The sequence below is a fragment of the Opisthocomus hoazin genome, chromosome 5 (genome assembly GCF_030867145.1).
Source record: "Opisthocomus hoazin isolate bOpiHoa1 chromosome 5, bOpiHoa1.hap1, whole genome shotgun sequence".
Classification (NCBI taxonomy): Eukaryota; Metazoa; Chordata; class Aves; order Opisthocomiformes; family Opisthocomidae; genus Opisthocomus; species Opisthocomus hoazin.
The window spans coordinates 66,543,440-66,687,618 of record NC_134418.1 but is presented as its reverse complement, the minus strand read 5'-3'; the positions used below and the strand labels follow the sequence as shown (position 1 = coordinate 66,687,618).

At 40.6% G+C, this 144,179-nt stretch overlaps 3 protein-coding genes across 3 annotated transcripts; all 3 read right to left on the bottom strand.

Moving 5' to 3' along the window:
- Window positions 1–36,327: 36,327 nt before the first annotated feature.
- On the bottom strand, window positions 36,328–67,718 carry RBM46 (RNA binding motif protein 46). Its single transcript, XM_075421605.1, has 5 exons — window positions 67,703–67,718; window positions 51,367–51,528; window positions 45,879–46,346; window positions 43,745–44,527; window positions 36,328–36,434 (listed from the first exon to the last, which is right to left on the bottom strand). The coding sequence occupies exons 2-5, from the start codon at window positions 51,515–51,517 to the stop codon at window positions 36,409–36,411; spliced, it is 1,428 nt and encodes a 475-aa protein (XP_075277720.1). The 5' UTR covers window positions 51,518–51,528; window positions 67,703–67,718; the 3' UTR covers window positions 36,328–36,408.
- LRAT (lecithin retinol acyltransferase) lies at window positions 65,831–70,459 on the bottom strand. The gene is made up of 2 exons (XM_075421606.1): window positions 69,884–70,459; window positions 65,831–69,551 (listed from the first exon to the last, which is right to left on the bottom strand). The coding sequence occupies exons 1-2, from the start codon at window positions 70,421–70,423 to the stop codon at window positions 69,399–69,401; spliced, it is 693 nt and encodes a 230-aa protein (XP_075277721.1). The 5' UTR covers window positions 70,424–70,459; the 3' UTR covers window positions 65,831–69,398.
- A 5,042-nt stretch (window positions 70,460–75,501) lies between these two features.
- LOC142361510 (uncharacterized) lies at window positions 75,502–136,506 on the bottom strand. The gene is made up of 20 exons (XM_075422109.1): window positions 136,341–136,506; window positions 136,044–136,144; window positions 135,604–135,673; window positions 134,594–134,724; window positions 132,808–132,896; window positions 130,556–130,655; window positions 129,304–129,347; window positions 128,081–128,158; window positions 118,481–118,677; window positions 116,151–116,215; window positions 113,075–113,181; window positions 109,724–109,835; window positions 103,918–104,017; window positions 92,707–92,746; window positions 91,614–91,665; window positions 88,680–88,791; window positions 83,680–83,763; window positions 81,999–82,122; window positions 77,010–77,100; window positions 75,502–75,893 (listed from the first exon to the last, which is right to left on the bottom strand). The coding sequence occupies exons 1-20, from the start codon at window positions 136,504–136,506 to the stop codon at window positions 75,819–75,821; spliced, it is 1,938 nt and encodes a 645-aa protein (XP_075278224.1). The 3' UTR covers window positions 75,502–75,818.
- Between the last annotated feature and the right edge of the window lie 7,673 nt (window positions 136,507–144,179).

The window sequence follows — 144,179 nt, the reverse complement described above, 5'->3', positions numbered from 1 at the left end:
AACTGGTTTCTGATATGTTGTGGCCTTGTGCTCTATATTGATTCACTGCCTATTTCCTGGCCAAGGAGCAGTGCTCGGAGCAACAACTGATGTGCTTTTCTGAGGGTTTCTCGCCATCAGACCGTGACAACTCTTAATTAGGAGGTTTTCTGTGGGTTTTGCCCAGAGCCACTGTCAGAATATCTTGGCACTGCTCTCTCTAATGATTAGAGATATTGCGAGTTTTTTTCATTCATATATAGATATACTCACAAATACAGATATAACATCCAAATTTGTGGTGCTTGTAGCTTTGGCATAGATGGAAAAGCCTTGTGATAATACCAGATACATGTAATTTGTCACCCAGCTCTTCACCCTGTAACTGCACTTGGGTCCCTAACCCATCTGCCAGCAACACCACTACGAATTTCAAACCATTCAGCAAACTCTAGCAGCTCCCATGCCTTCCAAAAACCCAGTTTGGCAGAATCACGTTTTGTCCTTCCTCTCCAACTGTTCAACTCACACACACCCACAGACTTTCCTTCCCTCAGGACCTCCTGGCATGAAGGCTGGATTCAGTCCAGAAGCAACAGGACAAGAAAGAGTTACTGACCAAAGTGCAATTTTTCTCCAAGTTTTCCATGCCCTGTGAGTCCACACTGACATTGTGCGCCCTGTTACTTGGTAAAGGACAACATTAGAGGCAGTGGGATACCGGCAAGCAGAGAGGAAAGGCAGGGGAGGTCAATGGTGCAGCTAGAACTGATGGGATGAAGAGTCCTAGCTCCCACCTTCCCTTTCTGGCTCCAAGCATAGCCTCAAAGCCTCTGAGGCAGCAGCAAAAATGAAGTCCAGCAGTAATTTGTAGGGGAAATACAATTAGTGCATTAAGGTTATTTCACTAAATAATCCCTCCTGCTCCATCACAATAGAGCCTTCCCTGACCTCTGCTGAGAAGGACTGTAAACTCCACAGGAGACAGGCTGAAAACCACCACCAGGGGTTACTTGATGACTGTTTTTCTGCACAGAAGCTCTGTTGGAGCACCATGGCTTTGGAGTAAAGGGGGTGCACAGCTATCACCCTTTTAACCTTTCAGAGAGGCTGTGGGAAATGAAGGGCTGCCGATAGGACATCCAAGCACTTATCTACACCCCAGGGATACTGAAGGCATCTTCTGTTGTTCTTTGGTTTTTTTCTGTTTTTTCCCAAACTAAATTGCTGATTATTTTTAACTCCTTTATTTTGAGCTGGTACTACGATCACAGTTTACCTAACTTCGCCATCTAGTGCCCCAGTCCCCAGTACTTGTTAACAACAAAAGCCTAGGGAGACCATGGAGGGTAAGACAACTAACAAGGAGAATATTACAACAAATCTGTGTTGTCTTGCACAACAACCTTGCACTTCAAATCTGTGTTGTCTTAAGATAAATTTGTTCTTGAGTTCCTTGGCGTAACTCCACAGTTAGTCCACTAGCTCTGTTGGAATACTTGTTCTAGAGGCAGTATTGGTTTTGGACAACTAAAATAAATGAATGCCATGTCTAGTGCAAAGAAAGTTTCAACCTTCATATGGCAATTCAAAATAGTTTAAGGGAATGATTCAAGAAGTGACTATGTTCTTGCAAAGAAGTTGATGATGATGGCTTTCTTTACAATACAGTTGCCAAAGACATGAATATTTTGGGGCTGATAATCCTTTTTCACAGAAACATTGGAAGAATCGTGGAAGAAACAGTCTGAAGAAGTTAATTTGCAGATACTATCATTATAAATACTGGTTCAGCTGTCCCTCATAGGATGCTACATACTAACTCTCCCTGTGACTGGCACCTGAATCTGAGTTTTCTCCAGCAGCACTGGAAGTTTTCTACATGGCTTTTTGAACGATCAGTTTGGCTTATAAAGACTTTCAAAGTAAGACCTATTAAATCAGCTACATGAGAATTAATTAATCATAGCTACACCTCTTTCTCTGCTGAAACACTGAAACAGATGCACTTTAGGCATAAAAAAAAAACAGATTACAAATTTCAGCAGAAAGAACATGAAAGCAGGAGACAAGCTGTCCTCAGACACAGGAATCCAACTGTCATTGGCACAAAACCTTAGTATTTAGTGTATTTTCTGAAGTTTTATGTTTACTTAAATTTTATATTCATATTTATATTTACATTTATTTAAACCTCAGTATTTAAAATTTGTGTATTTATTTAACCTTTATTATTTAGTATATTTATTTATTTAGAATAAGGCACAAAACCTTGGTATTCCTGAGCTGCACTGATAACTATTTCACTTTTGTTAAATATTTTCCATCATAACTAAAGAAAAATGTCAGTGACCATGCAGTCTCTTCCTGCAACCTTACACCAAAGAATCCATCCATCCATCCATCCATCCCCAGGTCCCTGCAAGAATGAGTTAACCCTTTCACTGGTTTCGTGTTACGAATCCATTACCTGGAAGGGCTCAGATACACTAAGTGACAGGTAGCAGTGAAACCTTTAGGGCAAAGAACAGAAAGAAATTCCCCACTAAACTGTTTGAGTAAAGACTGGTGACAGTGACTATGTGAATTCACCCATTCTTACTCTGCTGTAAATTTAGGATTCAGAAGGGGGAGAATGAGACAAATGGAGACTAAGGCGCAGGTAGCACGTCTTGTGCTCACTGCTGGGTACAGGAACATACTCGAGCAGTTACCAGGGAACCATTAGAGTACCGTACATTCATGTTTTACCTTGATTTATGGTTACTGCTCATATAAGGAAGTCAGAAGATAAAGACCTGGCGTTAAATCAATGAAAGTTATTTGCAACTAATGGGAGCCAAACAAAGGTGCCTGGGCTTTGCCTATACCTTGGACTAGGACTCTAAATGCCTTTACTTTCTTACAGGGCATGGTATCAAAACGCTTTCTGTAAGACAAGAAATTCACAGAATCACAGAATCACAGAATCACAGAATAGTAGGGGTTGGAAGGGACCTCTGTGGGTCATCTAGTCCAACCCCCCTGCCGAAGCAGGGTCACCTACAGTAGGCTGCACAGGATCTTGTCCAGGCGGGTCTTGAATATCTCCAGAGAAGGAGACTCCACAACCTCCCTGGGCAGCCTGTTCCAGGGCTCCGTCACCCTCAGAGGGAAGAAGTTCTTCCTCATGTTCAGACGGAACTTCCTGTGCCTCAGTTTGTGCCCATTGCCCCTTGTCCTGTCACTGGGCACCACTGAAAAGAGCTTGGCCCCATCCTCCTGACACCCACCCTTCAGATATTTATAAGCATTTATTAGGTCCCCTCTCAGCCTTCTCTTCTTCAGGCTGAACAAGCCCAGTTCCCTCAACCTCTCCTCGTAGGGGAGATGTTCCAGTCCCCTCATCATCCTTGTAGCCCTCCGCTGGACTCTCTCCAGTAGCTCTTCATCTTTCTTGAACTGGGGAGCCCAGAACTGGACACAGTACTCTAGATGAGGCCTCACCAGGGCAGTGTAGAGGGGAAGGAGAACCTCCCTCGTCCTGCTGGCCACACTCTTCTTGATGCACCCCAGGATCCCATTGGCCTTCTTGGCAGCCAGGGCACACTGCTGGCTCATGGTTAACCTGTCGTCCACCAGGACACCCAGGTCCCTCTCCGCAGAGCCGCTCTCCAGCAGGTCCACCCCAAGCCTGTACTGGTGCATGAGGTTGTTCCTCCCCAGGTGCAGGACCCTGCATTTGCCTTTGTTGAACCTCATCAGGTTCCTCTCTGCCCAGCTTTCCAGCCTATCCAGGTCACGCTGAATGGCAGCACAGCTTTCTGATGTATCTACCACACCTCCCAGTTTGGTGTCGTCAGCAAACTTGCTGAGGGTACATTCTAACTCTTCATCCAGGTCGTTGATGAAGAAGTTAAACAAGACTGGGCCCAGTACTGACCCCTGAGGGACACCACTTGTCACCAGCCTCCAACTAGACTCAGCGCCGCTGATGACAACCCTCTGAGTTCTGCCATTCAGCCAGTTCTCTATCCACTTCACCGACCACTCATCCAGCCCACACTTCCTCAGCTTCCCTAGGAGGATATCATGGGAGACTGTGTCGAAAGCCTTGCTGAAGTCAAGGTAGATAACATCCACGGCTCTCCCTTCGTCTACCCAGCCAGTCATGTCATTGTAGAAAGCTATTAGATTGGTCAGGCATGATTTCCCCTTGGTGAATCCATGCTGACTACTCCTGATAACCTTCTTTTCTTCCACTTGCTTCATGATGGCCTCCAGGATAAGCTGCTCCATCACCTTTCCCAGGATGGAGGTGAGGCTGACCGGCCTGTAGTTCCCTGGGTTTTCCTTCTTGCCCTTTTTGAAGATTGGAGTGACACTGGCCTTTCTCCAGTCCTCGGGCACCTCTCCTGTCCTCCAGGACCTCTCAAAGATGATGGAGAGTGGCTCAGCAATGACATCCGCCAGCTCCCTCAGCACTCGTGGGTGCATTCCATCGGGGCCCATGGATTTGTGGACATCCAGATCACTTAAGCGATCCCTCACACAGTCCTCCTCAACCAAGGGAAAGTCGTCCTCTTTGTAGGCTTCTTCTCTTACCTCCGGGGCCTGGGATTCCTGAGGGCCGGTCTTAGCACTGAAGACTGAAGCAAAGAAGGCATTCATTAGCTCTGCCTTCTCCGCATCCTCCGTCACCAGGACACCCGCCTCATTCAGCAGCGGCCCCACGTTGTCCCTAGCCTTCCTTTTGCAGCTGATGTAGTTGAAGAAGCCCTTCTTGTTGTTTTTGACATCCCTTGCCAGCTTCAATTCCAGGTGAGCCTTGGCCTTCCTCGTCACATCCCTGCATGCTCTCATTACGTTTCTGTACTCTTCCCAAGTGGCCTGTCCCTCTTTCCACATTCCATGGACCTTTCTCTTCTGCCTGATCTCCGCTAGAAGCTCCTTGTTTAACCATGCAGGTCTCCTGCCTCCTTTGCTAAATTTCTTTCTCAGGGGGATGCATTGCTCCTGTGCATGGAAGAAGTGTTGTTTAAAGAGGGACCAGCACTCATGGACCCCCCTGCCTTCGAGAGCCCTGGCCCACGGGATTCCTCCCAGTAGCTCCTTGAAGAGGGCAAAGTCAGCCCTCCTGAGGTCCAGGGTTTTGATCCTGCTTATCGCCCTGCTTCCTCCAAGCAGGATCCTGAACTCGACCATTTCATGGTCACTGCAGCCGAGTCTACCTCCAACCTTCACATCCTCCACCAGTCTCTCCTTGTTTGTTAACACGAGGTCCAGCAGCGCGCCTTTCCTTGTTGGTTCCTCCACCACTTGCATCAGAAAGTTATCATCGATGCTCTGTAGGAACCTCCTGGATTGCGCCTGCCTAGCTGTATGGTCTTCCCAGCTGATGTCAGGGTGGTTGAAGTCCCCCATGAGAACCAGGGCCTGTGACTGTGAGGCTGCTTGCAGCTGCCTGTAGAAGGCCTCATCAACCTCCTCCTCCTGGTCAGGTGGCCTGTAGTATACACCCACCGTAATGTCACCCTTATGAGCCTGTCCCTTAATTCTAACCCACAAGCCCTCAACTTGTTCCTCATTTGCCCCCAGGCCAAGCTCAATGCATTCCAGTTGCTCCCTCACATATAGAGCAACTCCCCCACCTCTCCTTGTTGGCCTGTCTTTCCTAAAGAGTCTGTAGCCATCTATGACAGCATGCCAGTCATGCAAGTTGTCCCACCACGTTTCTGTGATGGCGACCAAGTCATAGCCGTCCTGCTGTATAATGGCTTCCAGCTCCTCCCGTTTATTGCCCATGCTACGTGCATTGGTGTAAACACACTTGAGCTGGGCTGTCAATCTCACCCCTGGCCTTGGCACTCCAAGCCTAGGCTCATCCCTAGTGAGCTGGGCAATATCCCCTTCCCCCTTCGAACCTAGTTTAAAGCCCTCTCAATGAGCCCCGCCAGCTCGTGGCCAAGAATTCTTTTTCCCCTTTGTGATAGCTGAGTTCCACTTGTTGCCAGCAGGCCCGGTGCTGTGTACACCTCCCCATGATCAAAGAAGCCAAAATTTGACCGATGGCACCAGTCCCTGAGCCACCTGTTAACCAGGTGAGTTTTCCTGCCCCTTTCAGTGCTGTCCCCTGCCACTGATGGGATGGAGGAAAACACCACCTGCGCCCCTGATCCCTCAACCAGTCGCCCCAGTGCCCTGAAGTCCCTTTTGATGGCCTTGGGACTTCTTTCTGCTATCTCGTCCCCGCCAACCTGCATTACCAAGAGGGGGTAGTAGTCAGAAGGCCGCACCAGACCAGGGAGTTTCTTCGCAACTTCCCTAACCCGGGCCCCAGGGAGGCAGCAGACTTCCCTGTGGGATGGGTCCGGTCGGCAGATTGGGCCCTCTATTCCCCTCAGAAGGGAATCACCTATGACAATGACCCTCCTTTTTTTCTTAGTTGAGGCAGTCGTAATCCTTGGGGCTGTCTGACTCGTTCTAGGCAACCCCCTGGATGGAGCCTCACCTTCACCCACATCCTCTGTGGCCAGTCCCTCACATTCCAGAGCCCCATACCTGTTGCTTAAGGGCAACTGGGCAGGTGAGGGAGGCCGGGGGGAAATTCGCTTGCCACCCCAAGCAGGGACCCGTTTCCAGTCCCCCCCATCTCTTAGGCCCCCTCTTTCTGCTCGGTGGCAAGAGGGTTGGGGGTTCTCTGCTTTCTGTGGAGCCGCCTCCTGCTGCCTCTGCCTCAGGGAGGGCAGGGTGCGGCTCCACCAGTCGATCTCCCTCTCACACTCCCGGATTCATAAGAGTTGATTCTTGTGGACCAAAAAATGCTTGAAATAAACTCTTCTCGCCGAAGACGGAGACCACTTGTCAACAGAAGTGCTGATTAATGACCTGTTTCAATCAAATATTTAATCCATTCTTGTCTAAAATGCATAAAGATAGAAAAAGAATTATTAAAAAAGCTCTATGTGTTTCTTGGCAACAGATTATTTGGTTTGGCATAGCGAAATGCGTTTTCGTAGGACCTCTGATGGAGCTTAGCAGGAAGGTGATACACACAAAAGTCATTTAACTTGGCAGTATGAACTAAATGCTTGCAGTGATGAATGATAACACTACATTTATTTTCACATTTATATAGCATTTATGTTATTTATATAGTACCCTTTAAAAATAACAGCACTTTAAGATTTTCTGCAACAGAATCCTAAGAATTTACAGTACCGTAGAAACACAATCCAGTGCTGCACCCGATTGTTCAATGGGGACTTACACCTGAGAAGAGCCAGCCTTCCCCCAGGCTGTAAGATACTCTGCTTTTTAATCCCATGAAACTCTGGGAGGTTACAGGGAAGAAATGTGTGTTTACTCTGTATTTCCTTCACCCAATTCTTGAATGAATAAACTGTAAATAATCTTCCAAATGCTAGAAACACTACAGTTCACTGCACTTACCATGGTAATGATATGGTAATTCTATGATATGGTATGGCAATGAACATGTGACATGATCATGGCTGCAAGCACTGTCTGATCACAGACACAGCGATACACACAGGAGCAAATCTTTGAAAACAGATCATTAATTTATTAATATATACTCTAGATAAGTAACTTTCAGGTATTTGAATACAAATATTGGTGGTGTGATAAGGCTTAACAATCCCCCACATTTATCAGGAACTCTTTTCAAGAGCGCAGGACTTTGGAAGAAATCAAACCTTTCATTACAGCGGAAGACTCAACACTAGAGGCTCCTTAGGTCTCCCCCAACAACGTACCTTAACAAACAGATAACACACGTTAAGAGGACAGCCAACAGCCAAAACTGTACACCATCTCAGCCATTCAGATTTTGTAAGCTGTTACTGGAGATGTTCACTGAAAGCAACCTCTGTGCAAGCACTTGTTGCGAACTGCACCAATGAGAGATGCATGCTGAGTAGAGAAGAAAAGACACTGCAGATGAAAAATGAAAAACAAAAAAACCCCAAAAATAAATTAATACCTCTCATCTGGCTTTAGGAATTTGCTTATTAGCTCAGTTCTTCACCAGAGTGCAGCCCCGAAGACGGGCGGCTGTGGGCACTGCAATGCGACGCGCAGCACTGCAGCTCCTGGGCACAGCCCCGGCAGGCGGGATCCAGCCTGGGCTCCTACGGCACACCAAAAATAGACAAAAAGGCATTGGGGGTCAATCCCAATGTTTCCCTTAGCCTGAAAATAGATATTTAACACCGTCCTTTATACTTCAGGTTTCAGTATTTTTTCCCTCATTTTGCTTTATATATTTGTGCAAATTTGACAAATTTGCTCTCTGACAGTTTTTTAAGTTGAAATGCTTGATAGATTAAATATCTAAAGAAATATTTGTACACACTCATTTTGCTCTTATTGCATATTAGTTTGAAGGAACCCAAATGCATTTGGATAAATAAATTTTGCATCTAAAGCATTCTCACTAAACTTATGAAAACTAGTCTAACTTGTGCACTAATGCTGATTTTCTATAAACACCTAATTTAAAATTTAAATTTTTAAAATTTAGATTTTTTTTTCCCCCTGCTTTGTTAAAGGAGATGATGATGCTTCCTCTCCCAGAGAAACCAAAATACAGTTTGTGTATTATTTAAATTCATAACACATTACATAACTAGTAGAAATTGTATTATGTTAGCATTTGGGAAGAAAGCAGGAAATACTGAAGCCTCGGGGGAAATGCAGAGAGTGGAATGTAATTAGTCGTATTAGTTTCTGGCCAAAAGAATAGATTTTATATCTATGCACTTATTAAAACTTTTACTAAGTGATGGCAACTGGCAAAGACTTTCAAATTGTATCCAAAAGATATCAGTAAAGATGTCTGGCTGTTGCGTGACATTTTATACCGGGCACTGCATTTTTCTGAACACTGAGGAGACTTTGTGTTGGGACTCCAGCCAGGTCTGAGGAGATGGAGGCATCATTTGGAAATCCAGGATCCATTCTTGAGCCACTCTGTTCTCCAGCAATGGTCTGATTAATTTGTGATATCTGGTGCAGATGTGTGATTAACTCACAGCAAGAAAATGGGAGACCTGTCCTAAAAGGAAAAAAAAAACCAAGATGTTGTTCAAAACTGTCTTTCAGTTAAGATGTACAACGCTCTACAACTGGCCTGTGTTCATACTCGATGCCGCTCACAGCTGCTCCATGAACTTCATTCCAAGTGAGTGTAACTGACCAAGGGAGAAGCAAACCTCGCAGGTTGCTCATGGACAGCTTTCAGGTATCACTCGTATTGTCCCGAAGCACAGCCTGGGCTCTTCCTAGACCTGTTCTCTGAAGGGAAGCTTTCTTGCCCGTACCTCGGCAGATGGCTGCTGCCAACACACTCTCCCGGTCCCGCCGCACCGGGCAGTGGGAACACTTCGGCTCCCACTGGAAGGTCTCTCTGTCAGCGCAGAGATACCAAAGCCCCGGCAGCTCCCGGCGGAGGGGTGGCTGTCCCAGGCACGTCTTGGGAGGGTTTCTCAGTCTGCTTCCCATGATTCTATCATGGTGGTATTGGGTGGGTGGTCGGACTTGATGATCTTAGAGGTCTTTTCCCACATATGATTCTATGATTCCCCGAGCACGGCTGGGGAGTGCTGGGATGGTTCATGACAGAGCTGGCAAACAGCTTACACTCACAGAAGATTTTTTAGTTTTAATTTCTTTCAGAATTTTGCATTGATAGATTTCTCATTTTTTACTTTATCCTAGTAGATTAAGACCTAGTCTTAAGCAAGTGTTTTCTGGAACAGTTGCCTGGAAGATAAATTCACTGTATGAGTACTGGTACAGGCATGCCCTACACAGCAAGAGACCCTTGTTTTTTCCTTATCTGAAGACTGTCAGTTCACTTTCCTGCGGAGTCTTCATCAGGCGTGGATGGTACTACTTAACAGACTTCTATCTGTTTGGAAACATAGATGTTGACACATCTTACCAGCTTCATTTTTCTTCCTGTATTTGCAGCTGGTTCTTTCACAGACTTTTCTTCAAACTAAAATAACAGTACTCAATGCAAAGGCAATCTTTATATGGAATCATAGAAAGTTTTGGGTTGGAAGGGACCCCTAGAGGTCATCTAGGCGAACCCCCCAGCAGTGAGCAGGGACACCGCTAACTAGATCAGGTTGCTCAGAGCCCTGTCCAAACTGGTCTTGAATGTTTCCAGGGATGGGGCCTCCACTGCCTCTCTGGGCAACCTGTTCCAGTGTTTCACCACCCTCATTGTAAAGAATTTCTTCCTTATATCTAGCCTAAACCTACCCTGTTTTAGTTTAAAACCATTACCCCTCGTCCTGTCACTGCTGTCTCTGCTAAAAAGATTGTCCCCATCTTTCCTATAGGCTCCCTTTAAGTACTGAAATGCTGCAATCAGGTCTCCCCGCAGCCTTCTCTTCTCCAGGCTGAACAAGCCCAACTCTCTCAGCCTGTCCTCATAGGAGAGGTGCTCCAGCCCTCGGATCATTTTTGTAGCCCTCCTTTGGACCCGCTCCAACAGTTCCATGTCCTTCTTGTGCTGAGGGCTCCAGAGCTGAACGCAGTACTCCAGGTGAGGTCTCACCAGAGCAGAGTAGAGGGGCAAAATCACCTCTCTCGACCTGCTGGCCACGCTTCTCTTGGTGCAGCCCAGGACACGGTTGGCCCTCTGGGCTGCCAGCACACATTGCCAGCTCATGTCCAGCCTTTCATCTATCAGTACCCCCAAGTCCCTCTCAGCAGAGCTGCTCTCGATCCTTTGTAACTGATCTAATTTTCAGTTGTACTATGAAGAAATACACACAGTCAGTGTTGTTGTCAATATTGAAAACATACGTATGATCATCTCTATAGGAAGGAAATTGGATGCAAACATACCAATGGCATTTTAAGTATAGCTGGGCTAAACACTAAAACATATGAGATTAGTTTGGACGTTCAGACAGGGATGCATTGTCTTGTCTTTTTTTTCAGAAATACAACTTAAAAAACTGATTTTGCCTTAATAAATGCAAAATAATGAGTGTCCCAGCAGAGTTTCTTTAAAACTTCTTGTATAGAATAATCAGATTGCCTTTATCAGTTTGAAGAATGCAAAATGCTCCCCATGTGAGCAGAAGCTTAGGGCTTTTTTTCAGTCAGTATTAAAATTTCCAAACAAATTACCCAGAGCAGCTCTCCCTGCTGAATAATTCTGCAGCTTTTCCATGAACTTAGACCAAAATCCACAGCTAATAGTCACCATTTCCCCAACTCATAGCTTGGGGCAGCAATACTAAAATGTACTAATTTGAGCTAACTCTGCTACAGTATTTCAAGAAGAAAGGTTATTTTTTTTCCCTCCTTTGGCAGGTTATTTGAAGGTGTCAGTTCAAATTTTTGGCACTGATGTCAAATCTTTCCCCAGAAAAGCTGTTCCTATTCTCCACAGGGCTGTTAAATGCAGAAACAACAGACTTCATTCTCCATTAACTTCAATTTCTCCACTATCCTATTACCAGAACTTTCCACCATGCTCTTGGTGGCTATGCCTTACCAGAAGAAAGGGGTCTATTTATTTTTTTCATCTTGATGACATTTTTATCGCAAAGGAGGTGGCAGCCTTCTGTACACACAGCTTGCTTTGGAGCAGAAAGGAGAGGAGCAGTGGCCGTGGCTGTACTGTGAACACATGTACAGCTCACAGCTGTATATTTCACAAGAAGAGTAAATCTAATAACAGTAGAAATAATGACAATGACAACAATGTGTACAGTGACATTTTACAACACAGGAAGTTTTTCAGACCAGCGTTGATTCCAAGTATCCCCATGTGACACTAAAAAGTGCCCCTGAACGGTGCCTATCTGGAAATGTCCTATGAAGAAGAATAAGGACCCGGATCTCTTCTCACAAAGACTGCTGCCTTACTGCAACAAATTCCTCTATTTCATGTGTGTCTTTATACAATAAGGTGCTGCTAAATGGCAGTCACACTTCATAAGCTCAGGAAAGTGAAAGAAGAAGTAATATATCAATATAAAGCAATCCACCAGTTAAATGGCCAATGCAACGAAACTGTTCTCCATGTTTAAATGCCTCAATCCTCCTCAGTGCCTGAGCCCAAGGACTGAACTGCAGCGGTAATTCAGGTAACCCCAGCCAGAGCAAGGTACTTGGGGAAGGTGAAGACTTCTCACCTGAGCTGTGCAGGATTTGGGCTCTGTGTCCAGCAGTGTTTCCCATGCAGCATTAAGTTATTCCTATTGTGTCAGCTCAGGACATCAGGAAAGCAAAATATCTAGAAAAGGGATGTCATCTCAGACTTAACATCTTAAATGTTTGGGAGGAGAGAGCAAATTGGTCTGCTTTCTCTGTTTAGCCAGGAATGAACCTGCCATCTGGGATTTTAAAACGAATTGGTCATGGCTCCAGTCAGGTTTGATCAGGAAACAATTGTTTAGTTCTGTTTCATCCTTTGTACTACTTATTAAAAAGCAGGAGGCAGATTTTTAAGGTGATTTTGTTGGTTGGATGTTTGGTTTCTGGAGCTATTCCAGAGACAGCTCTCTTAAGAAGTCCACGAGTGCTAACCCTGAGGAGCACAGCGACACTGCCAGGCAGTGAACTGCAGCCCCTGTCCTGGGGAGGTGGCTGCTCTCCTGAAGGAACAGAAGATCACGCTGCCACTGTTTTCCTCAGATTTCCAGTCTTAGAGAAAGCTCCAAACTGTAGCCCCAAAAGTGGGGCTCTCTTCTCAGAAGGCGTTGAGATATTTTACAGGAGGGACTGGACTGTTCTAGCTTTGCTCCCTCAGCAAGGCAGTTTGGAGGAGATTTGCTGAACTTTCTGCAACCAGGAGCTCACAGCTTGTTCTCCTTGTGCCAGGAGAAGGTTTCAATGTCTTTTCTTGCCCCTGTATATGCACAAGATTCAGAACAGCTGGTAGGATTAAATGCTTACCATTCCTTTCCTGCTACACCAACAGTTTTTGCCATCTCTGTGTGAGCTGCCTTCGCTTTAGAACATTCAGTATAATAACTGTCTCTGGAAGCTGAAAGATGAGTGAAATGTTCGCCTTTATAAATGAGCATTTTCCAAATCACTGTGCCATGAAATGGTTACCTAAGTTAAATGGAAAGCAAGAATGGAAAAGATACCAGTTCAGAAGTCCAGGTGAACTTAAAAATGAAAGAGTAGCCGAGTAAAAAACAGATCATAGAATTATGCTGAAAATGTGTCATTATGTTCTGTTGCACCAACACTCCAGTGTGACAAAAATGCCTCAACACCATGCCAAAGAGCCCCAGAAGAAACCCAAGTCTGTTCTAGAGTCAACTTTACACCCACACTGAGCCTGACAAGAGTTTGCTTGAGCAATTAGTGCAGGACCTCCTTGAGCTGGCAGCTGCCTTGAAGGTCCTGGAGCAGTGAAAGCCTGTTAGCCCACCTTGAAAATCAGCTGCCATTGTCAATAGCTGTGTGGAGAGGCCAAGAGGTGATAGCTCCATAGAAACAGGCTTGCAACGGGAATGGAGGATGGGAGCAGTCACCTCTGACTTGCGTTTGCAGCGTGACACTGCTGGCTTGAAGTCAGTCATTTCCCTGACTCTTTAGGGCTTGAAATAACCATGCAAAATTGCAGAGTAGTTGGTGAGACTGCTGGGAGAAGTAATGCTGTCAGAACCTTTGAGCAGGTTCATCTGTTCTTCTTTTCCCACTCTTCTTCTTCTTCCTGCTTTAAGAAGGTTCATGACAAACAGAGGATGATACTCTTTTGCCTACTGAAGGATCCTACGTATTGAAGCTGCAACTCAATTATCTGTGAAGCTTTTCAGAAATCTTCAGCACTGAAGCAAAATTTAGCATGGATTAGCTTCCAGCTGGGAAAATAATAGGTGGAAGTTTTGTTCCTTTACATATGGCAGAACAAATACATGGATATTTCTACATAAAATGCTAGTAATTTCTTCTCTGTGTATAAATAATTGCTGATAACTTGATGTAGAGGAAGAAGCTAATGATTTTGCAACTCAGCCCTGTACCTACAATGTTGTGTGCCTAATCTTTTGGCCTTGTTCTTGTATTTAGCCTTACTCCTTCAACCTTGGACCCCTTCTGTTTGCTGAGAACACAGCCTAGAAGCGCAGAGAAGTGACTGCAGTGAGCACTTTCATTTGAAATCTCATTTCTATGTTGCTGCAATATTTGCAGCACCGTAACATTAGAGAGAAAAACAAATGCTTGGGGTTAAATTCCATGGCCTGTTTCAGTCTTTTTAAATTACTGCAGATCAAAAACCCTATGTAATCACTCTGAATTAGACCGGAAATGAGCAAAAACAGCTGTTGCCTTCCCCAGAAGTTTAAAGTAATGCCTGTAATGGTTTCACAGCTTTCTGGCTTAGGCTGAACATGCTTGAAATGACAATTGGGTACCTCATCTTTCTGCAGCTCCAGCCCAGCAGTGCTCCTGCACAGAGCCCTTCTGGGAACTTCGATGATACGCTCCTTTTCCAAGAGAAAAAAAGCACCAGGCCAGGTCCTCAGCACCAAAGTGGTTTGACCTCCCTGAGGGTCCTACAGGATGAAACTACCCATTGCTGTCAGCTGGGGCTTGGGGCTGGCCAGAATTCGGGCAGGGACCTGGCAGGTCCAATAGCTCACAGCTGAGCAAGCCGTGAGCAGGACCCTGCACTGAGCTGCTTTGCTCCTTGTGGAAAAGGAGCCACTGAAGTGCATTTTCTTATTGTACTGAGGGGATACATGATGGATATGTGCCGTTGGAAGCTCTGTGAGGTAAGGGAAGACTGTTTTATGTGACTTTTCTTTTTGAGTTAGCTTTGACGCTCAGTGTGTTGGTGTATGTTAGGTGTCCTTGATTCTTGTGGTGACTGGGTTTTACTGGTGCTCTAAAGCCTACCTGTAGCATTTACCGGCAAGTCAGTTCTCGCTGTTAGTGGCAGTGAAGAGCATTTTAAGTGATGTTCTGGTTTGTGATACGGTGAAACTGGTGGTAAGATTTCTGCAACCAGAATTTGGTCGATGAAGGTGATGGGGGAGAAAAATAGAGCTTGTTTGTAGCTGAGTGGCTTGAGCACAAGGTACGAGTAGCTTACTTGCTATGTAAACTGAGAAATACAAATGCAGCTGGGAAAGATGGAATGACCATGTTCTGCTCTTTTCTTTCATGGTTGTACTTTTTAAGCTATTTTCCAAACCTCTTATGCTCACACCTGAAAGGCTGTGCTCTGGTTTCGGAGACAGCTATACGGAGAAATAAGTCAGAAATGTAGTCCCAGAATATCTCCCTCTGACAATATCTAGTGGTTCTTTCAGTAGGTGGAGAGAGCTCTACTGTTGGGAAGGAGAGAAGGAGAGAAAATGGTCTGCTCAAATATTTTGTTTAACTGGGGGAAACACTGTGAAAAAATAAAGCACCTGTGCAGGCGAAGGGGGGGGGGGAAGTAGAGAGTGAAAAAATCCACATATTTAGATTCTGAGATGAGGAAATGAATGATATTCCCCAACACCCTAGCTGATACTAACACAGTGGTAGCTGATTACAAGAGGAAGCATTTATGTTAATGATCTTATTTTGTGATTCAATTTTCTTTCAACTTCTACCATCTGTTTTAAAATACATGTTTCTGTTAGGACCCTAATAAGTACACGTGGTTTAATGCTGCATGCTAGCCACCAGTAGCTCTCACTGATTTAAATGCAAATTCTGTTTTGCCTGAATCTGGTCTGCTAGATCTGGTCCCTGTTTGAATTACAGTTCCTGGGAAATGCTGAAAGAAGGGAAATGTTTATGGAAAGATCTGTTCACTTGTTGCTTCTGCTTTATTTGGAAGTGGTCCAGCAAAATGTAGCTAAACTTTGTAATGTTTGGAATCGTGTTTTGAGCCAAGGGGGCCCGTTTATAGCAGACAAATGTCTGCTTTCTTCATTAGCGGCTGCATGGCAGTCTTCGTGGTTAAAGGTGGCGCCATCTGCGCATTTCCTTCAGTTATAAGTGAAAGTTATCTGGCTATAACTAAACTCAAGTCTTCCAAAATGGGAAGTTAATTTGTTGGTGTAGTGTGAAGCTTCCTCCCAAGCGAGGAAGAAAGTCGGTGGTTTTGAACAGTTTAATGAAGCTCTTTTCAAAGGGGTGGTGGCGAAGGCTTTGCATTCGGGATTTGTGTGGAACTTTCAGTTCCTAAAACCTCTGAGGGCTGTGGCACAAAACCCGTCTGACAGTGGAAGTTTTCAGGAACGTCACACCCCCTGCCTCAAACCTGAGTGTTTAGCATATTCTGTAAGACACTTCTGCTCCTCAGTAAACAAACTTGTGTGAATGTGTCTCATGTATTTATGCGGCTGTTCAAACCGATAGCATGGAATAGGCAGAGAACAGGAGCAAATGTGGGGTCCTCAGCTCAGCCATAAAACAGAAACTTTTATTTTCTAGCCACGTGGATCACCATCGCTTTCCTCCCGCAGCCCAGGAGAAGCAAAGAATGTTGAATTTGGCTGGTTCCTGGGGATCTGTATGACTCACCTCAGCTAAAATTAGCTAAGCTTAATTTGTAACTTGTTGCTCAGTAAACACAAAAAAATCCCTAAAAGACCAATCAGGCACTAAGGGATGCTGTTGATGTTGTTATCTCAGTGACAAACTTGAAAATTAATACCACTTGCTGGTATTCCTGATAATGTCACAAGATGAACTGCAGATGAGCGAGCCGCAGTGTTTGGTCTCTCTCCCTGGTGTCGCCTTGGCCTCACTGCTGCTGAGCCGTGTGTGAGAAGAGACAAACCCGAAATAGTAGTGCTGCAGGTTGGACTCCCACTAGAAAATATCTTTTTGTTGTATAGCAGATGCTGGACAGTGTAAAAATGGGAGTTAACGTTAACCTTGCCACTTAAGCTTTGTCTTGGTGCCAGAGATATTATAATCATGATTGGTTTAACCAACTTTAACAGACTTCAATAAATACATATTTTTACAGTTAATATCTTTAATGTAGTTATTTTCCTGTGCAGCCTTTCTGTCTTTGGAGATGGCTGTTGAGATGGTACTTTGTCATCTGAAATGACAGCTGCCCTAGCCAGGAGAATTATAACAGTTTTTGTGCTACTTAAAAATAGACACATCTTCCCAAAATGGGGATTTGTTTTCCTAAAGGAGTGACCCTTAACTCAATTTTAACTTGTTTGATTTCATAAATGGACATTATTAATACTAAGCAGAGGAAGAATCCCTCTGGATTTGCATTTTTATATCTTTTTAGTACCAAAAAAATTCATGGTGACTAAGCTCATTTGTAGTGTGGTAATGAAACTTAATCAGAAATGACTGTCTTTCACTCTGAATGTTGTAGATGATATACAAGTTCTACATCTTTAAAAAACTTATTTGCAAAGAGGATTAGACAGGATCCTCTAATCCTCATTTCACCTGTTTAATTAATAAATTATAAATACTCATTCTAATTATGTCACGCTCGCCATGGGCCTGATCCCAAGAGATGCTGGGTATCTGGGCCCACGTGGACCGCCACTGACGTCCTGCTCCACCGTCACTCCTGCTTTCTCAGCAGCCTGCTTTACACAGAGCTGGTTTCTCCTCTTTTGTCCTGGCTTTGGTTACAGGCAATCAGTGTTTCTTCGAAGCAGGCTGACAGCATATTGCAATTCCTTAGATGTCTGTGCTTGATAAGGATGGTGCAGCTGCAGCAGATTTCACAGGGCATCAAGCCACAGAGGCATGCCCGTATTTAAATTTCCACATTGTGTATTCCACTGGGCCTTACGTGCGTGCAAGTAACTGCGTGGCTCAGGAGGCATTATATTATACCAAGTAAGATAAAATATTGCAGGTGTTCATGTCTTACTGTAGTTCATGCCAGCAATTATGGGTTGGGAGGAGAGAATGCTCACAGGCACAAGAGAAGAATGTGGGATTTTAACACCGATATCAAGTCATACATGCAACGTAACTATAGTTAAAATGTGTCTTCCTGAGGGTCCGTTATCCAGCCCTATTTAATAGTATGTAATAATGTTGGTGAAATTGGTAAGAATTGTGCTTTTGCATTTCACGTAGTCAGGGTTTTGCAAATCCTCACTAATAATACCACCACGAGGCGAGAGACTTGAAATGGATGCTGGTGGGGAAACAGAGGAAGGGGAAAATATATTGGGGGCACCTAGTGCAAATGTGACAGTGATGGTGAGAAACTGCTCCTGCTCCCTCTGCAACACTTCCACGCAACCAACGGGAGTGCAGAAACAAGCTGAACAGCGTATTTCAGGTAACTCCGTCCAAGCAGTTTCCCTTCTATTGCTTTTTAGAGTCCCACAGCGCTACACCAATAAATGAAATAGATAGCAAGTCTCTTGGAACAAAGGTGCCTCAGGAATTACCTGGGACAGCTTGCCAGCTTTCCTGGGGCCCGCCAGGTGCAGGCTCCAAGTCAGACATGACTTCTTTGGCAGCAGCAGTATAGTCCGGACCCTGGTGGCTTCCGACTGGACAAAGGGGCACATCCAGTCGTAGAGTGGGGAAGGTAGAGGAAATCATGGAAGGAAGAGGATGAATGGAAGCTGTTTGCACTGAACAACTACTCACTTGATCTACCCTTATCTCCAGTCTGCTATCGAGTAGTCCCAAAGAAAGAGGCAGCTGTTGCTTGAGATGAGATGGACAGCATTGCATGAGAAGTCCTGGCGGTGGCCAACTGCTCTTTCCTGTGAACAAACTAGAGGTAGATACAGACTAGGTAAGTCTGAAGCAGTGCCCCCCTTGACTGAGGCAGGCCAAGTGAGGTGGGATGGGGATCTTCTCTGTGTATATGTGTCTCTGCTACTACATTTGACAGATGGCTCTGCTCAGTCAACTTGTAAAAGGCAAATAGAGGTGGTCTTGGGAATGTGGGAGGAAAATTAAATGGATAAAAAACACCCAGCAAGCCCTGTCTTCATCAAGCCATGCAATTTTAAACTTTTAACAACCACCTGAAAGAAAACATTGAAACTCCCAGTAACCCTCAAAATCATGCACTTACTGCAATATTACCAAACTCCTGAGACAGACCCCTCAAACAGCACTAAAATAATATACAGCATGCTTTGTAGCTCTTGTTAAAAATTTATTATTTGTCTTCTGATTTTTTGAGATGCCAGAGTTCCCCCGAGCCATACTTACAAGTTCTTCTTTGTAACGAGCATCAGTAGAAAAACATCACTTAATTGGTTAGACATTGGTTTTTTTTCCTCCAGCAGCTGGAGCTCAAAGTAAACCCCATGACAAAAAGTTTCAACAAATTGGTGAAAGCTGGTGGTGTTGGGGTTTGAATCAGTGATGAATGCATTAGAAAATACAAAGGTTAGTTCTTCCTTTTAGTAAAGTAAAGGGGTGGGGGGGGCAAGATTACTGCCTGTGAAGTTCAGCGAGTAAACAGCTATGTAACTCTGAGAGTGTCAAGGAAAACACAGGAGTAAAACTGGCCACAAGTAAACCTGGGTTTCAAAATGTGAGAAAGTCCTACCGCAGAAGAGCAAAGAGACAAGACCTTGTCACAGTAATGGGAGCAGCAGTGGCCGTCTTCTAAGAGAAAGGTGACTTGGCTCATGGAGGGAGCAGAGTTGGGTGCTCTGCCTCCTCCGTGAACATCTTAACAGAGTTCCTGGTCTTCCTAAAAAGAGCAGCCTCTACTGTGGCAGCTCCCCAGCGGTGCCTATTTCAAAAAAGCAAAGCGCTTCTAAAGCAAGTCCAAAATGTTTTAACTGTCTCATTTTAACTCTGCAGAAAGAGACTGTGAAATTTTCTTTGAGCTGTAAACCAATAACAATCTATACAGTACTTCACAATGTATCCAGTGAAAGAACTAATTATATATGTTAGATTGAGTCTTTTGATAGCGTCTCCCAGATTATGCTGGGATGCTGGCCAGGCATGATTTCAGGAGATGTGAAAAAGACCAAAGAAAAGGAATCTGAACTTGTTCAATTTGTTGTTGTTCTGTGTTTAAAACATTAAACACTTCACAGACTTTTTTTTTTTTTTCTTTTCTGGTTATCTCAAACAAATATTCTTTGATATAACTTGTGAGAGAAGAAACAGGATTTGAACCATGCCCTCTAAATGAAAACTTGTACAATAGTTTCCTACAAATTATAATGGAGTAAAATGCAATTAATATTTTGATGTGACTTGAAAGTGACCTTTCCCAGCCTCCAACAGCAAGATTGCTTTCACAAATGTACTGCTCTGAAAAGCTGATGTGTTTGCTGGGCACATTAAAATTAAAAATATGGGCTGATTTCTCCCCCGCCCCCAGTTCTCACTGAACTATCACAAATTATTATGAAAAATGGTGCAGGTCCTCAGACCTTTGGGGTTGAGGTGTACCGCTTGCTGGCGTGTCAGCCTGCTGCAAGGATGCCCTTGCACCTTTCTGCATTATGTCCTTCGCTGGAAGCCAGTCTCTTCCACACAGACGCCAACACCACCATGTTACCAACTCCTCACCCCCCAGAGCAGTTAGGTAGGGATGCAATTCATAGCTTTTTGGATACATCAGGACGAGCACACAGATGTGATTTTACCTGCTGTCTTGCTTCTGAAGATTGTAAGTCCCACTTTAATTCAGGTTAAGGTTAAAGCAAACAAAAATATTTTATTTATGGAATTCAAACAGAGCTTACAGAGGTTTTTGAAGATGCAGGACAGAAAGGAAACTGCATGCAGTCAAGATGTTACACGATGGAATCTTTAAAGGCTTCTCTTCCCATATCCCAGTGAGAAGCAGACTTACCCGAGACGCATTGCCAGGGCTCCCGCTGTGCCGAACATCCTCTGTCCTCGGGCAGCGACCACGGGAGGTACGCATGCTCGGGTGGGGACCGGGGGAGGCCCGACAGCTTCCCATCGCTTCCGTTCATGCCTTGATGGGAGAGAGGTGTGCAAGGGATAAGAGAAGGACCTCAGGCCTTCCTGCTCTCACAAATGTTTTATTTCCTGACTTAGTTACCCTATGGAAATGCTGGTGACACTGGGCATGGCCAGCCATTCCCATCTCCCATCCAAGCAACTGATGGATTTTGTTCGGCTTATCCCATGTACTTTCGAGCTTTGTGGTCTCATTGAAGTTGGACAGGACCTCTGGAGGTCTCTAGTCCAACCCTTGTTCCAGCAATATGAACATCTAAGTCAGATCAGGCACTGGGGATCTTGTCCAGGGGAGTTTTGAGTATCTGCAAGGACAGAGATTCAGCATCCTCTCCAAGCACCCTTTTGAAGTGCTTCACCACCGTTGTGGGGGGGGAACCAACAAACAATTAGTTGGAATTTCCCTTGCTCCTGCCTATGACCGTTGTTTCTTGTACTCTCACCACACGCTTCTGAGAAGGATCTGCCTGTCCTCCGTCCAGCCCTCCCCACCCCAGCGGTAGTGGCAGTCAGCCATCGGAGTCTCCCTCAGCCTGCACTTTTGCAGGCTGAGAATGCCCAGCTCCTTCTGCGATTCCTCGTGCATCATGTGCTCCAGCTCTCGTCCACCACAGGAGCTCTCTACTGACCTCCCTCTCTCCTGTGCTGAGGGAAACGCAGCTGGACACTCTTCCAGGTGTAGCTTTGAGCAATGGGTAGAAGGGGAAAAAAATCCTTCCCTTGAGCTGTTGGCTACTTCTTACCTAACCCCACACGTAGCTAGCCTTCATCGTCACCAGGATGTCCTGCTGACCTGCCTGCCCACCTGCGCCCTTCTGCAGAGCTGGTCTCCAGCAAACCCTGTGCTGCATGCACAGCCAGCATGCCGCAGCTACCCAGCAGGACAGAGTTTGCCTTCCAGTTTACCACGTAATCCTTTTCCCCACATGCTGAATCCCATTTTGCATGAGCCACATTTTCGTCAGTCACGTACTACATCACTGTGTAGATAAGATTAGTGCCTACCTCTTGCTAAGTATGACACTTGACATTACAGAGGTACTCCAGAGTGATACTGGGTGATTTGGGATGACTGAGCTCCTCCATCTTCTTGCTGGCAAGCTATGTGTAAATAATATGCATTTGACACAGTGCTCTTGTATATACTGGTTTGGTAACATTCCCTCAGTAGATCAAAAAGCTGTGACTTGATCCTTTCCCTAATGTAGCGAACATTTGACAAGTTATTGCTGAAGCTGAGTACTATTTATAGGTTGTTTTACTATTGAGTTCTGGACTTATGGTGACTAACGATAAAAATTATACTGCACAACCATCAAGTATTTTTAAATACTCTCCGGTAGGTCTCTCCTAATGTTTTACTTCAATTATTTATTTTCATGAAGTAAGGAGGAGGGAAAGTTTAAAAGAGCTGTTCCTTTCCCTTTTGGGGGAAAAGAAACCACCGAAGAGCATATTTCAAATCCAATGCTTCTCTAAAAAAAATATTGTATCATAAAACTTCAACATTGAAATATCAGCTCACTGAAATCAATGGGATTTTTTCCAGTACTTTTGTTGCTGAGCTTCCTTTACATCCTTTTTCTGCTGAGGGAAGAAGGTTGAATCAGTCAGAAATGCGAGCGCCTTGCCTCTGAGGAATTCAGTTTGTTATAACTCGGAGAAACTCTTCCCTGCGCCAGAACAAGTCTCTGTCTGTCTTGCCTCCTGTTTTGAACCCTATTTTTAGCCCATTTTAATTGCATAAATAGATTAAAGTCGTGCAGGCGTGATACCAGAGGAATGCTTCCACAGTGGCGATATTACTTAGGCTATCAGATGTTTCAACCAGTAAACGTGGTTGTCGCCACTGGGATGCAGCCATCAGGCTGGGAAGACCTTTTACCTGAACATGTTAGTAGGGGGTGGGACGTAGAGAAATACCAGAGGGTGAACCCTGCCACAGAGCGCAGCGTTACCACTTTCCTTGCTGCTTGCATCTCACGAGCAAACTCCTCCACGCTACAGTGGCCGCTGTCCTCATCCACAGCTGGACGTACTTCAAGCCTGGGGAGGGCGGACTGAGAGGTGGGGAAGGGAAAAGCAGCAGGTATAGGCTTTACACCTCAGGCTACAACAGCTTGGATAGGTCTCCAGCAATCCATTTATAGCAGACCAAACATGCAGGAGGGGAGGCAAGTTATTAAGGGCATGGAGCTAGGACTCGCCGAGATTACTCTCATCAAAAGGCTAAATTTGCAGTACCTATGCTAAAACCTATCGCTCAAAACTTCTGGGCTTGTGTAAGCATTCAGGCTGAAATCCGAGGGGCAAGAGGTGCAGAAGAGGCCACCGATGCCATAGGGCAGCCCCTCGGGAGCTGCTGCCTTCTGCCGGCCCGGCACAAGCCGGCACTCTGAGCCCGAGGGTTCCTTGCTTTTCACATCACAGGCTACTGCAGGATTATAGTTCATCTGTCTGGGCCAATTAACTCAGATAATTAAAATGGCTTTTTTTCCTCTGTCAGATTAATCTCTTAGCCATAGTGTTAGAATTATGACTTTTTTTTCATTCATCTTTTAAAACCTCATTTTCTATGCCTGTGTGTTGAGACCTCAGTTCAAAATAACAGCAGTGTCACAAAAAACAGCCAAGTTGCTCCTGCCGGAGAGAAGCCAGGGGAGTTATTCAGAAAGTACTGAGAACTGATAGGATCTGGCTGCCTTCGTGCCTTGAGACACATTCTTCATTTCTTTTAAAACTGGAAGTTAGCCAAATTCTTAACTTTTCTGTGTGCTGAAATTTATTGTATGGCTGGCAAGGGAGATTTTGCATATTTGCAGCCGTGGGGTTCCCCGCTACGGCAGGCATGCCCACAGAGCTGCCCTTGGCTGCCCCGGGGACCTGGCGATGGCAGCACCCCCAGCCCCTGCTCAGGAGGGCAGCACCATTCTCCGTGCCCCAGGTTTCACCTGCATAGGCTAGAATATTGCCGGCACTGTCCTGTCCCTCGGCTTTCTCTGTTAAACTTGTCTTCAACAGCAGCAAAAAAAAAAAATTTCAAGCCAAGCCTTGCTTCTTTCCCCTTCGCCTCTACCTTGCCCAGGTATTTCAGGATATGCAAACATAAGCCTACGTCTGAGGTTCATTAGGTGTGCGCACCTCTTAAAACCGGCTCTTACTTTAAACATTTGATGCTGAGTTTTGGCTGTGGAGGTGTTACACTGAAGGCAGGCTCTGGTCCATCACAGCTGAACAAAGCCAAGGCAGGCTCGAGACTGCTTTTGTCGCCCTTCTGTAACATGCATTCATTTGTAAGAAACGATGAATTAGTTGCAGTACAGAGGCTCTGTTTGGTGAAAATCTATTCTGAAATGTTATCGCAGTGAGTGTCTTTGATTATGATAGCGTGAATAAGTGCTTTGGGGAAAAAAATAAGTAATACTAAATAAGAAGCTCATACTCACATGAGAATCTGTTTCTTGAAAGCCTCTAAAATTCTTCACCTGTTATCAGGTATTGCAAAGTTGGAGATAAAAGTAACCATGTTAAAAAGATTAGGCTATCTTCCATTTCATAAAGCCTTAAGTTAATTCAATAACCAGAGCTTTCATTGTCTCAGTAATTGAAATTACCATTAGTTGTCTTGTCATCATGGACTGATATTAATGACTCTTACATATTGCTCTCTGTCTGGTACCTTGCACGTACAAGGATTCATTGTGATAGTACATTTCATCTTTCACGTAACTGCTGCTATTAGTGCTATTACCAAGCTAAGCTGCCTTCAAAGCCTAATGTGAGCTACTGACTTTACTCCCCTGATTTCCACCCGGATTTAGTCCAATAGGAATAATGCAGTCATATCAGAAATCCAGTTTAATGATAACAGTGTTTTGAAGGCAGTGTCGGCTGAAAAGCAGAATATGGGGTTTTTCCTTGCCAGGCTTGTGCTCATGTTCTTTGCAGCCAAGGTGTAATAAAAGGGAGCAGGAATTTCCAGAGAATCTAACACAGAAATCACAAGCAAGCCTCCACTTCCCCCTCCCCCTTGTTGTAGTTTAGTTGCTCAAGACTTCAAGATCCAGTTCGGATAGGATTTGATTAAGAACTGGCTTTAACGTTTCTATGGGATGTTTAAGAAATCAGTGTCTTTATGTTGCTCTCCAAAATGTTGATGTGTATCTACTGGAAAATAAAATTATTGATGCTTTAAAAAAACAACCCCAAATTGTGCTTCGCCAATAACATTAACATTCTGTGAATTAAATAGTTGTAGATTTATCTCTTGATCCCTTATTAAACTGGTGCTTAGCCAAATATTCATATTTAGCTTTCATAATCTTTCCTCAAACATTTGTCCCTCCAGAACCACAGTCCCTTTGATTCTTTTCTCTGAGCTCCATGTGAATGTCTATTTTTGGATTATTTTTCCCCAGAGGTGACAGTTTTCATATTTGCAAGCCAAAAAATCATGTTACTTTATGTCCTGGAACTGTAAATTTTTGTCATCAATGACTGGAACGTTTCCAGGTTGAGAATGCTTTGTAAGTCTAATAATGTATTTATTTTCTCATATAGGTCAGGACTAAGACGTGTGTTGGTAAATGCATGCACCAAATATTTCTTTCTGGTCTGGGTTGCGGTTTGCTTTAAATGTTACTTGTTTACGGCCCTTTTTGGTTCTCCCCTCCTAACTTGGCAGAACTATTGCAGAGGCTGATCTACCTCGAGGGCTGGTGAGGGCTTTGCAGGCCCTCAGTTATCTCCCTCAGCAGGGGATGTGGGATTATCGCAGCCCCTCAGCACCCGCTGTTCCCGCAGTCAGGCGGCTGAAACCGCTCTCTCCCTTTCTTTGAACTCGGAGCATCAGGGACTGTGTCTAACCAGGTCCAGCTAGCCTAACCTGGTGCCTCTGGGCGGCCGGGAGTATCTGACAGGTCCAAAAAGATTGGAAGCTGTAAATGAATGAAAACATAGAGGCAAACAAATGCATATCTTAATGCCTATCAACTTGTTAATTTGTACATTAAAAATAAAAATCCAGCTCTGACTAATAAGGGCATCATGCAGGAACGCACATGAAATAGTGTGAAGATGGAGAGCACTGCTGCCGAGGCTAAGCAAGAGACCAGCAGAGATGTTTGTGATGCAGTGGGGTCAGCTTGGGCAGGTGAAACTCTGCAGGATGGAAGGGAAATCTGCAAGGAAGGAAGCCAAATCATCGTTAAGCTTTCCCTCTTCCATAAACAAGAAAGATCTTGCCCTACTGTTATAACCTTGTGCCTGCTTTTGAAAAACCTCTACTGAATGGTAGAGGTTGGAAGGGACCTCTGTGGGTCATCTAGTCCAACCCTCCTGCCGAAGCAGGGTCACCTACAGTAGGCTGCACAGGACCTTGTCCAGGAGGATCTTGAATATCTCCAGAGAAGGAGACTCCACCACCTCCCTGGGCAGCCTGTTCCAGTGCTCCGTCACCCTCAGAGGGAAGAAATTCTTCCTCATGTTCAGCTGGAACTTCCTCTGCTTCAGTTTGTGCCCATTGCCCCTTGTCGTGTCGCTGGGCACCACTGAAAAGAGCTTGGCCCCATCCTCCTGACACCGGCCTTTGAGATATATTCTGTGAATATCACTTCACCACTGGTTATATAGGGATGAAGTTTACAATGCCAGAACTAAATAGCCATCTCTTTCTGTTACAAGTTCTGTTAGTATGGATGGTCCTTCATAAAAATTTTTCTCTGGAGAAGGGATTCCCAGTGCATTGCAAGAGCTTTTTGAGAAGAGCAGCTAACGTGGCCGCTGTGGAAATCTGGGTACGTGCTGGGTCAGGGAACGCAGCCTGGGAGCATTAGCAGCGAGCTGGGCTTGTGCAGTCTGTGTCCTTCTGCACCCCCAGCTTGAGATCTCACGTCAGAAAGCTGTTCTTTGCTTTTGGGATTTTTACCCCATGTACCTCTGCCACGTGGGGACCAACTTAACTACGAACTTTCACATACTTCATCCGTACTTCGCTTCTAACCTCCTCTTGCAATCCCCTAGTTCATTTTCAGTAGAGATTTTGGCTGCCATGGCCTGAGTTTGTTTTATACATCTTCCACTCCTTGTATCTCCAAGAACTGACCAGATAACTATCACTGGAAGTTTGTCAGGTGCTTAGTGAATTGTGTTTGCGCACATGAAATGATTCTGCAAAGACACCGTACTACCACAGTACCTGTGATCAGATATATTAACATAAAATACATGCAGTGATCATGTGGGACAATTTTTCCACTGAGTAGGCATCTTCTTGCCAGAGAATTAGAGGTGTGGTAGATGCATCAAACTCTCCCTTTGTAAAACAACATCTGTAAAAGATTACTCATCATGAAAAGAACTGAGATGCTATTTGATACTTAGCAGAAGTCTGTAACATAAGCTTCCAACAGCACTCTGTTGCAGGCTCTGTTAAGGATCTAAGTAAATGTAACCAGTGACAGACACAGCTGAGCTGGCAAGAGCCTGCGTGCTAGGGATGCTGAATCCATAGTCAAAGTGATATTCTGGTACCTTATCTCGAAAGCACCCCTAACGATGGACATAGTCCATTTGGATATAGTCTGCAAACACGCGAGTTCAGTATTTTGATACCTGACAGTGTAACTGAGAGCAGCCAGCATCATGTTAAGTAAAAGAATCACAAAAGAGGGTGGGTTTTGGATTTCTTTTTAAAGAAAAAACAATGTGAGCTGACAAGGAAAAAGCAGCAAAGAGTTTTCACTTAAATACAGAAGTTGACTGAAGCCTATTGTGGAAAAATAATCAATGACAGAAAATATTTGAGGGGGGGAGGGAATGCCAAGCAAGGTCCATAAAACAATGGAGTAGCAATGGCCCGAGGAGAATCAAAAGAGAGCTGATGAGCAAGGCTTGAGATACAGTGTGCCGAACTGTTTTGGAAATCAGGCCACGAAGAGCAAACTCATGATATAGTGAAAAAGTTGATCATAGTTCACTTTCAGGAGCGTAATGCATTCAAGTCTTATCTACGCTGCCTAAGATTGTTTGGGTAGGATTTTCTCATTTATAGTCAAACATCTGCTTATCCTAGCATTATGAATCCTAATAATCCAGAAACGGTTTTAAAAGTCATGAAACAGTTATCCATGTAATGCAATTAAAAATGTCTACTGGTACTTAGATCTTTATCCCTACTTTTCTCATCTTCTCTGCAACTCCCTCCCATTAAATTGCCTTTTTTTTTAATGAACTGTTAAATTGCCAAGAGTATGAGTAAATTTCATTTAAAGTGGAATTTTAAAAATGTTTCCCAAAAAATCCTTCATAAAATCTTTCATAAACTTTCAGACAAGATACTGACATGAAGCTTCCTTGAGTTATGCTGTTCCTCATCTTCAGGCTGCTGGTACAGTCTTCCTTTGTCAGATGCCTCTCCTAACTCTGCTGGCTCCTGTTTGACAAACTGTGCACTAGGATGTGAGCACATGAAATATGAAAGTCTCTACTCTGGTAGGCCCAGAAAAAAAAAAAAAAAAAAGAGCATTTTAAATTTTTTAAATTACTGCTGACTAGCTTGTAATAATGAGGCTGTGGAGACCCTGGGGGAGCATCTGATCAGGTTGTCCTCTGCACCAAAGGCTACCACTAGCCACAAATTTTTAACATCTTGGAAGTCCAACATGTATTCACTTCTTGCTGAAGCAGAAAAGCTGCAGAACCAGCACAGAGCGAGGAAGGAATGTGGAACCTTAGCACCAAAACCCTCAAAATATGCAACGTGATTTTTTTCAGTTTCCTTCCCCTAATACAGTACTCTCCCCATCCCAGTAGATTGCTGAAAATTTAAGGAAGAATAACTTAGAAAAAGTCAATTGGTATCTACATAGGAGAGCAGCTGCTTTCCATTATGAAATACTGGTATACCATGCACTGCAATGGGTTTAACAAGCACAAATCCAGTATGAAATGGAAAAAACTGCTTTTCTGGCAAATAACTCTACAGTAGGAGAGCAAAAGTACTCTAGTACAGCAGGATTCTCATGCCAGCCTTTCACCAGCCCTTACAGCAGCTATGCCTGCTTGCTTTTATCGGGGTTTGAAGTTTGAGGGTGGAAAACTGGAAGCTGAACTTCCAAAAGACCGCAGCTTTAATCCGTTAGCTAGCTTTGTACAGCAGCTTTGGAGATCTCCCTGAACTCCTGGCCTGACCGGCACAGTATGCACCACGCATCCCTCACCCCTAGAAGAGCCCAAATGAGCATTAGTTGAGTTGTTTACAAAAATCACAAGAGCTGATGCTCTCAATTCCTGTCTTCCTTTAGGATGAAAATATTTCACGTGGTGTTGGGTTTTTAAATACACATTTTTGTCCTGAAACTGTCTCTGAAAGACAGACGTGCTGTCCTTCTGTGAATACTTGCACGCGTGCCCTGAGCTCTCTGGTGAGAGCACCTAGCTCCGGCACCTCTCAGAGACTCCAGACCTGTGGCTCACCAGCACCCCAGACCCAGGAGCCCCAGGAATCGGAGGCCACATCCCTCCTCCAGGTCAGACACACCAAAATCAGGGGAGTGAGCTGTGCGCTAGCATTCCTCACCAGCTCAGCTGTGGAACAGGACCAGCTCGTGAGCTCTGTTGTGCGGGTTCACCAGAGCTGAACACGGTTGGACCCCATGCGCTTCACATCTCGCTGGAGTCCTCCTAACATTTTATTCACAGCAGCAGTAAGTAGTTACTGAAACACCAGGCAAACTTCATGGTTTGTGAAAGAGAAGCAGGAAAACATATCTAACAGCCATTAATAGAGACAAGCTGTTACCAGGACCTACAGCTGGCAGTAGCTTTGACTATTTCGTGAGCTCAAAGCAAGAGGAGATAGCAAGAGCTTAGGGAACAGCCCCTGTATGTGGGAGAAATCAAGTATTTTTGCCCTAAAGTACTGTGTCTGTTCAAAGTTAGGAAACCCTGATCCAATTTATGTTGTGAGATTCGGCAGCTTGTGGGCTGTGATGCCTTTCTGGAAGATGTGCTTTCATCAGCTGTTACTGGGCTTGCTCCGTGGGCATGTAATGAAATTCAGTGATGCATTCGGACTGCTGGACAAACTGGGTGATAAGACCGCTTCCTCTGGCCTTAATCTACTACTTTCACAGCTTAAATACTTGACTAGGATGAATGGATAAAATAAATATGATTTCATGGTAGCTGAAAACCATATGCTTTTCTTAAGGAAAAATATGTAGTGAAAGTTTCATCAAAACACATGCCTTGAAGGGAGTTCGGGTAGCTTTCTCTCATGCATGTTGCTTTAGATAGTGGAGATGGGTTTTTGGGGGGTGAGGAGTTGCCTTTTTTACATTTTGGTCTAGTTTAAAAAAAAAAACAAAACAACTTTAATCAGTGTTCCTGTGATCATAGTTTTCACTGTAAGACTTCATATGTGAAAGCTGCTCACCACCCCTCTTAGAAAGCCAGTGCTACAAAGGAGCTGTCATCCATTTTCTGACATAGCCCTGTTCCCTGTATAAAAGTACTAAAACCCAAACGTCTCCTTGGATTCCAAGAAGAATTTGAGCTTTAGCTGTAGTTGTCTACAACAGGAGGGAAGTGAAATTGGGCACTTAGACCTTGTTGTGTGGTCCTCAAACCTGTCATTCTGCAGGCATCTTATTTTTTTTTTTAAACATCAACCCAAGCCCTCCTTTGCTACTTAAGTTTCTGAGGCATCTCCTCCTTAGCCAGAAGCACTTCATTCCTGAAAGATGACAGCTTCCTGCCCTGAGCCCAGACAGACCCTCCCAACAGATGTAATTCTGCCTCACCTTCCTGAGCCTCTTTAAATATGATAAAAGTGTGTATGTTGAAGTACGTACCTACCACCATCAAAACAGTCCTTGTCACTTTAAAAGAAAAAAAGGAGGGGTGGGGAGTAGGTTACGTCATCAACCTGAATCCAGTCTACTACTCGGTCTTCCTAGGAGTGTGTTGCAAAGTTCTGCCTGTGACAAGATAGTGGGAAACAGGATGAATCGCTCTTCCCTTCCCTTGCTGTTGAATCTGGGAGACACCAGGATTCGGGACAGTGGGGCCGCGCTGCTGCAGGGACCAGCTGAGGGTCTCGGCACAGGTCAGGAAGGTCCCACGTGCTGCTTCAGGAATGCTTGCCCACCTCAGGACAGCCCAGGGTCCAGGAGTTATGTCCTTGCCTCAAACACCAGAGACAAAGTGGATTTGGCAGAAAGGAATAACAAGCTGAGATGGAAGCACACATCCAGGGAAAAATAGGAACCACCAGGGCCATTCTTTTTAAAAAAAGTAATTTTTCCTTCTTCTTCACTAGAGTAACAATATCAGTATCGCAGTCCAGAGGGAGGCTCCTAAATCATAAAGGAGTAAGATTTATGATGCCTCTTTTGTATTTTCCATTGATTTGATATGCTTCCTTTGCTCGGAGCCCTGACTATTTTATCACTTGCAATGTTCTGACTTCTCCTAATAAAACTGCATAACTTGGCGAATGCCATTCTTGACATTCTAGTCTTTTCCTCTTTGCTTACACACAGACATTTCCAGCTCTGACAAAGATTACTTGACTCAATATTTGGTTTTCATACACTAGTGAATACTTCCCTCTGCAGGAAACCCTAAGTCAACAGCAGCCATAGCCTCTGGCAATGCAGAAATCACGTTCCAGGCCTGGAGTGGTAACTCGTTTCGTTAAATTTACTGAAACAGGTATGTTTCTTGGCACGCTGCCCTAGTGGTATGCTCATGTTTCACGGTAAGTTTTCCACCAAGGTATTTCCATTGACTTTCACATAATTATTTTTTTTCGCCGGTGGATTTTGACAGCACGTAACTAATCGGCTGTCACCCATGCAGAATGGTCTAACACTCGTGCTTACCAGTATCGCCCTTCTCGGATCGTCCGAGCAGAGACGGTCATCTGTCACGTCAGTCCTACTCCGCCACGGCTTTCTAACCGAACCTGACTTCCCACCCAAGCTGAAGGGTGGCAAACAGACCAGCCTCCGTGAGCTCCAACCTGCCTTCGCAGGTGCTTCTGGCTCCTGCACTGCTTAATTTCAGTTTCCGATTGTGTCCATTTTATGATGTGCCAGTCGTATACTCCCGTACCTCAGTGCTTTCCCCTCCCCCTCTTAAAACCTCAGTATTATGCCTTCTTTCTGAAGTACCACAAGTTTTAAAATACAGAGTATGATCACTCCTGTTTGATCTACAAGCCGGTACTGTACTTGCTGGTTATTGCCCTGGATTATTTACCTCTTCCAAGTCTAAAACTTCACCTGGTAGCTTAGTTACAAGCATCGCTGCACTCTCAAAACATAAGACTGGAACAATCTTCGTTTTGCAGGCTTCTTTTTGAAGACATTTAGTGTCCTTACACTTCTTGAAATTTCACCCACCTTCACGCAGCACCTAAGATTTTATTTGTTTCCATGAGCAGGTATTTGCATCCTAGAGAACTAAAAATACTGCCTCGTTTGACAGTGCTTGCGTTAATTGCTCTACAGCTATTGTTTAGGTTTTTGGAGACAGAAAAGCTTTTTTTCAAGAAAAGGATCGGCTTTGTAAAAATCAAGCCCTTCTGCAGTCAGGCCAAAGCCGTGTCAGTTGGATGGAAGACCATTTAAACAACAATTAAGCATTCATTGAGGCATACTTCGATAATTCTTGTCAACGAATGCTTCTCCCTGGCAGCTGCACAGTGCGCGTGCCTTTGGCAGAGGCCTGCCCTCACCCCGGGCCCATGTGCCTGGCTCCATTCCCAATACCCGGTGCTGTCCTGGGGGCTTGAGCGTGGCTCTCCCGCGGCAACGGGCGCTCTGCCACCTGCAAAGCCCAAGGGGTCAGTGATTTTACTACTGACGCAGCCTGTGGGGCAGCGAGGAGGGCAAACCTTCTCGCCCTTTCTGGCTCTGAAGCCAAACAGCCGTGTTAGCATGTTAGTGAAAAACTACAAGGGGTAGAGAAGGAGCTCTGAATGACTGCTCTAAACTGCTCCTTGTCTGGGTTGTTCTGGGGCCTAACAGAGGTTTTTCTAATTGCAGGAAAGTTACATTTAAGACTGCTGGCTCATTACCTGTTTTCCTTCCTCTGGTGATCCATTAAGCTGGACACTAAATAGCATGATGAGAGGCGAAACTGGTCGTTCTTCGTTACACACAGCAACTGTGTGAAGAAATTCACTGAAGGAGAAGACTTTAACAAGTGACTTCTTTGGGGTTGCTTTTACCTCAAGAGTGCGCGTTAACCTAGTAACTCTCAGCTGACTTGCTCTTTAGAACCGTCTCCTATTAAAAAAAATTCCCATTAATTTAGTAACTCTTGTTTATGTTCTTATATAGGACGCTAGCTGTTGGTGACAAACAGTCTTAGTTACCCCCACCCCACCTACTGTTTTTTTCCTAGGAAAAAACAGGGTCTGGAAGACCAAGGCTGCTGCCCACAACATGCTTTCTCCAAAACACTGGCTTTACCACCTGACATCAACTGCAAGGTAGTAATCACATTTTAAAAGATGAAAAAAAAAAAAAAAGGGAAGCAGGCCCATGAAAAAGGTAACTGTCAGAGCAAGGACCATCTTTTCTTATTTAGGGCAAGTTTTGAATGTGGTGGGTTTAGTGCAAGGGAACAAAACCTGGTTTCACTAAGGTCAGTGACTTCTACTTTGAGGGACTTCTAGTTTCTACACCAATTACAGGACAGAATGGTATACAGATTCCCTTTTATCAGTTACACAACGCTACTGTAAAAATACACAACATCGTGTTTCTCCCTTTGTCACAACAATTTTAGAAGAAATACATTGGGTTTTTTTTTTAAGGTTTATAAAAGTCTCACTGGAGCTTATTAATACAAAAAATATGCTTGCAGTTTTGCACATTGATTAGATTTTTAATGATGTGTTCTAAATAAACTTCAAAAACCCTGAATTACAGCTACTGAGTGCTACTGCTGCTTCAGCTCCTTGTTCCTTACACCTTTGTTCTTATCTGCAAAACAAAGACCAAATTCTGTCTGAGGGCTGTGTTTGGTTTACATCCACCCAGCTCTCATTACACTCAAACGTTTGATCACTGTTTTGTACAGTCACACTTGTTGGGAATACTGAAAGTAATTGCCAAGCTACATGCTCGTGTTAATAACGATGGGAGCTGCTGACTTGTAGCAGAACTGCTTCTCACACAAGACTGCTTCAAAGACGGGAGCATGGTTAGAAATGTGAACACGGAGGATGTTACACACCTGAAAAATACAGTCCCCTGGCGTTCTACAGCACTGGTCAGTTCCTCCTCCTGTCCACTGAGTAAGTCACCTCTCCTACAGGTTCTCATTTTAATGCTATGCCGTCTTTGTGCAGGGCATCACAGTTCCCTTAAGCAGCTAACAATACCAATTCTGCCTAGGTTTGGTTAGCCCAGATTTCCACTAGAAGTATTACAGAATATTGTTTTATGAAATCTTTCTTGCACATGCAAAAAGTCCACCATACTTTTAAGGTGTCAGTAAAGATGTCTATATAAAAAACTTGCAATAAAAAGTGAGTCTTAATCAAGACACCTGAAAAATAAAGTTCATTTCAGCAGTCTGTAGACTAGAATTCTCAGGCTGTCAGGCACAAATACTTCTAAAGTAGTTCCCCCATATCGTATCAGCATTATATTGTATTATTCTACCTTAAACACTGATTTTTGTCTTGGCCTTGCGGACCACTTAGTTTAAACCTGAAGTAAAGCAAGCCCCCTCTTCTTTCCTCCCAACAGAGTTTCTTAGGAAATCATAACAGTTTAACAACTTTCAAATGTGACAGAAGATACTCAGCAAACTTGCTTTTTAAAAATGACTTTTCTTTTTTCAAGGTTTCACTAAGCCACTTTATTACCCTTCCTCTTGCTCAGCAAAGCACCTGCACCGGAGCCTCTGGCCAAAGACTGCCACTAGAGAAAGCAAAGAGAATCCTGCAAACTAAGTTTGTGAAGGTACCATTCGTAATGTAAGTATTTGTTTCTACACACACCAAATACTAACAGCATAAATTTAATATAAATGTTAATTCAAGTACAGAAGTCAAAACACATGATTTCAACATTAAAAATTACAACACTTAAAACAACTACTATGTAGCTAATATCAAATGTAAGTAAAACTAAACTGCTATAACTGCACCTAAATTAACACCAAAAACACAATTTAATATGCTGACGAAACATGTTTAACTAAAATATGTAATGGATCACAATAGCTGGCTGCATTTAATTATTGAACTTTAAATCTTTCCATTGCATTGTTTTCTGTCTACATAATATTCCTTTTTGACACTTTTCAGACAAAGCAGCTTACAACCAATACTTGCATAGGTCAGGCCCTTAGACTCTTAACATATGCCACCTGGCCTATTCCTTGACCAGGAACTGAAACTGTTTACCAAATTCAAAAAGAAGGACCATCTACTGTATTAGTTTCAGATTTTAAACAAAGAAAAAAAAAAAGCACCTTTATTTTCTGTCATTCAATAAATAAAGCACTTTACTGAGAAATGCTAAATAATCACAATAAAAATAAAGATGGCTCACTCAAAATCAATTACATATACCCGATTTAAAAAACTGAACACTATTTTCAGCTTAATACTAAATGATGTTTCTAAAGAAGAACACGGCCTGATTAGAAAGTGAGCAAGCTACCACAGGCAAGTAAAAGTGCTGTTTGAGGGATAGCCTGGATAAGAGTAAGGGCTCCGTGAACACGGAAGCACACACATGTCCCAGCAGAGAGGTGCTAACAACAGGAAATGCAACTTAGTGAGCTGTACATAAAAGTCCATGTGACTTGTGTCAAGATTCCCCCCCCCCCATTTTGTCTCAAAGAATTATCTAAGGTATAGAGCCTCAATGTTATGACTACAGCAATATATCTCATATAGCCTGATGGTATGTTGACATAATGCCCTTCAAAATACCACTCCTCCACTGATGTAATACTATATCAGAAGCAAAGATTTTACCGGACATGTTCTTCCTGTAAAATTTTGCATCGAGTTACAGAACCAAATCTGAGTATGGTATTTAAGGTTCATATTACGTACGTTTATGTATGAAAAGGCAAGGTTGCCAGGGTGGTGTGTTTTGGGTTTTTTTAATGTTTGCTTAAGTTTTATTACTTACAACAGAAGCTGTAAAAATTCTGCATGAAACTCAAAATACAAAAGCAGGGATTGTAGCAAATTATTGCAACACTAAAAATAAGCTACTGTTGTATAAACTATTACAGGTAATAAAAATCTTTTAAACAAATTATCTTTTTAAAACAAACTTAATCAAGCTAACCAAAACAATTTAACGTTCAATTTCACTAATCTTTAAAGTGAAATGTTTAATAACACACAAGTGCTTTGAAGAATTATTCATCAATAAACATGTAACTTGAATTTCCAGTAATTATGTATCAGTGTGGTGTTCTTTTCTCTCTCATGGCAAGATCCACAGGAACAAATTCCGAACTTTTCTTCTGCAGTGCAATTCAAGCCAAGTAGGGTGTACAGTTGGCTGCAAAAAAAGAGGGGGAAGGGAGGAAAGAAAGAGACTTTTGATTTCAGCAAGCATACCGCATTACCTGTTCTAAGATGGACTTAACTGTTAAGGAACTTAAGATAATGGTTAATGAAAGCATTCACAGTCTTATGCCAGTGCTGCATTCATCCCTTTCCTCTGCACCCCTAATACAATATCAAGTCACTAAGAAATTATTTAGTCAACAGTTCAAGTAACATTGGAAAGGACCTAGTAAAAAAGAGAAATGAAAAATGAGAACTTCTAAATCTCAAGTTTTTTTTCCTAAAAGCCTTATACTTTCTAAAAAAATACACTCTTCGGTGCGGAACCTAAGTATTTTCTCAGCCTATATATAGGCATTTTTAACCAAACTTTACAATAATGACCCTTTGTTTCACTTCCACTGAACACAAAATATTAATCAAGACAACTTTCATGTTCTGAGTTGTGTTAATTTGTTACATGCATCATACGTGTCATAGCAGCAGTCTTTCATATTGCATGTTTAACACTTTAGATCAGGGTGTTCTATTAACTAAGTACCAAATTCTACTAAATAACAAATTCTGCCAGACATAGACTACATATACAAAACCCAACTTCACGGTGGTCATCGATGGGCTAGAAAAGGGCACTAAATTCAGTCTTGTTTTGAAGTGACTGGGTCTACTGGAGTCAATCAAGTTATTTCATGCATAAACATAGTCCAACACTGTTGTATCTTTCTTATGCATTTTTCTCCAATTTCTCCTACACAGGCACAGATTGACAAATTTATGTTCCCTGTCCGTACGCAGCAGCAACAGAAAAAAAACTTGAGTCTTCAGGACAAATCCTGGGTGACTCAGATTAGAAGCTTCCAGCAGTAAAGTTAACACTGAACATGGATTTAATGCTATTTTCAAACTGCCTTATAAGCTTTTAAAAAACAATCTCACAGCATTCAGAGAAGATGGTAATCCCCATTTTAAAAAATGAAAGAGGCCTCAGAGGTGACAGGCATCCACATTTAAATTCATCCACAATAGTATATTCAGAAAAAGAAAACATTTACCCTCGTAGTATAAACTGCAGAAAATTAAAACCAACACTTTTTGTAAATCAGAGAAGGAGACATTAGTCTCTCTTCTACATGAAACTGACTACCCAAAGAAACAGTCCAAGTCACCAGCGTAGTAACAACTCCACTTCTGAACATGAATTTAAACCCAAGCTGGACTTGCAAATAATTCAGAAGTGACTGAAAAATGACTCAAGTCATTTTAGCAGTAAAAACTACAACCTTCCTTTCTGCTGCACAATCCACGTGAACATCAGACTACGTGACTGATCAGCAGGTCTACAGCAGCAGAGCTATGGTCTCCTTTGAAAAAAAAAAATTGGACACAGTACTTCTACACGCCTCAGAGGTGTGTATGTGGGGAAATGACCTTGAGACCAACTTCTCTGACAAACAGCCCAAACAGTGCAGCTAACACAATGTCTTTGAAGGGGCAAAAACCTGCACCAATCCCAGGAGGTTCACACACCTCCACTATCACTTCATTCTACATTCAGGGACAGCAAAGTTATATATGCTTGCTCAGGGGCTGTGACAAAAACCATTATGTATGAGTCATCTTATAAACATTTAAGACTTCCAAATTAATACTGTTAAAGAACATCTTGCACTACACGGAGCCTTTCTAAAAATCACTTAAAAAAACCCCACAAATCCACCCATCATGACTTATCATCTGTATTTGCTAAACAAAGCCAGCAATTCCTGTATTTTTTTTAAACTTCTTACATTTTGTACCAGGCTGTTGTATGTTCCAACAGCAATACAGTTAATTCTGATAAAGCAAACCAAGGCAGTGCTGCAGTAAAGAAAACCCTTACAATGAAACAGTAAAACATTTCACTTCAACTGTGACGTCTCTTAAATTTAATGTCCAAAATCTAGGACACCAGTCTACTGACACATTTGTTAGAGAGACCCAGATGCTGAGTACAGACTCTTGAACTAGTTCATACAGGTTTTATCCTTGACTTGTGAATTGCTACTGCATGCAGTATTTAAGAATCTTAATCAAGTGAATTCACAGTAGTAAGACACAATGCTTGTTATGCCTGCTTCAGTACAGATTACTATGTACATTCTATGCAGTGAACGGGAATTAAACTGTTGCTTACATGGTATAGTTATTAAAATGCTTTTCCTTGATTCAGAGATTTATCAGTATATTTTTCTTTTAAATACTTCCTGTTTAATACTTTTAAATACTCTCTTCCACCTAAAAATTCATTTCTTAAATTGTCTCAGTGAGACACCACATGGAATAGCATCTGTGAGTGAACAAAGAATATCCTGTGGTGGAATACATGTCTAAAACTTGGCAGATCCCCAAAACTGAGGAAACTGTACCAAAACTTCTTCCCTTCTTCCCCATCACCCTTAAGTCAGACTCAGCAGGGAGAGAACTCCCCAGGACTCAGCCTTTGCTACAGAGTGTGTTATCTTAAGGACTAGAAAGAGGTTCTTAAACCAGTAGAATTCCACCATCAGTAAGTGAAAACAAAACAAAAACACCCCAATCATTCTCAGAAGAATGTTCTGCTTTTCTAGGGTTCATATGTTTACTCTTACTAAAGAAAGGCAGGTGGAAGTTCTCCTACAATTCAGAGCACATGTATGCAACTTTAAGTTCTCTTCTGCCTATATTTCAACGTCATCTGGATAAGCCAGCTTGATGCCCTAAGCTACAAAGCTATGTTACTGACGCAAAGCACCTGAAAGATACATAACGCCTCCTGTTTTGGGATTGACTCTGCACTAACACCGCTTCTGGACCAGAGGTGGAATACAGAGTCTGTGTTAATTAGCACAACTAAACAGTTTCCTAACTGGAGCTGCGTCACATCTAGTCATCCTCCGGGACAGGCTAAAGTAGGAAATCTCACATTTTTTTTCTAACTGGATGCCACATTTAGCAGCCAAGTACCATTTTGCAAACAACATTAAGGTGTGTGTAACTTTAAAGACACACACTTCTCTGTGTTGAAATGAGATTCAAATTAATGGAAAAGGTACTAATTTATTCTATGGAGCATTCAGGGTTTTTCCTCTTCTGTTCCCTCTACCCCAGAACATTCACCTTCTGGAAAATCAACATGTAGCTCTACTCCCCTTCTCACAAATGGACATCCAGATATGTAATTTCCATACCCTTGATCTGTTCATGATTTATCTGGTGACATTAAAATATAGCATATTCATCTTTCAGTGAAATCATAGCTTTCTGTATTTTCTCCAAGCATCGTTTTCAAAATATTCAGGTGACACCAAGTGGTTAACTGTTGTACTGCTGTCTGTTCAGTACCACCGTATGCAGTAACAACCAAGTATTCTGTTACGTGAAAGTAAATACAGAAGTACGTATCACCAAAAAAAAAAGCCAGAGTGCTTTGAGATTATTAATCTTAACTTCTATCAAAACAGCCCTTTCTTGTTCACTTACCTTAGTCTGTTTATATGCTTTAAAAAGAGAAAAACACCTGTACATATCATCAAAAATTAAGTGGACAAAAAAACTAAGTTCCTGTAAGAGGAGTTACTTACCAGAAGGAATTATTCCCTGTGTCATCTTTGTACATTCATGCTTATAGTAAATTGCTTCCAAGAAGAAACACTCTCAGGCTTTTCTCAAAAATCACTGCTACTTATTCGGGAAAATAAAAAAAACAAACCCACAACACATGCACCCATGCAGCATCATTCAACGTGCCAAACCACACAACAGACACTTCAGTAAGAAGAAGGGATCCTTTGTCACATCTAGCAACTCTTCCTCAGACGTTTCTTTCAACATAGTGTGCATATTAAGCTGGAACAAAAACAACTTCTGTAGATTGGATAGGTAGAAGAAATTCTATTTCTAGACTCCTTAGGTCTATGTTTCAGTATCATAATAATTCCAACATCAAAAAGAGGGCTTCTATCAACACAGAAGAGGTCTACCTTTCAGAAGTCACTCATGTATGTCTGCTTTGAAATAGGGCCCTGCATGCTCTGTGCGGTGACAAATCCTCAGAAACAAAAAAGAACAGTGGCCATCAAAAGAAAAAAAAAGTTATATAGTTAAAAGATAACAAAACAGCATTACTAGCACTGGGCCATTAGGTGAACAGCTTTTAAAAAACAAACTTGGGAGTTGCAAATTCTGCTAAGAAAGAATTCAGTGTGCCATACAATCACAATTAATGTGAAGCACTAAAAAACTTCAAAATGCTGTTAATTTAAACTGAACTTAAAAAGATTTCCCTATAGCACTTGTAACTATAATTGAAGAGATAAGAATTTCAACACATACTTCATTTATTTATTTAAAATCTGTTTGCGTTCTGGATTTGACGACAGCTGTGAATCATCACTTTGTCTATTTTTTTAATTGTTCTTGTGATTCTTTCCCAAAGAAAGTATAGGAGAGAAAATACCATCTTTAGATAATGCTATTTGTAAGCCATAAAATAGGCAGGTGTGCAAGGTCAAGCACAGAACTTGGAGCTGTCTTCTTTCTTCTTTAAAGGAGAGCCTCACATCACTATTTCAAGTTTAGCATCCTTTTTATCTTTTGTGTTTAGGATCACACAGGTATTTGAAGTATGGCCCTAATTTTCATAGCTAGAAAAAAATGGAAACAGACACTTAACCAGTAAAATGCCACCCATAGTATGTGCAAACTAGCCACAGATATTTAGCTGTTCTATTATTAAAAATAAATAATTGTCATCACTTTGACCATCTGAAAGTATCACCTTCTGCAGGTGACCTACTAATGCAAACTAAACACATCACTGCTAAAGTGGAGACAATGTATAAGGCTTTGCATTTTGAAGATTCTTCTTCCTCTAAGACCTTTTGGGCATGTAAAATCAAAACCAAGGAGAAGCAAGATTTTAAGCAAGAAACAGCTTGTTTACATTTCAGTGATCCACTGCAAAAAAGGCATCATAGTCAAGCCTGAAATAAGTCTGCTACAAACTCACCCAAAGAAAAAAAATCTCACCACAGCCTAAGTATCAAGAGACTTCCAGAACAAGTGCTAAGTAGCAGTATGAGGAAGCGAAGGATGCAACACTATTTTAACAGTTTTCTATCAGCAGTAGCTTTTCCAATCCACCAAAACTAGAACAGGTGAGGAAAAAAAAAGGAAGGAAAAAAAAAGCAAAGGGGGAGAGAGGCAAATAGAGGGGAACAGAACAGTCTTTCGTAAAGCATTTCTCAGGAACAGAAGCAGTCATCACTAACAAAGGACTCCACCTTTCAGTTACTATTCTGCTTCCATTTCCCTGAAAATTTAGTTTCACTGAGCCCAAATTATGAAGTAAAAGCATTTTAATAAACACTTTTATCTGTTCTCTTTTCTCCTCCTTAAATTCCTAAAGCAGAATCAAGCTTTAAATCTTGTGGATGCAGTCCTGGGCCCTGTATGCATGCACAGCAATCAGAAAAGGATTATTTACTGTAGCATACAATCTCACTGTGCTTCTATGCAGAGCTGCACCATAAAGGATCAAGTCTGATGCCTCAGACACTGCCTGGACCACACACAGGAGGCACTATCCACAAACAATGCCATTCCTTTCAAATCTGCAAGTCCATGTGAAAAAAACACAGCAGTCTATTAATAAAGGAAAGAAATAGTAACTGAAGCACAACCTGTTTGAACTTCCTAGATATCATAAGAAACTTCGAAAGAACTCGCCTACCATCATTCCAAAAACCAAAACACTCCCTTCCCAAACAACTCTGGCATTGCTCCAATTTTGAATTTAAAAAAAAAAAAAAACCACCAACAACACACAACAAAATAAACAACAAAAAACCCCCCACAACCCTAAAAAACCCCAACTTTCTACACAGTCAGACAAGATACTAGTTTATATTATCTGAACAAGCCTATCACTTCCAGCATAATTCTTCACAAAAAAAATTCTATACAGACAGAAAAAAAACCCAAAAATAACCAAACCTCTGGTTCTAGGATTCATTAGAAACATTTTTTGTAATGACAGAAAAATATTTGTTGTTCTACAAAAGCCTATCAAAAATTCATTTCATGATTAAGCATCTACTAAGCTAGTCATGCTGAAAGAAACCATACAACAAATACACAAGAACGTTACTCAGCAGACCAGAGAAATTACATGATGGTTCATAAAACTCACAAAATTATAAAGACGAGTCTCACCTCATCTTCAAATAAACCAGAATGTAAAGGCCAGGAAGAGAAAAAGAGCTAACTAAGCAGCAGAGAAACTATTCAAAAGAACAAGTGGAATAAATTACACAAAGTTTTGCCTGGAAGTATGAGGAGTTTTCAAACCATTATGGTATGGTTCTGTAACAGCCTTCAAATCCGAGTACCAAAGAGCCAAAATTCTGATCTCTTTGAGGATGAAGTTTGATCAGATGATGACGACTACAATTACTAATGAAACAACCTGACACTAGAAATCAGTTCTGTGTTCTGAATGCTGTGTGCTGAACACTCTGAAAAATGCTAGGCATGAACTAGATGGCAGAAATGTTGTATTTTGTATTATTTATGTATTTCACTTTACAGAGCAACAGGGATAACACTGTCAGAACTGCATTGATCTGTCAGTTAAGAACAGATCTGACAATACCTCTTTATAATATGAAAAAATCCCTTTTCTAGTAGCCTCATTCTGATTTTAAATGGAATATACAAAAAGCAAGATGCTAGACTCAGAAAGTAACTACGAATAACCATATCCCTATTTTCTCCCATTTTCTGGTTAAAACAAGAAAACTAAATGGTACCCAAACATAATACATGTAGAGCCATGTAACGATCCTCTGCTATAGCCTTAATGTCTATAAAGAGGAATCAAAAAAGCTTCCCAAACCTATTTGTTTATCTGAATGTGTATCTACCACTTGTTTTCCTTATTGATAATAAAGAACACAGCCTTTCAAATAAATTTTCAGCACCATAACCATCACATGGATGACGTTATACCCAAGTCACTTAACATGTCATCTAGTTCTTTCCTGATAACTCATTATGGTAGATAAATGTAAGCAAAAATGACCCCAGCATTGCACTGTATGGATGTTCACACAGTGTTTATTCAGTACTCTCACCTGATGGTCCAGACTCAGCTGACTACACCAGAAACAATTCTTCTGTATACTAACTTCTACTTCTTACAAAGATACACACACAAGCCAAGATACATACACAAAGAACAATTTTAAAGTAACTTTTCTAGCTTCAGTTCTTATTTAAGCTTACCTAAATGTAGAAGTGTGAACTGTGCTGCCAATTCCTTTGCACCTTCTACTGTTGTACAAAGTTTGTCCGGCATAAAATAACTCTGGGAACCATCTGCAATACTAGGAATCAGCACCTTGTACACCAAGAGTATTTTCCCATCCTGACTTGTGGTTGAATACAAGTAGTATTCTGGTGGTGCCCAGTTATATTTATTGCAAAAATAATCCAGGTGCATTGCTGCAGAACTGAAGTGACTGGATTTTAAAGAATATATGCTAATTGGAGTAAGCTTTATTCCTGGAAAAAATGGGTAAGTACACCTTTCAACTTCAGGGAGGCCTGGACTGTGCTGACCATTAAGACGAATCTGAAGACTTGCTGGTTTCCCTAAGGATTTTTGATGACCATCTTCTTTGTTAGGAAACCCTAAGAGATTTTCAGAACCAGGACTTATCTGACCATTAAGATGTTGCTTCCAAGTACTTTCTTTGTTAACTGGCTTTGCCAGTGTTACCTCAATACTAGCTCCATCAATGCACTTTCCATTCATTACCGACATAGCAGCAACTGCATCTTCTCGGTGGAAAAAATGAACAAAAGCATAGTCTCTCAGCTTCTTTACACGTTCAACTACTCCTGGCTTGAACTTGTTGAATTCAGCTTTAATTGTGTCCTCTGTAGTAGATATCATTAAATTTCTTACATATAATACTTTAACTCTCTGCATTGTTTCTTCATCAACTTCTTTCTCAGGGTCTGCCCAGTCTACTTGAATAGTATGACCCCAGAGCTGGAATGTTCCTACAGCAAAGAAGCATTACATCAGTAAGCAAAAGGTAAACAAAATCATTCTTATCAACTACCTCCAGGAAAAGCAAACACAATGCATGCCACCTTGAACAGTGGTTTTTGTTGCATCTACTTAAGCAAAATATGTACAACATTACTACTTGAAATTATTCCAGAAAATAAGTCTCAACAAAAATTCAGATTGTTCTATCTGCACCCTTTGGGTTCATTAAGCACCATAAGCTGCCAAAACACAGATTTCGTGATTTTGTGACATGCATATACACGCATTTATAGAACAACCATAAGCAACGTATTATTTTACTCACTAGTAAACACAGCATCTTCAGTAATATTACCACCTTAAAACGTAAGGTCAACACCTGGAAAAAGTCAGTCTAAATGTCTATGTATAGCACAAGCTTTACTCTGTTGCAGCAGACACTGAAACCACTAACTAACAAAACACCCCACCTTGTTACTAATTTCAAGCCAACATTTTGAGTATCACACAACTAGTTTATTTCACAGTTCAGTGACCTGGCTGTACTACTCCCATTACTTTGCAGGGTCTATGTACGCCTTAGATAACACTCCTCCTTAACACTCTGTCGGCGATTAACGCAAGACTTGCCTAAATCTTAGCTTTAATAAACGCAGGGAGTTTTGTCACTCATTTCAGCAAGGCCAATGCTGTATTATCTGTTTTAATGACTTTGCTTCTCCAACTATATTGTTTCATTTCCTATTTCTCTTCTTTTCTCTTCCAGAATTTCCATTTTTAACTGTACCTTCACCTATTCCCTCCTCTTTCAGTATATTTAATCCCTTCTACTTTTCCTCCCTCAAAAGGTGCAAAATAAGGTGCCAAGAAAAAATCAGCTTCTACTCATTAAACTCTTGAAATTATATTCTAGTAGAAAATTAAAGACCTGCTTTCAAACATTTTTAAAATATGAAGCATCAGTAACATCACTCATGACACTCAAAGAAAATAAGGGATACATTCCAAGCATTGTCTTAAACTCGGCTTTAAGAGAATTCATGTGCAGGGACTAGTGCATGCAAATCAAAACTGCATGTGTGCCCAAGCAAATACGTATCTTGGTGTAAATTACAGTAACTTGTGTTTATAAAAGAGATGTCCTCTTTTTCACTCTGAGCTGCTTAAAATTAAAAAAAAAACCACCACACAAACAAAAAAACTCCACAAAACCCCAAATCCAACCCTGATTCATGAACCAAAAAAACAAAACAAAAAAATCCTCCCTTAAATAAAACAGTGATGATCCACCACCCCACCCCCAACAAAACAGAGACAGATACTCCACCAAAAACTCCATTTAATTACAAACAGGTTTACCTGGGATAAGCCGCCTTCTAGCCATCGCAGCTGCTCTGTGAGATTCATATTCTACAAAAGCAAAGCCACGATTTTTAGTTTTGTCAGTGGCATTTGGATAAACGATGACATCCACCACTCCTTCTGTAACTTTTTTCATTTCATTCAGTATTTCTTCTTTCTTCTTTTCTTTTGGAATTGCTCCAATAAATAGCCTGCAGTTATCCAAGCTTACGCAGACACCAATAAGTTTCCCTGGACGAATTTCATAATTATTAAGAATCTTGATGGCTAGCTGGGCTTCCTCTTTAGTAGTGTACATCACAAAAGCATAGCCTCGATTCTCACCGCTGAATTCCATCATCAGTCTGAACTCGTAGATCTTCCCAGCTCTCTCGAAAACAGGAACTAATTCGTCTTCATACATATCACGAGGAATCTTACCCACAAAAACTTCACATCCACGAGGTGGTGGTGGACCTTCCCAACCTTAAAATACATGGTCAGACAACAATCTTAGTACAAATGCCAGATAGACAGACTTGCCCTCCTGCCCCCAATTTGGTGGTGGGAGTTATTTATTTTTAGTCTCAATTTAAAACTAGCATATTCTCATCAACTATTTAATTCTTATTTTTGTTATGTTTAAATAAAAAAAATACCATAAGGCCACAATTTGTAATTCTTTTCATTCCATCTTCTGCTTCTTTCACTGGAAACTGCATGACAACCCACTGAACCTAGTATTATTTAACACACTGATATGCTTGCTATAGGAGTCTACATTTCAGTCATTTTTTGCCCCTTAAAATTGTTTGTCAGTTATAAATACAACTGATAGGTGATAACTGAGAAAGAACTTAAGTGGTATTTTCTACTCTAACATTTTAAAGTTGCAAATGTTTCTCTGCACTTTTTGCCCATATTTTAAGAAATTTTGGCCAGGGTCCTCAGCGCAAGTCCAAACATTTTGCTTCCACCTCCTCCATTCATCCACTCAAACAGGACTCCTAAGGAAGATAGGATACAGAGCCATCCTTTCTTCAAATAGCCAAAAAACTGAACAATTTTTCTCTAAAAATAGACCATAGTTTTCATGGGCTGGAGATGGACAGTAGAAAAAAAAAAAAAAAGAGACATAAAATTTAAAAATCCACAGAACAAGTAAGTCCCTAGTTCACACCTGAAAGTTACAATATCCACACTTCTGTCCTCAGGCCAAGGACACTCATACGCTCTTACACATCTCTGCTATATACGCTGAAAGGTGTGCTCATCAGATAACATACAAATGCATCTGTACCTTTAAAATATGGAATTACGGTCTGCTAATACGGCAATCCATTTTGCTAAAATATGCATTAAAAAAAGTTTGGTTGTTTTTTGTTATTTTTAAAAAACAAATTAGACAAACATCAGGCAGAAGTTTCAAAGGCAGGCAAACAGTTAAATCATCACTAACAGCTTTTTCTAAAGCTTTGATAAGAAAGGCCCTCCACAAGAGAGAGAGCAGGAAGTAAAAAGCTGGTAAAAAAACCCCACAAAATTTGGTAAGTAAGTACTAGTACGAAATGACAAAGCATAAGGAGGCAAGGTGAAAAGAAATTACTGTTGACAAGTTAAAACAAGAAAATAATTAAGTATTTTACTTTGGCTTGAAGTTCCAAATAAATTATATTTAGGTGATTTTGTAATTAACTTAAAACTTTTTCTTTCATTTAAGTATCATCAAAAGCAAGTAATCTACTCATGAAAAAAAAATAACAGAATTGGGAAATTTTTGCCTTCTCGTGGAATAAATTTTCATCTATAAGCTGCACACTAAGAACCACACGGCACACAGGGAAGCTACCAAGGCATCAGAATTGACATGCATTTGGAGGCATGCTGCCATGGCTTATCTAAGAAAACGTATGGCTCTGTTCCACACAGCATTCAATGTCTCTATCATTGTCAGCTTTATAAGCATTTATGACCACTTCAGCTGAGGCTGACAGGACGTGGCAAGTAACACAGTTTGCAAGCTAGTACTGCCATCACTCACGTCATGCCAGTCAGCTGCCCACATAAAAAAGCATAAACCAACAGCAGACCATTTAGGAGCTCCAAAGACAAAAGCAATTGCTCACCTAAATCGGGTAAAAAGGCAGGAGGCTATGCTTGAAGTCATGAAATTAAATAACAATGCTCATTTATTAGCAAGACAAACTTTTACCATCATCCTCAGCCTGATAACTGATGAAATAGTGATTCTCAGTAAGTAAAAGCCGTCAACCATTCAAAAAGCCCACCTTCTAATTTTAAAGCTGCATACCATACCAACTTAGCATTACATGACACTACTGCCAACTGGGAGTAAGTTATGACTCCTGGCTTAAAGACCTAGTCTGTGCCACATCTGTCAATGAGCAACACGTATTTAACAGCGCAAACATGGAAACATTTCACCAAAAGCACTATCCCTCAAGTAGTTACCAACTGACCAGAGAGTTTCCTTGACTGGGTACTTGATTCATCACTGGACAAGAGATTATGGGATTCCTTTTCTTGCAGCTGTTCCAAGTAATCAAACTTCAATCAACGTTATAGTTTTAATCCTCTGACTGTGAGATCCATGACATCTCAAATTTTCTTTCATGTAATTCTAAGGACCTACATGCCTAATGACATCATTATGGCTGCAGCAGCCTAAGCAGATGACCCAAACAAAGCGAATGAAAATTCGCCTTTTTTTTTTTCTTTTTTTTCTTCACTCTACGGATACATTTTCCATGAGTGGCATAAGCTGAACAAGAACCGTGCTGCTGCCAACTGAGGTGGGAAAAAAATTATCATTTTTTGTGGTAATTTTGAGCCAGATCAGCTGCTTTCTCTGGATACCTGCCAGTCAGATAAAAAAAAGATGGTAACAGTCTCACTGCCAGCTCTGTTTTTTTATGTCCTTTAGCAGCAAAACAAGCTTATAGAAACCACATCTTAAACAAGCAAAATTCACAGTGAAACTCTTCATTTACAAACAGTAATTGTAATTTCTTACGAACCATCTCAAACATTCAAGTCTCATCTGGTCTAGAAAACCATTCATAGTAACTTCGGGTAATTTCCAGCCTAAGCAAGTATGAAAACACATTAAGATTTAAAGCAAAGGTATATAATTAATGTCAATGAACAGATTTATGGAAGATATACCCTGTCAAACACCTCTAGTTTCAGAAAAAGAGTAACACATTTCATTAATACAAGTAACTTTGCCAAACAAATACACTTAATATTGCCTAATGTTCCAGTTAAAAATCATAATTATAATGTAAAAAATTTATTAAATAATTTAGGACCAGGCTGAGCCCTCAGAAAGCAGTCAGTGATGCCCTGCAGTTCTTTTTTCAGTGCCATTTTCAAAATAATTTCACAGGACTTCACTTGCCTATTTTATACAGGCTAGTAAAAGTACATATGCAACTTTAGACAGAAAAAAGCTTCCAAAAAGAAATAATTTTGATGCAGCTGTATCTTAAACTACTTATAGCAATGAGCAATACAGTTCATGCCTATGACCGTGACTTACAAAGATACGGGATCACAGGCCGCAAGTGAGAATGAACTGAAACAGTTGCACAAACAATTTTCCTTCTTTCTTCTTGTGTAACTGCATAATCTGACTCAAAAAGAAGAGTTACCGTACTCCATGTGGTACAACCAGGACTAACGGTAAAACTCTTGTACATTGCTGATGTCAACAATGACACTGGAAAAATTATTCGAAGTAAAAGAAATGCTTCATAAAGATTTCAGGCATTTGATTCATTTCATCAGAATAACAAGAACTGTTAAAATAAAGGTAACTGACACAGCATTATTATATAGAATTACAAGTACTGGGTATTTCATAATGAAAATTCAGAAAAACTATTTCAGATTAGAAATAAAGCCCAAATTCATCAGGAAAGATGCTAACCATTTTAACAAGCTAAGTGTAGGAGTAGACCATCCCACCTTTTAGAGTTCTCAAAATCAAACTCATACTTTTCTGAAAACATGTCTTAAGCAAAGTCATCGGGCTCAACACAACAATAACTGAGCAGAAAGTAAACGTGCAAGATACACAGAAGTTCAAACTAAATGATGTAGAAACCACTTATTTTCTTAATGTATTCTTAACATACATTTTAACTCTTGAATAGGGGAATAATGACAAAAAAAAAAGATAATTAGGAAAAAATATACACATACTTACTGAACTAAACCTCCTCCTCTGTTCAACTCTCTTCACTCAGAACAACAAATTAAATAATTTGGGTTTTATCCACTTATTTCACAAACTTTCAGCCCTTGCAGCATGAGAAAAAACCACTAGTTTCCAGCATTCGTATAAGTATGCATTAAAGTTGAACGATCTTGCAATATCTTCCATCAAAAACACCCTTTATCAGTCCTACTTAAAACTAAGAGTCATTTAAATTTATTTTGGAAAGCAATTTTAAAGTGCTGAACAAAGGCTTTTTCTTGCACTACCTGTGAGAGTTACTTGTTTTTGAATCTGCAGCAGTAGTTTCAGCAAAAGTATTTTAGCAGGGCATAGGGCTATTTCTACTGCTAAATTACTTGCTCACCGTATCAGACACATTTTTGAAATAGCATTTAATACACAAGAAAAAAAAATAAGTCTTCCAATGCTGTAACATCCTGAAAAGTGTTTGCTAAATCCAACAGCCACTGTTTTCAAATTGCAATGTACGTATTTCATACATTGCAGCACTTGATACTTTTTTTGTCACTGGCTTCAGTGGAAATATAATTGGGCATATAGAACAACACTTCAGTGACAAAGTTTGTTTTCACTCAAGCAATAACTTTCCAGTTCAAGTGTGTCGGTCTCCTTTTGCACCATGACAATAAATCCCAAGCCACCATAAATTAACCAAGAAGATAAGTGTAGTTTTTCTAGCATCAGTACAATCTCTGATATTGTCTGGGACTTTCATCAACTGTTATTTTTTGTTTACACAGGGATACATACTCAACGATTGCTGTTTTCCAGTGTATTAAGTGAAAGAACAATAACACATGAATAATAAACTCTGACTGTTGTACTTCACTGTTAAAAACACATCCAATGAACGATAAAAGCTCCAGAAGCTCAGCATTTAACAATTTTTCTTCTCAGGATGAAAGGGGGGGGGGGTATTCACATTAGATATGAAGAACAGATTAGTCAACCCTGAAAACAAAATGAGTTAGATTATCTTCACTGGTGCTATCTCAGAGAACAGAGCTTTGTAAATAAAATGCTTTGGCCAATACAAGTGGTAAGACAAGAAATAAAATCGGTTACACAGGCTATCACCAACCTGTTTGTTCCTTCTGTGCCACTGAACGTTTTCAAGCATGTCCTTAGTCACACAAAACACACTCAGTATTTTCAATTCCACATTTGTTTAGCTACCTGTCAACTTTAGCTGCTTCTAAAGCTGTGAAACTCCAACTACATAATCTCAAAATAAACACTTACCTGGTGGAGGACCACCAAATTTTCTTTGTCCATTTTCTTGAACCATGCTATATCCAGTCTTCTCCATCAAAGCCAGTAAAGCAGCTTCATTTTGAGCGCCACTTCGGATCCTGCCACATCCATTTGCTGCGGCTTTATCTTCCTCATGCATATCTGCAACAGCTTCAACACAACATTGGAGATACTTTAATTCAGATAATTCTAAATTGTTATATGTATACAGAAGCTACCAAAGTACACAAAAACAACTTATTCTAAACTTGCCTATTTATTGTGACTTTGTTTAGCATAAGTTTTCAAGCCTACATCCAACTACTATGATCTGTATTACTATCTATATATTTTCTTTCAAAACATTGTTCTGTAGCTGTGATAATCTTGAACTTTAACCAGCAACTATATATTCTATATTCAAACCTTCCTAAGTGGTATCACAATTATTATCTAAGTATGCTGCCCTTCAAGTACAATAATGAATTCTTTCATAAATCGTGTTATCATAGTTGTGCAGAGACATATATGCTACTCAGTGACAAGTTCCACTTCCTTATTACTACACTACCAATTATTTTAAAACTGTATTTTAGTACAAAAATACTTACATTAAGTCCACGTCTAAGTAATACAAAGAATTCAGGAACAGAAATAATTAAAACCAACATACAATAAACCTAGGCAGAACTGCCTGGCAAGAGTAAGGTGTTGAAATAATCCCACCTCTGGAGTCCTTATTTCCATGCCTCTATCCATTTTCACAATTTCCAAAATTAAAAAAGTTTATCAGTATGGTTGTGGCTGTTTTAGCCACTATTTCCCTGGCATGCCAAGATCTCATACAACACCTTTAGGTTTCTGTCATCTAGGTGACGGGAACTCCACACCAAGGAAGCCATTAGGTAATTGCCAACTAGTGAAATCCCTAAAAAAATAAGCTTTCAAGTCAGATTTTTTTTTCACTGCCTCTTTTTGCTTCCCTAACATATATATATATATATATTCTTTTCCCAAGGTATTCTGCCTTAAGGTCTGCAATACTTAGACAAGCAATCTTCTTCAACACTTTGATCCTTTGCCCAAATACTATGTCCAAGTGCTATACCATTCATTTTCCAAAAGAAATGCTGCCCAAAAAACAAATCACTAACTGTAAAATAAGCTACAACTCCTGTTTGTTCTTTAGTGTCCCTTGTATTCTCAGCTTGCTTCACCTTCACAATCAGGCTCCAATAAATAACATCCTGAGACCTCAGCAGTTAATTTTTTCCACGAAAAACAGGTAAAACCAGCTTGCATTTCACACAAATGTTTCTTGTCAACCCACTTTTATTTTGCTGAACAATGAAGCTTCCTAGTGAAGGCCTCAATTAATAAAGTATCTGGAAAGCAGAGAACAAATAAAACTAAACAAGGAAAGTAAAGAGTGCATAAGCATTCCCGTGTCTGCCTCTTCATTAGACTGCCACTACTCAAGGCCCCAAGAACCCAATTATCTCAAGCACTACAGTAAACTCGGACATGTTGCACTGAACTGAACACTGCCAAAAGGGAGGAAAAAAAGAGTTAAAACAGCTACAATCACACTCTCTTTCCACAGTCTGCAGATGAAGCCACCTCCTCTTTAGCTTGTCACTTCTGGTGCATATGTACTAACTAAATTGTTACTTACAGCTTGATTATCCAAATGAGCACCATTATCTACACAGATTATTTTACTTGGCAGCTGTGTAACTCCCTACCACTAGCAGAAACAAGAATTAGTAAAAATAAAGCCATGCATAGTAGTTAATGTACCAAATGTCATCCCACCCATCTTTATATACAAAGGTTTTCAGATGATTGCTGGTCACACTAAGCAAGCTTTTGCCTCTACACTCAAAACATTAACCATCCCCATAGTTGCTAGTCCTTTTATTCTTCACTTACCCATTCCACCAAAACTATTCCAGTATCTGAAATTAAAATAATTTTGCATAAATTTAAATTTTTTCAGAAGATTATGCACTATATTTATGGAGTGATTAAGATTCTTCCACTGCCACATTTATCAATGTTATGCAATGATATTCCTGTCCAGAGGTGGAATTTTTCTGCCCCCTCCCAAGAGCTTAGTCATTTCAAATGTGCTTTGAATCAAAGCAATAATGAAACTATTCTTCAGTGCATTCTCTCCACAACAGCCTTCATATGACATTATAATAGACTCTACACATCCCTTAATTAGAACCGTTAAAGAATAAACAATACTGCAATTTTTTTCTATCCTAGAAAAAGAAGACTTTTGGTGGAGATAGATATTTTGTCTGTTCTTTCAAGCCGGTATTCATTCTGGGGCAGGAATCCACACAAGCAACCGCTCTGGATAACTAACTTTATGAGATACCCATTGCTGGTCATTAAAAGCGCCAAACCCTGAACAACTCCTGGCTTCATCAAAATGAGATTCCAGCAAGGAAGCAGGGCAGAGTACAAAAAAAAACCCCAGCAGCCAACAGCAGTAACAGCATGACTCCTATCTGCTGCAAACGGTGCCCCACCACCTTCCAGCAAGCGAGTCACATTAACCGTGTGTCACAGCCTCTAAGCTGCACGGAGATTCTGCCACCAGGAAATCTCTTGGCAGTTTCAGGCCTAACGAGGCACGGTAATAAGACAACAACAAAGCTGGAGCACGGGATGGGTGAATTCATTTTCCCTGTCCCACCGAGATCCAACACCCAGCCGAGAGCGTGACCTGTAAGAGCAGCACGGGGACACCAGCTGAAAATCGCAGGAGCTGATGAGAGTGCCCGCAGCACTCCCGGAGAGGCGAAGAGGCACCGAGGGTTCAGGGGAAGAGACCAGCGGGGGAAGTCAGGGGACCAGAGAAAGGCCCCAGGGCGAAAACGCCGCCTGAGGAGGCCGGACGAGCACGAGGGAGGGAAAAGAGAGGGAAAACGGCAGCCCCGGAAGTACCCTGTGCTCCTCTCGCCACCGGCGCGTTGGGGGCGGCCGCCGCGGCCCTTTCTCCTCACGGCCTCGTCCCTCACGCCGCCGCCGGCTTTCCCCAAAGCACAGCAAGGGAGGCAACTCCCCGCTGCCCCGCCGAGAGCCCCACGCCGCAGGGGGAGCGCGGATCAGCGGTAACGATCCCGCCCGGCCCGCTGCGGCCCGACCCCTCCGACAGCCACCACTCCCGCCGGCCCCACCGCCACAGCTTTCCCTCGCTCAGCCCCCGCCTAGCCAATCACCGAGCCGCCAGGGTGGGCACGGACTTAATTGACAGGCGACATCAGCCAATCATAGCAAGGCAAAAGGCGGTGCCCGGCACGCGACCTCTTTTACAACAGGCGACCGTTAGAGGGCAGAATGCCGCCAGAGCGCGTGTTACAGCGGCGCGGGGACACGCGAAAGCCGCTGGAACGTCTCGCGCTGAGGCGCCCCGGCTGAGGGAGGCCTGCTCGGTGCCCGGCGCCGCCTCAGAGCCCCGGCTGAGGGAGGGCCCGTGGTCAGGGTCTGCAAAACTTGGCTGGTGTATTTTGTATCTTTTAGCTTTTATCTGCTCTTGGAGGGCTCTTTTGGGGGTTCAGGATAGGCTCCAGCATGCGCTTCTGCTTCCCGGAGCGTTTATGCTCATGCAGGTCCATGTTGGCTGTTAATACCTAAGTGAAATAGGTCTGTTCAATCTTTATTCTTTTTGTTAATATTTCAGTCTCTTAGAAATGAACCATGTTAGCTCAACAACATCTGCAGGTGCTTCTCGTGCCAGTTGGGCTGGAAGCCTTGCAATTCTAGCACTGCTGCTGCATTCCCACTGAAACTCCTCGGGGCTCACAGCCACACAGCTGCAGCATGGCACTGTGATGGGTACACGGCACAGGCACCGGGGTCGGTGAAGAGTATGGGATTAGCTTGTGACTTCTTCAGTTTGCTGGTATCAAAATGTTGTGGCTCATTGTCCACATCTAGCAAATGAAAGTCTCTCGAAGCCAAAACGCTTTCACCAAAGACTTCTTCCCCATACTTTTCCTAAGATTTAAATGCTCAATTATACTTTTTAATAAACCAGGAAATCCCAGGAATTTTAGCTTTGGGACATGCAAATATTTGTGATGAATATGTTCCAGAGCTTTTAGTGATCTAGTTTTAAATATGTACTGTCATAAAATTGTATTTTAATACATCATATTAGACAATTACCTATGCAAGTTTGCTAATTTTTCAAACAGCTTATTATCCTTTTGTTAATAAAGGCAGGATACACTAATCATGTATTTTACAAATGGTCAGTCTCCATTTAAAAGTTCTGAATGGCCTAGATACCAAAGCTGTTGCCTTCAATATTAAATTTCACCACCTCTTCATTCCAGATGTCCTTTTTTTTTTTTTTTTTTTTTACAACATCTAAATCAGCTACAAAGCTTCCAATAGGAATGAATTTGGGGTATATTAAGTTAAATAAAGTTTGGTGCTTTTTGACTGCAGCTTGGTGTCCCTGTTACTTTGGGGACTGCTCACTCCCTGGCAGAAAAATCCATGTGTCTCTGTTATTGCTGGTGGAAAGTACTGAAAGTATGAGGACAACCTCTTCTAAGTGAGGAAAAAAAAACCCAACAACCAACTCCTCAGCGTTTTCTTTGTATTTCGTGTGAGTGACACCTTACTGGATGGGTTACCATGTGCAGCCATTTCTAGAGTACAAATGACTGCTGCTCTAGGATAAAGACCAACAGCTGCTCAGCTGGAAATGTTTACCCGTTCCTGCACTTAACAGCAGAAGGTCTCAAGGAAAATTTGCCATCAGGTTTTTCACTTTATGACATGACATGAATAAAAGAGAAAACCAAAATAACCAAAAAGAATTCAGCAGCTACATTATTATCTCTTATTAAACATCAAAAAGTCAGACACAGGAACTAAAGACTCATTTAGTTTTCTCGCTGACCCCTGCCTCCCTAAAAGAAATTAATGATCCTTTTCTTCCTTTGTTCCCCATGTGCTAATTGGGTATCAGAGTTCTCACTACCCCCTTGCCCACAGGTGCTAGCTGCTTTTTTCTCTCTGACAGTCTTAATTGTTCAGTATAATTAGGTCCTACTAAGAACAATTGTTTCTAACCTCTGCTGTGACCCACGATAAAGTCTGAGCTAAATATTTTAATTTCTTTTCTAGTAAGACAAGATTTACAGGGGAATACAATATTTTTATTAAATCAAGCAGTGTATCTGATAACTTCAGGTCTTAAAAAAAGCGTCTGCAGACCTGAAAGCTTCTCATGGATAAATCAAAACTATTTGTTCACCTCAGCACTCCCTGAAATGTTGCTTTTCTTGTATTGCAACACACAGAATCCTCACCAAGCAAACCCTTCAGTCAATCTCCCATTTTACAAAGTTAGGTCTAGTTACTTTTAACCTTTAACACAATGTGTAATTCTCTCAAGTTGGAACAGCTGTAGGGGATAAGCCCCCTCTCTCCTCCTCCAGGTAGACACTGCCCTCAGTGAATTCCACCTTATTTTAATTTCTTCGCCTTTCTCTCACATAGTACTCGATTGCACTGTGCATTCAAAGGACGTATCTCACTCATTCATCAGTAGCCATGGGATGGAGGAGTGTGATAGAAGGGCAATTAACCTTTTAATTCCCATTTCTAGGAGTAACAACTGTTCACAGCAAAGGGACAGTTTCTCACAGTTGGAATTTCTTTCTCTCTCCCCATATATACATAAATATCACTCATTCAAAGTAATGCTGTATTTTAATTCATATATTTTTAATGAAGAATTAGTAAAGGATGGGAAAGAAGACCAGGCCCAGAAGAATGTTTGTTATTTATCAGAATATTTAGGGTTTTACTGCTTTATTGAATCAGTACCTTGGTACATAACTGTTTAAGTTTTAAACCTGATAAACAGAAACTTATTTTAGGATTATTTTACAAGAGTTACAGCATAACTTGCAAAAAGCATTTGGCATGAATTCTGGTTAGAAAATTACTTTAAATTGCAAATAATGTGCTATTTGCCCTAAAGCTTTATGCAGTTCCTATTAACACTGAGTTAGTTTCCTCATGAATGTCTTTCTGAAACTGTCACAAATCCGATGGATGAGGAATAAGGGCAGAGTCCTGCCAAGATTGTGACATTTATTCCTTTGGCTAAATTTGAAAATGTGAAAGAGGTCTTTTTCTTACATATTTTATTGCACTGCACCAGACAGTTGCTTTTCTTTTCCTTGCAAGTTATTTTAGGTAGCAGTAACACAGAAGTCCTTGATGTTTTTTTAACTTCTGTTTCACTGGAATGCTAGCAAGCCCCAGCATATATATTGCTGGAGTGGGCTATTACTGCGGTTGTAATATTCTTCATGGAAGAATAAGCTTTTTTTTGTCAGTGTAAATTTTACTGTGGCCTGGAGCGGCAAAAGAGGGTATGTAGCATTTCTGCACTCTGACAGGCTTGATATGTAGGTAGTGGAAACACTTTAAAAGGAAGCAGACGTCCTTTGAAGTTTAGACAAAGGTCTCTGTAGAAAACCTAGACATAATATGATTGTAAATCTAATTATAGTAAGCTGTCTAGAAAGACTTCATTTCAGTCAACCAGTTCATTTTGATTTGGGGTTCATTTTATCAAGTAGCTGCAATGCCTGTTTAGTAGGATCCTCCTAACAAGACATCCTAGTGCCCAAAGGGTCTTTTTTCTTGAAAGGTGCTGTTTGCTCTCCTTCAGCTTTCTGCCTTAAAAGAGTTGGAATCTTTTTTAATTATAAAATTGCAAAATCTGATATTGCTGGAATAAGCAGTTGAGGGGACAGAATATTAATTGTAGAGAAAACATCATACATAATTGCTTTATTTTTTCATAAACCACTTTGAGACACACTTGCCACATGATTTTACCATGCAGATATGCAATGAATGTGAAAAAATGGATCCTGAAGCATGTTCTGTCTTCACTTGGATGAGTATGAGTATCAACAGTTTCACTGATGTAAATTGAATTAAATCAACTTTAAGCCAATATTGCTGAGTGCGGAGTGATGTAAAACGTGCATAACAAAGTGTATAAAATCTCTCTGCTTGTTCTTGTCTGTCACTGCCTCAAGAACTCTTGCTTTCTGCTCCCTCCAAAAACCTGGACCCTGTGTGACAAAGACATACCTTTAATCACCGAGCGAAGCAGCTGTTCTCTGGCAGTACAGCTAACCCCCTGCAGGGAAGGAGCAGATGGGAATTGCTGAAAAAAAGTAACGCCACAAAGGGCTGGTGGAAGAAGAGGTGAATGTCAGGGAAAAGAAGAGAAGAAAGGATGGGAAGGAGGGAAGGGCCAAGGGAGATGGAGAGTCCTGCCCTGCAGTACTGCAGTCTTCTGACACTCCACGGTTACAGAATGCTTCCCCATCTGCTTTTTGGCAGATGTTTCAAATGAATGCTGAACTGGCAGTATGTCCTCCACACATCTGTACAGCAGCAAGTTAAGGAGGTTTGGTGGTTTCAGTGCTTCTGAAAGTGGCTACTGGCTCAACAAGCCTTGAAACCAAAGTTTTCTTTGCACAACAATGTGAAGCACAGATTGCTACAGAGCGGGCCTCCTTTCCTCACACCGCCAGTGTCTCCATCTTCAACAGAGGACTCGGAAAGATCAGAGACAGTCCCCTCTCACTCACTGCTCAGTGTCTTATTTCTCTGCAAATATTGCCAGAAAACACTTGAATTTACAGTAGCTTCTGTAAAAGTCTTACAGCATGCTTTCAGCATTGGAACCAAACAGACATCAGGCATCTAACTATAAAGTCTTCCATCATACCTGATCTGTCCCAGACATTAACTGGAAGTTTACCAGGGAGGCTGAAGTTTTTTATATCACATTACCTTTTGAATATTTAATAATTCTGGAAATAAATTACATTGAGTGCAACAGTGGAGAACAAGGTTAGATTTTTACTTTTCCGAGATTTAAATACTTAAAATACCTTAACTGTAGTTTGAAAATTGGAAAGAGCCCACTCTTTCTTTAGGCTGCTCATACTTGGCTATGAATTCTAGCTTATTCTGAGAATCCTAAAAGGCATCAATTTATCAAAGTCATATACTTTTAATTTATATTATACTTTTATTTATAATCCAGCTGCTGTGAGCTGCTAACTAGCTTTTAAGTCAGGAAACTCTGGACTGTCAATGGCAATTATAGTTTAACAACTTATAATGCTTCTTTGTAATTTTCTTTATATTTTCCTGAGGCTTTAAGGATATAGTGCTATGCTTAGAGACACAAGCAAGAAAGTCTGAAGCAATGTAACTTGTGGTTTTGTGCATTTCCTTCATTTATATACATACATATATCTATATTTGTATATTATACACGCATAGAATCCTGTGATTTATCTTTGGGGTGTCTTATAGTATTCATTAAGAACAACAAACAGAGTGATTTTTAAATGCTTTTCTCTGTCTAGCTGTTGTCTTTCCTGCAAAGCCTCATGACACAACCAAAACTGTGATGAAAACCTAAACCAAAACCACTACATTGTTGGCAGCTATAAACAAAATCAGTGTTACATAGTTTAACTGTTCCTTCCTGATTTCTGGTTAGATGTTACAACACTGAAACAGAAATTCAAAATCAACATTTCTAAACCTACTGAGTAGTTGCTTCAATTTAGTAAACATCTGATTTACTCGTTCTTTATGTGCGAGTGTCGCAGTTAACCAACCGTTCCCAGTCTGCTGGAGATCTGCATTTTCCTGAATGTGAGCGAGCCACTAGGTGGGAGTGTGTTATCTTAAAAGGTTTGTCAGGCCCGGCTGTGCGCATCTTGAAGGAGCTCTGCACCTGCCTTTTCCCAGCAGCAACCCCGTCCGCAGCGTGCGGAGCTGGCGATCGATTTGGGATTTTTCGATGCTCGTGTCCTCACTGGACGCTGGGGAGACACTGCCTGCCTGGCTGCTCCTCCAGCCCCAGGAGAACTCGAGCTGGAGACAAGCAAAGGCAAAGGCGTACTAGAAATGACACCCTCCAAAACGCAGATCTCGTATCTGAACAAGGACCACAAGCACCTTGCGTTAAGCTACTTATGTCAAAAGCCCCGAGGACTTGGGCTAAAAAAGATTCAGAGAATCACCTTACTAATATACAAGCCAATAATTAAAACAAAAAAGCCTTGTTAATATATATCAAAAGCCAGGGATTTGCCAGAGAGAGAACTGACAGATGATAAAGACATAGAAAGGGCCTTCTGAGGAAGATTAGACCATAGCAAAAACCGAAATATATTTTTTTTTGGCAGCAATATTCAATACAAAAGCGATAGAGAAATTTTCAAAGTAAGCCCATTTTTTTCTACAGGAAATACATCCTCACAGTAGTCTTAAACTGAGGGGTCAATAAAAGACATTTTAGAACTGATGAGTAAACTCAAAGTAACTAACTGACAAGGCTGGGCATATTCAAGACTAAAGAAACTCCAGGATGATATTGTTGGACTGAGAGGTATAATGTGTAATAAACTTCTGAGGGCAGCCATGGTACTAGAGGGATGATGCCAAATGAGCCACTTTCAGAATAATTTCAGCACAGATTTGTAGAAACTGCAAAAAACTCTGACTTCCACGCCAGGAATACCTGAGAGCTGTAAAAGTAAGTGGAAAAAATGAACATAAATTGATTATTCATTGTTCCCTGTAGTACAAGAAAGGGAGGGACAGCTAATGTAATCATCAGGCAGCCAATTTAAAACAAAGTGCTTTTCCATATGTCATAATTAGTCTTGCCATAGAACCTTTTGGAGGCCAGACAGATAAGCTAAAAAAGGAGTAAGACAAGTTCACACAGGGTAAGAGTATTAAACAAAATTAAATGAATGCAAGCTTTAAAGCTAGAAGTTCGTGAATTGTTGCTTACCGAAATTTTTGAGAGTATATCAAGACTCTGTCTGTAGCCGTACCCTGTCCCTAAGCGCTCGCCGTTGCAAGGGGCTAAACTGACCTTCGGATATTGCCAAGTCCATTCCTGTGTTCTTGTGATGCTGAAAAATTTGGCCCTCGTCTACGAGCTCAAGGCTCTCAAAGGTAGTGAAGCTGTTAACAGTGTCTGGTTGTCGTGCTGCAGCTCTGGATCAAGAGTCCAGTTCTCCTAAGGATTAACGGGAGTAGCTGTGTTCACAGAAAAACACCTCAGAAGCCAGCCGAAGAGCACATTGCCTAGAGAATCACAAAAACTAGGTAGCAACCCTGGAGGCAGCGCAGAAGCAACCATCTGTAGGCAGCTGTCTGACCAGGTTTGAAAGACTACAGAAAAAATAAAAAAGCTGCACAGTTTATGAACTGTAAGATTCCTCAAATCATAATTGAGTGTCACATTTGTAGCGATCGGGGGTTCATTTCTGAACATCATTATTAAATGTCCACAGAGGGAGGTGAGGGAATGGGTTGAGATTACTTCTTACTTAATTTTGCTCCCTGTGAAGACAGGGACAAAGCTCCTGTTGATTTTAGCTGCAAGAACCATAACCCAATGATGCTGTTGCAGTAAAGCAGCTTGGAGTGCTGCGTACTCAATGGTAGATCCGGTGAATTACTGAGAACCCGTCCTAATGGGATAATTTTTAAATATGAAGTGCCAGTAAAATGATTTTTTTAAAGTAACTTCTCTTGCTATTTTTGTACTAGAATCAAATGTTTTTTGTATAAACAGATGTCTTGCTCACATCCCATGTTCCCTTCCTGCTCAATGATACAGTGAGCTCACAATTCGTGTCACAAATCCCGTGTCTTTCCCATAAGAACAGACAGACTGTTGTTGCAAGCACAAATTTGTATTTAATTGCAGGATTGAGTACTGTCTGTAGGGGAGCTTTTAACACAAACACTCCCCTAACTGAAAAATGCAAACTAGAAAAAGTTACTGAGGGAAAGTAATTTCTATAACTGGTTTGGGTAGATATTTTCCATTTGCTTGTAAAAAAACGCTTTGCAATTCATAAAAACCTCATTGTAATTTTGAAACACATTTCATGACTATGCACCAGGTCTACTGCCTGTGTAATTCTCAATGCTTGAACAGTATTAGAGTTACTGGAATTGCTCAAAGACATCAGAAATAGAAAGGCTCCATTCCTCACTGGAATTTCAGTTCACTGGCCAAGCAGAATTACTGCTTTCTCCAGGCAAGTCTTTGAAAGACGTTATTCCCAGTTTACACCCTGTCTGTCAATACAGGATCAAATTGTCATTCTAAAATAATCATTGTACAACAGAGTGATTCTTTCTTGCATACAGTGTGGCCAAACCTACTTGCTGTCAGAAACCGGGAGTAGTAACAAAGGAAAATATGAAGCTGTCTTGACCACGCAATTATCAGCGCTAAATGGCTGATGAACTGGATGAAGAGATGTTTCTTTTGCCTCTGTTTGCCGAGGCCATGTCCTAGTTTGTTACACATTTGGCTTTCCAGAGGAGGTGAGTTTTGTGCACGTCCTGAGCTTGATGAAGGACTGAGGAATGGGACATGGCAACGTGACTGTGAATATCACGGGCTACAACTTCACGTATACTTATGCATTGCAGCCTTACATGCTTGCCAGTCTGGGCTGACTCAGCCCTGAGCAAAGCCTCCAGGCTCCTCTCTCAAAGCCTGGGAAGAGTTAGATACCTCAGGAACCAGCAGAGCTGGAACACGTGTACAGTAACACATGAATAAAACAAGGCTTGGGATGAAATTTAAAGTCTGGGGCACATCTGCACGATTCAAAGCTCTTGCTTCAGGCAAGCTGGTATGACTGCGAAACAGGAGAGGACCATGAGGTGCTGTCTGCTCAGGCTCCGGAAGCAGCAGAGCTGCGATAGCACGATGTTGAACCAAATGGCCGCCTTCCCCGAGGGCTACGTGCAGTTCTGTGTTTTTCACAGCTATGCTGTTTCTCATTCTGGGGGCAACCAAGCCATCATTGGCTCCAGGCTACTTACACAGTGCACTACCACATCATTTACACACGATCTAAATGAATGTGGTTGAAACCAGGTGCCTCCCTCCTCCTGAGCACTCACTCGGAGCTACGTACAATATCCTCTGGGAACAGAAACAGCAACAGTTACGCTGTTTAATATCCAACTCTAATCTTTCCACCGGGGCACAGGAGACCTCTCATTATCTTCACACCCACATTTCTTCACTTTTGATTAGAATTAATTACTAACTTTTTACCTACTGTCTGGCAGTAGCAGACCCAGCCCTCCCTGTGTCTCTGTGCAGTACTAAATGGAAATGTGCAGGTACTTTCTGCAAGATTGCAAGGAACACAGGTGCAAATTGAGTCAGGTCTAAGACTATGCAGAAGCAGGAGATAAGGTGGCTTGGCAAGTTTAGCAGAGCACAGCCCTTCATTTGCATGCATTCTTAAGTATATAAAATAGTATATACCTCTTTAGCCTCACAGAAAACTCTGGTTTCAGAGGCAAGGGAAGTTGCCTTCTGGTAAGGAACTGTGCGTTTTATTTATTGGGCATGTCCAATGCAAGGAACCCACAACCTTATGCAAATATTAACCAAGTTTTGCAGCTGGCCAGAAAAACAGAGAGATGATTATGGTCCCAGTTGTAGAAATGGGAAAGAATTAAAAAAGAGAAACTGAAAATAGTTAGAGAGGCACAGCAGGTATCTGCTTTTGACTAAAAGTGTTTGCTTTCACTAAAACAACACTGCAGCAAAGGAGCAAACCTTTGATTTAACCTGACAGTCTCTACCTTATTTTTACCTGAAAGTTTTCCAAATGACATAACACAAACTGCAGCCAAAGTCAGAAATGTCCCAGTCTTAGCATTTCTAGTTCCTGGCTGCGCGTAGGGATCCGGTTCCCACTCAGAACCTCACTGGGGCCCACAGACCATGAGAAGCAACACCCGCCCTTGGAGGGGGCAAATACGCAGAGCCCAAACAGAGCCTGTTCCAGCACAGAGTGGCCAGAGACCCATTTTCTCCTTCTACCTCAAAGCCACAGGTGTTGCCTGACTTGGTAAAAAAAATTAAATAATTACTGTCCTAACAGTGAGATAAAACTGGAAGAGGTGAAGGGTAGCCACCTCCTAGCCTCATCCAAAGTCTCGTGAGTCTCCTGCAGGATGGACGGAGAACCTCCTAGGAACAGGTCTCCCAAATGCCCAGAAATGCTGTAGCCATCACATTGCTGCACTCTTTATGAAATGGTATTGCTGTTCCCATTCAAAGGCTGCTCAGTCAGGAAGGGACTCAAGGTTTTGGGTAGCAAATGGGGATGTCTGCCTTAAAATTCTGGCCAGGATAATCAGCTAAACAAGGTCACAGAACAGGCTTGCGCGTTTGTATGTGGCCATCCGTGTTTGCATAGATCTTGTTTGCGTGATGCCAGTTGCAGCCCCTGGTAACCAGCGCTCTCCGGAGTATGCCTCGGGACAAGGCAGGCCAGGGACCGCTACGAACAGATGCGAGAGGTGAAGCTACGCTGCAGCTACATGGACATCAGTGAGAGCGTACCCCCGCATAGTCAGAAGATGGACCCCAGACCATTTTCTTTACTAGGTTGGATTACAGCCTGTGGCATCAATGGCCTACCTCTCCACTTAAGGGAAGGCAAGTTAATCCATTTAATCTCGGCGCAAACATGTAACGCCATCTCAAGCCCCCTAAACTCCAGCAGGGGGCAGGAGAGCGGACACATCGCTATGCCCAGGGTGCCCAGCCAAGCGGCATCGGAGTCTTCGCAGGCAAACACCTCTGCGTTCACTGACTGGTCCTCAGCACACTTTATATGCCCTGTCCTTGCAAGTAAAATAAACCTATGTTATCTGCCTCTCGCACTTTCACGGCCTCGTTCAGACCAAGCACCTAATTGTAGGTGCTGCAATGTAGTTGTAGGGGACTACGCAGCTGACAAGGTCAGAGGGCTAAATAAAGTTCCCTAATAAACAGGGAGAATATTAAATAGCTACAGAACATCTTACAGAAAGTTTTCTACCCGGTGAGACACAGAAACAGTGAACATAAATCAGCAGTGTTGTCACAGACAGAACTGCAGTACTGCAACCGATGTAATTCTGATTTAAGTCTCCCAAAGATCACCCCACTTCCCCCCCCCCCATATCCCACCATCAGGATACACTCAGGACTGTACCCCAAACATTCCTTTGACTTCAGAAACGAAACTGAGCCACAAAACACAGCACAGAATAATTTTTATAAGAAATTATGCCAAAAATGGCCCCCAAATACTTTTAGTGATCTATTCCTACAGTAGAGGACATCATTTATTGTACCAGCACAGTGTTCTGAAAGACTTCTGCAAGGCTTACAGGAGAGTGCAATGCACTACAGCAAAGAGCCTCAGAACCGCTGAGCTTTTGTGTCTTCATTTCCCATCAGTAAGCCCATTCCTGACAGTTGAATGCTCAGCGGAATCAGGTCCTGAGCTATTGCAAAGCATTAAGGACCAAATGGCTCCTAGAGTCACTTGAGAACTTCTTTTAATTTCAGTGGATAAAGGAGATGCTAACTAATAACTGTCTAACGCAGTTCTGTATCAGTCGCGTGTGACGCTTTATTTAATGTGAGAACATGCAATAAGTAATACACCACCATATCATTTCCAGAGATCACAGTTCTAATGTTTCTTGTTGCTGCAGCTTGCTTTCTAAAACCTGTCTGGACGATGTCAAGTCACACACAAATTTAATTCCCTCTTCCCCTCCTCTCAGACTTTAACAAGTATTGCTATGATTTTGTTTTCATTATAAGCCTCAATGGTGTTTGTATGCAGCATTCTCCTTCAGCACAGGAGGACTCACAGGTGAAATCAAGCAGCAGATGACTGTTCACCACAAAATGAGTAATCTTTTATGTTCCAAGCTAAAATAAATACAAACAGAAAGCTCACTGTTCTAATGGCTTCATTTAGCAACTTTTTTTTTTTTTTTTAATTTTAAACACAGGTTTTGTAAAAACATAGCAAGCCTTGTGAATGCTCATTTTATTTTTGTTTTCTTTGGAAAGCCTGAAGTGAAACATCTGTCCTTTGCACTTGATGTCTTCACTACGTGCCTTTCCCGGTGGCACAGGGGTGATGTCTACACTCCGCCATTACGTATCCTGGTTTAACCACACCGCTTTTCAAAACAGCCCCACCACTAAAATGAACTGCAGCCCTAGATTTACGCTCCCCATCGCCATCACTTACAGTTACTGATGAACAATTTCACTGCTAAGCACACACATTTCCAAACATCTGAACCGCTCCACAGTTTTCTGTGTTTTCTCTTCTTCTAACTTGTTCCCTCATTTCAATGGCATCACAGTTGAGCTCAAGTCTGAAACGCAATGCTCCACCTAGGGCAAGTGCTTATTTTGACTCAAGTAATTGCAGTAAAAAAGTTGACACTGACATTTACCAAAATATTTCGGAGCACAAGCACCACTCGCTGAGCTGAACATGAGAATTCATGCCTGCTAGTCTTGTTTTTCCCCTCAGAGTATGACTGATTTGACTCATGCCTGACTTTAACAAAATTTCCAGATCCCTGCTAGAATTATAGCTGGTAGGAAAAACTCCAAGACATGCAGCTGAATTTCTCCTCCCATGCCCATGTTACTACTTCTCTCCGAGGAAAGGATATTCTAGGACCGTTCAGGACCATTTCACAAGCTTAAAACTTTACGCTTTGAAGGAAAACTCTCTGCCAGTACAGCTGGAGGTCTGCAAGGACTTGCTTTCATCTCTCTCTTAGACACCTACCAAAATCCCAGCTTAGACCCCCAGTCTCATCTGGATGCTTCTTGCTCAACAGCATTAGCAAAGCAGGAGCACTGGTCCTTTGATACTGAAGCTCAAGCAGGAAGATTTCTCTATCTTCCAACAATCCCACTTACGATTTGGTTACTGGTAATGACCCCGTTGTTTACTGTATAAATGAATTGTAAGAATCACTAGAATTCTTATAAACCCCAAGTAAACAAAGGGGAAAAGAAAAGCCCACCTGTAATCAGAGACCATGTAACCGCATGTTAACGGACTGTTCAGTGCCCTACTGGGATACATTAGAGAAATGCTATAGCATTATACTCAATTCCAAGAGTCTGGCAGATGTTATTAAATGAATAAATTCTATTTATATAATTACAATAATGACTACAGTTCTTACCTTATGCACAGCAAGTAAAAAAACCACACTGGAATTTATGTAAATATAAGAATGCGTACACTATGAAAAAGCAATTCATGTTAATTAAAAAAACACCTTAATCTTAAAAGTTAACCAGAAACAGTTAACACTGAGCACTGCAGTCTTTGAAAGCAGAACAGAAGTTGTTTACAAGGATCCAACAGTAACTGACCTCCAGCTGCTTTGGAGCTGGGCTTCAGGCGGAACGCGTACTGAAAGCTGGGCTGAAATCCCCTCCCGGCTGATGGCAGCAGCAGTCACGCTGCCGTTTCCTACGAGCCTGGAATTTCACCCCAGTCTTTACATTCTTCATCGGTTATAGCGGAGCAGCCAGAAGAGAGAGATGATTAGAGAGCAGCCGAGTAGACTCACAGTTCAAGAATCCAATCTTCAAGCAACTGTAAGGTCTTGGCGAAGCAGAAGGGGGTTTATAGCACAGTTAAAATGAGTCTGTCTCTAAAAATGGGGAAAAGTGGCCACTTCAGTAGCAGAGCTGATGACAGGATGCTGAACACCACTCACAGAAAGAAGTACATCTGAGGTTCAGTCCTTGGTGAAAACACCATCGTATTCACCTTTGACTAGAGAGGAAGGCAAGCATAGCACGTGAACATGTAAGTGCACGTATAGCATGCAAGGCATTCCAGGAGCTGAACAATTTCTCTGCGTACATCTAGACATTGCTAAGAAAAAAACAGCAAAGGATTTTAGCACTCTAATAATTGGCTGAACTCGATTTCAAATCCAACTTCACACATTCTTGATAAGCAGAAAGGCCTCTACATTGAAGACGAAACACTTTTAGCACCAGCTGCTGGCTTGCAAGTGAATACTTATTCGCAAGAGACGAGTATAGAAAGACATGTTGTCTTTCACCGGGAGGCATCCTGTTTTAAGGCAATATCCAAAATAACAACACAGCCACTGCAGAAACTGCTCCAGTGATCCCCGATGCCTTACGGCACCCACGTGGGTCCCATTGCTGAGGGAAGGTAGGAACTAAATTGGCATCTGTCCTGCTCCTCCCCACCATATGCCTCGTAACACTGGAGATTTCTGACGTTTGTATGACACCAGTTGTCATAAAACAAGCTAGTTTCTTCCCGTATCCTGTAAAACCCTCTGCAGTCATTTGTATCAGCCATACTAACCACTATCGGTAGCAAGGAAAATGCTGAGGAGCCGCCGTCTTTCCTTACCTCAAACCCAATCAAAAAGTTGTTCAATATGGTAGCAAGTGTTTACGTAATTAATATGGACGAGAGCTTTGTGAGCATTTCCCAGCGGGAAGCCAAAGGGCTGTAGCCAACCCGGCCAGATGCGCTACTGCACCACACAGCACCCCGCCTCGGGTCGTTTTTTCTTCTTTGTTGTAAAAAGAGTCAGTTTACTTACATGTATCTCTGCTAACTGGTATTTTAAGAATAGAAACAGTAACTTCTGAATACAAACTGAAGTAAGAAGAAGTAAGCAGTTTGTTCTCAATACCCATCACTTTGTGGAACTCCATCGTCCATTTTTATTAACAGTTTCAGCACCTGGGTACGCGGCTAAGAAATTGAAGAACATGAAGGATATTACCAGAATCACTGACGGCTAAAGGCATGGAGCAGAACTGCATCGCAACCCTACTTTTTCATGATTTAAAGCTGTGTTAAAATGTACCAGCTGAGATTTTCAGGAAATCTATTATTTGGCTTACACAGTAAGCTATGCCTTGTGCGCTGCGTTCTAGACAAAGTCGTGTTTAAAAGTGGCACACAAGGTCAAGACACTTCAGGCGACGCCGATGAGGAATCTGTGCTTTCATAAATACAGTAGTACACATCCCACACACAGAGGGCGGCCGCCAGCCTCCGGGAAGGCCGTCAGCCAGCCATCCACAGAAAGAAGGGAACGAGGATAGTGGGCAGCGTGGTGGAAGGCGCCAAACCCAGGCAGACTATGGACGCCAGCCCCACCAGCACTGAAGCGAGAACACTCCTCTGGTCCCGAATAATCATCTTCAAAGTCTCACAGAACTGGAAAAAAAAACAAAACAAGAAGAAAAATGGAAGAGATCAGGGTTAGAAAGGGAGGCTTTCACCGGACGGCTGGAGGTGCCCACTCCCTCCGCAACAGGCCGGCGGCTGTACCCCGGCTCTCTGGAGGGGTGCAAAGCGCGTCCGGCGCTGCCTCGCCACCTGAGCTTCAGCCCCGGCAGCAGTGAGCAGCTTCAGGGTGACGTCGAGAGCGCGCTGACCGACTCATGCACGGGGCCTCGCTCTCCGCGCCCCTGGAAGCCACCGGCAGCCGGGCCACCCACCCTCCCGAGCCCCGGCGGGGCTCCCCGGAGCCGCCGGCTGGGCCGTACCTTGTCGGTCTGGAAGCTGATGGGGGCTCCGTACCGGCAGTAGGTGACGAAGTGCTCGCAGTTGTTCCAGAGCAGGCTGTAGGCCGTGGCTCCCACCAGCTTCTCCGCCCGCCGGGCCGCCTCCTCGCTGCCCAGCACCCGGCCCTGGAAGAGCCGGTCCATGTGGTTGACCAAGACGCTGCCGCCGTAGGCGAAGTCCTCCACCGTGTCCACGCGGATGCTGGCCGTCTTGGTGACGACGCCCAGGATGAGCCGCTTGTTGGTCACCACGCGCTGGATCTGCCGGCGGTCGGCGGTGACGGCGGGCAGGATGTCGGGCATCAGGTGGGCGACGCGGTTCTCCCCCAGGTAGATGCCGAAGTGGACGAAGAGGGTGCGGGGCACCTCCAGCAGGTCCCCCCGCTTGAAGCAGCTGGTGTCGTAGTAGCCGGGGGCCGGCGGCTCCCCGCCCGAACCGGCGGGCAAGGGCCGGAGGTGGGCGAGGAGCAGCAGCTTCTCCAGCAGCAGCGAGGCCGCCTGCGGCACCGGGTTCTTCTTCATGGCCAGCGGGACGGAGCCCTGGCTGCCGACGAGCGGCCCCCGCCGCCCGGCAACGCTTTTCTCGACCGGCGGGCGGGGCGGGGCTGGGGGCGGGGCCGGCCCACCACAGCGGTCCCGCCCCCCGGGCCGGCGGGAGGCGCGGGGGGAGCAGGAGCGGCGCTCCCCGGGCCGGGAGGACGGCAGGACCCTGAGGGGGAGGACGGCAGGGCCCGGAGGAGGGTGGCGGGGGGGCGGCCACGGCCCCCCCGCTCCAGCCCTGGTTGCCGGGCAGAGCTTTCGCCTCCGTGAGAAGCGCGGAGGGGCCGGGGGGGTCAATGCTGGAAAAGGAGTAGCTTGTCCGCGCATCCCCCCAGCCCCAGCCCCCGCGGCTGCCCTCAGGCCGGCTGCGGGCGCTCGGGCCAACAGCCCAACGCGGAGCACGGGCGCTACCAAGCACAAGGAAGGGAAGCAAGAGGAGCAGCAGCGCGGAACAGCTCGGCCTCTCTCTCCAGGCAAACCGTGCTGAAACGACAAGTTCTCTTTTCCCTCCTCGGTCACTTTGAATCTGAGAGCCTCCGGATTAAGGACGACATCCCTAGAACACCCTTGAGCTGCAGCACCCCTTTACTCACGCCAGCTAAAAAGAGTAAAAGTTCAGCTCCCTTTCCATCAGGGAACAGCTCTGGTACAACTGGAACGGCAAAGGGGACGCGAAGGACCCGGCCTGTGAAAGCCTCCACCACCACGGATACTGAACCCAGGCTAAGGCAGGAGCTCTCGCGCACAGGGAAGATGAGGCTGATCAGTGACCCAAAGCAAGTCCGCCACTCCTCAGGGGAAAAAGTATTTCAGGGGAAGGGGTTACTTCACTGCTCTCCAACACAAGTGAAGGCTGGTGTTGCCCTGCTCCTTCCTCCTGCTCGGAGCGGAGAGCAGCTTCCCAGGGGACAGCAGCTTATCCTCACCCTGCTTCGTCTGCAAAGAGAGAGGCCCACCATAACCTCGTTTGGCCGCTGACTACAGCCCAGAGCCCCAGCGCTTCTTACCAAAGCAATCAGGCATTTGGGATTTTCTCTGGAGAGTCTCAGCCAAATTTTTATGCAACAGAGGCTTAGCCCTCTCAAGTCCCTTCTTTCAAACCACGTCACTTACAAAAGAGAAAATACCTTATAGATGTGGCTTATGATGCTGGTAGGAGCCCTGTGGATTAGCCACCAGCCACACGATTATATCATCAAAGCAGCACCTTTTAAAATCCAGATGTTTAAATATATTTGGAAGGTTTGAAGCTTTTGCTACTAGTAAATAAAAAGGGGGGGGAGGAGAGGGAGCTTTCCTCATTTTTAACGAGTGCATTATTTTTAAGGGACAGGGGAAAAAGACAAGATTAACACCCCTCATCGTGATACAGGCTCTCACCCTCGTGGTGACGGTCACAGCAGCTGGCCCAGAGCTGGAGCACTGTGCCACAGCCAGGAGGTCACCAGTCTCCACCAAGCCCTGGCACAGAGAGGTCCCCCTCAGCCACCCTCCCGCGAGGACAAGCGCAGGTCCTGCCCTGCGCTGCCATGTGAAGATCCCCCCTCCCCCTTCCCAAAGCAGGCCAGGGAGCGTCTGCACGGTCTCTTTTGAAAGAGGTGTTGGAGACACTTCAGTCCCAGAGTTCCGATTTCTCTCCCCTGCCCAAGGGAAGGGAGAGTAATTCAGCTGAACTCCAGGCATTTCCCAACGGCATCTTTTACTCGGAGGCATCCTTTGTTTGCCTTCTTAGTGCCAGTTAGCTTTAATCCCCAAATCTCCGGGGTCCATTTCAAGTAAATCCAGAAAGGAAACCAGGATGAAACCGAAGAAGAGGAATCGCCATGAGGAGGAGACTCAAAGTCTCGCTGCACGGGAGGGTTTCAAAGAATTAAGGCGAGAGGTGTGACATTTCCGCGGTGTCATTTCCTCATACCTGAGGCACTAACGAGCCCCCAGCCCCAGGAGAACAGGCCCAGAAGGCGTTACACAGCAGACAGGTCCGTGAAGCGGCTTCTTGGCTCCTCCAGCCGACGCACACCACAGCCAGCCGCCACCAGCGAAACCCACCCAGGGACGCTTCGCCACTGCCTCGCAGCCGTCGCGGGCACTGCTGTGTGCGAAGCGCTGCCTGCAGCGTACCAACGTCACCTCAGAGAGACCATGCAGATTCCTCAAAGGCAGCCTGCAACCCAACGTCTTCAGCTTTCAAACCTTCAGGGCTGCACTCCCATTACTTTCAAACTGCCACGATGCAAAACAAAATTTAAAAGGTACACTTACAACTATTTTTCCTTTGCTCTGGAGGGGAAAAAACCCCCCGTATTTTAGTGGGAAAATGGCTTCACTGGAGGTGGATAAACTGAAAATACACATTGTGCCTCAAACACTCTGGCACATCCTTTAACTTGGGTCACTCTTCTGTAATAACTTCTGTACCTTCAATACACAAATTTCAGTGGGAAAATCACCTTTAAATATTAAATGTAAAACGGCAAACACTGACAAAGTATGTGTTTGGACTGTTAGCTGCTTATAGAATAATTTAATGATAAAACCCATGATTTATTTCCGAGAGTTAGGTGAGATACAGTAAGAAAGCTGTGAGAGGTAAAAGAATGCAGCCTTTGTTTTGTAGTGCAGATGAGGCACAGCACAAAATCTTCCCTGGCAAGAGGTGCGAGCCAGCTTCCATTACACTGAAATTTGTATATTAGAAGGAACCTTATTTTATGTGCTAGGCATTACTGTTTCCATCCTGCCCTCACAGCTAACACAGCAGGGAAAAAGCAGGAAAGAAAGGCAATGGGAAGGGTAAATTCTTGCCTAAGTGAGGAACAGCCCTGGTTTAACGAGGAGGCAAAATGCTTTTTAACTGACTGAAGATGACCAATGCTGACTGCATACAGGCTTACCTTCAAGTACTATTTATGTTTTACCAAGCCATTCTCAATTACTCAATTTCTACTGTAGATGAACAAACAAATGCAGCTTTTAACAAGCTTCCAGGTCAGCTGGGATTGCTGGAACAAGGGCACGTTCATGAATTCAAAACATGTTAAGGAGGTCAAGGAGAATAAAATCTTTGGATTTTTGGAGGCTATAATTTGCAAGAAAAGTATCTGAAAAGCAACGTTACTTGGTTTAAGCCAGTGCACCAAAAGAAATAACGGACAGAAAACATGTTTGTGAAGGATAGTTTCACAGCATCCAAAAGGGCAATTCCAGAGATAAAAAAATATCACCTTTGTATTCCCATATCCAATCCATTTGAACACTGCACAACCCTTTTCAGCAAATTACAGCTTCCGTTGCAGAGCTGCAAATGACCAGCTCTCTAGAAAACAGGATCATTTACTTTTCCATTTTTTGTATTTAACAGAGACTAGGGACAGAACAGACAAAATCTGAAGGAAGAAGGGAACCAGCAAGACAATGCATGAAACTGCAGGCAAGTGAAACAACCCCAAAACAAAGAACCTCTGAACTAAGTACCACTCTCTTCCAGTAGAAGAAACAACATAAAATGACTAAAATTTGTACTTTATAAATGTTCACTTTTATTCAAAAGTTATTGCATACGTATTTACAGTGTCACTTTAGCAGCAGTTGAGTGAACTGCAAATATTTACTGTAGCCTTTTTATTCTTGCAGATTTGCTACTGAGGTCTATCACTTTTTTCATTTCCTCTCAATATCTTTGTCTGTTTTTGCTAAACTAATAGGCTTCCAAATTAGTAACAAAGAGTTTTCTAACAAACAACAAATGTAAAACGAGTAAAACCAGCATGCCATTTGCCCTTTGAAGTTGGGTATTTTTCTGCAATGCCGTAATGACTCATTTTTTACAACTAGACTAAATCTTGCTGTATATGCAGATAGTACTTATGACTTGCTAAGAGAATAATATGTTTACATGGATAAAGAGTTTGCTTACAATACCTTCAATTCAAATAAAAAACCCACAGAAAAGGTGTGAACAATTCATTGTATAGTTCTCATTAGCAAGCAAGCGGCTAGGAAATTAATAATAGTGATAGCATAGATTGAGATTTAGGAACAACTAACAGATAGTTTTGCTGACAATAAAAAAATATTTTCATCATTTTATATGGTATTAGTAGTGTCTTATTTTGTCAGCACTAAACAATTAGAGTCTCCGCAAAATAAAGGAGAAGATTCACTTCTGAAAATAAAATGCATGAACATGCACAGTAGTATTTATATGGCTTCTGCAAAGGAAATACAGACAGTTATCGGGTCAGAATGTCCACCTTGGCATTGTCCCATGAAGTATAATATGGATTTTTAAGTCTCTGCTTAATCAAGTCAGGAAGTTTAGCAGTATCCTAATGCTAGTCATGCTGTGCAAGAAGGGAGATGGGGAGGTGACAACTGGGAGTCAGAACAGAGACAGAGCACACTGCATTCAACATGGTATTGCTTCGTGGCAGGAGACAGGCCTTTCTGTGGCAAGTCCATGGACCTTTCTGCTCGAAGGGCAATGCAAATGACAGTCAAATGGACTTCACCCAGGCGGGGCTCTGCTGCACAAAACGAGGACCTAACAGCCCTGCAACAAAAGGAGGTATCCCTCCAGCAGCCGGCACCCGTTCCTCCCTGCCAGGAGGCACCACAGCAAGGGAGCCAGCGGGCGGACTAGCTCACAGCACTCTCCTTTCCTCATCTTCAAGTTGATTCCCACGCCAAGATCTGCGATTTACCACTAGTCAGTGCTTTCAACTGATGGATTAATTAGTAAGAGATGTTGGAAATTGTAATAATAAAGCCCATCAATTGGACAAAGTGCTGGAAGTTTGGTGGATCACTTCCAAAGGTCAGCATTTACTATCAGTCACTTTATAACAGTAGCAATTATTACTTTTCTTTATTGCCCAACGGGGAAAGCCTCTCCCCAGTACCAGACAGCACTGACTTCGTAACGATGCACAGCAGGTTACCCAGCCTCACTCCACGCACAGGACAAACACCGCTGACAGGAGCTCAACAGGTCCACTTAATTTTCAAATAAAGATTGAGAGAAGGAAAAGAGAGACGGACTGAACAGGAGGCTATTTCCATCTTGGAACAATTATCTTTTCTTGTAATTAAAATGTTACATTGCAATTTGATTAATTATATTTTACAGGAAATAAATTAATTCTTCATCCAATGTATTATCTAGACAGGAAATGTTATTGGTCACAGACAAAGCTATTAGTCTGGTATTGCTGAAAACATTAGCTAATTTGTGCCATATAGCTAAGCCTCTGAGAGATAACTGTCACTAATTTCTACTCTTTGACTTCAAAAAAAAAATCTCACTCAAGAAGCCAGTTCTTGTTTATAATATGTTTTTATACCACTCAGTGTCAAAAGCATATATATTAAACACCTGTTACTCTATTAGTGATTTTAAGTCAGGAACATTTTTAATCTGGAAGTCCAACAGCATCTGTCCAAGTGCTTTACCCTGCAAGAAAAAAAAACCCAAACCAACATTTAATTTCAGTACCTACATATACCACTTTTGTAAATTAAGTTTTAAAAAATGGTTTAATAGGGTATTTTTCCTATAATCAGTGTAAGAATTCAGTATGTTTTGTAAGTTTTATGAGTATTTATCTCTACGTATACCTAATACACAAGTTTTCGGTGAGTTTTATCAAGCCTTGGATTGTAGGTTATCCACAGTTATCTTTACCTTTTCCATTTATTTGGCTTTCTCACTTGTGAATCAATAAATTAACTAAGGAAAACTACACAGTTGAGTTTTCAAGACTCTAAACCTGAACAGATGAATAGTTTCTTCAATTTATTTGGTATGTAGTGCTAAAATCAATTTATTTTGGGTTCAGTTCTGCTATCTAATTCATACATAGCATCATCTCATTTTGTGAACAGTCTTCCTGATTATGCTGAGATTATTTGTACACTTCAGGATTTCTCAGCCTGTGGTAGCAGAACTGTGCTTTGCTGTAGCCACAGGATTGCCACGTCAATGGATCTCATCTTCAGGTTTAGATGTTTCAAATATTCAATGCTCAAATTGTACACTTGCAAAAAATGTTAGTTTCAGATTCACAAAATGTGGTCAACACAAAAGATGTCCTATCCATCTATTTTTTCTCTTTCAGATTTATATTAATTATTAGTAATTTAACTATAGGAGTTATATGCTAAGCTAGAGTTTCTGGACAGCTAATGGTTCCTGTATGTACTAGGAAACAATCAGAGTTGTCTAGCAAATCTGCATTCTCTAAAATATGACAGCCTTTTTGAGAAGCTAATTTTGCTGGTGCATCTAAAAATGCAGGTAGCACATCATTAAGAACATAACTGATTTGAAAACTCTTAATAGTTTCTTGTACACATCTTTTTCACCAAATATTCTAAAACAACTTTCTACTTCCCCATGTCGTTTTCAAACCTTAAAAGAATTAAGTAGATTATATATATTAACAGGAAATTAAAAGGAAGAGTCAAAACCAAAAGCTTACAGTTCCAGGCCTAAACTTGGTTATAAAGAGACTGTGTCATACATAATTCTAAAAGATAACCACATTAAAATCAATGCTTTGATACATGCCTGTGGGTCACTTCTTAGGGATGCTATGCCGCCACCACCAAGGGAATTCTTCAGAATAAAGTTTAATCCATGGATTCCTGGCAACTCATACCTGTAAAATAAAACACGCTGTTATTCACGAGATTTTGAAAGAAACATTTGTCCAGAACATCAGGCTAAAGACAGCATGCAAAAACTTCACGCTTGTGATGGCATTCCCCACTGCTGAGTCAAGCCTAAAAGCTAGCTGAAGATTAACCCAGGGCCTTCCTTGCCTTGTTGTTCCTTCCCCTTACTCCAAATCAACAGTCCTTAATAGTTCTAAAGTAAGACCATAAAGTAATCATTCTCCTCTTATTCAACTTCAAAACACATTCATTTCTAATGAGGTTGTTTTCTATGTTGGTTTTTTTTTTTCCCCTGAAGAGTTTAAGCCCATACGGAAAGCTCCGTAGGCAAGAGGTTCCAGATCCAATATGAACACAGTGGGCAGAAAGAAGTATTTTTAATATTTCCTAGTTCTGATACTGAAAAATACAGTTGCTTAATTCCTGGAACTCGCTTTTGCTAGCAAAGGCTGCCAGCTAATTGGGAAGTCATCCTCTTTGTTACTGAGAAATGACTACAAGTCACTAGATCAAACTCTTATGACCAACTACAGATAATTTTATAGCAAATAAAAAGTAGAGCTACATTTAAATGCTTTCTTGGAGCCATGTACTTTGTTCAGATAAAATTTTATTTTAGTGTGACAGACCTATTTTTCTGTTCCATTGCCACTGTAAGCATTTTTCCATCCTTGCTTTTGACTGGTGCAGTTCCAATTTGGAAACTTTTGTAGAAGTTTGGCACATGGCTCTGTGGTTTTCTAACAAAGTTGTTTCAAATTCCATGAACAGGTCTATAGTATATTTCCATCTGCTTCTCCTTGCACAGTTTTTTAGTGTTTTGTCTTCTTCATTGTATTCTTCTTTTTCTTTGTTTTTGCTTTCCTCCAGAATTTTCTTTGTCTAAGGACTCGATAGCTTTCCTTTTTTCCATAGGAAAGGATTTAATAAGAACATCAGGACCACATGACGAACAGCAGAGAAAGATGATATCCAATTCTTGCTCTGTCTCCAGATGTTTGACTGCTGCAATTTAAACCACGCTTTCTCCAACACCACCTATTGTTCTTTAGTCGTCTATCTGATCTTCATCTGTTTGGGACAGATTCTTCAAATCTGTCCTCTGAAATAGCCGGACTTTCTTGCAGTGCTCTTGTACTGCCAATTTTGTCACTCTGAGGTTTATCTTTTTCAGCTCCTTTTTAGCATTGTGAAAGTTATAGCTGTTGCTGATATTCATAGCTCTGGATGCCCTCGTATCTCGGGCAGATGACCCAAACCTTTCATGGAAGGAGATGATTCTGCTGAGCAGCCTGGCAAACACTTTCGTTCTTGTTATGCTCTCGCAAGCAGTAGTCATGGGGTGTCTGCGTCTGTCTCCCAGACAAGCAGTTTGCTCTGTTCCTTCTCTTTCATTACCACACTCCACTTTAGTATTAACACTACTAACACCTTCCTTGAAAATCAGTTGTCAGGCAACATTATCACACTTAAAGGCAAGTCCATTGGGAAGGCAGGAAAGTTTGATTAATCCAATAGTGCTCTACCAGACAACAGGAATATGAAGAATAAAGCAATTTCCACAATAAGTCATCTACATAATTTACTAACTTTAATAGCGTAATCAACTACATGGCAGGATCAGAGGACCCCACAAAATTTTCAATTAAAAAAACTCAATACAAATTACCACTAACCATACACCATGAGAACTAGAGGTCTACCAGAATGCTACACTGTAAATTTTGCTCTGAAAAACTGGCACAGACTTCCAGGCAGAAAACAATTTCACAATTGGCAGATCTCTCCACAAGAACTAGACTAATGGAATATGTATTCCAGAAGCTGATACCTCAGCTCTCAAAAGAGGTTTCATGAAAAAATTAATCTTTTAAACAAATCAGGAGAAATTGAAGCGCATACAAAAGCAGAAGCAAATGACAAAGAGTATGGAAGAACTTCATTTCACTTTCTGCAGTAATGCTGGCAGCAGGAGTATGTAGTACAAGCAACAGATCTTAATCTTGAACATCACAGAATGGCACATTCACTTCAAGTACTTTGAGGAAATATTTACAGTGAGATACTCTAGCTAAAACTAGGATTACAAAATAAGAGAGAGGTCAGCATTTTCAGGTCTGTTTGAAGCATCTGAGCATCCAAAATATTTCTGCACAAAAAAAATACATTCCCACAATAAAAAAAAAGGAAAACCACTATAGCCATCAGTAGCCTTAAAGCAGCAACAATACGTCAACCAAAATGTTGGCATGCATTTACCCAGAATACTTAAATTGTTTAATTAACTGAGATCTAAAGGAAGAAAATATTATCTAATTATACAATTCAATCAAAAGTTTTAAGAGCTGCTTTTAAAAAGCACAGAAAACAAATAAACCCTTCAAAGAATACTAAGCCTGTGACAGAAACCAATAAACCAAGGAAAATTCACTGTTCTAGCTGAACTCCTGTGCTTATGCACAACGGGGTGCCTGCTTAACTGCTTCCTTTAAAGTGCTGTCCGTACATATTCAGAGCAGCCAGGTTTCCCAGTGAATTTCCTGTTAAAATGCACGGAAGTAATAATGGTACAAAACCCATTTAATGCATTTCAATCAAGAAAAAGATAGGATTCTTCCCATCAGAGGAAAGTAGAAACTGAGCCCACAGGCTAAAAGAGGTGTCTGCATATGAGATACTGATGCTTCTAGACTGCTTTTTTAGGTGCATGTTCATTACGAGAGGAAAAAAATCCTTCTGTGTAGTGCATCCACATCTTGTTCTTCAGCTCTTAGTAGAAATAGCCCATAAGAAGAAATGAGATGTTGTATTTTTATTTCTGAGCTCATTTCTGAGCATTAGAATGCTCTCAAAACATGACAACCGTATTTCACAAGGCGAAACCAACAAGTTCTCACAGGATAGTTTTACTATCCTTCTTAAATGACTGACCCACTAAATGAAAAGTTTCTTGTTCTGTATCTTAAGACTATCAGATCTCAATTTATAAGTCTTGTACACCAAACACCACACAGACAACCTAGTGCTAACACAACAGAGGGCAAAAAGGCTAAGCACAAAAGAAAGGAATCTTTCACATGCAGTATGGTCTAGCTACTCATCTTACTACAGCACTGCTGCTATTTTTTAATGGTAGTACCAGTCAGAATTTGAGAGACTGACAACCTTTTCTCAACTTTGAGCAAATTTCTGGCTGAACACTTATCTCTTCCTTACCCTCACTTAGACTGGTCTGACCTTTCATGTTGAGCTTGTGCCTCATTCCTATGCCCAAGGAAAAACTGTGATTAACTATTAAGAATGTACTCTGCATAGAGGAGAAGCAATCACATGAAGGGGGGGTTGAAAGATGATCTTTTATTACTATGTTACCTGAAAATCTAGAAGTTTATGAGTTTTCAGTGTTCTCTATCAAAAATAATGCCACTTCTTCCTCTGTTTAGTATACTTATTTAATAGCTTTCATGAAAAAGAAAGACAACTGGCTGACAATCTCTGTTCCGTAGTGAGGCAGAGCCATGGTTGGTATGTTTTTAGTAGCAAAACTAATATATATTTTTTAACCACTTGCATTGTAAATAAAGGAAATGAAGGAAAATGAAAGAGTAAGATAGCTCTTTTTATGACAGTTAAAATTAAAAATAAACAAGTAATTTAAAAAGAAACTATACAATCTGAAGCACATGAGCATAATCCTTATAATCCTAAATATTTCCACAAAAGGATTTATTCTTTTTCCCCAGCAGTTTTTCAATTCACTCACAGAGCTCCATTATCACACCATTAAAGGAAGCCAAAACCAGGAACAGATAATCTAATTAACCAAAATAAATTGGCTTCATCCAGACACAGCAAATTTCAACTTTTATTTATGCACACAAACAGCATTAAGGAACCATAACGAATCAACTTCTAGAAGTATCATTAGGAGGCACAACATTTTTTTATTTCTTCCCTTCTCTGCTCTGTTTCAGAGGAAATTCGATTACACTTCTTGATATCAGAATTTATTAGATACACAGATTTGTTAGCACTTACGAAACAGGGGGTGAGATCTGCACTGAGCCGCTTAAGAAGACAAAGAACAGCACTTACAACTCAAAGAGCTGTAGTTAAAATAACTCCAAGCTCGCTCTGAGCTTTGAGCTGCACCTTTCTGACTCAAGCTCTTTCAACAAGCAAAAAAGACAACCGTTTATCCACATTTTAAAAAGGGAAAATAGCTGTTGGGGTTTTTCCCCCCCTTTAAATTCTGGCTTGGTACATGTGGCAGTGGGTGAGAGCAGGGTACTCAAAGGAATACTTTCTCTAAAGTGAGTGAAATTCATAAAAATCAAAATGTTTTGCTGAGATAGTGATAGGATGAGGTACGTTTCCGATGGAAGATCAGGTAAGTTTGGGCTCCAGTCTACACTGGCTGTGTGCATGTCTTTCAGGTAGCGTTTTAGGGATTTCAGACTCCCAGTTCTGAAGCTCGTAGGCTTGGGAAGCTTCAGTTACTAAGGCTCCTCCAGTCCAAATGGTTCAAACACACTGGAGAGAACTTCTAACGTCTTTTGAGAAATATATTTCTATTTCACAGAGACATTCTGTACTGGAACAAAACACAGAAGTAGCCAACGCTAATATACTAATTTTGAGAATTTAAATGCCTTCACTAAACAGATTCGCTACCTTTGTTCACCTTCAGGAGAGGTCCAAGTTCATGTTCAACGACTATTGCTCAAGTTGTTATTTTAAAAAGCAAATAAAGATACACTAAAAAAATACCAAAGACAACACACACAGGTTTGCCATATTTATATTAATATACTTTAAGATAAGTTCTGAATACCATCATGTACGTACCACACAACTGTGGACTGAGCAGCAAGCTACTCACCTTGTTACTAGTTCTTCTTCAGGTTTTTCTCGCTCTAGAAGGTGTTGGAAGTAATCCTCCAAGGCTTGAGCAGTTAAAGTTTTCTTTAGGTATGGATAGTATAGGGGATGCCGTGCTATCACACCTGTTAGGTATAACTGTTGTTAGATGGAACAGGAGCTATTAAAATCAATTTGTATTTATCCGTTCAAAACTGATTTGAGATCTTCCTCTTAACTTAAACTGAACATATGGATCCTCTTCAATGAGCTCCTGAATAAAAAACAATAGCTGACATCTTTCCCTCTTTCAGTAGAGGGGTAGCGTGGAGCATGGCATGAAAGAATGCTCCCAAACTAAGTGATTATTGGACCTTTTCTGGCTGCAAACAGTCCCTGCCACTGAAAGACACCTAAACAACAAGAATATCATTGCAACAAACAACACACATGCAGTTCTTTTCTCCTAAATGGCTTGCATGACTTAGACAAGTAATCACAATTAACCATAAAAAGGCATTATCAGTGACTGAAGGTTTAGTCCTTGCCCCACTCCTTGCATAAGATCCTGATGTAAGTGCAAGAAAGCACAATTACATTTTTATTGCTGTAAATATGCTTTCATAAGCTTCAGGTAACTTCATGCTGAAGTTGACGTTCCACAGCAGTATCAGGAAAGCACATTTGTGTCCCAAGGATCTTTTTATCTGTGGGCTTCAAAGCTAATTTAATCTTAGAGGTCAAATCTGTTATTATTATTGTTGTTCCTTAATAAAGCAATAGCGTCTTTATATCTGAGGAGGTCTATTAGCTATACATCATTCATGATTTGGCAATGCTACATTGCAACAGTGGTCAACCATGGGGAAAGAAAAAAAAAAAAGAGGGAAAAAAATAAAAATCAACATTCCTTCATTCTTCACTCAAAAACCAGTTTCACAAACAAGGACAAGAAAATTATATTCCTAAATATAAATGAACAAAATTCATCAGTTTTAGTATGACAGCTAATAGCAAATCAAATCCCAAACGCACCTTTAATTCATACTGAGCTTTGAACACCACACGCTCTCATCTTCCAACAAGTAAGAGAGCCAATTGTTGCATGCAGAAGTAAGGAATAGAAGGAATTATTAAACAATGCAAGAAGCAGCACAATCAATGTAATGAGACTGCACGCTGAAACACACCATTTGGATTAACAGTAGCATAAAAACATCCTCTTACATGCAAGAACAACTTTGGTATTTCCTAAGACTGTCAGTGTTTCAGCCATATATATGTTACACAATTCACGTATGGAAGTATCATACATGATCAGACAACCTAGAGTTTATATTACGTAACGCACACATGAAGGAATAGCAACTAATGTGTGAAGGAAACCTTAAAAAAAGGCATGTCTTAACTTCAGGGTGCTTGACTTTGCAACCGTAAGCAAAGATCTTTCTTTGTTGCATCACACGCAAGCATTTTTTCTTAGTACCTCAGATTTCAACAGCTGCTAAGCAGAAAACCTCAAGTATTTTATTAGTAAAATCCTTGTTTTATATGGATTATTTTTTTGTTTCTGCACAGAGACCAAAAAAAAAAAAAAAATCAAATGAGATTTAAAAAAAACTGAGAAGAGCATTTGATGTGTAACTCTCATTTGAAAATCTTACATCACTTCAGAAAGCAAAAAAAAAAAAAAAGAAAAATACCTATGTTTGCAGAGTTGCCTTTGTCTCCACTTCTAGTATAGGCAAGATCTTCTAAGCGGTAAGTATGTGGACCACTTGGCAGATCTATACAACATAAAAATGAATACATTTTAAGGATAGCTACAAATAATAGTACATTTTGAACAAGTAACTGTCATTTTAACTGTATACTTTCTGCATTGTCTGCAGTACTCCTGAAAACATCTCCAAAGCTTTCTTCCCACAGGAACACCTAGGGAACAAGAGAAGAGGCTGGGGACCAAAATTATAAAATTGATCCCTCCTGCTCCATCTTCCAAATTCCTTTTACCTTTCTACAGCTGAATGCTGTGCCAGGCTTCCCCTCTTCCACCACCCTCGAATATGAAAATTCATCTTGGTCTTAGCAATGTGGTATCTCTGAAGGAGGGAGGCATCGCAGCTACTTGTCACTTCTTGACTAGCTGACATGTTTTGTCCCCTCAACACACAGATCTCTCTGCTTCCAGTGCAGGTGGAAAATAAATGTCACTGGTACAGTCCTGATAATGTAATTATTGTGTAATAATTCTGATAATGTCTGTAGAAAACAGTCATAACTTAAAATTCCTTTTCAAGACAACTTTCATAGGTCATGTTATAACAGTTATTCAGCTGCATAGAAGAAACCCAAGATTTCTTCTTCAAATTACTAATTTTGTAAGTATCTCAGTATTACGTAAGAAGAGGTCATAAATGCATGCTTTATAGGAAGCCAGTCAATTTTTTGACTTATCAATGTCTGAGCATTGGACTTTCGAGCCTTTAGCAACATAAAGATTGTTGCACTTTGCTGAACAAAGTCCATATTAAGTATTATTTTTATTCACCTACATATCAAAAAAAGCAAACCCACTCCTGACCAAATCCAGAAATTCAGTCTTCTGGGATCCACCCCGTTTATATTTGAGGTCTGATGGTTCAGCTGCACAGCACAGACCACCTGCAATCGGTAATTACCAGAAGTAGTAGGCTGTCACCATCTAGTTTCTGCTCCCCAAAGGGAGAGATGAAGCGCTCACCTTGCCTCCGAGTTTCAGTTATTCGTTGATAGCGGCATAATATTGAAACTTGAAGCATAGGTTATATCCCAGTTCCTAGGCAGTGAGTATCTAGTACTTTATAGCCGGTTTTACTTCCGATCCAACTTCCCTACGGCCATATCAGCCCTCCTGGCATCTCTGGCTTTTCAGTCCCAGCATCTTTAACAGACTCATCTTCACTCCTGACTTGCAGTAGTCTTCTCACCCCTCGGTTGCCCTCTCCTCTGTCCCCTTCCTGTCGTTCTCTCCTCCTCCTGCACACAAGTAGCAGCTCTCCTGCTGTGCTTTTGGCCACAACTGCTGGTGCCACAGCTGCTGGTGGCAGCCATGGGAAGCAACTCGCAAACGTCCAAAATATTTAAATATTTTACCCTTTTTTTTTTTTTTTTGGTAAAACACCAAAACCATTCAGCCCTGGGCACATGCTTGTCTCAGAAATTTTCAGTTGAATGTGTTAAAAACTGTCAAATTCAAAGGAATTGACACTGCAAGACGCAATGCAACTTGAAAATGCAGTCTATATCAAACTATTGTGCTGGTTTTGTGGTTTTGTTTTTACTTTTAGGGAATAAGAGACCCAATATTAAATATGTTATGCTCTAAATGCTGGCCAAAGGCAGGCTGTATTAAAAAGAGTAACTATACCTATCTAATTTCACCCTGAAGATACAAATGAATGTTTAAATTCCACTCAGAAACAAAATTAACACTGTGGTAAGTTGAAGTATGATTTAAAGTGCACCTACTATTAAGGCACGGTAGATACGCACTCTGTGAACCGCTTCAGGTGATCAAGTAAACCCAGCCAAATCATCACTACCTTGAACTCTTTACAGCCCACAAAGAATTGCTGACTCCTCAGGCAAGAGCCAGGCTGACATTACAGAGCTTTAATAAAGCTGGGTAAAAGAGAAACTATGTCAAAGTCCTACTGGCTGCATTTTTTACTGTCGCTATCAGAAAGGGAGGCTGCAAGTCTATGGCAGTGGCAGCTGGACAGATCCCAAAAGTTCGTTTGGGTATAGGCTGGTACATACTGTGGATGACAAAAACACCTCACTACAACCTCGACACATCATTTGTACAGTGTCTCTTAGTTCATGGTACTTATTTTGGTTGAAACAGATCAGGTACCACTTACAAGAGTGGCTTAGCTGGCACATGCGAGTGACAACAACAGGGAAAACAGTAATGAACAACTGGGGGCTCACCAAGCAACCTCTTCTACTGGCACAGCTGAATCAGAAACAGAACATCTACCCAGACCCAAACAACAATGTATCAGTGTTAAACTGCTTTAACCAAGACTTAAAGTTTTATAACATATATTGGGTCGCTGTCAAAGGTCAGCTGAAAGAGTGATTAGTTTAGTCTGGCACAACAGTTCTTCATCGGTAGTAAGTCATGGTAGCATGAAATTTGAAATGGTGAAAGCATACAACAAAAGAGTTGACACAAGAGATTTGTTCTGAGCTTGATGCTCATAATCTTCTCCATGTTCACTTCCATGAAAAACGCAAGCAAAAATGTGCCAGGAAGCTTGGCAGAAAATATTAAAGGGTGCATTTATTTAATTGGGGAATATTATTTTTGATTAAACATCTCCATTGAGATAGGATCTAAAAACGTCCAGCTAAGGCTCATTGTTCATTTTGGACAAGACTACCACACTTCATACACCACAGAAACCACATCATTTTTAATAATTTAATTCAACACACAATTCAAGAAAAAATGTAGTGCTTCTTCAAAGGCTGATGTATGCCAACGCTTAAACTGTAATAAGCTGTAGAAGTCTCTTCTCCATCAGACATTTTACACAGACAGTCTCTGACAGTCTGCCTTTAAACAAAGCCAGTTCAAGACAGTATTCTGGTGTTCTCATTTATTATTACCCTAACTGATTTATTGTTCATGATCTATCAGGAAATTGTTTTCATTTAATAAACATCTTAAACAATCAACAAAAGAATTCCCTTCAAAGCTAGGGCAAATGGTAAATTCAAATTCCACCCTCCCAGAACTACATCTAGCAGCATTTCTGAAATCCATTTTCACATATTTCTCGTATCTATTCAAAGACAACTAACAGTCCCTCACATTTGCGATAACCATGCAACTAAGAAAAATACTTCCCTCCTTACTAAATGCTGACAGAAAATGTTTTAGCGGAAGTTACTCCTTTTACAGTCTAACCCATTTGTCTATTTCTCATCTCTGCTGTCCATGAGTTAAGCCACAGTTGTAGGTAAGTGTTTAGTCACATACAGAAAATATTTCTATTTACAACTAAGTGCAAAAGTTTAGAGATCCTTCTCAGGGGAAACAACCAGAGGAGCTCTGCTGTCCCTCAAAAGTGGCATTTTGCCTGAATAAAGCCTGAAGAATTCAGTACTTAAATGCTGATCTCAGGCACCTCAGAAAGTTTTCTCAAATGGTAAGAAGGCAATGGGAAGTCCAATAGCTTTTTGTTTCTCCGATATTTAGCACTGTAGTCACGTTGAAAAAAAATACCAGGACCTTTGCTAACCCCTTTATCACACAGAACAATGACTTCCTATTCCTTAACTCGCCCAGTTTCATGGTGTGAATCCCCCACTGCCCTTCTGGGAACTCCCAGGTATCAGAGATACTCTGGTGTGACCTTGGATCTGCAAAAGACCTAAGAGCTGAAAACATTCTAAGAGTTTAACTTGTTTCTACCTGACACATAAAACATCGTATTGAAGAGATGTCTGAACAGATGGGGAAAATGAACGGCCATGCATGGCCACCAGACATCCAGTATCAGTCGCTTTCAAACGGCAACAAACACAGAGTAACGTGTAGTTCAAAATTTCTCTACAAGATACAGAACATTCCCTACTAATCTATAATTAGCTGTGACACTATTTTATTAATTTTGAGAAATGCTACTCACCTTTATCTGGAATCCAGAACAAATCTTAACATATTGGTGCCTTCACAGCATTGATTTTTTAAGTATACACAGACTTAAATACCTGAATTACTCTTTCAGCATTAGTATTCTTTTTAGAAATATTTCTAACCAGTAATCTTTAGGTACTGTCACCTGATTTAGATTTGAAGATATCTATCCACAGCTTTAAATTAATTCTCTCATTTCTCTGGTAAGAAGGAATAAGGTAATAAAGACTCTGCTTGGACCAAAAGGGAATTATGAAGTGTGCTATACGTTAAGAAATACCTTATACAGTTCTGCCATTAGAAAGAACGTAAATGTCTAGCACTTTCAATAATCTGTAACCTACTACCTAGCTTGTATGAACAACTCCAATTGAACGCTTCCTTTTCATCACAGACATCCTGACCTGCTCCATTCAGCTCACTGGTCTGCCCTTCTCAAGTTTCTTCTTCCCTTTCTTCAGAGAATTCAGTTAGACAAGTCTAACAGCAACACAGGAATTATCACGCTAGATCATTAGCCTAGTATGTTTTCTTTGAGAGTCACCAGATCCATGTTGTTCTCGTTCATTCTGTGAAGACTGCCATATGAAATAGGGCCAAATTTTAATTATCTAAATGCTAAGTATTCTATAAGTCTGTCCTCCACTCTCAACACAATTTTTTTGATGTAAGGTAAAACCAACTATTTCCAGGATTAACAAAATAAGATTGCGGTATACTTTGAAATCACGTTTCAATTTCAAGCCAGCGTTCAACTGCCTTCAGTTGTGTCTAAGACCTAGGTTTTCTGAAAAACAATTTACTTAGATACTTGTTGTAGTCTCAAATACATTTCATACTGTGTCATGCTAACTTCCTTCCTTCCAAGAAAAGCAGCTTAAGTGTTTTGCAACGGACTTAAAAATACATAGTATAAAGATGTAAAATATATTTCATGGACAAAATCTAGCATATGATTTTCCAGGACAAAGACAGCAAACAATACATACACAAATAAAAAAATGAACATACCTTTCAACTCACTGCTAATCTCAGGTGGATCAGACGAAACCACCTCATCCGATGTAAACGTGAGATCCTCCTCAAATGTCTCAACATGCTGCCCATTTAAAAATAGGTTGATCTGGAAAAAATACCAATTTCCAAACTGTCAAATTAGAAATCCAGAGCAACGTGAATAAACAAAGCATATTTCTAATTAAATATTGATCTGGCACATTTTCAGCAATAGCTTTACAGATAAGATTCTGTACCTCCCTTTTAAAAAGCCACAATAACAATAATGATCCATCATACATCTAAAAGAAATCTTTGTGTAGGGGGAAAAAAGCATAAAAATCAAAAGAAATGCTGTATCCAGTTAAGTATGTTTTAAAGGAAGACAAATCTCTCTCTTTCCATCTCCCTCTATATAAAGCAGCGCTACCTGAAGTTTTGTGTCACAGTTCTTGACAGTTGGATCCCAAAACTTCAAAGCTTCCAGCTCTTCCATGATACAACCCCCTTTTTCTTCTTAATGTCACTGTCAGTATTAATGGCAAACTTCTCCTGGGATACTAAATTCTTCTTCAACTACACTTTATGACAGCAACTTATAAAAATTAATACTGGGTATTTTGGGTTTATGATGAGATGAAAATATGAAATAAAAAAATGCCATGCTGTTCACCTTGCATAATAAACTCTACCCCTGCCCCCCACAAAGGAATCCGGAAAAATACATAGTTAAGTCTGGTATTTCATTAGCTGATGGGCCTATTCACTTAAGATGTAAACAAAGGTTTTTCTGGTTAAATCATACAGCACAATCACGTAGAAAAATTAACTGTGTAAGTCTCATGTGCATTGGATGATTCCAGTACTAAAGACTCGGATGTACAACCAGGTTACACTGCCACAACAAAATAACGTACACCAACTTAGCTACTGCAGTTATCAATGCTCAGTTGTCAGCAAATGCAAGACCATTCTACTCAGCCCTCTTTCTTAAGATTGTTCTTGGAGAATAGCTAATAGTGACATAGGCCTCCAATGCTTATGCAAGAGGAAGATTAAAACAAAAAAATATTTCAGAAAAGCTGTTCTTGCCTTCAGTAGGTTTGCTAGAGTTTTTCTCCCTAGGGAAAATCTTAGGTTACTTCATAAACATGAAGCAGTATACACAGAAAACAACTACTGTTCACTGTAAAACCACTGGTGATCCATGACAAAATCGGGGCAACTGCATAAGAGCAGTGGAAACAACAAAGGAGATACTGAATCCAAACTGACACCCAGAAAGGTGTTATCAAACACAAAACAAAAGAATCCACTATGGCAATGTTAACAGATCTGAAAATCTCCTTATGAAGTTTTTTTGGTTTTAGGTCAAATGCTGAGCTAGAGCAACCAGACTCTTTGTAACCGAACTTCCAATCCAGAAAAGCAGTTAATTCATACCCTACTTACTCTGTAATCTCTAGCTAGACCGTTGTTGTTAATACATGGCTAAAACTTTGAATCAAGGACTTGAATCACTTACACCACACTTTTATGTAACCTTTAATAGTACTGCAGTACAACAGTGACAGATCACATGGCATTTTGTTAATAGTCCATCAGTGCATTCATCAGATTAGCTACCTAGAGCAAGGATTTCCATTTTCTGTATTGAAAAGAGTAGACGAGACACTGCTTTCTTTCCCTGACAAATCAGGTTACTGTTTATTCTCAATGGTGTTTTACCAAGGCTGGAACACAGCGCTAATTAATCAGTTTCTATTTAATTTAATGAACAAAACAGTGGTAGGCTAAAATTCCATAAAGATAGTAACTTGATATTAAACTTGGCAAAGACAAGTCATTTGTTTAAAGCAAAATGCAAGTGACAATAAAAATAAGTACTTGAACTTCTTCAAATGACAGGAAAGGTGGCGCTTTTTAAAATGTTTTTCCACTATGCACAGTTTATAAACTTAGTTTTAACAACTAAACAGCATCTTCTCTGTAAAATTAATCATAAATTATTTCCCACTAATGCAGAGTACTACTCAAAGAAAAATGTAACATTTGGGCATATTTGTGCTAAGCACTGTATGCATGTTAAAAAATGAAAATTAAACAGTCCCTTTCTGAAATGCTTAGAACGCTTAAATTGAATGCTGATAATCATTTTACAGAGTTGGTTTTTTAATCAGTTGAGTTTTATTTCGTTGATTTTTTTCTGCCCCTCCATCTTACACTGTAAATCTTGCCTAGGACTGCCTGATCATCTGGACCATAAACTTCTCGGACTGAAAGAAACTACTGTTTATGAACCAAAGAGGGCCACAGAGATAGATCTCATTCACAGGATCCTCCATGATACTCATCACAATAGTTGCACAGCCTTTCACAATTTTACAGGTTTTGTAATATATGCAAGAGCAGAAATTACTACTCCTATTTTTATAGGCAGGGTATTTGGAAGGAAAAGGCCCAACTCCCTGTTAAGGTAGAACCTGTGTGAATCAGGGGATATTCACTGATTTTAGTACTTATTTCTAGTAGTATACACAAAATGTAGACCACTCAAGAAGTCAGAAGATGTGTCCAGATTCACAAGATTAATGTTCAATAAACACCTAATGCCCTTCTCTTTAAAGAGGGACAATCAACTTTCAAAAAATATATAATTTTCATAAACACTCTTTGCAAATGCAGTAAAAATAATTCAGTTCTACAATTCTAGGAATCTGAAAAGCAAAGTTCAGTTTTGATACAACGTATTTCAAAATTCACAGCAATTAAAATGCAAGGTCGGCAAATTCAACTTGTAAAACATCCTGTGTGAATAACATTACTCTCCAGGAAACTATTTTTTAATCACAGTTACCAGAATACTTTGCAGTTTTAGGACTCATAGTCAGCAGAATTTTTCAAATTACTTCAAAGAGAACAGAGCAGGCTTTAAGCAGTAAGTCTTACCTGAACATTGCTTTTGGGATAACAGAAGAAAAATGGCTTCAAAACTGGAGACCTAGACATGTAAAACAACAAGCATAAATGCATTCAACCAGAAATTAATGAAAATGTTGGATCACACATCTTGAGACTATTCATACACCAGACAAACACTCGGGAAATTAAAAGCTATTTACCCACGATTAGCAATGGTTTTCCAAACACTTTTGGAAAGCCTGAGAAGTGTAGAAATTCCTTAAGATTTCATTTTTAAGAAAGTAAGATATTGTTTAAATAAAAAACCCCACGAAAATCCTGGGGGCGAGTAGCCAAAATACCAAAAATATTTTCTTGAGAAAGGATGCACTTCATGACACTGAAGTCCATTGCACTGTCATTAGCCCCACATTGCTACCTACGCTAGTTACACAGAGCTACTGGAAATGTTATCTACAGTTTCTTCCCCCACCTCCAAGTGCAAAACAAACATATTGAAGTATTTGCTTAGCAACAGGAAAGTTTTACATGCTCTCACGAATAACTATGGAAAAGTAAGCATATAAATCACCAGTAGATTTTAGCCATATCTAGAAAAATACCAAATCAAACCAGGATTTTTTTTTTTTTTTTAATATGCTCAACATTATTCTGTTCAGCTTGCTCATGTAATGGGTTCATTCTAACATTTTGTGGGATGTTCTGGGACATTTGACCTCACATTTTTAGGTGAAGCGGGCTGGTACAGACATAAATCTGCCCTGTCCATATTTGAAACTAACAGGTACAAGAGAAACCCGGTCCAGAATTGAGCTACCACCCTGCCACAAAGTCACATTTCAAGTTCTTGCTGGAGCTCATTAAGCAAAGACATTGTCATGAGCTGATCAGAGACCTATATAAGTCATATTCAATAATTCAATAAAGAATGGTACTATTTGCACACCTACCTTGTAGCACTCATGATTACCTTGTTATCACTTACTAAACATAGCATGCAACGGAAAGAATTTAGTTGGTTCTGTGGTTGCTGTTTCAAGGTGGGGCAGCTTGTGCAGGTCAGTGGTAGGAACATTACCATCACACATTACAAGAAGTTGATGATCAGGGGTTAACTTACACTTTGGGGCGCCCTCCAACAATTCCAGTGAGGCCGGGTGCTGGAAACAGAAATTAAATTCACATAAGAACTGTTAAAGCCATCTTCAAAACACTAGAGCTCATAGCTTACTGTAGCTTGAATCGTTCCTATAATGCACATTAGTAGTAGTAGTAGTATTTATTAACACTGGGAAATGTCTAGCAAATTACATATATTCTCGTAAATTAATTAAACTGAACATTTTATACAACAGTTCAAAAGGCAAGACATGTAAAAGGTACTGTGACTTTTAACAAAAAAAAAAAAGAATTATTTTCTAAAGGTGCAAAGTATAAATCAAATAATTAGGTTCTTCTTTTGAATGTTTTGTATACCAATGCCAGTCAGGCAATACATTTCATAGAAAAGCTTTGGGTTTTTTGTTGCTGTTGTTTTATTTACTTTTAAAGAGAGCAGATAAACAATTCTGGCCTGAACCATGGTTTGTTTTAATAGTTGCTTAATATGACTTTGCTTATTAGATTAACTCTCAAATTAACTTGCATCTTTCTCTTTAGCATTTTCACTGGCTAACTTTGTTGGGTTTTTTGGTTTGGTTTTTGGGGTTTTTTGTTTGTTTGTTTTGGGTTTTTTTTAAGGGGCTGAGTACTGCAGATCCTATTCTTTCTCTTTGATACACAGGTAACTTAGGGGCTTAAAGTCACTAGCATGATCCCAGATTTGCAGTAAATCAGCACTGGGATTAGACTCTTGTTTATTCTCAATATCAGGTTGCTAGGCTTTACTACCATTAAACCCATTTACCCAGCTCAGTATTTCTGAAAGAAACGGTTCTGCTCTCCTCATCCGGAGCACAGCTTCTCACCCTTCTTTCTGGCATGGACAGCATGCATACATGATACATCAGAGCTCCATATAGTATTGCAAGCGAAAGAAATGGTACAGTGGAGACATTAAATCAGTCTAGGAATTAGTAAGTGTGTTAAGCAGTCCCTTGAAAACAAATGCTGTGAAAATCTCTCACGTAGTATATTTATCCAAATTAACCCTGACTAAAATGGGCTTCACGCTTCCTCCAGGTGTGAATTCTCTCTGTTTCTGCTCCAAGCAGACTAAAAGCCACCTAACCGTGCCACTGCAGTACTAAGCTCCCACTGGTAACCTCCACTTCTCAGCAGGCTGTTTTAGATTGGATTCAGTGCCTTGGTAATGTAAACACATACCAGTGGCCGCACAGATGGTACAGCATAGCACAGATTACAGAGGCTTGCCATATTCAGGTTCATTGGAAATGATTTCCCTGAAATAGTGGTTAACAAGGTGTTTTAATGAAGTTTTTGAAGTGGAATGCTGTTGCGTAGTCCTTATCTTGATCACCCTGTTCTGTAATTAGACACGCATTTGGAATCAACACAACTAAAATTCGGTACACACCTGAACGACTGATTCAGAGACTAATTACAGCAAATAAAGTTATGGAAGAGTTCTTTTTGACTAAGGCTAGTCCATAATCACTCTGCTAGCATGGCCAGTGTGCTAGCACAATACTTGCACATTATAACTAATTCACAAGATAAACAGACTTCACTGACTATATTTTTAGTCAGAAGATGAAAAAACAAATCAACCAACCAACCAACCTCAACACATGGCAACCTTTAGAAGGTGCTGCACCTGAGAACAATTGGGAGATTAGGGGTGTTAGTATTAACTCCCCCTCTTTCCCAGAAAAAGCAGCCTGTGGTGCTTTTAGTACAGGAAAAAACAAATGCCTTCAACAAAAAACCCGCCATGAATTACCACCTCCCTACCCAGTAAGTTCTGCTGCAAAAAATGTGGTAGTGGATGGAATGTGAAAGAATCCCTTACGTTAGTGTTACACCATTTTAAATGACCCAGTGAAGATTCAGCCCTGTACATACTACCTGTGCACTCATTCAAGCAGAAAACTGCCATTCAGCACTAAAACCAACTGCAGTTTACTGAATTAAGCGCCTGGTTTGTGTATTTAGGTTGTTGGGGGAGGAGGCTGGATATGGTAAGGTCATGTTGAAAATATAGGTTCATAAAGCTAGTTAATTTAAATTATCTGTGGATTGTCACATGGCTCGCTTCCTGCTAGGCAGCTGAACTGCTCATTAAGGACACCAGATATTGCTCCGACATCAATTTCAACTTCCTGAAAGCCCTCCGAGAAAGCTCTTCCCTTGCCTGCTCTCACACAGTGGAACTTGGCTCCTACAACAAAGCAGTTCCCTAAACACTGACAAGAAAACAATCCATCTAAGAGCAGCCACTGCTCACACCTGGAGGCTATGATAGCCTTCTCCTGCTGCTTGCTGTTGCTAGCCTTGCAAAGTTCTCCAGCACAAGTACTGTAACAGCAGATCTGCCACTGAAGAGACTACAGCTACCGCTGCACATGCATGTGGCTGCAGAGCAAAGCTACATCAATATCCCAGCTGCAACACTATTAATTTCTATGATTATCCAATCCATTGTTTATTTTAACATAAGTAAGATGGGAGTGCTTGTAAGTACAATTTCATTCTACCTATATGCAATTCCTATTTAGACTTCAGGCAGAGAAGATCAAGAAAATCTTAAACTGATTATGGCTAATAATCAGTAATTTGTTACTTGTGTAAACAGCACTAGAGCACACCACCTCACCTAAGCCCAGGGCTCAGGTCCCCATTACATTTCTCCAGTAAAACTGAAAGAAGGCAATGGAAGGTGTAGCACAACCAGGTAACAGCAGGCTTCTCACTGAGGCCAGACCTACTTGTGCAAAGTTAACTGTGATCTCCTTAGATCAACTCTTGTCCCAAGATCTACTCATGCTGTACTTTATGCTTAGATCACATTTCTTGCTTAAGTATCTGTGCAGATGCTCTCCCTCCCTCCTTTCTGGAAGAAAGCTTATCTGTATCTACAATGACATGAAGAATTCGTCATACTTGTAGAGAGTATCAATCAGGCTGTAGTATCAAGTCAGGAAGATTACCAGCTAAATCAAAGCTGTTCATCTCCTTTCCCAGAAACTTTACATGACCACTTCTTGCTATCAGAGCTCTATTCACTAGTTCCTCAAGGTAGATAAAGTATCACTAAGCACAGTGTCACCTTACCTGCCACCAGTCACCCTCTTGAACTAGTTGCTTCACTTCAGACTGACAACTTGCCACCACTATCTGCCAGCTTCTGTGCCTCTGAATGGCACAAAACTGATGCACTGCAAAATCAGCTGAATGCCTTTAAGCTGGAGACCTTCCTTTCAATCTATTTATATTCTGTTCATATTCATCTGTACTTAGAGTATTTGCCTGGTGTAATCACCACACTGAATATCATATTTACTTTGCTTTACGTGTACATGATCCAAAAGAGCAGCATTTCTGCGAACATCTTCCCTCGCAGTGCCTGAGGACCTAGCCTGGTAACTACAAATTCTCCAGGTGGCTGGGCATTTAAAAGCAGTGAGTCAGTACTGGAGAATACGCCACTTGAATTCCACTGACTTCATTAACTCCCAAATATATGGCATGACTAGAGAAATGCCAGGCACCAAGTTCACTAAATTTACTTCTTTCTAGGTGACTAGGCACTAGTATAGGACCCTTTCTTTGGATTCTGTGCTAAAGGGTTTGAATCTACAAAATAAAGAATCAATTATTATTTAGCAAGCCTTTCTCTTTGGCTAATCTGTACAATTCCTCAGTCTTAACCTGTCTTTTCATTGTATGATTCTTCCTTCTAGCCTACTTTCAATCTTACCCCTTTTGAGCCCAATTACCTTAGAAAAACAAACCATCATCCTCTGTGTATACATGTACATATATTTATATTTGTCAGGTTTTTTTTCTTTGTGTCCCACATTCTTCCAGCACACCTGCAAGACCCCAAATTTTGGGTCCAATGGCAAGTTTCACCCAAATGTGAAGGATGGAGAGGAATCTCAAGAGTATCAAAGCACGCTAAGACCCCAGGACCACCACCACCCTGTGGTTAGTCAGCAGTGTAGGGACAGATTTGCACATAGATAACACAAGGTCCACTCAAGATACACTCCTTGATACAGCAGTCTCATTGTTTCTGATCCTTCATGTATGTTTTCTCTCTTTTATTGCCTCTCAATCTTTTTTATTTTCTCAACCTACAAAACTCAAAGGATGGACTTGCAAATACCAGTACTTTTAAAGCTCATATGCTGGAAAAGACAGCAAGTTTGTAATAAATTTCATGAACAGTGGTAGCAGGCAAACAAAGGAGTATCGGGAAAAGCACTGCTTCTCTCAGTTGGGGCTGTCACAGCTCCCCCCACCTCACCCTTTGTCACTCATTCTTCTCTCCTCCTCTGCACCAGCTCTGGTGTTCACACAAGCATTTCAGAGAGTGGATCCACTGACAACCAGCCCTGGCAAAAAGAATGCTTAAAATCGGCCCACATAAGCACTTATTTCAACCTGTAGAACCACCATGTTCTAATACATTATAATCTATGCCACACATATGACACCCCGTAAAATGCCCCACGGCAGGAAAAGCTCTGGCTGGAACCTGCAATCAACCTATGAGATGCAAATTCCCAGCAAAACGAGCTTCATCCCTTCCAGCTCTCGTAGTTCCCCACTGGATTTTCTGATGGTGGAAGAGCCTTATGTTTTGCCCCCTTAATAGTTCCTCTGTTCTATTCAACTCCTACTTTAATGGCCACACCCAAATGTGGCTTATTACTTCTTATTCTTCAAGCTATTTCTGTCAAAAAAATATTTCTGTACAAACCTGTGCATTTTTCAACAGAATAAAACATGATGCAATATATGAAAGAAAGAGGCCAGACTGCATGAAGCAATTTGTAAAATGTTTTGGAGTAAAAAAGCACGAAAATGCTCTGACTAGTAGAAACGATCTAAAAAGCTTTAAGTATTTAAATTCAATAGGTGACACTTCTTTCTTAGATACTTCACAAGTTCCAAAACACAATGCCTCTTGCTCACCAGCCTACAGTTTTTGACCCTAAATGGTTTGTCCCTTTTTTCCCAGTGACTGAATTAGCTCAATCAAAAGGTTATTAATTTATTTACTGCATATTCTAAGGAATGATATACATGATATACTTATCTATAAAAAACAGACATCAAAGAAGTCTACTTCTAAAGCATTATTTTTAAGCGCCTGAACTAGACAAATCTGAAACCCAAGGTTTCAACAGCTCTTACAATATAGTTGAGTAGAACTAAAAACCGCATGCAATCTTTGTTTACGGAGTCAATTATACATTCTTAATTATTCTATCTAGGTTCTCTGAACACAGGAGATATTTTTTGAAAATAATATTGCAGAAGATAAACTGGGGACTGCGGTAAACTATTAGGACAAGGACATTTCTGGAAGTATCTTCCAACACGCTTTGGAGATCAGTCATAATATTTACATATACTCAAGCACTTTAAAATCTCAAGTTGTATTAACCAGCTGTCATCTTAGTGTCAAACTCCGGTCATTTTAATGTGAAATAAGGGTCAGCACATGATTCCAGCTATTAGTAAAACATTTCTTAGCTACTGAACCCCTACTAAACTATAAATGCCAGTTTCCCACAGCAAGGCTCCTCTTGAGCCTCTTCTACATTGCATTTTATTCAGAATAAAACATCTAAATGAAAGACAACAAAATAAATACACTGCATCAACACAAATTATTTAAATGCTAACCATATGGCTGGCCGGACTGTACATAATTAAGACATTTTCACTGAGTAGTACAAACCTGGGCTGTGATTGCTAGCTTTAATGAAATGAGGGTGAATTTCTACAGACCAGGCAATGCAGCATCGCTGCAGAACAGCACTGAACTCCCACAGACTACTACAGATTTAAAAATTTGAGTCTGTGTGTCGAATTCTTCAATGCCAACTACAGAAAAGCTCACTTCACAGAACTGGAAAACAGCTCTGAAGACCCCACTATTAAGACTGAGCATTACAGACACATTTAAAGTTTTTTATTTTTTCAGGAGACCGTACATGTATAAAACCAACCTTGCTAGTGGCTGGTAAAAACCCAGGCTATTACCAAAGTACTGAGTAATAAACAGAAACCATACTTTTACCAATTGAAAGTTTAACAAATTCAGGTTGTTGATTGTAGAAAAAGATAAAAAGATTGGATTAGATGTGTTTGGTGCTTTTTCTTCATAGCTTGTATTGGTTTAAGCCCATTAGAAGAAGAGCAAAATCCAAATGAAAACTGATTAAATGTTCAAACTGGCAAACTAAATACCGTGCTCAACAGAAGTTTACAGTAAAAGCCTCCCATTCCAAACAGAAAATAACAAATCACTCTTTAGTGGATGGCATCTCTATATAGAGTGACTTCAAAAATCTCCTCTGAGTTTAAGAATCTTATCTGCAATATTAATACTACTTCAGATAACCTCTGTGCAAGTACACTCGTGTGCCCCGCTGGTCTTCAACAAAAACAATGAGAATTAAAAGAGCATCAGGAAAAAAAAAGTTAGGGAATAGCTATGAAAACCTCAGTCTTTCGCACTTGATTATGGCAGCTTTTTAAAAGATGCCACCTTCCCATACTTCTCTCTTGCAGACCTTACTCCTTGTCTACATTGCAGAGCACAAACACATGTAGGTTTCAGCCCATTCCAACATACAGGTAGCATTCCTGTACCTTTTCTTTCTGACACAGAGGACAAGATTTCATAAGAAAAAAGGAGTTTGAAATCAGCACAATGCCTTGAGATGGTTGTTCTACTCATTTTCAGAAGTAAAGATCTACCACAAATGGGGTGGTGGTGGGGAATGAGCACTCTCGAATTGACCAGAAATTCCACAGTGCTCTCCTTTCATGAGGCCTGAGCTTTATTATCCTTTACATATACAAATACACAAAAAATGTATCATATTCAAAAATGTTTTGAAATAATCAAAGCTGCAAATGAGTCAAAAGTTGAGAAATACTGACATTAAGACTTTAAAAACACTAGAAGAGCTAAAAAGCACACCTGTGACGCTGGACATAACATCTTAAGTCGCTGCTGTGAAGCATTAGTGAGATCACTCCTCAACAAAACTGCTGTAATACGCTTTTTAATCACAGGAAGAAAAATAATTTATTTTTATCTTACTGTTGCTCCCTGCAAAGTCTGAAAAACTGTAACTGAAAACTCCCTCAAAGAGTTTATCATGCAAATAGCTCAAAAATTTTGACTTACATGATTTAAACTCAGCCTAAGTGAAAGCCACCAAAACTAGGCTTTTAGTACTGGCTATTAAAGAAATACATACCTCTTTTACCTACAGTTTATAATTTTTATATTATGATACTACTACCAAAATAAAACTGCTGGCCAAATCTAGCTCAGAGCTCCACAAGTAGTGACTAGAAGGCTGAAACCATTAGAGTGACAGTGCTCCTGGATTTCATCTCTAAAGATGTAGCTGATAAACACCAGTAAATCCAAAAGCCTAAGCTCAGTACTGCCTCCCTCTCAGATACAGGGGCACTGGAGAATCCCATGGACCAGAGCAGGAGCTCTTAGGACTCCCCCTGCTTACTCTGAACCATCAAATCTCCTTTCTCTTTCCCTCTTCTCCTCTACTCCCCATTTCTAAATTTTAATCAGCCTGGTCCACTTAAATATTGGTGGAGTCCCTCTCTAGCATTTCCTAATGGGAAAGTAGAACTAAGGACTCCGATTCAGCTTCTTTTGTGGTTATGCCTCCTTCCACTATCTCAGGAAACCATCTGTAAAGCAGACAGAATACTTTCCAATGTTACTTGATGTTAGAAAGCTTAGTCGATGGTGTTTACAGAGCTTGCTAAAGATTCCTGCATGACAGGTGCTGTATGTGAAAATTATCTGTACAGCTGTCCGTACATCACTTAAGAGTAACAAACACAAAACCGCTATCGAGGTGAAAGAAGAATATAGTTCAAAACAATACTTCACAATCACTAGATACAGTCCAAGCAGAAGAGAAAAACATTTCCTTTTTTCTTTTTCCCTTTTTGTCTGGTACAGACCACGTAAGTGTTCTTTAAGAAACAAAGGTCACTCTCAGAATGTCCAAAAAATAATGAAGTGTTTCAGTTCAGGTGACATCACTCTACAAGTCAACAACTCCTCCTTTCTCCTTGCTGCTGGTTATGAAGGATTTATAATTTGTTCCTGCTTTTCCTCGGTTTTTCTTTAAAACAACATATAAAATAAGGAAGAAGGGTTATTTGCAGTCAGTCAGTCATTCTTATAGTCACTACCTCTCCTCCTGGAAGAGAACTAACACAGGAGAGCTGGGACGGGTGTGACCAAGCTGGCAATCCTTCAAACGCAGGATGTTGTTGCTGTTTTCATCAGGAAAAGCCATACATGCTTCAATCCTCACTTGGTGTGCATCCCCACAACTGCCACCATTTTGTCAGAACAAAGCCACACAGGATACATCATACCCAGACCCATGTGGGCTGTGCAAAACCACATCCGACAGGCATGCTCCATTCATGTAAGAGACAACAGCCACAGCTATTTTTGCTCAACGCCCAGTGAGAAAAAGTGGTGCAGCACTGTACAAAATGGGGCCTCAGGTGCTCACTGCTCAGAGCACTTGCTCAGGGTATGGGAGGTTCAAGTTCTGGGTTCTCCTCTGCATGTGGACACTCCAGCCCTTCCATAAGAGTGACCAAACTCCCATGGGGCATGCTCTGCTTCTCGCTGAAGCTGTTACACTTTGGAGAACAGTAATCATTTGCAAAAATGGCCCAGTGAAACAGAGGGGGAAGGAAAAGGCTGAGGGAGAAGGAGGTGGGAAATGAACATCAGAGGTGCTGTTATTAGGAATTCACCTAGGACAACAACAGTCATCTTGGTTCTGGCTTCTGTTCCCAAGATCACTTCTACATCTACCCGACAAGAGTTTTAATTTGTCTTGCCGATGGAGCTCTGTTTTAAGACAATTAAGCAGTGGGCATTCCTCCTTCTGCTCTTCACAGCAAGTTCTGGCACCCTACACCACTGTCAAAAACTAAGCATCATTAAGGTGATTCCGTTATTAGTACACCGCCAATGATTGTTTGGCAGTACTGCTTTTTTTTTTTTTTTGTTAAGTCTCACTGAAGAAAATAGGAAAAGAAAAAAGACTCTTCATAACCACTGCCTTAAAAGCATTACACATCAACAAGCAGCCTATTAAGCATTTAGATCCCAAAAATCTAACCCTTCTCTACACACAGAGAGTTTAGCTGTGCAGGTAATACGGAAATCTACCACACAACAGCAACTGAAAGAAGTGACAATATGAAGCAGTCTCAATATATCTTCAACAAATTAAAAAAAATGACTATTTATGTGGTTGTTCAAGCACTCAGAAGCACGTCAGTAAAGAGCTCTGATACCCTCTGACACTAGTAATTTACATCACAGAGGCCAAAAACCTTGTTGCAGTCTTGTACCTGGCAAGCAGAAGTGCTATTTATCACCGGATCCCCCAGAGGATTCCAGAAGTACGCTGTTTCCCGTTGCTGCTCATTAGCAGCAGTTCCATGAATTGAAACAGTTATTTATTTTATTATTTTTTTAGAGAGTAAATGCTACAGGATATTCTAAAAAGTTTAAGCTGTTCCTTTAGGAAACAGAGCCAGCACCCCCACCATCGTCCACGCAGACTGCCTAACCTGACTCCACACAGGAACGCACCTGCTTCAGCGCGAAGAGCCCTGACAACATGAGCTGAAAGCTTGCCACCCACCTCATGACACAGAGGTGCACACATCATGGTAACTCAGTTTCAATACTGTACATACTCCACCCAACCCACCTAGCGCAGATTGTTGGCTTTTTTCATTCTGTGAAGAACAGTGGTGAACGGAAAAAACTGAAACCTTAATGAACCTAGCACTTTCAGACTTCAAACAAGCTTTATATACACAGCAGATGCTTTATAAAAGAGGCGGCACAGATTAAGCATTTAGAGAGACAAGTACACATCTATTAGCTTCAGATCTTACAAATAAGTAATTGTTTTAAAATCTGCCCAGCTTTCCTTTGTTCACAAAGATATTTGCTAGGGGGTTGTCTATGCATATATAAAATAAAAAATGAGTACAGATCTTTACTTTCAGTTATGTTTACATAGTTAAGTATTCATAATTGAAGTAGTTTCTCCCTTTTCAGACCGAAGTAAGAAGAGTTTGTTCAAAGCAATCCAACAGTAAGTCCTCCTAGAAAGTGAAGAGAATCCAACAACATTTACAGACAAGAAATGTAAAGTCTTTTTGGAACAAACATTTGGTAAACAATAGCAGCACAGATCATTTCACACTAGGTGACCCATACGCAAATACTTCAGATATACACTCAAAACGAAGATGGACATAATTAAATTCCAGTATTTTGACTTTACTTCATAAGTCAATTAAAAATAAATCTTGCAATAGTTGCAGTACATCACAAATTCATACAAAATTAAATATTAAAGACACATTAATTTGAAGCTAGATTTAGTAGTACAGGGTCAGAATTTAAGCTGATTAATTAATATGCACTGTGAATAAAGAATTAGATGCAGGTCATTAGCATTCTCACTGCAGTATCGTATTAAAAAGTTTTGAATTGCATCTGAAAGCTGTAATTACCTACACAAGCAGCTACACATTAAACAGGTTAGCAGTAGTATCTACAAAAATCCTTTGCAGTAACATCAGATAACTAAGCCCTGAAGAGAACCTTCAATTTCCTTAAACTATACAGCTCCTCATATACTGCAACGTCACAGCCAGACACTGTGATAATTTTTTGCTAGCTGAATAACATTCTTAATGTTTACTGCCAGTGAAGTTTAATAGCATTACTGAGTTTTAATAACATGGTAGAACAGTAAGACACTGTTGCACATCAGAGTAACCATGGGTAGGAAAACAAAAGACAAACAAGGAAAAATAAAAAAGGTAGGAAGGGACAGTAGCAGCAAAAGAAGGATAGCGAGTCTCAAAGGACAAAAAGGTGGACTTCCAGAATTTTCACTTTACCATTTTGTTTATGTCTGCACATGCCATTTCTACACCAAACATACATACCTTTAAAAAAAATTATGATTTCACTATGCACAGCGCAATGAAACTGAACACAACTAAGTCTTTGCATGTTAGTAATGCTCAGGAGGAAAAAAAAAAAAAAGTAACTTTAAAATTCTTAGAGGGTAATGTGAATATTTACCCATGCCAGTTCCAGCTGGTGCAATCTCTCTGGAAAAGATTTCTACAGCTTCTTTTTGCTTATGGTGTACAGCAAGCCAAATAACAGCTTCCCGAGGACCCTGCTTCAAAAAAGTAGAAATTACATTAGCTTAGATGCAGAAGATCAGTTAAATTTACCAAATTGGAAAATAACAGTATCTCAGCATTCAAGTTAAATCTAATGGAAATGTTTCGTGCTCACTGCTACAAACTACAATTTTCATTCAGTGACTTTTCATCCAGCATCACTATAATTTTCTGTTAACATTTCATCATCTTTTTTATTTTGCTACCATGAAATTGACTCTTGGTTATTTCAGACTGCTAGGACAGTGTGCTGCATCTCCAGCATTCTCAAAGCATCAATTACTATAATTAAGAGTACTTTATAAGAAACTAAATACTTGGCTTCACTCTCAGTGGAACCAGCAAACAAACTTTCCTCTTATTTTAAGTGCACTGAAAATACACTGAGGTCAAGTTAGAAAGCCAGGTTTACTTCTCTTAGCATCAAGTAGCAAGCAGATTTGCTCATGGAAAAGAATTCAGACGTAATCCTTGGGAGTTAAATGGGAGAACGGAACTTGCAACAGCCACCACATTTCCAGAGAGCAGGCACTCCTCTAAAGGTAAACCCAGCTAGTACTCTGCTTCCTACTCTACAGTCAACTAACAGATGCACCTTTGCAGGCAAGCACTCTCACTTTTTACTTCTCTAAAAATCTCTTTTCTGCCACTGGAAGATCTGCCACTGGAAGATCTACCACTGGAATCTATACACAGACAAAAGCCTTAGAGTGAACATTAGGGCAAAGTCTGCCTTTGAATCTCTAAAAATGTGAAACCTGCTCAAAAATACAAGTCTGTCCCCAAGTGTCTCTTGCTTGTCCCAAAGCACAACCATTTCCATCATATGTATAAAATGGAACAGCACAAGGTCTCAAAAACCACTAGTCAGGAGTTTCCCACACAGCACTACTCCAAGTATGGAGTTCTGCAGCTAGGTATTTCTCTCTGGAAGTCAGTTTGGTTTGGTTCTTTTTTTGAGCACAAAGTTTCTAAAGGTTCTTTGCTAACCTTACATGAAATTCTTGGCTTATTCAAATCAATGTATAATTCAAAAAAGGAGGAGTTTGACTATAAATACTAGGGGATTTCTTCCAGTGTTTATGTCATTTTTATGTCAACAGGAAAGGACACACTTCATGAAAGCACGAAAAACATACCAAAGTCTGGGGTTTTTTTGTTATTTTACAGAGCTCAGAAGACTTTATAATTCCAAAAATGCCCTGTCTAAAGAACTCTTGTAGACTTGGTAGCTGTTCTACTGAAAATGCAGAAAAGCAAAGAAAAATGAACATATAGCTACTTAGGATACTGAAGACGACATTTTCCTGGAAGAAAGGATCAACTGGACTTTCGGAAGATCTAAGCCCCTCTGAATCTATGCCAGATGTTTGCTACAGCAGGAAATGAATATACAAGACTAAATCGCCCATTTTTAGTTTATTCCAACTTTTTTCCTTACATATAATTTCTGAATTATTTAATAGCTTCCCATTTGTGCATAAAAACAGAAGAATATTTTAAAATAACATTTTTCCTCCTAGTGTAACACTTTTAATGCATTATAGCAAAAAGCCTATTTCTTTCTAAAATACAGAAACCATTGAAGGATACAGATGCTGCTACAATTCAACAGTCCCAACCTCAAAACGCAGGGGCTGAGGGGCAGAGCAGAGGGGACATCCTTTTCTGGTCAGATGAAAAGAATGGAGCCACAACTCCTTGAAGGAGTCCTCCCTCCTCCAGGCTAAGGAACAGCATCATCCTACACAGCACCAAACTTCTCATCACTTAACACTGAAAAGACAGAGGAACCTTTCTTCATGCTAACAGCATCTTTCCTCTAATAGATAGGAACAGGAAAGAAAAGGTAAACACCCTAAAATTGTTCTTACATGCAGGCAACTGTTAGATGAAATGACTTAAAAGTTGTGGTCAAACAAAACCATGTCTCATCCTTCTTGCTGTATGTTTTTATGTTTATTCACTACCCAAAGCTGAATGGGTGTCTCTGACTTCAAGAACTAGAAATCGTTTAAACAATTCTAAAATTACTTGAAGCAACTGTCAATTTACAAAGCTGGCAGTGAAAAATGCTAAGACTATTACACCTAAGAAAAATTAAAATTTACACATTACAATTCCAGTAAATTTAACAGTACCATAACCAAACAAGTCTTTTCCCCTCCTCAAATTTAAGACTTGATCAAACATTTTGAACTTCAAAAAAATTTTTTTTTCCTCTTCAAAATAATCTGAAAAACTACGTGCTGGATCTGAACTCCTACATTGTCTTTTAACACATCTCCTAAGTCTAGTGCTATTTATTTTAATTGCCCACATTTCTGTAAAGCTGCATGTTTTAAAAACATTACATAAACCAGCACACTGAATATTAGCTTTTGAAATGCTGATGTCTTGTATGCCAGTATCATTTTCCTGTGTGTATACAGTACATTTTTCCCAAAAGCAACATTATTGAACATATCAACATTCGAAAATCTCAAGTCAATTTCTGGAATTTAAGTAACTTCAGCAATGTAGGAACACGGATGTATTTTCTAGCAGCAGCTGCTGAAATGGTGTTTATCATAAATGTTGTAATTTGCTGCACCAAGCATTCTGGTTACTGTAAGAGTATCCCAAAGAGACCATTATGTTAACAGACTACTAAATCCTCTATTCCAACTCAAATACATGACAAAACTCCAGTACGAACAAGCTCACTTATGCCAGCTCATACAAAAGGAGCAAAACTTCCTGACTTTACAGCTGCTGCTCACCTACAACCCAATAATGAAGGGCCTCCTTCTTTCAGTATGTTTAAACTTAAGTCCTAAATATTCATAAAGTTGAAAGACGACATACAGGGAAACACACAGTTCATTTCTCAGACTCCAAGCTCCCAGTCTGGAAAATACCTGCCACAATACTATCACGCAGGAAATCCTGCAAACTTGATTCACATTTTTGTTAGTTTATGTCAATACTCGTGTAGGCAAACGCTAGAATAAAAGTTTAGCAGCACCAAGGTAGAAGATGTTATATTATTCCAGCAGATCATGTATCACTGAAAGGATAGAAATTTCCTTCGATGAATACAAAAACAGATGTCCAGATCAAGATAATATAAATCAGAAAGCAATCAGTTTTCCAATTTAAAAAAGTTTTTACTACATTATAGTAAAAAATTGTTGGTACACAGAAAATATGCACCCATGCCATAAACTTAACAAATGCTTCTTTTTTTTTTTTTTTTTAACATTCAGTGTTCCCAAAGCTACCAAGAGATTCACTAAATTACTACAAATAATAATTAATAGGAAACACTCTTGCAGAAAACTTCTGTTACGCATTCACATCTGCTTCCTGGTTCTAAACTGTAGCATGTCTTCAATATTCTATTTCAGTTCTAGGTTTACTTCCTTGCCCACAGATGCAAGATACAATGGTCTATGAAAATAATAAACTAAATCCTGTTCCAAGTGGGTGAATCCAGTATTGAAACTGGATATATAACTATTTTAAAGTAATTTATCTTACAACATCATAATTAAAACAAAAAATAGCAAAACAGTTATATTTCATCATCTTAATGTGTCGCAAATTGGTTAACAAAGGGTTAGTAGAAATAACAGACATAGCACATGCATTTTTTATACAGCCAACTAGTATCTGATATACTATTAATAGATAGCCTTCCACATGAAACACAGCCAGTATTTCTAAACCATTGATGACGTGACACTGTCACAGCCCCTTCTTCCTCCCCAACAGAAAACCACAGAGCAGGAGATACTAAAAACTAAACGCCACTGAGGTTACTCAGTGCTGATTCAGGTTCCTTCCTGGCTCATGCTGGGCTGCTGCTGACAAAGCAAGCTATCAGAGTGGCAAGCAATCACCACGTGAACAAGCAGGGAAGAGCGAGAAAGGAAAGGAGGCAAGCACTTCTTGGTTTCTCAAGGATACTTTGTGCCGCCAGGACAGTAATGCTCCACACAGCAGCTCAGACTACAGAGTACAGGCCCACATAAGCCTGAGGTATACAGTGATTTCACAGTTGCAAAGGCAAACCTTCGCACCTAGTTCAACAGACCTGGGTGAGAATTAGTCCAACCACACCAGACATCTACCATGAGCTCCAAATATTGTTCAACTTCTGTCCTGGTATTCATATATGTATTTGCTTCTCCTCTTTAAATGCAGATGGTAGAATCGAGAAAGCAGGAACTATTTTCCTTGTGTGTTAATATACTGCCTAACATAACATGGCTCTGGTTTTGAGCAGTTACTTGCAACTCAAATAACCATGTCTAATTTCGTACAGAAAGATGTGATAGGAAAGAGCGTTTAAGAGACTACATTATTCCTACCAGAAGCCCCAAAGGGCAGATATTTTCCTTAGGATTCTATGACTTTGTATTTCAAATGGTAAAGCAAACCCCACTCCTCAACCCTTCCTCCAAGCTACTATAGCTGCTTTCCAGCTGAAATACAAATACTCAATTTTATTTGGGAAAGTTATTTAAAGTACCATAAGCAAGGCAAACTGAACAATAAGGAAGGAGAAACTGCTCTTTTTCAAATCACTATTCACTCTACACAACGAGACAGAAAACTTTCTATGTAATGATTTCATTAAAGAATGTATTACAGTGTGTAATCATAAAGAGTTGGTATGAACAGAACACTGACAAATTCAACATCTGGAACATCTGTTCCTATGTTTCAAAATTTTGATTCTGCAATGTCAGTAACACACTTTACATTGCAGAGTTTATGTTCCTAAATGGGAAGAGACCACGTTATAAAGCTCGTTCATCTGGAAGCAGCTTTTGCTGTTGTGCAGAATGAAATTGAAGTTCAAGCACTAAAATGAACAGCCACAGATATAACTTGCCCAATAGAACACTTAATTTCTATAGTAAGTTTATAGTCTTTCTCCACATCACATTCTTGTTTCCTGTACATACAAATTGTGGGGTATTGTAAGTGTTGGCACTCCTACGATCAAACTCAGAGAGCTGAGTTTTGCCACGCATACCTTAAGAGTTCTGCAAGACTGCCATTGACAAAGAAGAATTAGATACTACTGTTTCGGAACAAACTAAACTGTCTAAATATTTAAAGTGCACGTAACTGAGGACAAGATTTATAGTCTCTTTCCTTTAAAAAAGGACTTCCATATTCTACATTAGAAAAACAGACTATGGGTATCACAGCGGCAGTGACTATGGCCATCTTTCATGTGCTTACAATGAATTTAACAAGTCCCAAATCACAATGTAGGATTATATACTTGAAGATTTGTTTCACAAATAGTACTCACAGACAGTTTTAAAGTTGCACAGGCAACAATAATTCTGCCATTTTCTAACTGTAACCTTTACAATGTAGTCTTTTAGACTTTTATCTAATGCAATATATCTACATCATGAGAACTTTTATAAGAAGATATTTCTTCATATCAACATCAGAACAGACTACAACAACATTTTTGTAAGATTTCATATCAGTGCTTCTGGAAGACCCAATACTGCAAAGGCCTTGTCAATGTTAATTTTGTACACTAAGTACTGAAAATGAATTCTTTGCAAGATGATGGGGTGAAATTCCCAAGATGATACTAACTTCCTTTAAAGTTGTGGAAAAGATAACAATATGGAAAGATTACAAGAGGTCAGTAAAAGTTTAAGAACACTCCACTGAATACTTACACCATCTATACTCCTTCTAGCATGAGGTCCATATGTATCTTCAGACCCTAAAACCTGTATGTTAACTGCACTGTAATCTTCATACCCAAGCTGACTGAAAATAAGACGAGTCCTGCAACAAATGATTTTTTTTATTAGTAAACTGCCTCAAAAAATATTATCTGAAGTAGCCCTGTGTGGTCCACAGGGCTTAGCTCTGTCATGTAAACTGGACTGTGAATACTTTACACTAAGCAAATGTATCTGAATACTACAAATCAAGTGACTACTGACAAGGAAGTTATGCTTCTGAATTTATCCCTAGATTTCAAATTGAGCCTTTGTTTATTTAAGTTATTTGCAAGATGACAGGCAAAGACATATAAATGGATTTCAGCTCTTACTTTTATCTTTAAAACAAAGACAGCTTGAAACATAATTACAGTACATGCAATCTTCCGGCCTTTCATACTGGTAACTCCGTTCTTAACCCTGTTTCTGCTATAACGCATTACGAACTACCAATAAATACATGAAATACATGCCTCATTACAATCACAGGCACCAATGAAGAAAAATAGAACTGAAGAAGGAACTTTTATTCAAACCTTAAAGGTATTTATTTTGGATTAATGAACATATGACTCAGATGTCAAAAAGTTTTCAAAGAGAATGTTTCTTCATTACTCGTGTCCTTCCAGTCTGGCACTGAAATCCCTCAAACACTTTCTAAAAGAACATTTCCACCAAAAGCACACTGTGTCAAGAGTGCCAAGTTTGGCCAACCATGACTGATAATGGGGATGAATATTACCTCATTTTTATACACCGTGAAAACACACAGTGCTTTAAGAGAGCCAGGAATTAATACTGGGTTTTGACAAATATTAAATTTGGATTAAATAGATTGTTTGCAACAACTCTTTGAAAACAGTCTGACTCTCAAACACTGAAACTGAAAATGACTGCCATAGTTTTAAAAAAATAATCATATGAAGTCCAAAATCCAAAAAAATCACAGTAAAAAAAGAATCCAACCATTAAAACCAGTCCAGCGAATTAACATCTTGCAGATTGGAAAAATAAGTTAAATTTTGAAGCATCTAAAGTGGTTTCCTAATAATCTTGGTCTGGCACCCTTCTAGCTGTATAAAAGATTTTATCAGTTGAAACACTGGAATTATGTTAGGGTAAGAAAAATATTTTGCATCAGTGGAACATTTTGAAGACACTGTTAATATATCATCATTATTGCAAACATTAGCATGGTACCTGAAAAAATTAAGCCGTGTAGAGCACTTAAATACAAAATTTAATTTTCTCATTGTTGTAAGAAGATCAAGGTGGTCCACATACCACAATGAGGTCGTCTTTATTTTTATGACCACAAAAGGACAGATACTTGATTTAAGGTATCTAAATTTGCAAGCTGTGTCTGTAATAAGTTCTTTTGAGTTATTTATCTACAAACATTAGAGTTAGATATACTAGAGTTCAAATTACATTTTGTGGGTAATTTCTAGCACTTTTCACGTGTCTTGGTACTACAACAGAGAACCATCAAAAATAAAAGGATACCAAGGACTACTCCAAAGACTTCTTCACACACATACTGCCAAAATCTCTCCTGCTTTCCAAAATGAACAAACAAATAAAGAAAAAGCATCTAAAAAAGAAGTGAAAGAAGTCATATTACAAGCTGCCAAAGCTGCTTAATGGCTTCGGCTGCCAACTAATTTGACCTGTACAATTGAAGGACCTTAAATTTGTCCACCTTATTCTGTACTTGCTGCCATTACACTAGTAGGCAGAATTGAATCTAGAATGGATTGGAAGCTGGCTACTTGAAAGATCATGTCCTTACGACGTTCTCTTGCAACAGGAATTGGTGAAAAGACTGAAGTCAGAGCTTCCTAAAGAGATGCAGCTGCTGGTGGAGCACTCTGACAGTGATCAGAATAGCTTAACTCTTATTCTATACCTGGGCTGACACAGACAAATCTTTCAAAAACGTTGAATAAACAATTCCACACATTAAGCTGTTTAAGACTGTGTTTGGGATGGAGAATATGTTCATGAGCAGTACTGTATTTTGTGATTTTTAACATACAGAACAAGCCACAGCTGCTCCAGGCATGCCTCATGGGCTAGAGGCCACCTGGCAAGCCAGTTAGCCAAAGGCTGGCTAACTCCCATCAGCCGCCTTCTGAGCACTACTCATAACAGGCACAGAAAGCAGGCTGAATTAATCTTCTAGTGGTCACAGAGGCAGCAGCACCACAAGTTGTTTCAATCAGACAAAAGATTCATGTAGTCTGTTCTGAAATAATGTCCAAGAGCAAACATGAAAGGGGAAACATATCATTCTGTTTTTTCCCAAAATGATCGCCTAGCTTCCAGAACGATTGCTTTTTGGAGACTTCCGAGTCCCCAGGTCTTTGTATTTAACAACTCTTGCAGGTTTTTTTCCTTCATCGATTTTCTCAGCAGCTCTTAGACACATACACTTTTAGCATTCGCACCACTCTGAAGAAAATCTTACATTCTGTATCAGTCCACTCTCATCGGCTTTTCAGTGGTGCCCAGCAACAGGACAAGGGGCAATGGGCACAAACTGAAGCAGAGGAAATTCCAGCTGAACATGAGGAAGAACTTCTTCACTTTGAGGGTGATGGCGCACTGGCACAGGCTGCCCAGAGAGGTTGTGGAGTCTCCTTCTCCGGAGATATTCAAGACCCGCCTGGACAAGGTCCTGTGCAGCCTGCTGTAGGTGACCCTGCTCTGGCAGGGGGGATGGATTAGATGATCCACAGAGGTCCCTTCCAACCCCTACCATTCTGTGTGATTCTGTGACAATATGACTAAAGGTTTATCAGGCTGCAGGCTGTCTCAAAATTGTAAAACTGTCCAGCAAACAATCGTCACATTTTACAAGGTACTAAGTTTTCTTCAAAATGCAAACTTGGTAAACTGCCTACATTTAATAGCACTAAGATTTTTGATAAAAAGAAGTTCTGTGAAAATAAATGAAAATTAGTTTCACATGGGTTCCTCTCTGGCACCTAATAAATTTTAAGCTGAATCACAGCTTTACCCTCATTAATTTTGAGTTTCTTCCTGCTATTCAGCCATCTATTTTCAACAGTATTTGAGATCTTTCTCACTCTGTCAAACGTAGCTGAAGTGTAGTTATATGTTAAAAACAGGTCTCCTAAGCAGGCTACTTCTGTATTGAAATGTCCTCACAATTAGAATATTATAATCTTCCAGGGTTCTTACAAGGTTAATATGGTTGCCATCACATGTCACAGTTTTACTTTTCATCTCTGAAAATAAAGAGCCAAAACCCCTTCCAAAGACCCAAATACTAACCTTTGCAGAATACTTTCCGCAATGCGTTTTCCTTTTTGTATTGCCTTTGGACCTCCCACTGGACAGACAGCAGTAGCTCTGAAGCCATCAAGGTAAGTGGCGTTTACCTAATGATAAAGGGATTATGAAATTACGTGGGATTCAGTATCAATATTTTATAAATGCTCTCTGATAATCATTATCCGTACATTAAGCAGAGGCACAATAGCATGAAACCATCATCATCACAAAAATTGACTCCATTATTTAAAATTCAAAATTCTATTGGAATGCTGGAGGAAGATTAAAATCTGCAAAATTCTGAAATTCTGAATCATTTCTCACAGTCATCCTTAAATTCTCCTGTACTTACCTACTTTGATACATAGGACACATTCTGATGTTGAAAAGATGTGTAATGTATCACGATGAAATAGATCAGACAGATGTTTCCCAGAAGTATTAAATGTGGGAAAACAGCACACAAACACATGCATACACAAAAGAACATACTATACATTGCAAACATTTAATTAATAAGCATTTTACTAGACTTCCAGTTCTACAGCTGCTTAAAAGAGCTCTAATACAGTGAAAGCAATGACTATAATGCATGGCCATAAATGGTAGATAAGCTTTAATAGGTCCATCTGAACTAAGTGTCATAAGCATTTTCAACACTTGTTAACTTAACAGAAAAACAAAAACAGAAAATTAAGAACCTGGTAAGACACTCATCATAACTCTCTACAACCAGAAAAGTTTCTCCCACAGTCAATTTTCAAACACTTTACCCAGTCTAATTTTAAATGTCCCTAAAAACGGTGTTTCTGCTATTTCTTTGGAGAAGCTACTTCACAGTAATGTATTTCTCATTATTCTTCCCCAAAATTACCTTGTATCTCACTTTCTCTTATCATTGTTTTACTTACTACACTTCACCTTTAATGCATCAATTATTTTCTTCTACACTTGCTGTGAAGTTACTGAAAGATGTAACACACACTTAAAATATTTCTAGTTTGTTGTAACACCTATTCGGTCACTTCTTAGTAAAGTTGAACATATTGTTCATTTCCTAAAAATTACTTCCAAAACAGGTGTGCAAAGCAAAAGGCGTCCGTTTATCACTGACAGCCAATTAAACAGTTTCAAAAAATGGAAATATTTCACAGGAAGTCTAACTTGCATCTTTCAGAATATCTGTTTAATATACAAAATATATTAAAAAATATTACTAAACAGATCATTTCAAATGCCCTATTTAAGACATAATACAAAATAAATGAGAAATAAATTATTTTTATTTTACTACTATGTAAAAAACAAACTCTCGTTCTGTTTTGATAAACCATGAAATGGAATAAACAACTGGAAAATCTCAAATCTCAGTTATTTCCTTTAGATATACAGAAGCATGGAAACTTAAAGTCAAGAACAAAACTGCAGGAGGGCAAGGCTGCTGAACAGAACAGTTGCTGAGAAGCAGCAAAACACACTCTGCTTCAGATCACACACTTGGACCAAGGAAGAAAAAGTATTTCCTGCTTCATACACTCACTGCCTTCTGCATCTGCCCATATCAAATGCCACTATTTACTACAGGAAGAATAAGAGCATCAGCATAGCTATCATTTGATTGATGGAATTTGATGTTTTGTACAAAAGTATACTCTTCATGCTAGGTAATTTTTAGGACTTCCAAACTGGCTTCTCCATCAGTTATACAAAGACACCATAAGCCTCATTTTTAAAACTAAACATCTTTTAAAAATGTGCTTATAATTTACGTTTTAAGACTTCTTTGTTGTTGTTTCGAACACAACAAAAACATAATTTCAGATTAAAAAGACACAGTTATTTCCAGATACAGATAATGCAGACATGCATCACTCAGAGAAATCTGTTGTTCCAGCATTACGCAACTACAACTCTTGAACTAATAATTAAAATTCCGAGGAAATGCAAAAAGCTGACAAGACAATATTGCACTGAAATTGTAGGCTGCCTATCAGAAAAAAAAAATAAAAATCAATGCTTCATTATATCAGGTGAAAGTTTAGAAAAATTTATGTTCACGTTACACTCCCATAATACTTTTAAAATATCAAACCCCTTTTTTGTAGAGCTGATACAAATGTGATTACTAGAAGGCTGACAGAAGTGAAAACTTACTAAGCATGTGAGAAAAGGGACCTGTGGTACACAGATTCTAAATATGCTAAAATTTCGACTCAAAAGTGCTTTGTCAGTATGCTTCAACTACAGAGCCTTTACAGAGAGCTCTTCTATTTTGACTTTACAAACCCCCAAAACCAAACCTGCTTTGGTGATATTATTATTAAACTTTGAAATACTGTGTCGTTTCAGAACTGTAACTCTACGTTATGCAAAACTGGTTTCAAAAGTGTCAGAAATATTTTAAAAATGCCGTCAAAAGTCTCAAAGAAAAATTATGCTCAGACACACATTATGTTACTTAAACAGAAATATTACCACAGTTCCCTGCTTCGGTTAACTCGCTTTTGATAAGGCTGTGCTAAGCAGTTAACTTCTGATCTCGACCTTACTTCTGTAAGAATCAGTTTTGCCACTAGTTTAAACAAGAACAGAACCCAGCCCTACTGGTACTTCACCAGAATTGTATTACCTCAGCAGGGAATGGAGACCACTAGTAGACTATACACTTTTTACTATAAGTGTAGGTTTCTTTCAAAAGAATATTTCAGGAGACTGACTCAGTCACAGCCAAATTTCACACTGAAATAGAACAAAATTAACATGCCAGTATAAAAATCAAGTATAAAGGTGTTTGTGGGCAAAAATGTTCTAAAAATTATTGTTCTTACTATAAAAGAACCATCCTAACCTTCTCTGGAGGTTTGTGGATAAGCCTGTTATACAAGTTAACATGTTTTTATGTATCAAATAAGCAAAAAGAAAGAAAAGGCAAACCTTATTTCGTTTACTCTCAGGTCAGGGAGGATGAGGATTTTAAAGTGGTAACAGCTTGTGGGAGAAAACATTTAGTATTTTCTCCAAAACACAAAATTTTGTAAATCAAAAATACCTTACACTCCACAGAGAGAGACAGTACCTTATAAAACGTTGAAGGAGGTGATCCTTTTGCTCCATGAACTTTCACTGCCCCACCATCAAAACCTGTAGTGGTTAAAAAATCAATGTTTAAGCTTCTTCAATATAACTTCAAAGACATTCTTTCGTGATACATATTAATGAAGTGCACTTAATTAAAAAGCAAATCACTGACAGCCATACTACCACAGAAGAGAGCAACTTTCACAAAAAAGTCCTCCCTGCCTTAGAAACACAAACAGCAAATTGGTGACTAAATTTATGACTTCAATAAGCCTTTTAATAGAATGCTTGAAATGTTTATTCATGTACTTAAAAAATACTTAACACAGAAAGCAGCCTTAGGACTTCAGACCTAATAGTTATGTTCCACTTAACAGCCAGTTACTGCACACACACAGAGAGAGCACATACAATTTACTGCAGTTGGCTGGAGTGGACTTTTCACTTGGCAAAGAAACAAACCAAGAAAGATGAGAAACCAGTGACAGCTTATTTGCTGATAGTAAGTGAAGGGATAACTTAACTTCAGCCTTCTCGTCAATAACAGAAACAGAACAGTCTGAATGTATGTTCCAGGGCAACTCAGTATTAGGAATATTAATGCTAAAAAAGCAACTGGAGAACATTGCTAGCATGGCATCAGGTTCAAACTTGAATTGGAAAAATATCACTAGGTGCAACTCCTTGAAAATTTGTAGTGCAGCATCAGCACCTCATGTCAGACAGACAGAATTATACCATAGCTCACCTGTACCTAACCTGTGCTTGCAAGTATTTAGGAAGCAGTTCAAAGCTTTACACGAACACTCTGAAGAAATGAAATCAGAACGTTATCTGAAAAAGTGAATGTGACTAGCAGAAATTTTACACGTCACTCAGATAACATCATCACACTTTCTGCAAGATCAATGTAAGTTTAATTTAACTCTTTCAATACAGAGCAATACCCCTACAGTCAGGGTGAAGATCTGGAAGAGTTTCGTGTCCCAGGTAAAGGAGCAATACAAAGAAAACACCACACAAACCACAATGCATAGCATCTATTGTCAAAAAGAAAACAGAAGCACCTCTCAGTTCAAACGCGGCAAGTAAACCAGCAGGACGATAAAATCGGCAATGTATAACAGCAAAAATAGATAGCTTGCCTGTTTTTACTAGTGTACGTGTCAAAGCACTTCAAACTAAAAATATTTCAGAAATCTGCCCATTTTCCATCTGTTATATTTCTAAGAGGGCTAACTGAAAGTTCATGTGAAAGTTCATTTTAAGTTCAAACATGTCATATCGGGTCATTTGCAAGCTAAAAGTTCATAGGAAGGTTAGGGCTTCTTTTTTTTAAAAAAAAGACTAGTGGCTAAGAGCAGCAAGCTGGCCTTATCAGACCGCCAGTTGGTTATGTTGCATGAGCAGAAGGTTCACTATACAATTTTACAGTACTTTTATTACTGAAGCAAAATATTCTTGATGCTACAGTGTTTTATCGCAGTAAATTTTGATATTTCAATTGTTCTAAGTTTTATAAAGACACTCGGCATACTATCACAGATAAGTTCCATCAGAATGAAAAAGGCTACATAATACAGATGCAGTAAAAAAAACTAACTTCAAATGACTGTATTGAAACATTTTTATCAAGCTGTCTTATCCAACCTACAGATCTTCCAATCTGTTAAGCCTCGGTTTTTTATTTGTTTTGCTTTCAAAGCTAAATCCAGAACATACATTATATCCATGTTTAGTCTACTGGCTGTTGAGAGTTTCTAGGATAGCAAGTGAAACTTTTTGAACAGAGATTCTCTGGTGGAAATCCAGTACCTAAGCATGCTTCTACCACTTCAGATGATCCACCTAAATGTCTAAGAAAAAGACCTTTACCAAGTAGTGCTTTGAAAGACACAGCATTCCACTGTTACTACCAATTCAAATGCCATGAGAAAACATGTACAAAACATACACTGTAAGCAAAAAAACTGAGCTGCAGTTAAAAAAAAAATACCTAAATCATAGTGAAGCCGTCTCAATGTTGCTTACACAGAATAAATAGTTTAAAGACTTGGTAGGTGCACAGCATGCATTAAAAAGTAAAGCAAAAGGAGCAGTGATCAGAGATTTTAATTAGTCAGCCAGCAAGACAAATATGAGTATGGTTAAAATTTCAACAGGAATTTCTAGCAAAAGTCCTTGAAAAAAACCAGCTGAATACAGTATCACATGGTAAGGGACTGATGAACAAGAAATACGCAGAGAAAACACTGAAATTAAATTAATCGCTTTAGTTTGATAGCCCAGTTCACTGACACAGATCCCTTAACATGTAAGAGGACTAACCTGGAATTTCAGTGATGGAAACTCCGGAAAAGTCACATGTGACATCTGGTAAAAGATAGCGTTGAGGATTGCCCAATTCATATAGCAACTGTTCAGCTACAGTGCCAAAAGAGATTAGTCCCCCTGTGTCTGGTGGTTTGGAAATAATAAAGTCTCCTTCGGAGGAACATTCTACAATGGGAAAGCCTATGTTGTGCCTAGAATATGAAAAACATTGAAAAAACCCTATAAATACAAAGGGAAAGTGCAAAGAATGAGTGACAATAAACAAGAATTTTATGGTAATGATTAATTAAATAAAACTGATCCAAGAGTTATAACATATCTGGTTGTTTCTGAAGAAAAAGCACTGAACAAAATGCTTAACCAAAATTTTACTGCCTGGCAAAGGAGTGCAGATGTAACAACATATACCAACAGTAAACAGAAGTGAGCAAGGGGATGGAGGACACTAACAGAAATGGTTAAGGCAAAAACAAGTCAAAAGAATTAGAGGACTATGATTAAGCAGCTAAAATCAGAAGAAAAAACACAATCACTAATCCTAGCCTAGTTTGGCCACGTCAGCGCACACACAGCATGAAGGTGAAGACATCTAAATGGATCCTGCACTCTGTAAAAAGGCAGCCAAAGCAGGAAGAACAGACTGTGCTGGAAGCCTCAGAGGTGAAGGGAAGCAGGAAACAGGAATAATCACACCTATTAAGGACAATTTCACGTTTATAATAAATTATACACAAAAAAGTTATAATCAGGAAACAGAAGGATATATGAAAGTTAAGATCTTCAGCCCAGAACTATAATAAAAGACAGAATGAACAGAAAATTATGAGGCATAGCAAAAAGAAAAGCAGTAAACCAGAAAATTACAGACATGTTTGCAAACTCAAAATATTCCTCTTCCTCACATTCTCACAAGAGTAATATCCAGACAGTGATCAAACAACTCACAGTAAGAGGCATACGCTGGTCACTGTAGTAGCAGGGCAGAATTTTCAGGGTGATGTGGATAAGATCTAGGTATCTGCCTTCCTGGCCAAAGGGCTTTCATTTTATTTACAGAGAATTTGAGCAAAAGTAGTGACTTAAGCAAAGTACCTGAAAATGCAAAGAAAGCCTTAATGTTCTCCTAAAAAGGCTACCTGGCTCACTCCCCTCTCACAGGAAGTTGGAAATTTGTGCAAACAAAGTGTCCCAGAAACACAAAATGAACATACAACAAGGAGTTAAGGAGATACAGCCCCTTGCAAAAGCCACACTGTTCTAAGAAGGTCCTGATAATGAAAGGTGGTGAACACCATTCTCATTAAAGTCAATGACCTTCAGGTCCTTCATACATACATAGAATCAGTTCATTCCTGAAATGAACTATTTTTGGGTGTTGGTGGGAACAATGTGCTGAACATACAACCAAAGTGGTTTATCAGCAAAGGTTAGATGAAGATGAACACACTTTGTATAACATAAATCCACAAAGTTTTGAAGGAAGTAAGCAAAGAAACCAGTGAACTCTTAAGTGACATTAGTAAAAGTTCATGGGAGTTTGAACAGATTCCTTATCATTGGGAAGTTTCAAACATAACCTCATTATTTAAAAAAGGATTAAGAGACAAGCTCTGTTACCACAGATCAGCAACTTTAATACTGACAGTGTACAATACTTGGCAAGTATGGTAGCTGGAAGACACCTAGAAAAGCCCACGACGAATCAGTAAACATTATACTTCATTACACTGGTCTTTGACAATATTTAAACCACTAAACAGATAAAGGGAAACTAAAAAAGAACGACCTTGGTGAATACAAAGAACGGAAAGTCTATAAAAAAAAATGTTGATTCCAAGTTATTTAGATTTTGAAAGGAAGAGGAGGGAGAAAAGATGGTAGCAAGGAGTATGTAGCATTCAACATATTAAAGTGTGACACAGGAAAAAAAAACCAGCACCCAAAACCCCTCTCAATTCTTGGCCTTGAACATTAATGTAGGGTAACCAACTAACATGTGTAATTATCCCAATTTCACAGGTAAGGAGACACATACAGGAAGCATCATCATTTGCCCAGTGTTACACAGCAGCATCAGCCATTGAACACAGCCAGAACTAAGAAGCTTCTACCCTCTTGGTGCCATCACTGTGTGCTTTGACCCTACGATCTGTCTTGTCTTAAGGCAACAGCACCAGGTGTCTTGCTAGCAGGCTCAACACAGCTTATGTGCCTAACATCCACCAAGACCGATTACCAAGTTCAGTCTATCCCACTGCAGTGACAACTGGTACCCTTGCTGCAGCCCTCGTTGATCTAAGTCATCAGCACATGCCTGCACCTACTCCCCAGCGACCTCCGTTTTGAAGGATGAAGAGGTAAACTGTAGACACCCAACTTTCTACTCTGAACCACCGCATCTACTAACATTGATTAAACTTCAGTTTAACCAAGCTCCACTTTTAAAAGACCCCAACCATTAAAAAACAAAAACCAACAACAATATAGTGGGCAAAGAGAGAAATTTCACCCCCTGGTTAAAACCTGGCAAACACGTCGCTAAGAGCAGACCGATCATGGAAGACAGCAGATAAACACTACCAGTATAAAGAACACTTATTATTCAGGTTCCCTTAATATGCAAAAGGAAGGACAGACTCTGATTTTCCTGTTACCTTAGGGCCAAAGTCAGAGGATCTTTATGGTGGAATTTTTTATGTTTCCAGCATAGCTGGAAAGAGAGCATTAGAGGTATGAAAGTACTTTCTGGAACAGCTTCCAAATAGCCTCTAAGGTTGAGACAACATATTTGCTATATAAAAAGGACATTCAGCTCTTACCACTTGCAGCAAAGTGTTGACCCAAAACTGTATAAAGGAGAGAAGACATTCTAACAGATTAAAAAACCAAACATACACACTAAAAAAAGAGGGGAAAAACAAAAGTCCTCCTAGGAAAGGCATGCTGACACAGAATACTAGCATGTCTTGGCATTCAGGAGAATAAAAAGAATTTCTAGCGATAATTAAGTCATTCTGAATCCAGAAAGTCAATGAAAAGAACACTATAATCAGTGACTTATTTTTCAGTCATCTCTTTCATTGTTACTCTGTTTCAACAGTTACCGAAGGTATGAAGGAAGACTTTTTGCCTTCATCCAAGAGAAGTGTGAGGGATGTTTCCTCCTTGAGGTCCAACACCACGCAATGAATTTTTCCGAATGCTGTTAGTTGCAGCAGATCTGTGTTCTCCCAGGTCATGTCAGCTCCAAAAGCTTCCCTCACTTTTTAGCAATTCAAAACTTATAGATGCAATGAATTGAGTAAGAAGCCCCTGGATTCCATCTGTACTGTAACTGGATGACTGAGAACACACATACATCCTATACTAACTCATAGTATATAATAACTACATTAACACGTGCATGCTTACAAGCAAGATGTATTTTGTATATTGCTAAAAGACATTACTTAAAATTAATTTTCAGCTTGGAAAAAAAATGGGCTAAGTCAACCCTACGGCATGATTCAGTCAAGCGACAGTTACTTAAACCTGGTGTTAGCGCTCACTAGCAGCAATAGCTACCTGTAAGGGGTATTATTCTAGCAGATACCACAGGTACTATGATCACACCATCACCCCACTGCAAGAAGTAACTCTTTGCCTGATTCACTGGTAGGTTTTGCTGAACGACTACACATCATACTGCATCCGCTCTGTGACACACCAACTTTATGCTGGCCATAACCCATAGCCAAGTTGTAAGTTTGTATAGTGTAACAGGGAAGTTAAACCACAGAACTATGAACTTCAGCAGCAACTACAGTCACGGCATCCAAACTGGCATAGTGGCCAAGTGGCACCCTTCAATAATAAAAGAATTGCATCAGTTCAGTGATAAAATCCCCTAGTAGGATGGGGCAGTATCAAGCAATGTAAACAATTCTGAAAAGAAACTACTAAAATGAATTCTAATTAAGTCATGCCATTGTGCAATTAATAAAATACAATACTAGAGATCAATATGAAAGTACTACTTTTAAAACATTTTGAGCAGTTCTTTCAATACAGAGTTAAAATACAGAAGTAATATACATCAGTTTGTGAAAGATGACAACTACCATTCTTTTATCTAACATGTCTGTTCCGGGTTGCGTATTTGGTATTTAACAACTAAATAAATTATATGCATTTGTAAACCAGAGCACTGAATAAACCCAAGCTAAGATTAAACCTCAGAAACCCCCTCCATGTTGGTGAAAAGTTAACAGTTAAAGCAGGTCCTCACTGACTACAGCACAGGGGTAACGCAGTTTCAAAACTGGTTTTGCTGCTGAAGCAATCTTCTCATCAACCACCTAGAGCTGTGGTCCTACTCTAATAGGAGTCACGGTCCTGAAACTGAGTCTCCTGTCAATTCTCTGCCTGCCAACAACTTACTGCTGTACTAATTTTTTCCATGTAAAATGCTGGGTTTTCTTCAGTATTGGCTCTCAGAAATATTACAGTTTACAGGCATGTCACAGGTGATAACATGAACTGTCTAAGCAGAGATGTCCTCTGTCTGTTCTGGGACAATGCATTATTCAACTCTGTGCAGCTATAAAGATAGCCTTCCTTCTTGTTTTGCTGCATATCTTGCACTATTTGCATTACAAAAAAAAAAAAAGTAAAACCCACGATTAGTACTGGATCCTGTTTGGTTCATGGAGAAAGACACTGAGACAAAATGAGTATTTCTTCTCTCATAAGGTGTCAAATCCCTCAAGCACCTCATTCTGGCCACTGCTGGCAGACTGGTGAGATTACTGGCAACAAAAGATGGGACAGTTACTGTAGCACACTTATTTGTAGGGGAAGATGCTGCAAGACACAAAACCCAAAAAAGCCACAGTAAATTAGCACATGACATGGAAGTGAACCAGGGTCCAAGTAGGCTGTGGTGTGAACTTTTAGTTTTACAGCTAATGCAGTTTCCTGGGATGAGACCCAGTGAATGCCACGCTGAGGAGAGCTCTAAGTCAAGCTTAGAGTAGTGCTCCCTGGGCACGTACTTTGACCATAATGCTATTAGGCAAAAAGCAGAAACTGCTACCACTTCTAGCAGTGTTCTTACACTTAATCTAAAACTGCTGATGTGTCAGGCAAGACCAGCACAAACTTACAGGTAGTGTACACGCATCTCTTTCCATGTAGGTACCAATGCGTCTCCTAACTTCTGCTGCAATCCCGGTTTAGACAAAGTTACTTGATTGCATCACTTCTCTGACTAAGGCATTTCAGAGTACGCATTGTATGTAAATTTGTAACGCGTTGACAACTTCATGCCGATCAGACAAACTGCCTGGTGTTCTCAGCTGCCGGGAAGAGATGGTGCTACAGAGAAAAAGGCATTCCACATTGCTTAATTTGGGACTTGAACAGAATCCAGGACACAAGTCCCCATCACCAATCTGGATCCAGCCCTTCAGAGACTACAGCTATTGACTTACCCTTTTGGTCATCCCAGGCCAGAGGATTATGCAGTCTCAACCATTGTGCACTCTTGGCTTAGAGCAAAATGTCAGTGTTTATCATCTCCTCAAAATGATTACTCTACTGATCAGCATTAGTTTATTCTCTCCTGCATTTCAAAACAAAACAAAATCATGTACTAATCACCCGCTGGCACTAAATAATAGTAAGAGACAGCAACGTCTGGGGTTAAATAAAAGAATTAAGTAGCTTTATACATACAGATAGATACAGAGCTGCGCATTATCAATATAGTTCTGGCATCACAGTTCATTTTGGCACATTGCATGAATTGCCAATTGAGTGCGGTGCACTAGACATTAAATAGGGAGCACTGATGTATTATCACTTCTGACCATCTGCTGACATATATTGCTACACAAGTAACAGAAAAGAAGTGCCTTTTTTGATAACATTTACTTAAATCAGTCATTTAAGAATGCTTATTAGTCTTCTGTAAACTGTGAACTAATGGTGTCTTGCATTTTCTCTGCTAGACATCACAGTCCACGCAAGGCAAGTCAAGCAGCCTTCCTCTCACTGAAAAGCAAACAGCATCTAGCCCCTCTAGCTCTCTGCCAATTTTCAAGGAAACTGGACGAAACTTTACAGCTTCAAGATTCCTGTATTAAAGTCAAATACATTAAGGAGATACACCCAGGACAATTAAAGAAATCCCAGTGCCTTAGGTCAGCAGACAGAAATCAACTAAGCCTAGGTTCTATCAACTAAAGTAACTTGGAGAGTCACGAGTTGGAACATGCACTTTACTTGTTTTACATTAAAAACTTACTCTACTGAGACAACAAAGAAAACAGACAGAATAGCTTAGATTTTGATAGCTAACCATTCAATTGCCACAATACAGCCACGTTAACATTCCTGAGACTTCAAGCACTCTTCTGCAGTGGAACTGAGTTCCCAGAAGTGGTCTACATCAAACATTTCAAGACAATGTAAAAAAACCCTACAAAACTATGTTGGATGAATGAGGTCGGTCCAATCCAGCAACTCAGTACACAGAGACATGATAATATATGCATGGTATGCGAGCTCTGACTTGTCTGGCTTTACTTAGTTTAATTTAAAGTGCTCCTGTTTACATAGTTCATTATTTTTGCTTATGCATAAACAATAGACAGATAAGGTTCATAAGCCTAAAATTTTATAAATTCTTCCTTTTTCTGTTTACAAGTTAGAAAAACTCATACCCTTCAGCCCTTGTTAGGAGTATGCTTACATGTTTTTCAGCAGCCCAAGACAGAAGAGCAATGTGGGCTACCAATCTTCAGAAGAAAAAAACCGCAAAGACAGTCAAAAAATGACCTGAGCCTAACCATAACCAAGCCTACCCCCTTGCGACAAGATGCGAGGAAAAGAGAGAGACTGCCCTCTAGTGTTTAGTCACCAGAGAACAGCGTAAACGCTGCGGAAGGTTTTCTTAAGCTCTACCGTAAAGGCCCAGTAAACGTTTGCAGAGCTGAACGGTAACTGGTCCTGGCTTCATGAACGCGCTCACAACAGTGAGAAATTCGTATGCGAAAGGCACTTTGATGACAAACACAGAGATTTGACTTGCCTTTTCACCCTGCACTTACTGACTTTGTTGGGCTGGCTTGGATTTAACATTACATGTCACAGACACTATGATTTATTGAGATATAAATAACACACACTTACTGTCAGGAGACTGCTAAAAACACAGCTATTCCTAAATGAGGGAGAAATCATTACTAGACTGCAGTCAAGTAACTTCTGCAAACTGTCTCAGAGCTCTGTTAACCTCCTGGCAATGTAAGTAATATGAATGGCAGCAGGTATTGTATGCTTTGGTCATTACTGAAACTGAGAGTGATCACATTATTATTGCGTATTATTATGCAATGCATTATCTGCATGTATCAAAAACAGATTCAGACTGTCTAAATAACAAAAAACCCAACCCTATCAAGTTTCTTTAACTTAAGGAGTCAACAGATTGCTACAAAACTACCAAATGGAAAATGCGTTTTTCTGCAGCCCAAAAGCTTTCATACATTTCATACATTTGGGCCTAAACATAGTAAACAACTATTTATTGGGGCGAGGGAAGCTGTAACGCTAACAAATCTCCTTCCCCCTGTATTCTAAATAGATGTGCTGGACCACAAGTGCACTTTCGTCAGTCTTCTACGCTGCCCATCCAAATACAAAGTTCACCTGTTTTTTTGGTTTTGACTAGTTTTAGGAGTTTATCATACAGGCCACCACATAACATGCTTTTACTTCAAGAATTTCATCAATTAAACGCCTAAGATTTGCAAATCAAAACATCAGTTTTAAGGCACCCTGATTATTCTTTAGCAGGCTTAACCTGAAGGTAAACAGATTACTGTATTAGCACAGATACCCTGGTGTTTCTGAACCATGCATGAATGTAACAGCACAGTATTGGGTATTAATCTTCTGTATTCTTTAACAGTGATTCAAGTCAGCACCAGCCAGCTTTAAGCCACAAGACTACTATGATTGTAGACAGAGCTGTATAATTTTTATATATACACACACACGAGGATTAGCCATGCATACACAATGTACATATACTTCTCCGTAAAATGAGCTACTCCCACTCCAGTAGCTCATTGCCTAATGAGCTTCCTTACTTTTTTTAAGCCAGACTGTAATTTTTCACAGAAAAATCCTTAAAGAACTACCAAGCATTTTAATAAGAAAAGTAGTATTCTGTTTTTTTTCTTTTGTTCTTTTATAGAGCGAGGTATTCTGGAGTCACAGTTACAGGAGATTATGATACAGCATAATAAAATCATCAGCAAATACATCAGAATAGGAATAAGATTAGCAGTTACAAATTTCCAAACTGAACACTGTCTCAGCACTATAAACCCTCTCATTTCATTTCCCATTGAACACAACAGTGAAGAGTGAGCGCAGTTTGTTCAGGGCTAGTAGCCATCTAACAGGTGAAAATACATGTCTGATATTGTTTCTTTCAGTACCATATGTGCCTTCACCTATAAACTAGCAGTGTTCATCAACTCAGAAAAGCAAGAGTACGTCTTTCAGGATCATGCCCTGAACCAGAAACAGTCGCTGCAAGCGTGAGGGGTGGGGGGGGGAATATCTTGGCAGCCCTAGGGAACTAACTCAGGAGAGCGGCTCTTCAATTGCAGGGCACAGTGTCCTGCTGGTTCACCCACCCGGACCACGGGCTGCCCCCAGCGGCCCCCCTCCCAGGGCCAACGTGGGAGCAGGAACACGCCGGATGAAAGCCGCCCTTCTCTCCTGGTTTCTCCCACTGCTCGTCAGCCCTGTCCTCCACCACGTAAAGAAAGCACCGCCTGCCTCGTGACACGGCACAGTACAGGGTTCCTCCATCTCACCGCAAGGAAAATAGCAATAAACTGCAGCTAGAATCACTCATCCTGTGCAAAACATGTTCCCTGACTACTTTTAAACTACTCTTAAAAAGCAGGCTACATTAGCCCTTCCTTGCGGTACTTCTCAGCAGGCACAAGGACCTACCTCTGTAAAAGCCTAACTCAGTAGGTCTGAACACAATATACACACGTAATTTTCTGAAAGGACTGACAGCTCAACACATCTGGGGAGATCAGGTCATACAGCACACATTCATCCCCAGCAAAACGGACTGTGGCACACATTCATCCCTAGCAAAATAAATTACATAAAATTTGTGACTGAACAGGAAGCAACTCTGATCTAACTGAAGACTGACGAAACAGCACCCAAAATACACATTGCCTTTTCCATTACAATCATACATGAAAGCCAATACAAACCTTTCCAAAAAGCAGACGACAAAGACAGAAGCAGAAAAAAAATAATCTCAAAGAAGGGCTAATTTTTTTTCAGATCATCTGCTTAAGTTAACAAAGAAAGCCCCCAGCTGACCAGAAAGGAAAACTGCAACAGGGAGAACAGACCTTGTAGAAAAGTAACATTAAAGCAGAAAAATACCAAGAGCCCTATATTGCCTCCCCCAAAAGAATAAAGTGGAAGCAGTTTTCACAGCACAAATATAGTAGGAAACCTCCTCTCTGGTCCACTACAAACATACAGGCTGATGTCATGGTTACCTACCAGTCTGGCACTGCATGCCAGTCAGTGAATATTCCACCTGTACACTGAGCACCACATTCAATGAGATGACCTGCAAGGCTGGGAAAATGGCATTCAATAACTAAATATTCTCTTAAAATCAAGTTTCACAAACTCACATTTAAAATATAATAGTACACTAGAAATAAAGCTAAATAACAGAACATGCTATTTTTTCCTCTCGATAGGCATCTAATACATTTATGAATTACACATTAAACATAACAAAGGATTCTGAAAGATGAGTATATGAAGAGTTGATATGAGTAACTTTTACACAAGGAATCAAGCGAATTTCCTGAAAAAGATGAACATCTAAGATTACCTGACACCAAAAAAGAAGTTTCATTGGTCTTTTTAAGAAATCTTGATCTAAATTCAGTATCTTAGCAGTCTGCATTCTGTGTAACTAAATATGCATAGCCCATTTTTAAATCAAGAGATAGAAAACCTCACTTCCAATGCAAAGGACAGAACATATTATGATTATATATTATGATTTTCAACTCTTTGATTGAGATATTCCATAAACACTCAATAGGATTACGATTAAAATCCTCCTGCCTCCGTCACCCCCAACTCAGTGCAGGCCAGAGTTTCTCTCCACATTTATTCTCAAGCAGCAGGAGGTCCAAGCATACTACTACCAGGTGTACTCAGGTTGCCTAAGCCGTCACTCATTGTTATGGACTTCAATGCAGTCAAATGATGCAGAAAGTTAAATCAGGTGACAGAATTTTACCCTATGCTTTCTGCACATTCCAAACCTTAGGACTAGGGTTTGCAAACGGGAATGTTGAGCTTCTGCAAAACCACAACAGGATGCTGACCTCTGACTGAACCTCCTTCTGTGCGTCTTTGGGGATAAGACCTGCTACCATGTCAACTACCAACACTGATGGCCAAACAGAAAAACCTGGGAATTACTGTCTGTACTGTAAGATTTCACCTCGACACAAAATGGACAGTAAGAAAGTTAAACTGTTCAATAAAATCATTCACTCCTTTCCTCATTTTGTTATTTTAAGTTGGTTCCAGAATGAAGCTTCTATAATTTCAATTCCAAACCACAGAGCATTAAGTGAGGCTTGAAAAGAACCCAAAATCTAACATTCAAAAAATCACTAAGGGCATAAAAAGTTCTATTAAGCTGACATTGTATGATATGAAATATAAATTTATCCATTTCTTCTTATATCATTTACCTTCCCGCAGCTAGCAAGTCAAATTCATCCCTATTCCAGCCAAACTAGAAGAGAAATACAAATATGTTACATATATAAAAGTTTCATACAGTACAGCAAACTGCACGTAGTATGTTCACTGAGTAACAATGCATTGGATATATTTTTACTTAACTGCAGAAATCTAAAAAACAATAACTGACAGACGCTGTATGAGGATTTGAGTTGCTACACAGTAAATTAGTAAAACAGCTGATGTATTTCAGTTTTCCTCGTATTATCTAAAACAAACAAACTCTTAAAGTCACACCCTTTTCAAAAAAAAGGAAGTGCAATATTCATATTATTCAAAATTTGCATAACACAAAGGTTATATGCATTGATTCCTATTTAGAACTTCACAGTAATCTCCCTAAATCCTTTCAATACATTAGATAAGGTCTCTCTGGAGTACATAATACACACTGACAGCTATTTTGAGAATGTAAACAGCTAGGAATGAAGTAAGTCATAGCAGCAATCATAAATGAGAACATTTAAGTCTAGATTAGGCAATGTTTGATATGCATGAAGTCAGAAGTGTATGAAGTTTTAGACAGAATGCCTGTAACTAGACAATGACACATACTCTATTTGTCTTACCTTTTTTTTTTTTTTAAAAAAAAAAGGCACCCAAAAGATAGCTTCTATATTTCAGTGTGTGGTCACCCACAAAAATGCATAACCTATTCAAAATACTTCAGAAAACCACATATCCTGCTTGTGTAATTTGTTGAAATTCAAGGAATTTGACAAATCTTGCACTGAAACTCCACTACTTAAAACAAAACTGCTAGCCCATTGAAAAAGACCAGTGTTTTAGACCACCTGATGTGCCTCCCCCCACCCCAAACCAAAGTGAGCTCTACTATCGCCACCATAAGAAAAAATATTTCTGAACCTTACACACCAAATTTTAAAGAGGCACTGGGGAGGGGGAGGGGGCGGAAAGTAACAGTGAAACACTGGTGAAACATGGTAAGACTTCCTGAAGTTCACCAAAATGCTTTCCCGCTTCATGACACACAAGTTCATAAATATCTCTGCTATAAGCCTAGGAGAAGTCACAGCTGGCAACTTCTCACGCATGCAACGAAAAAAAAAAAAATCTAAGGTGCTCATTATTTTTAATTTAGTATCTCTATTTTCATAAGGACCAAAAATTGTCTGACAACGATTGCCAAATATTCCTTCACATGTGTTCATAATCATATGGAAATTAACTTCCACTTACAGAATGAATGAGTGGTCCTAATACAATCCCACTGTCAACACATCTACCCGTCACAACAATATCGGCTCCGAGGTCAAGAGCCCTGCTTATTGGCCTTGCACTAAAGATAAAAAAACACAACAGTAAGTAACTTTACTTTTTAAAGCATCTTCTAAAAAAATAATTTCCCTGCCACACCCAGGGCAAAAATCACTTAAAACATCCCATACGAAATCAATGCAACCAACTTTGACAACCAACTTGTCATTTTGCACATACAACAAGAATATTTTCAAAAGCAATCATCACAACACCCTAGCAAATTCAGGTACCTAAATGACATCACTGAAACACTTGTCTTGATGCTCATAGAAGCCATCTCGAACATAGTGCACAGCAGGTAACTTCTGTTATCAATAACAGAAAACAGTGTTTTTCAGAGATTCGTTACTCTTATTTCATTTGTAGGTGAGTATATAAAGACTAGTATTTTTCACAGAGAAAGCTTGGTGACTTCACCCTCTAATTTTAAACCTTTCAGGTCAATTTCCGTAAGTGTTTTTAGAATTTGCAATATCAACCAACTTCAAGAAGGGCACTGTGCAGTCATTTTTGAAGAAACTTGGGCAATGCATTTTCTGGACTGGTCAGGTAAGAGTTGGCCCACTCAAATTACTCAGGCTTGAAAATATTCACCCAGGTGAACCACTCAACTTATACACTTCAGTGAACAAGCTTTGACCAGAGTGTGCAGCTCCCGGCTTCTAAACCCACGTCGCCTGCCGGTTCCTTCTATTCTTCATCAAATAGGCAGCTTGAAAATAGAAACCACACAAACTGTGTGCCTTGAGGAACAAAACCAAGAGCAGTGTTTTTCTACAGCTTCTACAGACTTAGCCCTGTTTTTGTCAGGGGGCAGAGGTCAGAAGACACACAACTTCTCTTTGTGATGTAAACATAAAATGTAAGTATGTTTTCACCCTACCGCGACATGAACCAAACAATACTAGCCAGAAAAACAACCAAATATACAGCATACAGAAACAATTTATACCTCTGGGCATAGTGTTAAGTAACAGTCACAGGTAAACAGCACAAATGGGGTTTCAGAATACATACAGACAGGATACTGATAGAAAAACTACCTTTAAAACACAGCAAATAAAGCTGTTTGGCTCATTGTTAAAAATGCATGTGAGCGCAGCCCACAGAACTCCTAACAGCCCAAATTAGGAGGGACAGAATAAACACTTCGGGATCGATACACCAATTTAGATTTTTTAGATGGAGTTTACACACTTGAATCAAGAATCAAAACATCAGATTTAGGGAACTAGAAGTGAACTATCTACAGAATTTAGAGATTTTACCCAATACACTCCGATATTGACTTGTTTTACAGGCATATATAGATTTATCATTTGCTTTGTGAATATGCATCCACTGTTCATGCTGTCAAAGAAAAAATGTAACTTACAGAAAAACTGATTTAAGAGGCTGCTAATAGCTTTACATTTCAATGCAACAGAGATTAAGGAGCCCATAAAGAAACACCGTTTTTATTAGAAAACCAAGAGCAAGAGTCTGCTGTTTTAGCATCTGTTAATGAAGCAGACAGAGGTAACGGATTTTTAAAATGTCTCATCCTCACACTAGCCTGCTTTTGTCGTCTCTGCTTTGTTTTGCACTGCTTTTTGACTTGCAAACAAATCAACAATCACCCGAACTGGAATGAATACTTTCTCACAATTATGAATCTTAAACGTTATTTCTTAGATTTCATTTACAGTTACTTATGATCTGCAAATGTTGCAAGTCAAAAGTTTAGCAAACAGAAAATCCAGCAACAACAGAGAACACTAATGACAAATTTAAGAAGACTCATCTATTCAAGTGTTCTTCTTTCACAAAGAAAACTACATGCTGTGTTAGGTACAGCTACATCCTGCTATCTGCCCGTGGTGCATTTTTGGAAAGCGCAACAGTAATGCTGAAAAAGAGAGCACAACAGTTTTTCCATAAAGATTAATAAAAAGGAGGGGCACTGTGTGCACAGACTTCAGAAATACACTGAACAGAAATACAGGAAGGATGATACAGATGACAGAACATGGAAAAGCAAAAACAGGATCACCAAACAATTTTTTTTTCTGATTGCCTGAATAACGCAAAGGTGAACACTAGGCGGTTCTACTTGCAAAACAACAACTTCATGTAGTCAATGTGTTAAAATTATTTTTCCATAATAAAAACAACTTGTAAAAATAACTCACCCAAGATACACATTCATGCTATGAATGCTCTCTGGAAATTGTTTGCCGCTCTCCAAATCAGTGATACCAGCTCCTTTGAGGTTCTCTTTCTGTTAGAAAACAAACAAAACACCAAACCGGTAAGTATTTTGTAGTATCTACTGTAAGACTTTTATTAGTACCAGACAACAGATCACTTCATAGCAACTCTAAGCACAGTATAATGATTAAAATTAGCAACAATACAAATTAGCTGAACGGCTAAAAGCCCTGGACACACTTTTAACCACAGTGTTCCAGCACACAGCAAAGTCAGACAGTCTTTGAAGAATGCTAGTCCATTCACAGATGATCAACTACAATGCATTGGTATATTACGCTTTTAAACTGTTTTTAATTGCTGTAGGACTAAATAAATCAAACCCTGCAAACAGAAATGTCTCTGCCATAAAGTTAATGGTGGCATGGCTAGAAAACAAAGCTAATTCTGCAATTCCAAGTGATACTTAGAATACATTGTGTTTCCAGAGAGGCTGCTGGGGGGAAAGGTGCTTTTGACGATGCACTAGGCAGCTTAGGAAACCAGCGGATCCAGGGGCCAGTGACTGCATAAACTGCTAGTTACAGGGGGGATCTACAGTGTGGGAAAAAACCTTCCACTTTGAATTAATTCGATACTCTGTGTTATGGACTGAAAACCTACAAACAACAAATAACACTTCCTAGTGTAATTTACGATGCTGAGTATCAACAGTAAAAGTTGTCTGTAGACAGTATAAACTGTCTCTTTTTTGTTACTCTAAGTTATGTACTGACAATAGCATAGAAAATAATCCATTTCAGATCAGAAACGTCCATGCCAAGCTCAAATAATGACCCTTTCACTGTCGTACCAGTAATGAAATTCTGGACCACTGATGCCAAAGTAATTTCAGTGGGGCAGAAGTTTCTTGAAACGAAGTCCAAGCACTGCACATACTTTGCAAATAAAGAATCTTACTTGACCATCTTCCACATTCAACAGCATGCAAGGAGTAACAGAGCCTACACAGATAAATAATTTTCCAGGTTACAGGCAGAGATTTAACCGCAGTGCAAACCTATCGCCTTTTAACCACTATTTATATATTAACTGTTATCACCGTACTTTTTCAGGTACAGGCAACGCTTTTTATGGAACCAGACTTCACATATACAGTGTCATCGTTTAAGTCAAAAAAGGCCATATATTTCATCTTTAGATTTCAAGGGGGTTTTTTTGAATATTAAAACTTCAACCCTCCCACTTTACTTTACTGGTCATAAACTAATTGCTCAAAACCAGCGCAAAACAGCTACCTGTAACCAAAATAAAACAGGAAATGCCTGGAAACTACTAAAAACAGCTGGAAGGGATGAACATTCGAACACAGGCTAACTGCACCACATTTAAATTTAGGACGTCTAACTTTCATAATTATTTACTTTCAAGAGAACCACTAAGTAACAGCACTTCCTAACTTCTCCCGAGGAGCAAGCAGATCTTAGATCAGATTTACAGTTTGCTTCAAAAAGAAAAATGGCCGCTCCACGGTGTTGTAAAATTCACTCCCATCACACACCAAACCTAACAAGGGCCAAGAATTGTTTTCATGCACTAAAAAAAATTAAGAAAATAAGGCACAATTTTTAGATTATTTTAATAGTAGAAGGCTATGGCATAAAGATACACAAGTAAGTTCCTACAGCATAGTAAATGCCACCTTCATGTTATATAGACTAAAATAACTTGCACAACGCTACTGAGCCTCAAGACAAAGTAAAATACCTCACTCATTAGGTCATCTCCAGCAACAACAGCTATTTTCAAATCAACATCTGCTTTCTTTGCCACCTCCTGCAGGGCAGCTGCACAAGCAAGCGGATTAATTCCACCAGCATTACTGATGACACGAACACCTAAACAAAAAAGACAAATTAATTTCAGCAGCGTCAGCAATCACTGTATTTTAAAAACTTTAAGCATGCTAAAACACAAGCAAGATACCACCTCTGCAAGGTGTCAGACATCAAGTCAAGTACTAAAATCACACTAAATATGAACCCCATTTAATCTATGAAAGGATCAGAATAAGCCAACGCAAAATTGTTTACAGAAAAATAATGTTATAGATACTTCTCATCTTTCTGTTACGCATGGAAGGAGGAAAGGGACCAAGAAGACGTATCTGATGAGGCAGACGGGCAGTATCAAAACTATTCCCACAGGAACAGTATGACATCAGTCATTCAAGCATCCATGCTCTCCAAACAACTGCATTTTAGCAGAAAAACACATCTATCTCTATAGATTATACACTGTGTTAGCAAGGTGTTGGGTACTTAGAAGTAATTCCCTTTCTCCTCTCCAGCTCAGCAGGCTGCAAAGCTATACTAATGTAAAGAGAAAAAAAGCGATCGGAAAACAAGCGATACTCTAGGACTACATAGGAGTGTTGAACAACTTCTAGGCTGCACTGAAAACATCTCACGTTGCAACAAAGATCTGTAAAGCTATCTTCCACTCACAAATTAAAGCCATAATAACAAATAAATGATGATCTAGGTATATATTTATAATTACAGCAACATTTCAAATTAACCCAATTCAAATGCCTCCATCAGACCTGCACTTCACATCCATCACAACGGGATTTTTGCCGATGTTTAAAAAATTATTCCTAGGGGACAGCAAAACGCTGTGGTAAAACCCAGGTGTTCATAGTAACAGGAGCCAAACAAAACCATCCAAGCAAGTGAACTTAATTAACCCGCAGACTCATGCAAAGAGTAGCATACCTTTCCTGTGAATGTCTTTTATATAGGGAGCCATGGCAGCGGAGACAAAATCCGGAGCGTAACCTAAAACCTGAAAGAATGAAAAGCTGTAACCACTTGTTAAGTCAACCCAAACCCTCTTCTTGGTTAACAGGGAAGAGGAAACTGGTCACGGTTAAGTCAACCCACACCCTCTTCTTGGCTAACAGGGAAGCACCACCAGCTCTCAAAGCGCCTGGACAAGGCTCCGGGGCAGGGCGCGAACGCTGCCCCGAGGTGCAGCTGCACACACGCCAACACAGAGCCACACGCAAGCCAGCGGTACTCAAAAGCAAACGTGCCCCTAGAACCTGGCGTGCCTTCAACCGGCTGCGAGCCCGATCCGGGCCGGCGGAGCGCTCGGGGGTGCCTGGGCCGAGCCGGGCGCGCCGGGGCCGGGCGGCGGCTCCGGGACTACTCACGGGAGAGCGGGCTTTGGCGGCCGCCAGCAGCGACATGGTGATCTCGGAGAGGTAATCGAAGACGAGGAAATCCAGCTTCCCTCCGTACAGCAGCTGCGGCACTGGCGGGGCAGGGGAGAACCCGCCGTTAGCGCCGCGGCAGCCCTGCCGCTGAGGCGGGCCGAGCCGGGCTGTCCGGCCCCCGCTCCCGGCGACGGCCCCGGCCCGGCCGCTTACGCAACGGGGCTGTCTACGGCGCTAGCAGCCGCCGCCCGCCTCGCCAGGCCTCGGCGCCCCGCCGCCATCCCCGCCGCCTACCTGCGGCCGCCGTGTCCCCCCAGAAGCCCGAGGCGCAGCCGATGCGCACCGCTGCGCCCGCCGGGGGCTCGCAGCCGGCGCTGCGCCGCCTGCTCCAGCGCGGGGGGCGGGCAGCAGCCCCCAAGAGCCGCGGCCCCCGGAGACCCAGCAGCGCGGCGCGGCTCATGGTGGCGGCGGGCGGGCTCAGCGGCGCCGCCCCTGGCTGAGGCCCGGGCCTGGGCCCGCCCCGCGGCCCGACAGATGGGCGGGGAGGCGCCGAGGGCCTCTGGAGGCGGTTGGGAAGGGGGACGCGGGGGCAGGTTTATAAACTTATAAACTTGAGGAGCTACTGGAGAGAGTCCAGCGGAGGGCTATGAGGATGATGAGGGGACTGGAGCATCCCTCCTACAAGGAGAGGCTGAGGGAGCTGGGCTTGTTCAGCCTGAAGAAGAGAAGGCTGCGAGGGGACCTAATATATACTTACAAATATCTGAAGGGTGGGTGTCACGAGGATGGGGCCAGACTTTTCAGTGGTGCCCAGAGACAGGACAAGGGGCAATGGGCACAAACTGAAGCAGAGGAAGTTCCATCTGAACCTGAGGAAGAATTTCTTCCCTCTGAGGGTGACGGAGCACTGGCACAGGCTGCCCAGGGAGGTTGTGGAGTCTCCTTCTCTGGAGATATTCAAGACCCACCTGGCCAAGGTCCTGTGCAGCCTGCTGTAGGTGACCCTGCTTCGGCAGGAGGGTTGGACTGGGTGACCCACAGAGGTCCCTCCCAACCCCGAACATTCCGTGATGCTGTGAAACCCCGCGTTTGCTGGGGAAAATGGCAGAAGCCCCTGCTCGGCCCGGCTTCCTTCAATGCCAGCTCCCCTAACTAAAAGCAAGGCTTGCTGCGGGAGTACACGTCTCAGTTTTGAGGGGGAGGGTTTCTCAGGTTCCAGGCTGAATGTCTGGTCTGTGGGCATGAGGTAGCTGTCACCAAATCAGCCAACTGCGCCCAGGTTTCCCAGTGCCGTGGCGCGGGTCGGAGGGCTGCTGTCGAGCGTCCCCGCCGAGGGGCCATCACGTGGGGGTGCTTCGAGCGACTCCCCGCCCGCAGAGAACCCCTCTGGTGACGCCAGGACTGCGGCTCGACCGGAGGCCAGCACGCTAATCCGGTGCGGTAACTGCTGGGCCTCCCCCAGCACGCACACGCTGGTTCTAAGGGGGTTCGACTTACCTCTTGCAAATAAAACAATAATAAAATCTGGGGTCTTTGCAGGAAGGCTGAAGATACAATGTTCAGTGCGACATTGACAATGCTGGGTATGTGGTGGCGAGAGGTTGTTTTCCCTGGCATAAAAAGTGGCCATATTGAGAATACATATGTAAATACTTTTAAAAAGTGTTCATAAAGTGTCCAGTTAGACTAGTTTCTAATTGCAGTTAGAAATGATGCGGTTGAGAGAAGACAGAAAACAGTCAGGCTGTGATCTTAGAATTCGGTTCTTTATTTAGGGAGGTGCGATGATTTCCTATTGCCCGAAGGCCATGAAGTGCCACCTTCTGACTTTCTCAGTGCCTAAAATGTGATGACCAATTACTGTCCTAAGTTATTAAAGAGGCAGAACCAAGGAGGTCACAGAGAAAGAAAAGCTGGCTCACTACACATAGGGAGGGCCTAAATTTTGATTATTAAATTCTTAAAGTATTTCATTACTATGTTGAAAGCTTGCAGGTTTTGAGACCCTATAAACTAGTAAACATCCAAATAATCACAGTGGGGGAAAAAAATGTTATATACCTAGCTGACTCCAGATAGGTTTGTCCTAAATACATATTTATTTTGTAGGTCCTTAAAGTAAACTTTGAAGCAAAAACCAGAAAGAGCATCGTTTGGTACAAAACACACAGCTATCAGTATAGGCATAAAGACTAACACTTTCTGTAGCTAGATTTTAAAGTGTTTTCCATGTGTGTTTCAATATGGAATACTTTGCAGTTAGACTCCAACATACTGTAACGTAGCAGGAAACATGGCTAATCGTCAGCAAGTCTTGCAAGGGGCTGAAACCCTGTTGTGAAATTCAAATGCAGTTTACCTTGGCTGAGACTCTGTGATCAACATGCTGCAGCCCTCTGTCAATTCTGTGCTTAAACATATCCAAAATAAACGCCAGTCACTAACAAACATAATCATTTAAAACCCGTGAGTGTAGGTAAAGCTGCTGCTGCAACAGGTTGGGCCAAGATTTCGTGCTGCAAGACTGAATTTCTGGAGATGAGATGACAAAGTGGACGAGAGGCCGGTAGATGGCTGTGTTTCACCGCCGTCCTCATCCACCTCACATGCAAAACCATCCCCGGCCCCAAAAAGTGTCCTCTGCTCCGCCAGCATCCCCACATGCTGTCTGCGCTATGCAGAGAGGCAACTGTATGCATTTCCCACAAATGCATTTGTCTATATTAAGATATAAATATTTATACACACACATCCACAATGGTAGGACGGCTTTGGAATCTACAAGGTGCTTTATTGTTTTAGCTTCTTTCAAATATTTTCATAGCATGGATTTTGACTGCAACTGCTTACTGCTCACGGGTCTGCGATGGGCTGGATCTTGCTTTGTCAGAAACCATTTTAAAGCCCTTGTGGAGCATGAATACAATTTTAGCAAATTTGCATATGGCTGTTTACATGTGTGTGGGAGAATTAATACCCAACATGTGTAAGATACTAAGACAGTGCTGCTGTAATGATTAGTTCAGAGCCTGTCGTTTCATACGTGAGGTTAGGATTGTTTTGATGAAAACAGAGGCAAGATATTTAGAGGCTCTTTTCCAGGTAGGCTTGGGAAGCAATGTTCTGTGACGGTCAAGTTGTAATTTTGAGCTTTTGGCCTTTATGTGATTTTTTAGAAACAGTTTATTGCTCTTCGAGGACATCAGGTGGCACTGTGTGGTTGTCGGTGAAGCCCAGAAGAAGCTACAGTCAGTGACAAGCCTATGTGAAATTCATAGACGGAGGTGCTAGTAAAAAACTTGACCATATTTGTGGCCTATATGGGGGAAGTGGGTCAACAAGAATAGATGTCATAACTCTGTTGCATGGTAGGAATCCAGATGCACTGGCTCCATTGCTTAATGTACAACTTTTAAGAGTAAGCCAGATTTTTAATTCATCTCACAAATTTTGAGAAGGAAGGGTGGAAAAAAAATATTCTGGCTTTACTTTTTGTGCTGGAGAAAGAAAAAGGTTACAGAGTAAAAAAAAACAAAATTAAAGAATATGGGTTTTTTTGCTGTTCATGGTTCAAATGTAGGTCAGTCTGAGATTCAGTTTTCTTCAGTGACCCTAAATAGTTAGATTTACTGTTATTATGCTAGTGCCATTAATATTTCAAATGTAGGCCTGTAAACAGATTTGTGCACCAGCATGGAGCGCAGATGATGTGTAAAAGAAATGTGAAATTCATTCTTCCACTGCCATCATCCTGAAATACTAGTGTTCAGAGCTACTCCTGGAAGTCAGGGAGGACAATGCAGAGTACATTTTTCCAAAGCAAATACACTTTCCATCATTTTTTCTAGCACTTTTCTGACAGTCAGGCTTTCTCTGATTGCTTCAAAAAGTACAAGTGTTTCACAGACCAGAGTTTTATGCTGAAATATATTACTTGTTTGCTGTGTTTCCTTTAATGTCACTGTAAATCACAGAATCACAGAATGTAGGGGTTGGAAGGGACCTCTGTGGGTCATCTAGTCCAACCCTCCTGCCGAAGCAGGGTCACCTACAGCAGGCTGCACAGGACCTTGTCCAGGCGGGTCTTGAATATCTCTAGAGAAGGAGACTCCACAACCTCCCTGGGCAGCCTGTTCCAGTGCTCCGTCACCATCAGAGGGAAGAAGTTCTTCCTCATGTTCAGACGGAACTTCCTGTGCCTCAGTTTGTGCCCATTGCCCCTTGTCAAATAAGTTCCTTTCCAAAGCAATAGTATCAGCAGATACCGACAAATATTTTAGTTTGTTGAGGAGGCTCTGTTTAGTTTATTGAGGCTTTGTCCTCTTAACTAATTACAAAATATCCAGCAAATATTTGAATTTATTACTTATCTCATTCCCACGAATTAGCGCATCTCTTTGTTTAACAAATGGAGTTCACGGCTCTTGCCCTCAAGGTAAAGCATACATTGCAGTCTCTCTTTTGCAGACAGTCTGAAAACCAACCCTTTGTAAGAGAATCAACAGTTGAAAATGATCTCTGTAAATCAGTAAAGGGAGAGAATTTGCCATGTTGTATCTAATACCCCTATATAAGACACAAACAACTCAAAGCTCAATAATGATGTTTAACTGATGCCAACACATGGTTTGGGAGTTTGTAGTATTTCAGTAGATTTTTAGCACGTTGAAGTATAATGTGCTGTGCTCTGGGACTCAGAGAAACCTCACTTGTGACAATGCAATAATGTATGTAATCTTCTGAGCTATATAGACTTTTTTCTTTGTAACACATTTCTGTTGGGTTTAGGAGATATATTCTGTCTTAATCCCTTAGCATTTGAATGAAGCTGAAATAAAATCTGAAATGTATGAAAATAAGTAAGCATTAAAAAGATAGACTGTAGGAGTTTTGAAAAGTAAGGTAATAGCTCATTCAGACCATCAAACATCTGGCTTATGGACATGAGGTATTTTCAGAAGTACTGTAAAGGTGAGGTGTGTTGATTTTCAGCCTCTTTGATTGTTAAATACATTTGAAAATTTGTTTCTAATAATATTTGAAATCAAAGTAAGAACTAGGTATTAAAGGAATGATGCATTAGCTACAAAAAAACCTGTGGTTATTCTTTGCAGAAATCAAAGGGTCTTTTACGTTGCTATATGCTGTAGAATAAGTACTGGAAAAAATGGCGACCAGAACATGAGTCACAAACCAAAATGACTTTTAGTAGTCATGCATCAGTGAAGTTTCCCTTAAAAAAATGTAATATCCTGACATTATGTAAGAATACATTCCAAAGTGAGTGAATTTTCTGTATTCACAGTGTGCATACAGCAAAATACCCCATGAAGTCTTTCCAAAATGGAAAGCCATAGCTGACATGAAATACATAAATTTCATACTTTTCCTCAGAACAGAACCATTTGCAGCCTGTATTTGAACTGAAGTGTAGTGAATATCTGTGCTGGTTTCGGAAGTGAAAAGAAACAAAAGCCTCTCCCATGCAGAGCAATGGAAAGCTGATTTTTGCTGACTCATGAATCCTGCAGGTATTTCACTTCAGGAAGGGTGAGGAAGAAGTCTGTCGCACAGTCAAATATCAGATTGGCAAAAATGTTGCCATTTACCTTTTGCCCAAGTTTTGAATATTGAAAGAGAAAGAGAAAGAGAAAGATGAGTTACAAAACCTTTTTTTCGTTTTCACTTTTTTGCTTGTTTGTAAAGCAGTTGGATTTATAGCATGCTAGCAGCATAACTTCGATACGAGACAGCTTTTTAGTCATCTCTCTTTCTCATCTTAATTATCACTCACTCATTGATTGAACTAGTGAAAGGGATTTTGCCCACTAATCTGTATAGGTTACTAGTAGTACAATCAGGGTAAAGCATATTGATTATAGATAGCAAAGTGAAGTAGGCATTTTTTTCAAAAATTACTTTTTGGGGGTTGTTGACATTTATTTTTTGTATTTATTTTTACATAAGGAAATCAGCTTCTGGAGTATCTGAAAAAAAAAGGCAAGCTGAAGTCAAGTCCAATGAACACTTTCAGGTAAAACAGTAACAAAACCCTGTTAGAAGTGTTAAAATCGATCACCGTAGCATTTCTGAAATGGTATAAACTGATTTTTCAAGTTAGATTCTTAAGGCCTGTAAGTATGAGTCATAAGTTTAAAAGCAGTTGTTTTTCCAAGACAGTCATAAGAATGCTCTGGTATTCAGGAACTAATTTGCAAACACAAGAGTATTTCTTCTGGGGGAAGATTTACTATGAATAATGGGAAGGCATTGGATAGTCTCCCAGTGGTTGTTTGACAGAAATACTAATCAAAATTGAGTTGAAGAAGACTTTTAAACAAATAATGATTCACCTTTACTAAATAAATTGCAAGAAAAAAGTAAACTGACTTTGAGAACTCTTCCTTCTGCCTGTGCTACACGAATTGTTCCTCGTTTGTTACCAAATCAGCAGATAGACTTACTGGAAAGAAAAAAATGGCCGGAAAAATCAACGCAGTCAAATTTTGTTGGACACGTCTCAGGGTACAACTAGGTCTCTAGCAGACTTGTTTGGTAAACAGGTCAGTTCTCTTGCAGCCAGGACCAACCAGGACAAAATGGTATTTAAGGGAGGAAAAATACTACATAGCCATTCCACTAAGAAAACATGTTGTTTTCAATTGAATGAAAAGCAGGAATAAGTTATTTCTAAGGTGAAACCATGGAAGAAAAGAGATAGATGTAAAGATATGAAAGGATTAGTTATTCAAGGCTAAATCATGGCCAGGTAATCAGTTAAGCAAACGAAAATTTCCTGAGGGTTAAATATTTACATCTTCTGCTAAGAAGTACAAGAGGTTGCAACCAGAAATACAACTAAGCCACGCTTGTAAATGCAGTGTACAAATATTTGGTAACCATTAAAGCAATGTTTAATATTGATTCCTTCATGAATGTCAGTCTATATGGTGACAATTTTGTGTAACACAAGCACCTCTCTGAAAATTCAATTTTCCTGTTCCTAACCAATTGGTAGGCATAATGATCCTTTTGTTCTACCCACGCCAACTATGTAGAACAATGACACTCTGTTTATGCATTGAAAATATTTCATTACAGCCTTTCTCATGTTTCAGTTCTAAAATTTTAGGCATTTTATCTTAAGATAAACTAAGCTATTGCTGCTAGTGTTGACTGTTGTCGTCTTTTCTGACTCCTGAAATTCTTTCCTAGTTACACATGATGAATTTTTCCACATTCTGTTACAATTATTCTTCTGGAAGAGTTTCAAGCCTATATACTACTGCTGGTGACAAAAGGGAAAGGTGTGTTCTTTACTCTGTTAAAGGATGAGGGATACCTGGATTGTGTCACATGGTTCACCTATCATGTCATGAACATGTCATAAGCACTCTTGAGTGCTTATGACACTTATGACAGTCTGTGGTTGAAGCTGGGCCAGTTATTTTACACAGTTCATACAGTTATTTTACACAGTTCATACCAGCAACCTACTCACATTATATAGTCATATCTCAGGGAATCCTGGTGGTGCACAGTCACTGAAATTGTACCTCCATGATATGGACCCCGTGTCATTACCTGCAGCCAATGAAGCAGCAAAGCAAGCTCAAACAAGGTGTGAGCAGCAGTGGCAAGGAGATTCACTGGTAGTTTCCCGAGTGTCTGTTACCAGCACTAATGAAGCAACAATAGAAAACACAAGAGCAGGTAGACTTTTACACAGTTTTATTTACTTTCTTTTCACTTTTTAGGAAACAGAACTAACCATGTGAAAGGTGGAGCCACATTCTATTTGTACCAGTAAGGACAACAGAAGCACGATCTGCACGTGACTCTTGAAGGTAACTAATGCCAGATTTGGAAGGGTAAACTTCTAGCGTAGGTCGTCCTTAGGAAAGGACTTTTGGCAGCCTGGTAGCTAACTCAATGGTCACCAGTACAGTTACTGGAAAGCTGACTCTCCCATGAACCATGCTTTAGCTTCATATGTGTCACACAAATTTGATTTTGAGCATCATAAATGCGCAGATTTCATTCTGGCAATATGTGGCTGGATCCTCAAACATGATGGGAACCTTCTGGTTGACCAGACGTGACCAGATGAAAAGAGGATACACAGGTCAGGAA

Bases quoted from the DNA above. Each gene is read 5' to 3' on its own strand.
- RBM46 (XM_075421605.1), bottom strand. From the start codon at position 51,517: ATGCATGAGGAAGATAAAGCCGCAGCAAATGGATGTGGCAGGATCCGA. The intron at 46,347-51,366 runs GTAAGTGTTTAT...ATGTATTTTAAG, and splicing joins ATTTGGTGGTCCTCCACCAG to GTTGGGAAGGTCCACCACCA. The intron at 36,435-43,744 runs GTAAGCTTAAAT...CTTTTTTTGCAG, and splicing joins GTTCACACTTCTACATTTAG to CCAACTGTACACCCTACTTG.
- LRAT (XM_075421606.1), bottom strand. From the start codon at position 70,423: ATGAAGAAGAACCCGGTGCCGCAGGCGGCCTCGCTGCTGCTGGAGAAG. The intron at 69,552-69,883 runs GTACGGCCCAGC...TTTTTTTTCCAG, and splicing joins TCAGCTTCCAGACCGACAAG to TTCTGTGAGACTTTGAAGAT.
- LOC142361510 (XM_075422109.1), bottom strand. From the start codon at position 136,506: ATGAGCCGCGCCGCGCTGCTGGGTCTCCGGGGGCCGCGGCTCTTGGGG. The intron at 113,182-116,150 runs GTACTGTCTCTC...CTTTATCATTAG, and splicing joins CTCCTTCAACGTTTTATAAG to GTAAACGCCACTTACCTTGA. The intron at 82,123-83,679 runs GTATTTTTCTTT...TATACCTAACAG, and splicing joins AGGCAACTCTGCAAACATAG to GTGTGATAGCACGGCATCCC.